Source organism: Pongo abelii, chromosome 3 (genome assembly GCF_028885655.2).
Source record: "Pongo abelii isolate AG06213 chromosome 3, NHGRI_mPonAbe1-v2.0_pri, whole genome shotgun sequence".
Taxonomy (NCBI): Eukaryota; Metazoa; Chordata; class Mammalia; order Primates; family Hominidae; genus Pongo; species Pongo abelii.
In genome coordinates, this window is record NC_071988.2 from 34,483,810 (window position 1) to 34,627,988 (window position 144,179).

General features: G+C 35.3%; 1 long non-coding RNA gene across 4 annotated transcripts; it reads left to right on the forward strand.

The window, feature by feature from the left end:
* The first annotated feature begins 9,810 nt into the window (after positions 1 to 9,810).
* Positions 9,811 to 120,435, forward strand: LOC129058943 (uncharacterized). Of its 4 annotated transcripts, XR_008524426.2 has the most exons (8): positions 9,811 to 9,908; positions 49,308 to 49,365; positions 110,499 to 110,602; positions 111,820 to 111,890; positions 112,453 to 112,511; positions 114,124 to 114,195; positions 114,795 to 114,828; positions 119,213 to 120,435. It is a non-coding gene; the product is annotated as an uncharacterized LOC129058943 (long non-coding RNA). The 4 variants fall into 4 exon arrangements; XR_008524429.2 differs by lacking the exon at positions 111,820 to 111,890 and having other exon boundaries at positions 118,971 to 119,786; XR_008524427.2 differs by lacking the exon at positions 111,820 to 111,890 and having other exon boundaries at positions 119,213 to 119,786.
* Positions 120,436 to 144,179: the final 23,744 nt, after the last annotated feature.

Here is a 144,179-nt window from a genome sequence, read left to right on the forward strand (position 1 = left end):
GAATTATCTCAAAAGTTTAAGTCAAAGTCTCATCTAATATCATTTAAAGCATTTAAATCATATATGGATGAGACTCAAGGTACAATTCATTCTGAGGCAAAATTCCCTTTATCTGTGAAACTATGAAATCAACCATGTTATGTGCTTCCAAAATACAATACAGAGACAAGCATAGGATAGACATTCCCATCCCAAAAGCAGGAAGTAGGATAGAAAAGAAGGATTAGAGATTCTGGGCGGGTCCAAAACATTAAGGCTTGACTTGATACTTTGATATTTTGCCTTCCGGATATCCTGGGGCAGCTGTTGGCACCCCAAGACCCTGGAAAACCTTACACCCATAGCTTCACTGGGCACAGCTCACACCCAAGCTTTCACAGGCTGTAATCAGGTGCCTGTGGCTCCCCCAGGCTAGAATTGCACGTTTGTGTCTCCACCAGTCTGGGGTTTCTGGAGTGGCCCTGCCTCCTTGGCTCCGCTAGACATTTCCCTATTGCAGACCTATTATCTTTCTTTTTTTTTTTTTTGGGGTGTGTGTGTGTGTGTGTGTGTGTGTTTGTAGGTTTTTTGTAGACATGTTTTTTTTTATTATTAAAGTTCTAGGGTACATGTGCACAACATGCAGGTTTGTTACATATGTATACATGTGCCATGTTGGTGTGTTGCACTGTTAACTCGTCATTTCCATTAGGTATATCTCCTGATGCTATCTCCCTGCTCCTCCCATCACACAACATTCCCCGGTGTGTGATGTTCCCCTTCCTGTGTCCAAGTGTTCTCATTGTTCAATTCCCACCTATGAGTGAGAACATGTGGTGTTTGGTTTTTTGTCCTTGCGATAGTTTGCTGAGAATAATGGTTTCCAGCTTCATCCATGTCCCTACAAAGGACATGAACTCATCCTTTTTTATGGCTGCAAAGTATTCCATAGTGTATATGTGCCACATTTTCTTAATCCAGTCTATCACTGATGGACATTTGGGTTGGTTCCAAGTCTTTGCTATTGTGAATAGTGCTGCAATAAACATAGGTGTGCATGTGTCTTTATAGCAGCATGATTTATAATCCTTTGGATGTATACCCAGTAATGGGATGGCTGGGTCAAGTGGTATTTCTAGTTCTAGATCCTTGAGACCTATTATCTCCCTAATTGGAGATCCTCTACAGCAGCACCACCCTACTGCAATCCTCTGCCAGGGTCTTCTGCCTGTGTCCCTTCATGGTTTCATACTTCAAAATGCAGGTGGAGGTAGCAGAACCACCATGAGTCTCAATGCTTTGTGAGCCAACAGAGATGGTATTGTTTAAACACTGCCAAGGTTTACCACTTGCACCCTTCACAAGGGTGGCCACTATGCCCCTATGTCACATCTAGGTCTGTTGGAACTGAACCTGAGAGAGCTGGAGAGTGCTGCTCTGTAAGGCTTGGAGCAGAGCCATGAGGTGATACCAGGTAGTGAATGCCAAGGTCTTGTGGGTGTCCTGTCTGGCCGCTCCTTTGAAATTGTTCAGCCCCCAATGCCCTTGCTTTCTGGTTGTGATGCTTAATACTGTGTGTCAACTTGATTCTATTGAAAAATACAAAGTATTGATCCAGGGTGTATCTGTGAGTGTGTTGCCAAAGGATATTAACATTTGAGTCCGTGGGCTGGGGAAGGCAGACCCACCGTTAAGCTGGGTGAAAACAATCTAATCAGCTGCCAGTGAGACTACAATATAAGCAGGCAGAAAAATGTGAAAAGAGAAGCTGGCCTAGCCTCTTAGTGTACATCTTTCTCTTGTGCTGGATGCTCCTTGCCCTCGAACATTGGACTCCAAGTTCTTCAGTTTTGGAACTCGGATTGGTTCTCCTTGTTCCTCAGCCTGCAGACAGTCTATTGGGGGACCTTGTGATAATGTAAATTAATACTTAATAAACTCCCCTTTATATATATATATATATATATATATATATAGACACACATGTATATGTACATATATGTGTAAAGGGGAGTTTAAGTATTAACTCATATATATATAGTACACAAACCATTAGTTCTGTCCCTCTCGAGAACCCTGAGTAATACAGATTTTGAACAAAGGAGTGGTTCTAGAGGAACAAAATGTTAAAGATGGAGTTCTTTTGCTGGTATTGGGGTTTCTGGAGTTGGCTGCTTAATATAATTAGACACCAAAATGTTAAGGACTCTACTTCTAATAGTATGGAGAACACTGGTAGTCCTTGGCATAAACTATTTAGAGAGTTATGCAAAATAAATGCATTTGACATTCCTGATTCATCACTTGTGAGAGGCAAGGAGTTTAGTGACTCTATACATAATACCTTTCACCATATGTGGAGAACCAAGTAACATAATAAATCTGGTTGGTTGCTCCTAAGTTCAGTTGACAAAGTGATGAAAGAAAATGATGAACTCAGGGATTCTATCTCCCAGTTTCAAAAGCAGATACTGAGCCTCATATTTGCTAAGATTGCCCTGAATGAGAGTCTTATCTCCTGTAGGGAAAGAACAGAAATTGTGGAAAAACAGGCACAAGCTGTTATCATGGGAGTGGCAGATCTGCAATGAAAGATGCATGCAGTGCCTTGCCAGGTGTCTACTGTTAAAGCGAGGGCATTGATTGGAAAAGAATGGGACCTTGCAACTTGGAATGAGGATGTGTAGGAGGACCCTAATGAAGGTGGGGACACTGAGTTTGTAAACTCTGGTAAACTTTTTTGCCAGAAGAAACAGCTTCCCTATCCCCAGTAGTGGCAACATCCACTCCCCAACGCATGCTGCCATCAGCCTTTCCACATTTGTCTGAGGAGATAAACGCTGCACTGCCTGAGGCAACAGTGATGGCCTCTCCTAAGGCAGTTGCCAGGCAAGATAATGTTGATTCTCCTCAGGAGCCATTCCCAACACCCCTGTTTGCTTCCAGACCTATAATTAAAATCCTGGCGGGTCCCTAGAGGTAAGGTTGAGAGTGTGACCCAAGAGAAGGTGTGCTACACTTGGAAAGAGCTGCTTAAGTTTTCCAATTTATATAAACAGAAATTTGGAGAACAGGGATAGGAATAGATATAAAGGGTGTGGGATAATGGTGGAAGGAACATAGAGTTGGATCATGCTGAATTTGTTGATTTGAGCCCACTAAGTAGGGACTCTGCATTTAATGTTGCAGCTCAGGGAATTAAAAGAGGTTCTAATAGTTTATTTGCTTGGTTTGCTGAAATGTGGATTAAAAGATAGCCCACTGTGAGTGAGCTGGAAATGCCTGACCTTCCTTGGTTTAATGTAGAGGAAGGGACCCAAAGTCTTAGGGAGATTTGGATGGTGGAGTGGATTAGTGACTTTAGACCTACTCATCCCAGCTGGGAGGGTTCAGAAGATAACCCCTTGACCAATGTTTTGAGAAATAGGTTTGTTAGGGCAGCACCTGCATCTTTGAAGAGGCCTATAATTGCTCTTCTCTGTATGTCAGATCTAACGGTGGGAACTGCAGTCACTCAACTATGAAATTTAAATACAATGGGAATAATTGGATCCCGAGGTGGCAGGGGCCAACTGGTGGCACAACTATCAAAGGCAAGGTGGGAGTAGCTACTGTAATGGACAGTAATGGAAAGTGGGAGTCAGAATAGTTTCACTCATATACAGCTCTGGCATTGGCTAATTAATCACAGTTTCCTAGAAGTGAAATTGATAGGAAGCCTACTGCATTTCTACTTAATTTATATAAGCAGAAGACTTCTAGGTTGAATGGACAAAAGGCTAATTGTAAAAACTGAGTATTATAAACTAATTATATATTATATTTATAAACTAATTATATATAACTAATTATAAAAACTGAATTTTTCTAATTATAAAAATGGAGAATCATGGCCCCTCAATCAATTTCCAGACTTGATCCAGTTTACGGACCCAGAACCCCTTTTGTGACTCCATTACATTACTGACAATTTATGCAATGAGACTGTCTCCCATCCTTCCCCATGTAGACCTCTGGCCTTTTACCAGGGTAACTGTGCATTGGGGAAAGGGAAATGATCAGACATTTCAAGGACTACTGGACACTGGCTCTGAGCTGACTTTGATTCCAGGGAGCCCAAAACATCATTCCAGTTGACTTTTCTGGAAGACGTGGTCTTCCAGTTGAAGTAGGGGCTTATGGAGGTCAGGTAATTAATGGAGTTTTAGCTCAGGTTTGATTTAGAGTGGGTCCAGTGGGTACCTGGACTCATCCTGTGGTTATTTCCCCAGTGCTAGAATGCATTATTGGCATAGACATACTTAGTAGCTGGCAGAACCCCCAGATTGGCTCCTGACTAGTAAGATGAGGGTCTTTATGGTGGGAAAGGCCAAATGGAAGCCATTAGAGCTGCCTCTACCTAAAAAACTAGTAAATCAAAAACAATATTACATCCCTGGAGAGACTGCAGAGATTAGTGCAACCATCAAGGACTTGAAAGATGCAGAGGTGGTGATTCCTATCACATCCCTGTTTAACTCTCCCATTTGGCCTGTACAGAAGAAAGAGGGATTTTGGAGAATGACAGTGGACTATTGTAAGCTTAACCAAGTGATGACTCCAATTGCAACTGCTATACCAGATGTAGTTTCATTGCTTGAGCAAATTAACACATTTCCTGGTACCTGGTATGCAGCCATTGACTTGGGAAATGCCTTTTTCTCCATTCCTGTCCATAAGACCCACCAGAAGCAATATGCCTTCTGCTGGCAAAGTCAATAATATACCTTTACTGTTCTATCTCAGGGGTATATCAACTCTCCAGCTTTGTGTCATAATCTTATTCAGAGAGATCTTGATCGCTTTTCGTTTCTGCAAGAATATCACACTGGTTTATTACATTGATGACATTATGCTGATTGGATCCAGTGAGCAAGAAGTTGCACACTAGGCTTATGGATGAGACATTTGTGTGCCAGAGGATGGAAAATAAATCCGACTAAAATTCAGGGAACTTCAACTTCAGTAAAATTTCTAAGGGTTTGTTGGTATGGGTCCTGTCAAGATATTCCTTCTAAAATGCAGGATAAGTTGCTGCATTTGGCCCATCCTACAACCAAGAAAGAGGCACAACACTAAGGGAGCCTATTTGGATTTTGGAGGCAACACATTTCTCATTTGGGTGTGTTACTCCAGCCCATTTATCCAGTCACCTGAAAGGCTGCCAGTTTTGAGTGGGGTCCAGAACAGGAGAAGGCTCTGCAACAGGCCCAGGTAGCTGTGCAAGGTGCTCTGCCACTTGGGCCATATAACCCAGAAGATCCAATGGTGCTTGAGATGTCAGTCACAGATAGGGATACTGTTTAGAGCCTTTGTCAGGCCCCCATAGGTGAATCACAGTGGAAGCCTCTAAAATTTTGGAGCAAGGCCCTGCCAACTTCTGCAGATAACTACTCTCCTTTGAGAGACAGCTCTTGGGCTTTGGTAGAAACTGAAGGTTTGACTATGGGTCATTAAGTCACCATGCAACCTGAACTGCCTATCACAAACAGGTTGCTTCCTGACACATCAAGCCATAAAGTGCGTAGTGCAAAGCAGCATTCTATTATCAAATGGAAGTGATATATAAGTGAGCGGGCCCAAGCAGGTCCAGAAGGCACAAGTGAGTTACATGAGAAAATGGCCCAAATGCCCATGGTCTCCACTCTTATTACCCTGCCTTCTCTCCCCCAGCCTGCATGGATGGTATCATGGGGAGTTCCATCAGTTGACAGAGGAAGAGAAGGCTAGGGCCTTGTTCGCAGAAGCTTCTGCAGGATATACAGGAATCACCTGAAAATGAACAGCTGCAACACTACAGCCCTTTTCTAGGATATCCCTGAAGTACAGCCATGAAAAGAAATCTTCCCAGTGGGCAGAACTTCGAAGAGTGCACCTGGTGTGCACTTTGGATGGAGGGAGAAATGGCCAGATGTACAATTATATACTTATTCATGGGCTGCGGCCAATGGTTTGACTGGATGGTCAGGGACTTGAAAGAAGCATGATTGGAAAATTGGTGACAATGACATTTAGGGAAGAAGTATGTGGATGGACCTTTCTAAGTGGTAAAAAATTGTGAAGATATTTGTATCCCATGTGAGTGCTCACCAGTGGGTAATCCCAGCAGAGGAGGATTTTAACAATCAAGTGGATAGGATGTCCCATCTATAGACACCACTCAGCAACTTTCCGCAGCCACGCCAAGGGACCCATAAACAAAGTGGCCATGGTGGCATGGATGGAGGTTACACATGGGCTCAGCAACATGGACTTCCACTCACCAAGGCTGACCTGCCTATATCCACTGCTGAGTGCCCAATTTGCCAGCAGCAGAGACCAACACTGAGCCTTCAATATGGCACCATTCCTAAGGGTGATCAACCAGGTTCCTGGTGGCAAGTTAATTATATTGGACCTCTTCCATAATGGAAAGGGCAGAAGTTTATCCTCACCGTAGCAGACACTTACTCCTGATATGATTTTGCCTATCCTGCTTACAATGCTTCTGCCAAGACTACCATCCATGGACTCATGGAATGCCTTACCCACCGTCATGGTATTCCACACAGCATTGCATCTGATCAAGGCACTCACTCACTTTACTGCTAAAGAAGAGTGGCAGTAGGTTCATTGCTCATGAAATTCACTGGTCTTACCATGTTCCCTATTATACTGAAGCAACTGGATTGACAGAATGGTGGAATGGCCTTTTGAAGTCACAATTACAACGCCAACTAGGTGACAATTCTTTTCAGGGCTGGGGCAAATTTCTCCAGAAAGCTGTGTATGCTATGAATCAACATCCAACATATGGTACTGTTTCTCCCATAGCCAGGATTCACAGGTCCAGGAATCAAAGGGTGGAAGTGGAAGTGGAAGTGGCACCACTCGCTGCACTTCTAGTGATTCAAAATTTTTGCTTCCTATTCCTGCAACATTAAGTTCTGCTGTCATAGAGGTCTTCATTCCAGAGGGAAGAACACTGCCACCAGGAGACACAACAATGATTCCATTAAACTGGAAGTTAAGATTGCCACCTGGACACTTTGGGTTCTCCTACCTTTAAGTCAACAGGCTAAGAAGGGATTTACAGTGTAGGCTGGGGTAATTGACCTGAATTATCAAGATGAAATCAGTCTACTACTCCACATTGGAGGTAAGGAAGAGTATGAATGGAATACAGGAGATCCATTAGGGGTTCTCTTAGTATTGCCGTGCCCAGTGATTAAAGTCAATGGGAAACAACAACAGCCCAATCCAGGCAGGGCTACAAATGACCCAGACCCTTCAGGAATGAAGGTTTGGGTCACTCCACAAGGAAAACAAAACAAAACAAAACAAAACAAAAAACATGACCTTCTGAGGTGCTTGCTGAAGCCAAATGGAATACAGTAGAAGGTATGTATGCAAGTAGAAGGTATGGGTAGTAGAAGGTAGTCACCAATACCAGCTACGACCACATGACCAGCTGCAGAAACCAGGAATGTAATTGTCATGAGTATTTTCTCCTTCTTTTATTAAAAACATGTTTGTGCATGTATACACTTGCACTAGAAAGAAACTTCATTTTCTTTTCTTTTTCTTTTATCTTGTGACATAAGATTTATTGACTTCATATCAACATTTAAGTATCGTTAACATTATGTAGTAGTATTTGGGTTGAGGATTGGTTCTTTTCCAGCTGTATGAAGGATAGTTGTGTTATGTTAGGTGTAATTATTGTTATTGTCTTTATTCAATGATTATATATGATCTCAGGAGATGTGTATGGATTCAAGTTGACAAGGGGTGGACTTCTGTTGGTTAATACTGAGTGTTAACTTAGTTTCATTGAAGGATACAAAGTATTGATGCTGGGTGTGTCTGTGAGGGTTTTGCCAAAGGAGATTAACATTTGAGTTAGTGGGCTAGGAAAGGAAACCCACCCTTAAGTTAGGTGGGCACAATCTAATCAGCTGCCAGTGAGGCTATAATATAAGAAGGCAGAAAACTGCGAAAAGAGAGACTGGCCTAGCCTCCCAGCTTATATCTTTCTCCCATGCTGGATGCTTTCTTCCCTCACATATCAGACTCCAAGTCCTTCAGTTTTGGAATTTGGACTGGCTCTCCTTTCTTCTCAGCCCACAGACAACCTACTGTGGGACCTTGTGATTGTGTGAGTTTATACTTAATAAACTCTCATATATAATATATATTATATATTACATATAATTTATAGTATATATAATACTCTATAGTATATATAATATACATAAAGTATACTATAAGTAGCAAACACACTGGGCTTATTGGTGAGACATTTGTGTGCCAGAGGATGGGAAATAAATCGGACTAAAATTCAAGGAACTTCATCCTCAGTAAAATTGTCCAAATATAGTCCATTACTTCTGTCCCTCTACAGAGTCCTGGCTAATACAATGGGACTCTAATGGAAGAGGAAGCAAAGAAGGTCTCTGAAATGCCTTTGTGGTCATTTTTTCATCATCTTGATAAATAGCAACTCGCAGATCTGTACTTAAATGGTTGCAATGCCATACTCTTGGTGTTCATTATAAAGCACTCTTTCTCATTTTTTACAATATGAACAGGCAGAATACTTTTTAAATTTTTAAGTTCTGTTTCCAATTTCTTTCTTTCTCTCTTTTTGAGAAAGAATCTCACTCTGTCACCCAGGCTGGAGAGCACTGGTGCAATCTTGGCTCACTGCAAACTTTACCTCCCAGGTTTAAGTGATTCTTGTGTTTCAGCCTCCCAAGTAGCTGGGATTACAGGCAAGCCCCACCACATCTGGCTAATTTTTGTATTTTAATAAGAGACAGGGTTTCACCATGTTGCCCAGGCTAATCTCAAACTCCTGGCCTCAAGTCACCCACCTGCCTTGGCCTCCCAAAGTGCTGGAATTACAGGCATGAGCCATCATGCCCGTCCCTGTTTCCCTTTTGATTAAAAATTTCAACTTTAAATTAATTCTCTCTTCTGTCTCTCACTTTTCTGTAAACATTTAAAAGAAGCCAAATCACCCCTTTAACACTTTGAGTAGAAATTTCTTCTGCCAAATATCCTATTTCATTGCTCACATATTCTACCTTTCACAAAACATAAAGGACACCAAGTCAATTTATTTGTAACTTTATAAGAAAGATCACCCTTCCTCCATTTTTTAATAACATGTTCTCCATTTCCATCTAAGACCTCATTAGAATATTCTTTATTTTCCGTATTTCTATCAACACTCTGTTCATGGCCCCTTGGATATTCTTTAAAAGCATTGCAGCTTTCTCTACAACTCTCCTCTTTCTGATCCCTCACCAGAATAGCCCTTAACAGTCTGTTCAAAGCAACATAAGACTTTCTAGCACTCATTTCAAAATTCATTTTGGATTTCTCAACCTCCAGAACCATGAAACTGACATTGATTTGCTCCTAATTTCAAGAATGTTAAGAGCACAACATAACATCCAGTATAACAAGAGGAAGTAGCCAAGACATTGTGAAATAAATTTCTCCTGTTATAAGCCACACAGGTTATGTCATTTGTCATGGTCATTTGTCCATTTCCCAGTTTCAAAGTTGTTTCCACATTTTTAGGTGTTTGTTACACCAGCACTCCCTCTTCTTTGTACCAATTTTGTCTTAGTTCATTCAAGTTACTATGTCCAAAAGATAGATCTGGTGTCTGGTGATGCTAGTTTCCGGGTATACAGAAGGATCTCTCTATGTCTTCAATTGGTAAAAGTGGAAAGGCAGATATTTGGGGCCTCTTTTATGAGGTCACTATTCCTATTCATGAAGGCTCCAGACTCATGATTTAGTCACCTCACAAAGGTTCTACATAATACATCACATTGGTGACTAGGTTTCCAACAGATGAATTTGGAGGGAAGAAAAACATTCAGATCTGGCATCAGGTAAGTAACAACTTCTCTGTGACTCAATTGTCTTATTGGTCAAATGGGCATTAAAATACTATGCTTCCCAGAATTGTGAAAATTAAGTGAGATAATCTGTGAAATATTCTATGAATAGTGTCTAGCATATAGTAAACATTCAATAAATATTGCAGTATGATAATAATTTAATTTGATAAGGTATATTTCACTAGAAATTTCTTGATGTAAATATTTCCTTAAGATAAAATTGATAATTATAAATGTACTTTTATTTTAACGTTTTCACAGTGAACAACATTATTTGCCCTGAATAAACTGACAAATGTATTCCAAATAAAGTTCTTAATTACAATTGACGCTTTGCAGCTCACAGTGAGAGCAACAGCCATCTGCTTTAAAATGACACTAGCCATATAAGAGCTCAGTGAAAGAAACTATAAGTTGGTTGCCAATCTGCTTTAATTCCATTTTAGGTTTAAGAAAATGAGAACTTAAGGCTATACCAGGCCATCTTTCAGTGGAAATGCTATAGTACTGATGTATGTCTTTTAATATGTCATAATGCCTTAATTGTTAAAAAAATTATATGTGGATATCATCTACTATATAAAAATAAAATATTATTCCTTCTTTCAAAAAACTTTCTACTGCTTTTAATATTTGGAATATTGAAATTTGGAAAGTAAATGAAATTTGAGTATGCTATCTGGGACTTTCAAGTTTAACAAAAAGAAGTGTTTAAATTATGACAATTCTGCTTGGAGGCTTCTATTGTTATCTTTATCTGGCTTGATAATCAGGGTACAGAACTCATTATCTTTAGCGGATTTGTTTGAGAGAAATACTATATAATATTTTGAAGCTAATCTATAGATCCTGAGGGTTTTCTTTAAATAACATGATAGCAAAATCCAAATACTACTATAGTTACACTATGTATAACAACCCAGGCTTATCACAATGGTACTCCGGAGAGCATTAGCTTGGGACTGGGTACAGAAATCAATTTTACCACTTGACAATGAGTAAAATAGCTGTGGCTATTAGGCAGGTGTGGAAGACTTTATTACTTGTTCACTCAAGTATGTTGTTAAGAGCTTCTAAAGCATAAGAACGCAATTAGTTATAAACAAAATATAATGACTATGTTGTAGAGTAAGTTGGATGACTATAACATGAGAGGTTTTTGTTTGTGTTAGGAGATTGTTTTCAATTTGGAAAACAACCTTGTTGTTGGATAAAACAAACAAAAATAAATAAGAATAAATAGAGGTTCGTAGATCAGAAGGCATATTTATTCATTTTCCTCCAAACATGCAAATATCCATTATTCTAGCTCATATAAGAGGTGGCTTTTTTAATATCTTGGATCTCAAATATTCTTAAACATTGAAAAAACTTTTGGAATTTTTTATAGATACAGATTTCAGAACCCCACTGTCAGAGATTCCTATTCAGTAGGTCTTAACTAGAGTACTCTGACTCCTGTAAGAGCAGCATAGGAATTTGATAGTTAACCTGCCAGAGATTTAAATGCAGGTTATTTCAAAAGTAAACAAAGGATACAGAAAACAAGTCTGATTAATTCCAAAAATATCTCAAGAAAAGAAGCTAATACAATCATTAGTAAATATTTCTTATTGAGAACATGTGTACTAGGGAATCTTGCTACTCAAAGTGGCATTGGGTCAGAAAACCAGTAACATCTGCTGACCAGAAAGAATGCTGGAAATGCAAAGGTTTAAGACCCACAGAATCAAACTCTGCATTTTAATCAGACCCCCAGGGTACGCATTACATTTTTTTAAGAAACACTGAAATAAAAGCAACAAAAGAGTTACATTTACTCTATTCATTTTGCTTTTGATCTGGAAAATATGTTGTCCTATAAGGTTATTGCTACAGAGAAATAATCTCTATCATTATATATGTGTCGGCTGGGTTTTTGTTTGCTCGTTCGTTTGACAGAAACATATTTGAGTCCTGAAACTTTATTTAGTGTGTGCTAATGTGAGGAGATCAGAAAATATTTAATTGTATCACATTTATCTTCAAGTAAAAAAATAAAATATGCCTTTCAATAATATAACAGTCTATCAAAATATATAAGACCTGGGGAAAAACAACTAAACTATGGCTCTCTTCATATTATCTTTTCATTTCACAACTCACTGAACTATAGGGTGAAAATCCATTGATTTTAAATTTATTAAATTTCAATTAGAACTCGTGTAGCATTTATGTTCAGATCAGAAAGGTGCTAGACTAACTCCTTTTAGGAAGCAAAGGCCTAGAAATAGTAATTGGTTACTCTTTTGGATTTTTTAGGCTATTAGCCATATATTCCACTCACAGAAAGATTAACTTCCTACAAAATTCTATCTATGACAAAATGCCATTAACTCCTGATCGTCACAAACACATTAAATAACAACTATTGATGCTGCTTTGACAGCTCTGAAGAATTTGTATGCAGTTTTAATGATGGAGAACCTCACTCATCATAATTTTTGAGTGTCGAATTGATTCTTGGAAGAGAAGCTGATAATTTGATTGTTCTGTAATGTGCTAGCACATAATTTCAGAAAGAGAAATCACTTTATGAAAAAACTAATTACATGCAAATGAGTCTCTTCACAAGATGTTAATAAAATTAGAAATACTTTTCAAAAATGAAGAAAAATTACTATAAAGTAAAATGCCTTGAAGAGGTAGATGATTAAAGAATACTATAGAGATATTGCCCTGGGAAAGCGCATGAAGGCATCCATGTCAATGAGAAGAAACATGTTGTTTCATTCTTCACCATATCCTCTTGTCCTTTATTTAAACTTGTAAAACCTAGATGATAATATGAATTATGAAATTCCCAATTATTATTGGAATTAAAGTATTATTTATGGGAAACACATCACATAAGTTTCTTCAAATAGATAAATACTTCATGTCTTACAAGAAATCAGTGATAGGTGCATATCCATTTTACAATTCATGCTTTTATCTTGTAAAAAAGAATAATTATAAAAATAACCCAATATATTCTAGTAACTCCTTTAGAGAAGTAAATAAGTTTTACCATGACATGATTTAACTCTAGTAAAACAAATAACTTAATTATCATTGCTCCTTTTTTTCTTTTTCACTGTCCAACTTACTATATACTTATTTTGACCAAAGGAATTGAACTGGACTGGATGTACCACAGCTTGTTTACCCATTCACCTACTGAATGGTTGCTCCCAAATTTTGGCAATTATGAGTAAAGCTATATACATCTGTATGCATGTTTTTATGTGGACATAATTTTCAACTTCCTTGGATAAACACCAAGGAGCATGATTGATGAATTATACAGTAAAGTTAGATTCTATGTCCTTCACAGAAACTAACTCAAAATATATCATGTATCTACATGTAAAATGCAAAACTATAAAACTGCTAGAAGCTGACATAAGAAAAATCCTAGATGACCTTGGGCATGGCTGTGACATTTTGGCTACAACACCACAGACACTGTTCATGAAGGAATTAATTGATAAGCTGGCCTTCACTAAAATTAAAATGTTTTTCTCTGAGAAAGACAAAGTTAAAAGAATGAGAAGACAAGGCACAGGTTGGGAGAAAATATTTGTAAAACACACATCTGATGGAAGACTGTTCTCCAAAATGTGCAAAGTCTCTTAAAATTCAGCAGTAAGAAAATGAACAACCTAATTAAAAAGTAGGCAAAGTTCTTAACAGACATTTCACCAAAGAAGATATGCATATATCAAGTAAGCATATGAAACGATGTTCAACATCACACGTCATTAGGGATTTGCAAATGAGAATAACCATGATATACCACTGCACACATATGAGAATGGCTAAAACCTGAAACGCTGATACCACCTAATGCTGGCAAGGATATGAGGAACAGAAACTTTTATCTAGTGCTGATAGGAATGCAAAACGGTAAAGCCACTTTGGAAGACACTTTGGCAGTCTCTACAAAATTAAATATGCTCTTTACATGTGTTTTACCAGGGGATAAACTAAAAACAACTTGCTCAGCCAACTTGAACCAGTGCAAATCCAGGTTATGAAGCTTAGATTATATCCAGTATGATAAATTTCACAATTACTAGATACGAATAGGAAAAAAATGGTATCTGACATGAAAAAGACACTGTTTCTAATGTAAAACATCCTACTAAAGAAATATCTCCAATAAAAATATTTAAAATTGAAGTATGTTCTACGCAAACCAATTGAGAATGCAGTGATTCAGTATGTCTGAGTTTAAACATAATTATTTTTTTTTTTTTTTTTTTTTTTTTTTTTTTTTGTTATGAATTTATTTTATTTTTTTTTTTCTTTTATTGTAATTATTATTATTATTATTATTATTATACTTTAGGTTTTATGGTACATGTGCCCAATGTGCAGTAAGTTACATATGTATACATGAGCCATGCTGGTGCACTGCACCCACCAACTCGTCATCTAGCATTAGGTATATCTCCCAATGTTATCCCTCCCCCCTCCCCCCAACCCACAACAGTCCCTGAAGTGTGATGTTCCCCTTCCTGTGTCCATGTGTTCTCATTGTTCAATTCCCACCTATGAGTGAGAATATGCGGTGTTTGGTTTTTTGTTCTTGCGATAGTTTACTGAGAATGATGATTTCCAATTTCATCCATGTCCCTACAAAGGACATGAACTCATCATTTCTTATGGCTGCATAGTATTCCATGGTGTAGATGTGCCACATTTTCTTAATCCAGTCTATCATTGTTGGACATTTGGGTTGGTTCCAAGTCTTTGCTATTGTGAATAATGCCGCAATAAACATACGTGTGCATGTGTCTTTATAGCAGCATGATTTATAGTCCTTTGGGTATATACCCAGTAATGGGATGGCTGGGTCGAATGGAATTTCTAGTTCTAGATCCCTGAGGAATCGCCACACTGACTTCCACAAGGGTTGAACTAGTTTACAGTCCCACCAACAGTGTAAAAGTGTTCCTATTTCTCCACATCCTCTCCAGCACCTGTTGTTTCCTGACTTTTTAATGATCGCCATTCTAACTGGTGTGAGATGGTATCTCATTGTGGTTTTGATTTGCATTTCTCTGATGGCCAGTGATGGTGAGCATTTTTTCATGTGTCTTTTGGCTGCATAAATGTCTTCTTTTGAGAAGTGTCTGTTCATGTCCTTCGCCCACTTTTTGATGGGGTTGTTTGTTTTTTTCTTGTAAATTTGTTGGAGTTCATTGTAGATTCTGGATATTAGCCCTTTGTCAGATGAGTAGGTTGCGAAAATTTTCTCCCATTTTGTAGGTTGCCTGTTCACTCTGATGGTAGTTTCCTTTGCTGTGCAGAAGCTCTTTAGTTTAATTAGATCCCATTTGTCAATTTTGGCTTTTGTTGCCATTGCTTTTGGTGTTTTAGACATGAAGTCCTTGCCCATGCCTATGTCCTGAATGGTATTGCCTAGGTTTTCTTCTAGGGTTTTTATGGTTTTAGGTCTAACATTTAAGTCTTTAATCCATCTTGAATTGATTTTTGTATAAGGTGTAAGGAAGGGATCCAGTTTCAGCTTTCTACATATGGCTAGCCAGTTTTCCCAGCACCATTTATTAAATAGGGAATCCTTTCCCCATTTCTTGTTTTTCTCAGGTTTGTCAAAGATCAGATGGTTGTAGATATGTGGCATTATTTCTGACGGCTCTGTTCTGTTCCATTGATCTATATCTCTGTTTTGGTACCAGTACCATGCTGTTTTGGTTACTGTAGCCTTGTAGTATAGTTTGAAGTCAGGTAGCGTGATGCCTCCAGCTTTGTTCTTTTGGCTTAGGATTGACTTGGCGATGCGGGCTCTTTTTTGGTTCCATATGAACTTTAAAGTAGTTTTTTCCAATTCTGTGAAGAAAGTCATTGGTAGCTTGATGGGGATGGCATTGGATATTTTCATACTTTTTGTTTACTTTTGTTTTTGAGACAGTCTCGCTCTGTCACCCAGGCTGGAGCGCAGTGCAGGATCTCAGCTCACTGCAACCTCCTCCTTCCGGGTTCCAGCAATTCTCCTGCCTTGGCCTCCCGAGTAGCTGGGACTACAGGTGCCTGCTACCATGCCCAGCTAATTTTTTTTGTATTTTTAGTAAAGACAGGGTTTCACTCTGTTAGCCAGGATGGTCTGGATCTCCTGATCTCGTGATCTACCTGCCTCGGTCTCCCCAAGTGCTGGGATCACCGGCATGAGCCACTGCGCCCAGCCTGAAGTTTAGATTGTATCCAGTAATGATAAATTTCACAATTACTCGATATGAGTAGGAAATAAATGGTATCTGACATGAAAAAGACACTGTTTCTAATGTAAAATATCATATTAAGGAAATATCTCCAATAAAAAAATTAAAATTGAAGTATCTTCTAAGCAAACCAGTTGAGAGTGCAGTGATTCAGTATGTCTGAACTTAAATATAATTACTTTCATACTTTTTATTTGCTTTTTTTAAATCTAATGTCCTGGCTAAGCATCCTATTTAGATTTGCTTATACAGCTAACTACCACTGTGCATAACTTCCAGAATGGGAAATTAGCCTGGCTAATTTAACCACCAGGATTCTAGTCTAATCCTGTTGATGTATTCCTGGTAATTAACAATCTGTGAGCAGCTGCATTGTCCAATATCCAATATACAGCACAATGAAAATGATCATTTGTACATTGTGGGTTTAGTGGACTAAATGAAAGAGGGTTTTTTTATTAATAGCTGCACTTTTCATAAATTTTATGAGTTAATAGGGTTCAATTAATGTTGCCAAGTGGTGTGCTTCACACATATGTCTCTGGGGCTTTGCGAAGTTGAGAAGAATGTGTAATGAATGGTTGAGCAGTTATATTGGTACCCTAGTAATTAGGGAACGGGTAATTAATGTGCATCTGTGTTAGGCTCCTGGGTACTGTCAACGACCCTGTAGCATGCAAAAAATAGAAATTATGAGTTTGGCAAGGGAATACAGCTTTTCTCTTTTTCTCAAATTTTAGATCTACATCTGTGTTTAATTAGAAGAAGAAATGAATTCCCATTAACACCATTAGGAAACATGCTATGATTGGTTAAAGCCTACATGGACTGTGAAACTGATCAAGAAAGCCCAGGAGATCATAATGGTCTTTTTTCATCTTAGAAGGCCTTTTATTAAAAAATAAGATATATATCTTGAATAGTCCCTAACTGGTAGTCTGCAGAATAGTTTCTCTCTCTCTCTCGCTCTCCCTCTCTCTCTCTCTCTCTCCCTGTTCCTTTTTAAAATTTGGCCACATTCTAAAACTATGTGTGATTTAAACAAAAATCAACTGAACAAATGCGACTCACCACACCCACAACTGAATTCTCTCTTTCAATGAGTTGCAATAATATCACCTTTGTAATAGGCTTAATATACAAAAATGTCACATATATTAATGACAGTGTAAAATCATTTACTAAAAGATAATAGTCATGAATGTTATAGATAACTAGCTGTGCTGATGCTCTAGTTTCCAGAGAGAATCAAATTAAATTGTTTTTATCTCCTGAAGCAGAATAACATTTCATATTCCACATGACAATAAAATGTATCCTTAGGGCAAGTAGTATGTCTGTACTTTTAAAATGAAACAAGCATGATTTAATTAGTATGCAAGAACATAGGCCCCAATTTTGAAAGAAAGACGACTCTCCTGAGTGTTCTTGTTCACTGGCCCACTAAAATTCTGCTTTTGAAAGAGAGCTACTAAGTGATTGTATTTGTAATTAAACATTGTCTTTACTTAAAGTTTTGGTAATATTCTGCCAATTATTCCATTGAGATAGTAACTTGAAATGAAAATATTCACGTTTATATAAAATTACAGTAGTTTTCCCCTTAACCACAAGTTTGCTTTCCATGGTTTTATATATTCATGGTCAACTGTAGTCCAAGAATATTCAATGGAAGATTCTAGAACTAAATAGCTCATGAGTTTTAAATTGTGCACTGTTCTGAGTGGCATAGTAAAATCTCATGCTATCTGCTCTCTCCTACCTGGGACATGAATCATCCTTTGTCAATTGTGTCCCTGCTGAATATGCTATTCATCATTGGTCACTTAGTAGCTGTCTCAGATTTCTGATCAAAAAAACAGTATATATAAATTTTTATATATATATTATCTATATATGTATATATATGTGTGTGTGTGTGTATATATCACATATATATGTGATTCAGTACTATCCATATCCAATTTCAGATATCAACTGAGGTTTTGGAACATTTCCTCCTTGAATAAAGGGTAATGACTGTATACTACATACTTGCTATGCACTATTCACTATAAAGTTGAAAATTTGGGTAAAACATTTAGTATTGTTCACCTGTAAACAAATTATATAAGCAGATGAATGGCAATTTCATCCATAGGAAAGTTCAATACTTGGATTTAGATGTCAGTTTTTTTAAAAAGCACACACAAAAATTCATTTGTTATTTATTTGTGTGTACAATATAATCTCATTTTAATTAACATCTATTGCAAATTTGAACAATTTCTTCAAATGTTATAAAAGTAAAATAATATATAATCAATTTTATTACAAAGTATTAGTATAATTTAAAATTCAGTGGACCCTTGAACAACATGGGTATGAACTATACAGTTCCACTTAGATATGGATTTTCTTCTTCCTCTGCCACTCCTGAGAGAGCAAGATCAAGCCCTGTTCCTTCTCCTCAGCCTACTCAAAGTGAAGACAAGGATGAAGACATTTATAATGATCCACTTTCACTTAATAAACAATAAATATACTTTCTCTTCCTTAGATTTTTTAAATTAACATTTTCCTTTCTTAGCTTACATTATTTTAGGAATACACTAAATAATACATATAACAAACAAAGCATGTGTTAATTGGCAATGCATATTATTACTTAAGTTTCTGGTCAACAGTAGGCTATTAGCAGTTAAATTTTGGAGGTTAAATTTGAAATTTTTACTGCATGGGGGGTTGACACCCCAACCTCGGTGTTGTTCAATGGTCAACATTACATGATCTCTAAATTCTGGGGGAGTCAAAAGTGATACTCAAACTATTGACTGCATAGGGAGTTGGCATTGCTAACCCCTGAATTTTGCAAGAACCAACTATATGCGGTCTCCTCGATTTTCTTCTTCCTCTAAGATTAGATGATTCACTTAAGATTGGAAAGGGATTTCTTGAAAAATTGAAATATTGAAATGGCATTTGTATTTTATTTTTATTAATTCTCTAAGTATTGTATTTATGAAACTCTAAAGCCAATAGTTCCAAGATGAAACCTTACCTTCTCGGTTTACTAGCAAATTTATCAAGCCATTTAGCTTCCATTATTATTATTTTCCTTCCTTAAACATAAAAAGTGAAAATAATATTTATATTGCTAGCATTCTTAGAATATAAAATGAAAATAAATATGCATCATGATGATGATGATAATGATAAAAGTGAAAGTAACTAATGTTTGTATAGGTAATTACTTGGTAGGTTTATCACAAGTGAAATAGATCAAAAATGGCCTTAAATTCTTGGCTACTCTTTCTGCTGAGAGGAGAAGTCTAATTCACTTCTGTATGCGTGGGGACTAGACTTTGCAACCTGTCTGACCAATGAAATACAGCAAAACTGAGGCAACAGGTCTTTGGAAACTGGCTCATCAGAACACTCACAGCTTCCATCAGGCCTCTTGGAAGGACATTCACCCTCAAGATGCTCCCTCATGAAGTCCATCCTCCATGTCCACATTATGTAAAGAAATCATACAGTCACTTCATTCAAAAGCCCCAACAGAACTACAAACAATAGTAAGCATCAACTGTCAGACCTCTGTGTGGTCATTTTGGAAGACTAGCCCTAACAAGCCTTCAGATGGCTGCAGCCCTAGCTGACACAGGACTATATTTGCATGAGTGACCATCCAGTCATGCTTATTCAATATATAGGATAGCAAGATACAGTACTGACTTGTTGGTGTAAGATTTATACAGCAATGTCTGTTTGGAACAACAAAAATACCATTAGGTAAGCATTTTAGTATGCCATTTCATTTATTATGAAATAATGTAACCTTGACCCATGTTAAAAAGTAAAAAGAATATAACAATGAAAATATATTTTATGTATCAGGCACTGTCCCATGAACTATACATATCTTAATTACTTTAATCACTATATGGTTAGTTTCTTAATATCGTTGTTTACCTTATTTTCTAGCTAAGGAAATTAAGACTCAGAAAAGTTAGGTAAGTTGGTCAAGAACTGATAGAATTGGAATGGTGATGTGGGCAAATTGGTATAAGATGCTCCCTACACCACTGTATTACCTTCTAAATGGTTGCACTCGTATTTGAATCTATGTGTGCTTGATTTCAAAGCCCATTAAATGCTTGTCTATATGTTGGTTTTCTTATCCCTTATACACTTTCTAGGATTGTACTTCAAGTTAACTAACCTGGCTGAACCCTGTACAGGGATGACTTAATGGCACTGTATCCAGATCCCTATAACCAAAGCCCCATCTAGGTTACGTTTGTTTATTTCCATGTTTCCTGCATTCGGCTGTGAGATCCACAAGCAAAGGGATCATCTCTCATTTGTTCACCTTTGAGTTTCCAATGCCTAACAAACTGCCTGGTACAAACAAAGCAGTCAATAAATTTTTTTAAATGATGGACTACAGGGGGTTCTTGGATATCTTAAAATATGCTGAACATATTAATATTGAGCTACCCTTGAAAGGCCAATTCTGCGACTAGATCAGCTTTCTTGACACTGCCCCAGCTTCCTCATAAGCCTTAATATGTAATCTGTCTACCAGTCTTTAAGATCAAGGATCCATTGTACATGGAGCTAAATAATCAAATTTGGCTTCAGAAAGAAAGCCTCAAGAAAGCATAACTGTAATATTATCCTAATAAAGCAATCAATTTTCATAATAGTTATATATAAAGATTTTTTCCTTAAGATAATAATGTCTATGGGCATTAGGAGCAGTTTGAATTCCTTTCTGTCTTTGTACTGATAAAATAAATAACAAACCTCAATTGCCCCACAGATGATTTGATGAGAGATGGCTTCACCAATTTACTTACAAGCACTATTGGCACTATGTCTTTCTAAAAATAAATTTTGCTTATATGAATTTTGTATTAAAAACAGGAAAAGGGGTTGCTTTACCACTATACAGCAATTATCCTTTAACTTTACTCATTCCTTTCCATCTAAAATATCTAAAACTAAGTACATCGAAAGAGGTTAAATTATTAAACTACCCTCTCCAAACAAAACAGAGGTAAACATTCTAAGCAAAGGAGAAGTTGTAGTATGGGTTTGAATTATTGAAGTTAGATCCCCAGCAGGTACTGACTGCCAGTGCATTTTTATTCTCTCTTGTTCCCATGGAAATCAGAGTTTTCTTCTTGTCTCATTACACAAACCTAAAAAATGTCCAGGAAAATTGTAATCAAATAATTTGATGCTTTATATCATGGAATATATAAGATAATAATGAATTACTATTTCTACTTGGCACCAAAATAATCAACTCTAAACTTTGAGATAATGAGGGCCAGCACTATTATGAAATTTATATTTTTTCAGCTATACTTTTGGATGAGAAAAAACATTAAAGCCCTTAATCTGCTTTGTTATTGCTAGGGCTAAATAAGTGAATTCAAGGGAAGCAAATTCCTTTGTGCAATGAATCAAGAAAATAAAATAGAGTGAAAATTTCTAAAAAAACTTTTAATTTTTTATGAAGATCCTTATTAACTTTTATTTCTATGTGGTTTTAAATACCTTGCTCAGAATGAATAAGAGCAAAAGTAATTCATGAAATACATCTTTACAGAAAAGTATATAATAACTGGAAGTGTATATAATTTTGTTAATATACTTGCATTTTCATTTTAGAATAACTTAATTATATATCAAATGTTTGTCTGAAAATAGTTGCATGTATCAGTAATATGTTTTAATACATTTTTAGTCATAAGAGCTTTTGTTTTAAAAATTTATAATAATATTAAAGTACGTTATTAGATTTTATGCTCATTAAAGAGAGCACAGGTTTTAAACTACTGAGATAAACCAACATGAAAAAATTAATCACAACAGAAATCCTATGCTGGCTTTTGCATTTTCATTTAGTACTTGGATATTTGGCCAGATATAATACAGTCAAGAGGAAGTGACACAAATATATCTGATAAAACAGTAGGTCAAGTAAGACTATCTATTGCATTTTCCCAGATTTTTCAAGCAGATAAGTGTCTCTGAGGTACTTGAGACACTTACTTAGGAAAAAGAAATTCCAAATACACTAGGAGGCTCAAGACATTGATTTTCACATGTTGTATTAGTCAGTTCTCATGCTGCTAATAAAGACATACCTGAGACTGGGGAATTTATAAAGAAAAAGAGGTTTAATGAACTCACAGTTCCACATGGCTGGGGGGGCCTCACAATCATGGCAGAAGGCAAAAGCCATGTGTTAATATGGCGGCCGGCAAGAGAGAATGGGACCAAGCGGAAAGGGAAATGCTTATAAAACCATCAGATCTTGTGAGACTTATTCACTACCACGACAACAGTATGGGGGAATCCACCCCCATGATTCAATTATCTCCTACTGTGTCTCTCCCACAACACGAGGGAATTATGGGGGCTACAATTCAAGATGAGATTTGTGTGGGGGCACAGGAAAACCATACCATATGTCCTACTAAAATGCCATGGTATCTGAAATTCTTTGTTGTATATTCTGCTTCAGACAACTTTGGATATATTCCTTTTTTTAACCACATTCTACTCTATTCACCTTCAGCATAGAGATTACTTGTAACACTGTTATTCTCAAAATAAGAGAGGAATCTTTTATATTATTTTTGCACTATTTACATATCTTCATATTGCTCTGTTGAAGCTTTGAGCTATCTAGTCAGTGTCAGAGCATTATAAACCCAGTTTAAAGAAATATCCTGTTACTAGAGAAATTCTCAAAATAATGTAAGCTCATTTACTTGGTGAAAGCAAAATGTAGCCATACCAACCATGTTAAAAATCTAGTTCCTCTCCCATCTACTTCTGCTGACCCCACAGATGTTCCAATGCCCTTCCTCCCAACTTCTTAAAATCCTACACCATCTACATACATCCTTTTAAGTCTTTTCCTCTTTCATCTTCACTGCCTGGTTTTATATCCCTCTCCCCCACATCCAGGTTCATCAGGTAAAAAGAAGCAATCTGACAGGGTGAGAAGGAGATGAAGAAACTGAACAAACAAATTAAGAGTCCTAGTTACTGGAAAAGAGAAGGGGCAAGGCTGCATGCCTTCTCGAAAATCTTAGTGACCCATGTATTTATCTCTTAGAAGAGCAAGGAGTCTCCTTAAATTACTAGGGAGGTCTAATTAGGTAACGCATATCTATTTTGGTTTATTTAGTAACTTAGAATCTGAAAAACACCCTAAGACTCAGAGGACTTGAATTATTTTGAAGAACAAAGGCACTTCTAAGGCGTTGTGAAGTTACTGGTCTTCTTTTCCCCAAATAATCTTCTGCCTATTAAAAATGGAAAACAGGCCAGGTGTGGTGGCTCATGCCTATAATTCCAGATATGGGGAGCCTGACGTGTGAGGCTTGCTTGATCTCAGGAGTGTGAGTCAGCCTGGGCAACATAATGAGATCCTGTCACTACAAATAATAATAATAATAATAATAATAACAACAATAATAGTAATAATAAGCCAGGGGTAGTGGCCTGCCCTTGTGCCAACTATTGGGAGGCTGAGGTGGAAGATCACTTGAGCCCAAGGGGTCAAGGCTGCATCTGGACATAGTCAAGCTACTGCACTCCAGGCTGGGTGACAGAGTTAGACCCTGTCTCAAGGAAAAAACAACAACAACAACAAAAAAACAGTAATGAGTGTTTATAGACAAGTTTCTCTAATGTAACCTGATTAACTCCTGCCAGTTGATCTATTACACATATTTTTTAAATCATTAAAAAAATTCATCCAGGAATTTACCCAAATGTGAGATCTTTACAAATGTTGCACTAGCTTGTCAATCATTTAAATGTTTTCCCCCAAGGAAATGAGCATATTTTTCATTTTTGCACTTATCGGTAACTAAAGATAACAATCACTGAATCAGGATAACATGTTATTTTTGTTATGTAAATGGTAAAAACATAGCTAGGTACAGTTCTACTTGCTAACTATTAGAAACATACACACACACACACACACATACACAGTTAGAACTGAACATATCTCTTTTTCTCATCACTTCCCGAATGTTAGAGAGTAAAAATAAAATCTAACTTTTCAGTATGTTAAAATTCATAAATACATTAAGCTAAAACTATATTTGATGTTAAATAACGGTAAATGTTATTGGTGTAACACCTGCCTGTCTCAAACATTTTATTAGGAGTTGTATAGATATTCACACTTTGAGTTAGGAACATCATCTTTATCACAGAGAAAAAAATTAGTGAGAATCAGAAAGGTTAAATTTCTATGACTATACAACTCTTAAGAGTAGAATGAGATAAACATTTAAACCTCTACTTTTCTTTAAATCACACATTTTGCAAAATACATGAGCAAAAAATTAAAAGATTTGTTTGAAGATCTAAAGCTTTTATATAAATAACCGAATGCAGGCATAAAATATTAAAATTATTTGAGGCAATCTGTTGGTAGCGTCATTTACATGTCATCCATTCAGTTGAATCATTGATTCACTAACGCAGCAAGTGTTTACCTAAATCTCTTTAATTATTTTGTTTGTTTGTTTTTGAGATAGGGTCTGGCTCTGTTGTCCAGGCTAGAGCAGAGTGGTGAGACCTTGCCTCACTGCAACCTCTGCATCTGGGCCCAGGCAATCCTCCCACCTTCCAAGTAGCTGGGGTGGCAAATATCACCACATCTGGCTAAGTTTTTGTAGAGACAGGGTTTGACCATGTTTCTCAGGCTGATCTCAAACTCCTGAACTCAAGCTATCTGTCTCGGGCCTCTCACAGTGCTGGGATTACAGGCCTGAGCTATGGTGTGCCCAGCTCTTCTTTTCCATTATTTGAAGACAAACTAGTGACAAAAGAGACATAGTCTGTTATTTCATGGAACTCATTCTACTCAAGAGAATGAGATGATTAATCAAGTTATAGACAAATAGCTTTTTTAGGTATTCATGAGTGTTATGAGAGAAATAGCAGAGATACGACTGTTTAGGTTGAATTATTTAATTGTAGCTATTTGACAGTTGATGATCCTCAAAAATAGCACTTTCTTATGTTTAAAATTAATGTTTAAATTGAATATAAAGACAGTCTTTTCCAATGAGGTGACATTTGAGCAAGGGCCTATAAAAAGGAAAGTAATAAGCCAAGAAGATATCTACAAGAAGACTGGACCAGGCAGATGGAAAAACAAATGCCAAGACCCTGAGGGGAGAGCATGCCTTACTTTTTTGAGGTCATAAAGTATGCAATTTTGGTTTGAGATGAGTGATCAAGAGAACCACATAGCAGCTGAAGTTAGTGATAGCTTGGAGATAGCTGAGTAGGACCTTGTCAAATATGGAAAGAAATTTATATTTTATTCTAAGAGAAATGAGTTATTAGTGGAATTTAATCTAATATATAATATGTTCGAGAGCTACACTTTTATGGGATTCCTCAGGCTGCTCTGTTGAAAAAGAACTCAGATGTATAAGAAGGGAAACAGGTAGACCAGGCAGAAGGTAATACCACAATTCAGGTATAAAATCATTGTAGCAAAGACACTAGGATATTAGTATTATTGATGACAAAAACCTAGAATCTGAATTCGAAAAGTAGAGCTGGAAGGATTTATTGAGTCGTTAAACATGGAGTATGTGTGAAATAGAGAATTCAAAGACTGAGCAAATAAGAGAATGCAGGTGGCATTATTGAGATGGGGTACGATTATAAGAGGAAACTCAAGAATTTAGTTTAAAACATGTCAAATTTGAGGAGTTTAGTAGGTCTTCAAGTGGAAGTAGCAAATATTCTGCTTGACATGATTCTGCACATGTTGGAAGATGTTGGACTAGGAGCTGAACATGCTAGTCATCTTGATAGTACTATTTAAAACCATAGGGATAAGGGAAATCATCAAAGAACTGGATAAGAAAAGACATCCAAATCCTGATAACTGGGATCAGATAAAGGAGGAAAAGATGAGAAAATCACACAGACCAGAGTGAGAGTCAGATGCAGCAAGGGAAGTAAATAACTAAATTAAAGAGAAATTTGGAGGCTCTTCTTAAAGGAGAAGGAGGAGCAGGTGGGGGAGAAAGATGAAGCAAGAGAGTAAGAGAGTAACAAGAGGACAAAGAGGAAAGCATACCAAGAACACATCAAATGTTTCGAACAGGTTAAATCAGATAAAGGCTGATAAATGAATATTGAATTAGTAAAGTGCAAAGTGGAAGTTATCGGTAAGAAGTTTCTGTAAATGAGAAGGTATGAACACCTTTTAGGAGTGAGTTACTGTGAGAAAGGAAAAAAATTACTTATAAACAATTACTTAGAGAGTGATCTAAAATTGTCTAGGAAAATATTACTGAGAATGAACTAGTAAGGATCAATAGTTGATATCTATTAGAGAGGCATAACTGTAGAAGAATTTCTTGAATAAGAAAAAGGCAATGGAATTGAGAGTGCAACTGTGTGTGTGTGTGCAGGAGGGTAGAGGGTTAGCCTAAGTTAGAAACAGAGTAAAAGGTGAGCAAACAGTGTGAGTATGCATATGATGGTTGGAAGATTTGTTTGGTGATAAAAGTCTATGAATGTTTGCCTTTTTCTTTTTTTTTTTTTTTTTGACCAGTCTCTCAGCGTAAGGAGGAGTTAAACCCTGGGCTGAAAATGTAGAAAGAGAAAGTGGTGTTTACATTTTGAGGAAAGACAATAAAGAGTGAGATACTCCTTTAGTTATTAGGAGTGTGAACTGAGCAAGGCACAGTAGTAAAATTGAAGGACAGTCTTCCTCAGTGCTCTCTGTAAGGACAGAACACTTTCTTCTAAGGAACGTTCATTCTATCATGAACATACTTAGCACTTTTATAAAGGTTATTTACTACCCTGTCTCTTCTTCTCTACTATAAACTCTTCAAAAAGTCACTGTTTTATATATTCCTAATATGCACACTTTTTTCATAGAAACTACAGTAAAGAACATTAAACAAGTAAAAAAAGAGATCTGTAGTTAAGTGGCAGGAGCAGGGATAAGGAAAGACCAGGCCAGAACCATGAATTTTAGCATCGTGAATATCATAAATACACTGGGAGATAACATCAAATATTGGAGAACCCATGCATGGATATTAGGCAGCACAGAGCCAGAGATCCTAGTGCAATTACAATAACCAAAAAATGAAAAATCATAAGAATGTACATAGAGAACAGCAGGTTTAAAGGGTTCTAAATCTTGCTTAGGCTATAAGCAACATAAAAGAGACATTATATTGAGTTCATTGTCTTTTAAAGGATTTTCATCTCATTTTTATTTAATGTGAGAATTATTTCAGAAGTGTGAGTTGTCTTAAGGTGGAGGTAAATAAGGTCACCTGCACAAAGACAAGATTTTTTTTTGGTGTTGCCATATGAAATTGACCACTTGAATAATGTTTTCATTGTTATCTAAAGCAAAATGACAGAGCACCTCAAGAAATACTGAAACACTTGCATAATTAATACAAATATCTGAATATAAATGTGATCAGAATAAATAAACATACTGCAACCAGTGCAGGCTTAAGGATAGGAAATTAAAAGGATGACAGTGGGAATTTTTGTTGATGAGGATGTGCTGGATCCTGTTTAGGTGCCTCCTTGGATTCATTTGGCAAAGCTTTTCTGCTAGATGCTATTGATTATCATCTTGGCTACTGAAGAAACTCTTTATGTGCTATCTATGGAGCTGTATGAACTTCAACAGCAGTACATGGTAGTGGCCTTATAGTTATAGCACCTTCTGGTGGTCCCTTGAAGCACTTGACCCTTTTCCTTCGTATCACTGATGGATACAACTGGACATCCCTTGGAATGTTCATCCTACCCCTTTTGTCTCTGAAGCTGGAGGCCCTAACTTACCCATTCACTGTGTGTATGTTTAAGCAAACTTATTGTACACCTGCCCCGCAAGTGGGTGTACAAGACTGAAAGATGAAGAAAGTTGTGAATGTTGCTAACATAAGCCTCAGACACAGCCACTGCTATCTTGGATCTGGTTTCCCTGGCAACTGCACAAAATAAGTCAAATGCCTAGAAGTGCCTGGAATGAAACCCTGTGGAGTAAAATGACCAATAGGAGATGGAAGCAAACAGATAATTATTCTTTCTACTCTGAAAATGCTATTTCATGAAACAGTGTGATAAACTAGAAGACATCCTGGAAAACAGAATAATGAGCTACATATAAGATCTCAGATCAGCATGCATTCTGATCTTTGCTTCTCTCCTTTCTTTGTCTCACCAAGACTGCACCCCACAATAAAGTGTTACTCTATAAATTCTACTTAGACACCATTTTCTCTGGAACACAGTCTAAGAAAATGGGATTTCTTTGTACATGCATTTAAATAATTCTTAGGATAAGATATATTTGTTAAAGCCTACCCTGGCTGTCTAAGAAATAAAAGCGAATCTTGTTGAGGTTTTTTTTGTTAGACCAAAATAAATCTCTTTTAGTAGTGAGGACTGTTATTAAAGTGTAGAAAACACTTCATGGGATAAGTACATTGACCTAAAGAAGTGGTATTATTCTAATGAGATACATAATTCCTCAAGCAGTCAGAAAAAAAAAAAAAAAAGAACTTGGTCTCCTGATAATTTCTTGGCTATTTCCATGAAATCAGACTACCAGAGTAAATACCTCAATTTAATTCAGGCAGCATAATCTCATTGCTCCCAGATGATTCTCATGCTCATTCATTTATCTATTTACACATACAGCATATATTTTTGAATGACTGTTATGTGTAAGGGATTGAACAATTTGCTTGCAAAACACTGGTGACCAAAAGGGAATGGCACTCTTGGAGTCAACATTCTTCTGAGTAGTGTTATGCAATAAACACAATTAATAAGTAAATTATATAGTATTTCACAAGGTAACAAACTCTCTTGGGAGAAGAGTGGAGGAAAGGGGGTAGATCATGAGTACAAGCAATATTGGAAGCAGGTTGCACTGTTAAGTAGAGTGCTCAGGACAGACCTTGTAGAGAAATTATAATCTGGAGAAAGATTTGAAGAAGGTAAGAGAAATAAACATTGGAAGAAAAATTTCTTCAGCTCAAGAAACCAAATCCTGCCAACAACCATGTGAGTGTGGAAGTGAATCTCTACCTAGTAAAGCCTCAGATGACATGCAGGTGTCCTGGCTGACACTGTGATTGTAGCTCAGTGAAACACCAGAAAGCAGAGGACCCAGTGGAACCACATCAAGATATCTGACTCACAGAAATTGTGAGATAACATATGTTGATTGCTTTAAGGCACTACGTTTGTAGTAATTTGTTACATAACACTAGAAAACTAATACATGGTTTTATGAGACTCTCCTCTGCTTCCTTCAATTGTTTTAGTAAACATAGAGGAGGTCATTAGCTGGAAGTAAGTATAGGGAGGAAGTATTTGGTGTTTGATGAGAAGAGGAGCTACAAAATAATCATCTAGGTTGTTGGAGAGAGACTGGATTAAGAACATACACTATGGCTGGGTACAGTAACTGGCACTTGTAATCCCAGCTACTCAGGAGGCTGAGGCAGGAGGATCACTTTAGGCCAGGAGCTTGAGACCACCCTGGGCAACATAACAAGATCCCTGTCTCTAAATAAAATAAAATAAAATGAAAACAAAAACTGTACACTATGACTGCCTTGTAGCGTGAAGAGTCCACCGGAGGCTTTTGGCCACTGCATTTAATATGAGACCATTCACTTTGGAGACCTATTTCTCTCCAGCCACATTCTCCTGCCACATTCTGGTTTAAGTTTGGAGTAGTGCTCTACTAAAGATAGTACTCTGGAAAGATAGGAGGTGGTAGCAATGACAAGGTCTAGAATATGATCTTGAGTGTGAGTAGCTGATCTATATGCAAAGCAAAATGAATGGAAAAGAGTACTTCAAGAGACTGAAACTAGGGTTTTGAGGAAAATTGTCTGTGTGAATATTGAAGTAGCTCAAAATAAAGACAGAAACAGTATTGGAAATAGTGATGATGACTCAGAAAATAAAGAAGTGTATAATGTGAATGGATTTATGGATTTGATGTAGGGGTTGGCAGATGATGGTAATGATGAGATATGATGAATGGGATAATCATATGGTATGCGATTGAAAGCTAAAGGGGAGTAATGGAGGTGGGAGGAAGAATTATCTGAAAAAGACAATATGGAGCAAATGGGACATGTTTCAACTCTAGGCTCAATGATAGAAAAATTGGGGAAGAAAAGTCAGCCAGCATTTGAGGGTGTTGCAGAGGAAGCATTGCTCTTAAGGAAAACTAAAATGTTCAATTCAGCTGAAACACAATGGGATGATTCAGAGAAGGTATTGTGGATATAGTGGATGCTGCTTCCAATGGACATTGATGTTCAGATAGCTCTGTCAATACCCCTCAGCCAAAGATCACTAATACAATTATTTGATACAGTTTCTTAATAATTTCCAACTAGAATATCAGAATAGAGCAAGGTTAAATCTGATTGTTGAAATAATCGGTCACTCAGGTTAGTATAGAATAATATTTAGTCATTTTGATATCTCGAACAATTTTTTTTCTGTGTTCAAATATGACATAAAGTGATGTTTAGCCTTTGTCTTTATCCTTCTGGTGACAGAGTATCCTTGTTTGGTGGTGGTGTTCTGTGAAATTTTTATGTTCAACAAGAGAACGTAATGGCTTAATTGTGAGTTCTGTGCACTTTCTTGCTTATCAGGGCTGCATTTCTGTTTCCCAGCTAGGTAAATGATTTTAGAAGTTGGCAAGAAGTATGATAAGCGAGAGATTATGTTTGGTAAGAAGTGTGATAAGGGAGAGATCTATATATGTATCATTTTTACAGGAATTAGAGTGTAAGGTAAGAGGGCTAACACAAGAATCTAAGGCTTCTTGTGGCAACTAATGTGAATAGGAATGGTGAAGGGGCATGATTATGTGTGGTATGGTGCATTAATTTATTCAAAAGAATGTTATGGAATTGTTGATTATGACAATAATAAACATAATAATCATGATTTTAGAAGCTGTTATTTATTTAGTGCTTGTTGTCAGATAGTTTACCAACTATATTACGTATAATTTAATATTTACTTAATGATCACAAATGAGTATGAAGTAAATATTGTTATTTTTATTTTTTTAGGAGAAAGTTAAGACTTGAAAGTTATGAGACAAAGAGCAATATCCTTAATACGGAATTCAAAACTTATAGTCACTGTTATACTGCCAACTCTACTGATGATATGTTCAATAAAAAAGTAGAATAGAAAACTGCAGTTATGCTGCTGAGGTTGTGACAAAACAAAACTCTTACTTACATATGTAAATAAACTGAAAGAAAACAGACAAAAATAGCAAAATGTTTGATAGGGCAGAATAACAAAGGATGATTTCTTTTAATTTTGCTTCTAATGTTAATTTAATAATTGTACAATTAGTAATAACAGGTTTACCTGCTATTGTTTACCAGAATGAGGTTATTTTAAATAAAAATCTTCAACTGAATTTGCTAAGATTCTGATTGATCATAATATTTTGGGCTAATTATACTTTTCATAATTACATTCAAAGCTTCAAAGACCCTTCTGCAAATTCTCTTGGCTACTGTGAATCTTTTCAGGTTAAATGAGGGAAGTAATTTTTCAAATGATTTATTTAAATTCTAACTATTTATATTAAAAAATTAAATGATGTAATGTATTTCTTTGCTTATCAAAGAACTTAATTTGTAGATTAGTATATGCATAGTATGTATATTTTAAATTATTGCAATTTATTACTTATTAAAGATTTGAAAGCTAGTTGTGTTTTTAATCATCCTTTTTTTTCTCAAGTATATGTTTTTTTTTTGGTCTTAGATAACTGACAGTCACACATCTACACACCAAAATGCAAGTGCAAAGGTCAATTATTTTAATTGAGAATCATTATTGAACATTATATCACAATTAAAATATATTTTAAGAAAAATACACAAAAAATCTATGCTCATTCCTATGTCAAGGACGATATTGCCTAGGTTGTCTTCCAGGGTTTATATAGTGTTGAGTTTTACATTTAAGTTGTTAATCTATATTGATTTGATTTTTGTATATGGTGTGAGGAAGGGGTCCAGCTTCAGTCTCCTACATATGGCTAGCCAATTATCCCAGCACCATTTATTGAATAGGGGTTGTTTTCTCCATTGCTTGTTTTTGTCAGCTTTGTCAAAGATCAGCTAGTTGTAGGTGCATGCCCTTATTTATGGGCTATCTATTCTGTTCTGTTGGTGTATGTGCATATTTTTGTACCACTACCATGCTGTTTTGGTTACTGTATCCCCTGTAGTATAGTTGAAAGTTGGGTAATGTGATGTCTCCAGCTTTGTTATTTTCACTGAGGGTTGCCTTGTCTATTAAGGCACTTTTTGGGTTTCATATGAATTTTAAAATAGTTTTGCCTAGTTCTGTGAATAATGTCATTGCTAGCTTGATAGGAATAGCACTGAATCTGTAAATTGCTTTGGGTAGTATCACCATTTTAATGCTATTGATTCTTCCTATCCATGAGCATGGGATGTTTTCCCATTTGTTTGTGTCTTCTCTGATTTCTTTGAGCAGTGTTTCTTAACACGATCATAGAAATTATTCACCTTCCTGATTAGCTGTATTCCTAGGTATTTTATTCTTTTTGTGGCAATTGTGAATGGGTTTGCCTTCCTGATTTGTCTCTTAGCTTAGCTATTGGTTTGTAGGAAATGCTAGTGATTTTCATACTTTGATTTTGTATCCTGAAACTTTGCTATAGTTACCAGCTGAAGGAGCTTCTGGGCCTAGAGAATAGGATTTTCTAGATCTAGAATCATGTTGTTTGCTAACAGGGATAATTTGACTTCCTCTCTTCCTATTTGGATGCCTTTTATTTCTTTCTCTTGCCTGATTTCTCTGGCGAGAACTTCCAATACTATATTGAATAGGAATGGTGAGAGATGGCATCCTTGTCGTATACTAATTGTCAAAGTGAGTGCATCCAGTGATTGCCCATTCAGTATGATGTTGGCTGTGGATTTATCATAGATGGCTCTTATTATTTTCAAGCATGTTCCTTCAATACCTAGTTTATTTAGACTTTTCAACGTGAAGGGATGTTGAATTTTGTGGAAAGCCTGCATCTATCTATTGACATAAACATATGGTTTATGTCTTTAGGTCTGTTTTTTGTGATTTCATGACAAAGACACCAAAACCAATCACAACAAAATAAAAAATTGACTAATAGGATCTAATGAAAATTAAGAGCTTCTGCACAGAAAAAGAAACTATCAATAAACAGACAATTTACAAAATAGGAGAAAATCTTTGCACACTGTGCATCTGACAAAGGTGTAATATTTAGCATCTATAAGAAACTTAAACAAATTTACAGGAGAAAAACAACTCCATTGAAAACTGCATAAGGAAATGAACAGTTTCCAAAAGAATATGTATATGCAGCCAACAAACATATATACATATGTGTGTGTGTGTGTGTGTGTGTGTGTGTGTGTGTATCCATGATCATTAGAGAAATGCAAATCAAAATCCCAATTGAGATACTATCTCACACCGGTAAGAATGGCTATTGTTAAAAAGTCAATAACAGGTGCTGGCCAGGTTGCAGAAAAATGGAAACACACACTGTTGACAGTGTAAATTAGTTTAACCCCTGTGGAAAGCAATATGGCAATTCCTGAAACAGCTAAAAACAGAACTACCACTCAACCCAGCAATCTCATTACTGGGAATATCCTCAGAGGAACGTAAATAATTTTACCATAAAGACGCATGCACATGAATGTTCATTGTAGCACTATTCACAATAGTAAAAACAGAGATTCAACCTAAATGCCCATTGGTGACAGATTGAATAAAGAAAATATGGTACCTATACACCGTGGAATATTATGTAGCCATAAAGAATGAGATCATGTCTTTTGCAGGAGCATGAATGGAGCTGATGTCTATTATCCTTAGCAAGCTAACACAGGAACATAAAACCAAATACTACATGCTCTCAGTTGTAAGTGGGAGCTAAATGATGAGAATTCAGAAACACAAAGAAGGGAACAGCAGACATTGAGTTCTACTTGAGACTGGAGGTTAAGAGGATAGGAGCAGAAAGAAATAACTACTGGGTACTGAGCTTAATACCTGGGAGATGAAATAATCTGTACAACAAAAGCCTGTGGCACGAGTTTGTCTACATAACAAATCTTCCCACATCCCCTGAACCTAAAATAAAAGTTAAAAAAAGATAACACACATACCAAATAGGTATATTTATTTTTTTAATTTTTAACTACTATGGACACATAATAGTTGTGCATATTTATAGGTTGTGTGATATTTTGATACAAACAAGCAATGTTTAATGATTAAATCAGGATAATTGGGATACTCACCACTTCAAGCATTTTTCCTTATGGTTTGTGTTAGGAACATTCAATTTCACACTTTCAGTTTTTTGAAATATATAATAAATTCTTAATTATAATCACCCTATTGTTCTACTGAGAACTAGATCTAGACCTTATTTCTTTTATCTAACTATATTTTTGTACTCTTTGGCCATTATCTCCTTATCCCACCTTCCCCACATAGACATATTTATATACAATTTATTTATGGATACCATAATAATCTATCCTTTATAACAATATGCCTTAAAATATCAAAATCATATATTATATATTAATTACATTTTATTGGAAATGTAGAATATAGAGGAGCAAGATGTTGTGGTAATCCTATGTGGTATAAACTGGTTTTCTTTACCAAACAACTTACAAGAACAAAAGAAAAACATAAGGAATACAGGGGAAAACTGTACATTAAAAGAGCCTATGGAAACTTATCAACAAAGAGCAATGTATAAATATTATTTTAACCCTAATTAAAGTAAAATAAAATCATAAACACTGAAGCAAGATAATAGTTGACATTTAGAAGACAAATGCATACTTGAGCACAATAATTTTGTTTGTTTGTTTTAAGATGGAGTCTCTTTCTGTCAGCCAGGCTGGAGTACAGGGGCTCAATCTTGGTTAACTGCAACTTCTGCCTCCTGGGTTCAAGTGATTCTCCTGCCTCAGCCTTCCAAGTAGCTGGGACTACACGCGGGTGCCACCACGCCCGGCTAATTTTTATATTTTTGGTAGAGACGGGGTTTTACCATATTGGTCAGGTTGGTCTGGAACTCCAGACATTGTGATCTGCCCGCCTTGGCCTCCCAAAGTGCTGGGATTGCAGGTGTGAGCCACCAGGCCCGGCCAGTAAATTTTATAATGTTCAGTAATTATTTTTAATTGTGACAATGTTATTGTGTATTTTAAGTTCTTAACTTATGGAGATTCTTACTGAGATATTACAAATAAAATGAAATGATTAAAGGATGTAGTGGTTGTGGATATAAATGAAACTACATTGATTGTGACTTAATAATTACTATTCTATCTACTTTTATGTATGCTTGAAATTTACTATCCTCAAAAATAAGAAAAACACTAAACTAAGTAATTATATATGAACAACCAATAACAGAAACATGGGTGCCCATGAATCAGAGGAATCTTTTTCAAAACAATGTTTATAAGTATTTGATTTTTTAATCAACTATATAGATTATAATGGCTTGAGAAAATTTATTAATGTATTGTATTTGTTTACATTTCAGTATCCAGTCCAAAATTTCTTCATTTGTAATTAGTTCATAAATGCATACGAACCATAATCACATAATTACTCTGCAGAAGAAGATGACAAATATTTTAATATCAAAATATTCCAAAGAAAGAGAAATGGGATTAGAAATATCTTATTAAGCAGCTACTTTACTTTAAGAAAAGTTGTTGCAGATTATGTATCTTGTACCCCCATTAACTAGCATACTCAGTCACTTAACCTGGATATTTGTAGAAGCTCAGTCAGTGTGTGTAAACAGGTTGGTGCTTTGGATAACTACATAGTAGGATAGATGGGTAGATTATGTAATGGACAGAAAAATGGAATAATAAACCAAGTGAATGTAGGCAAAGGAATTCAAAGTTGATAGATATATAAAAATCACCTTATGTGAGTACTATATTTAATTGGCGTGTGTATTCTGGAAAACCAAAAACTAAAAAGATATATTTTAATTGTCTTTACATGTTTGAAGCTTTCTGTTTCAGATTTGTGAGCAGACACTTTTTTCTTCAGATAGCATTTGGAAGCTTCTTGTATGAGATTTATAGAAACACAGTTTATTTTAACATAAGGAGAAATTCATATTTAGAGATGTGCTAATGAATGTGCTGCTTCTGAACTAGTATGTTATGATACAGGTACACTCAATTATTAAAAATAAATTAATGCTGCTAAAAAGTGCTAGAGAGATAAGTTATGTAGTTCCATTATTAATGCTAATAATGATAGTCTAGATTGTGTTCAACTCTGTATCTTCTATTTCAAATTATTACACAGAAAATTTTGAAGAATAAGTATGTATTTCTTTATTCAACAAATGATTTAATGTTTCTTAATCTTGGATTTGAGTACTGCTAATTATAAAGCTTGTCCTGGAAAATCAATGACCAAAAAATATAGTAGGAACGGTAGGACATTTAAAAGTCAATTGCCTTTCAAATGTCAATAAGAAATAGAAATGTTTGGAACTTGAAACATAAGTTTCCATTGCATGAAGTCCAGGTTGCTAAATTCATACCAGACTTATCAGACTGAATAATTTGGATCACACATATATGCGCACACACACACACACACACACACGCTTGTGCTTTTTATTATTTGCTTTAATTGTATTTTTTATTTGAACAGATATTAGTATATAATTCTTGTATCATAAAATTTCCCCATTTAGAGTATAATTAAATGTTTTCAATCTATTTACAGAGTTATACTTTATCACTACTGTCAATTTTGGAAGAGTTTAATCACCTCAGAAAGAAACTCCACACCCAACAGCAGTCACTCCACCTAACTTCCAATGCCCCAAAGCCCTAGGCACCACTAATGTACTCCCTGTTGAGACAGCCAGGTGGGAAGGGGTCTCTATACATTTTCTTCACTTGAGCACTTTGTATAAGTGGAATTATACAATATTTGGTCTTTTGATAATGATTTATTTCACTTAGTATAAGGTTTTCAAGGTTCATCCATATTGCAGCATTTATTGAATAGAAGTGACATATTATATTTACTCATTTATCAACTGATGAAGATTTTGGCTGTTTTCATTTTTCTATGAATAATGATACTATGAACCTTAATATACTAGTAATAACATCGTCATCTTTAAAATCTGAATTTCAAACATTGAACTCTCTGGTCACTCTCTTCTAACTCACTTGATCTATTATCGTCTCCCATGTCAAAATTTGTCAACATATCAAGAAATCTAGTTCGTTTCCTCTTCACTTTTTCCCCATTGCTCCCCTGATAATTTATCTCCCATGGAGCTGAGATTACATTGTTCATCATTACAATAACACTCTCAAATACAATGCAACACATCAACCTCTGTCCCTGCTCTACCTCCACACTACTCACATAAACTCCCTGTGCATCTCTTCACGTGATTGGAGAAAAATATGCTACTAGTTTACCGGGCAGTAGCCATCGTGAAGAATCTCACTATTATTTCCCAGTTAAATTTGTTAAACCTCACTCTCTGAAGTGAGAATTTTACATCTCACCTAAAAAGTCTCCTTCTTCCTGTTAATCTTGCTTATTGTTTAATGCAGAAGTAAAGCATTTGAACAAGAACTACATAATCTTTCCATCACGTAACATATCATCTCTTCTTCTTCACAAGTACTCATATACTCTGGCATCTTTTTCTATGCTAAGAGTGAGCTATCCCTCTTGCTGAGACAATTTCCACACTTCTGTAATATTTCTGTAATATATCCTGTAAGTTTTCTATGATGCAAATAATGCAAATAATGCTGCTGCTGTTTATAAAGTAGCATGTTCACTGAAAAATAAACATGCTACAGTATCCTTAATGAAATAAACAAATGCATGCATACCTACATAAAATGTCACTGGAACAATCTTATTTTCCACCAGCTAACACACCAATTTTTTGTTCTTCACAGAAATGTCATAAAGTCAAATGAGTTTGTCATTATTAGCTTTCTCATCTTATTCCCCTAAATCATCTCTATAATCCATTGCAATTAGAGTAAGTCCCCTTCTTTCAAGTTAAAAAAAACACTTCTTTTGGGGTTACTGCATCCAATAATGGTAAAATGTTCATTTCACTCAATTTTTCAGAAGCATTATTGGAATTCTTTCTTCTCTTGGTTTCTGCGTTATCATATTTTCTTGGCTTTCCTTCCACTGCTGCTTTCTCTTTCAGATGCTATTCTTTATTGCTTTCTCTTTCCCCAAAGACCTATAATTATTTGTGTGCCCTAGGACATAAACCTCAGATTTTTTTTTATATCCTCTATCTAAGTCAGTAGTTTTCCAACCAGGGTTACATAATTGTACAATCCAAAGAGCTTTAAAAATAGAAATAACTGACCCGATCCCCATATATTCTAATTTAGTTGTTCTGGTAGAACTTGGATATAAATATCCTTTAAAATTATTCAAGTGAATCTAATGGACAGTCAGTGCCAAAAACAACTTAGTAACACCTAGTTCCTTTGTTTTAATTTAGTCTGATGACTCAAATTGATCTTTGATCCAGCCAAAATATGTATTTTGATCTCCAGATTCATATGCAAAATTACCTATGAGGCTTCTCTGAATGAATTCCAGATATGCAGATCAAAATTATGCCCATCTCTATTCTCCACTTACTCCATTCTAAATGTTTCCTGTCTGAGTTAAGACACCATTGTTCAGTTGCATCCTTGATACTTCTAGATCTTTCACCCATGCATGTTTAATTATCCAATAAGAACAGAGTACACTGCTTTTAAAACCTCCTCTGAATACCAGTCATTCTCATTTCTGACACTTTTATTGACCTGCCATTGTCATCTTTCACCTGCCTCATTACAGAAGCTTCTCAACTGGTGTCCTCATTGCCATTCTTGCTCTTTAGTCTATTTTAATTATTTTTCTTAAGATTTGTTAATTTTAATATCTTTAAGCATATATTTTGTATAACTTTTTAAATAAATTAATAAACATTTTCATGTAAAACAAATTTCACCCATTTTATTTTCAAAATTTCAAACCTACAAAAGGTTATAATTTAAGGCATTTCCTCTGACTATATTTTTGTCTTTCATGTGACTGACATTTTGAAGAGTTCCATACACTACTCATAGTGAACAAGGCACTCATTTAACATCTCAGAATTTACGTAAGTAAAAAAGGAAAAGAAAAACAGTAAATGCCATAAGCCCTTTAACTAGATAATCAATTTGCTCATTTCCATTATCTCCTCTTTCTGTATATGTGTATTCGTATATGTATGTGGGGTATTTTATTTTATTTTATTTTATTTTATTTTTTATTTTTTATTTTTTTTGGAGACAGAGTCTTGCTCTGTTGCCCAGGCTGGAGTGCAGTGGCGCGATCTCGGCTCACTGCAAGCTCCGCCTTCCGGGTTCACGCCATTCTCCTGCCTCAGCCTCCCGAGTAGCTGGGACTACAGGCGCCCGCCACCACGCCCGGCTAATTTTTTGTACTTTTTAGTAGAGACGGGGTTTCACCGTGTTAGCCAGGATGATCTCAATCTCCTGACCTTGTGATCCGCCTGCCTCAGCCTCCCAAAGTGTTGGGATTACAGGCGTGAGCCACCGCGCCCGGCTTATGTGGGGTATTTTAAAAAATTTATGTAAAAATATGGCAGACATCAATATATTTTACCCTTAAACATTTCAGTGAATGTGTGTTTCCTAAGAAGGATGTGTTCCTACTGCTCCACACCACCAATATTATATTTAAGAAGTTCAACATTGATAAAATATTAGGAAGCATGAGACCCACATTTGCCCAATCTCTCCATTAAATTCAACAATTTATCTATCTGACAATCCATAAATAGCTGAAACCGTGGACCTAAACAAGAAAAATGAATTGAGGTATATCTCTAGCCTCTTATATTTTAGGGCATTCCCTCTGACTGTTTGTCTTTCACGTCACTGACTTTGTGAAGGATTCCATATACTACTGATAGTGACCATAGCACTAACTTCACTTATCATAATTTACAGTTCTGGGCTCATAGATTACCATAGATAATATTATAGATATAATAGATTAGCATAGATACCATAGATTACCATAGCGGTTGATACAGCTTGACTGAGTAACCCCCCAAATCTCATCTTGAATCTTAACACCCATAATTCCCATGTGTTGTGGGACGAACCCAGTGGGAGTTAATTGAATCATAGGGGTAGTTTCCCCCATGCTGTTTTCATGGTAGTAAATAAGTATCACGAGATCTCATGGTTTTATAAGTTGTTTCCCCCTTCACTTGGCTTTCACTCTCTCTTGCCTGCTGCCATGTAAGATGTGCCTTTCACCTTCTGCTATGATTGTGAGGCCTCCCCAGTCATGTGGAACTGTAAGTCCATGAAATCTCTTTTTCTTTATAAATTACTCAGTCTCAGGTGTGTCTTTATCAGCAGCATGAAAATGTACTAATACAGTAAATTGGTACTGGTAGTGTGGGTGCTACTGTAAAGATACCTGAAAATGTGGAAGAGACTTTGGAACTGGGTAACAGGCAGAGATTGGAACAGTTTGGAGGGCTCAGAAGAAGACGGGAAGATGTGAGAAAGTTTGGAACTTGCTAGAGACTTGTTGAATGGCTTTGACCAAAATGTTGATAGTGTTATGGTCAATGAAGTCCAGATTGAGGTGGTCTCAGATGGAGATGAGGAACTTGTTCGGAACTGAAGCAAGGTGATTCTTGTTATGTTTTAGCAAAGAGACTGGCAGCATTTTGCCTTTGCCCTAGAGATTTGTGGAACTTTGAACTTGAGAGAGATTAATTAGGGCATCTGGCAGAAGAAACTTCTAAGCTCAGATCATTCAAGAATTGACTTGGGTGCTGTTAAAAGCATTCATTTTATTCCTTCACAAATATAAGGTTTGGAATTGGAAATTATGTTTAAAAGGGGAAGCAGAGCATAAAAGTTTGGAAATTTGCAGCCTGATGATGAAATAGAAAAGAAAAACCCATTTTCTGAGGAGAAATTCAAGTGGCTGCAGAAATTTGCATTAGTAATGAGGAGCAAAATATTAATCTCCAAAACAATGTGGAAAATATCTCCAGGGCATGTCAGAGAACTTTGAGGCTGCCCCTCTCATCACTGATGCACAGGTCTAGGAGAAAACAGTGGTTTCATGGGCATGACCTAGGGGATACCTGCTGTACGCAGCCTAGGAACTTGGTGCCCTGTGTCCTAACTGCTCCAGCTGTGACTAAAAGGGACCAAGATATAGCTCAGGCTGTTTCATGGGCATGGCCCAGGGCCTCCCTGCTGTATGCAGCCTAGGAACTTGGTGCCTTATGTCCTAGCCACTCCAGCTGTGACTAAAAGGGACCAAGATATAGCTCAGGCTGTGGCTTCAGTGGGTGCAAGCCCAAAGCCTTTGAGGCCTCCATGTGGTGTTGGGCCTGTGGGTGCACAGAAGTCAATAATTGAGGTTTGGGAACCTCTGCTTAGATTTCAGAGGATGTATGGAAATGCCTGGACGTCAAGGTGGAAGTCTGCTGCTGGGGCAGAGCCCTCATGGTGAGCCTGTACAAGGTATCTGCAGAAGGGAAATGTGGGATCACATCCCCCACATGGAGTCTCCACTGGAACAATCCTAATGGAGCTGTGAGAAGAGGGCCATTATCCTCCAGACCCCAGAATAGTAGATACACTGACAGCTTGCACCATGCACCTGGAAAAGCCACGGACACTCAATGCCAGCCCATGAAAGCAGCCAGGAGGGGGACTGTATGCTAAATAGCCACAGGGATGAAGCTACCCAAACCATGGGAACCCTCCTTTTGCATCAGCATGAGCTGGATGCGAGACATGCAGCCAAAGGAAATCATTTTAGAGCCTTAAGATTTGACTGCCCCTCTGGATTTCAGACTTGCATGGGGCCTTTAGCCCCTTATTTTGGTCAATTTCTCCCATTTGGAATGGGTGTATTTATCTAACGCCTGTACTCCCACTGTGTTTAGGAAGTAACAAACTTGCTTTTGATTTACAGACTCATGGGTGGGAGGGATTTGTCTTGTCTCAGATGAGAGTTTGGACCGTGGACTTTTCAGTTCAATGCTGAAATGAGTTAAGACTCTGGGAGACTGATGGGAAGGCGTGATTGGTTTTGAAATGTGAGGACACAAAATTTGGGAGAGCCAGGGCAGAATTATGTGGTTTGGTTATGTCCCCACCCAAATCTCATTTTGAATTGTAGCTCCCATAATTCCCATGTGTTGCGAGAGGGACCAAGTGAGGGATAACTGAATCATAGGGGTGGTTTCCTCCATACTGTTCTCACGGTAGTGAATAAATTTCATGAGATCTCAGGGCTTTATAAAGGGTTTCTCCTTTCTTGACTCTCTCTCTCTTGCCTGCCATCATGTAAGACATGAGTTTCACCTTTTGCCATGATTGTGAGGCCTCCCTTGCCATGTGGAACTGTGAGTCCATTAAACTATTTTTTTCAATATAAATTACCCAGTGTCAAGCATGTCTTTATTAGCAGTGTGAAAACAGACTAACACAATGGTATACTTAAACAAAAACATATTTAATTAAATGAAAATGGCACATTTCCATCATCAGACAAACACCAGGTTTCAGTTGTAACAGAGTCTAACTCTATTTTGTAATGTTTGACTGCTGATACCTTTTAAGCCTTACCCCCTCTTCTGCTGAACACAGGTGAGTTGAAAAGGAAGTCTGGGCTTTCTCTCCTTTGGTGTTGGTGGGAGATTCCAACTACACAAACAACTTCTCACATTCATGAACATTCATCCTAATTCCTCTCCCCCAGCTGAATTCAAAACTCCAAACTGGTTCCTTTACATGCTCACTTTCAAGCCATATTTGGACCAGGTTTCTCATCTTACCATGATATCACAGCAAGCCTCAAAACATGAGTGATAAACCTTTTTATATCCTCTAATATGTATGACATTGTAAGTCTTGACCCTCAGGCCTAATTTTGGGTAAGAGTCCATGCTGCTTCAGTGAGGTGGCTAAAACACCCTGAAGATGGAGTTCTGATTCTTCTGTCTTAGAAATGGTATTTATAAGCCAGCCAACCTCTGTGTACTCACACTATGTTGTAGGTCTCTTTAGGTAGCACAACTGAATCACTCTTTTTTATCTACTCTGTTAATCACTGACACTTACTGGAATGTTTAAAATATTAACATCAATGTAATTATGGATATGATTAGATTCAGGTCTACCATTTTATTACTATTTTTGGCCTCCTGTTTTTCTGTTTCTTGGTTTCTCATTTCTCTTTATTTATTATTTGAACATGTTGGTATTTTATCTATTAATTTTTGCTGTTATTTCTTTGTATTATTTTAGTGATTGCTTTAAGAATTACAAAATACATATCCAAATTTTCACAGTCCACTTAGAATTAGTTATTTTACCCCTTAAGGTAAGGTATAGAAATACTGTAACCAAATTGTCTCTTTCTTTTGCTTTCACTAAAGTTCTGTGAGTTTCTATATGAGTAATGTTTACATATATTGAAAACAGCAGATAATGTTAAACGTTTAACTTTAGTCATATACGTTTTAAATTACTTAAGAGAAGAAAAATTTTAGAATTCATTATTTACCATGTCCACCATTTATGTTGTTGTTCTTTCATTTTTAAAGATCCAAGTTTCCCTTTTTACCAATTGTTACTAAAGTATAATTTAAAAATTAAAAATGTATGTATTTCAGGTGTACAATGTGCTATTTTGATATATGTATTCATTGTGAAATAATTGTCATAATCAATTAGTTAATGTATCTGTCACCTCACATAGCTATCTTTTGTCTGGGCAGTGAGCCTATTTAAGATCAACTCTCTTAACAATTACTAAGTGTACAATACAGTATTAACTATATTCAACATGCTGTAGATCTCCAGAACTTATTAATACTGCTTAACTGAAACTTTCTACCTTTTGGCCAACATCTTCCCATTTCCCATTCTCTGCCTCTGGCAATCAACATTCACTCTGTCCTTCTATGAGTTTGATTCTTTTAGGTTCATATTACGATATCTGAACCAGAATGACATTGTTCTTTGCCTATGAATGTATTATACATTGAAGTATCACTTTCTGTTCTTTGTTTTTTGTTAACAGAATGTACTTGGGGGAGTATCGGGGGTGACTTTTAGGATCCTTCTTTCTGCTTTCTCTTAGTCTTCTCCCTCCTGAAAGCTTTTTTTTTTTTTTCCTTTTTGTTAGTGATGTAATACTAAGATGTTGAGGAGAGGAGAATGAAAGGGACTCTCTCAGATCTGCCAATCTGCCTTTCCTTGTGATTATTGACTTCATGTCTCAGTCATCATTTTGGGTCACTCAGATGTAATCTGTACTGTGGCTGTGGTAGCATTATTTTTTTCTGTCCTGAAGGGGCTAATGGGAAACAGCTTGCTTAGCAAATATGTCTGTCACTAAGATTTTTAAAAAGTTAAAAATGTCCACCTTTATTTTTTCCTCAGATCTGGAGACTAACCCTTCTCATCTCTGGATGTCATTTTCTTTCCTACTGGAGTCAAAATGTCTTCTCCTTTCTCTCGTGTTTCTCCGTGTTTTGTTTTTGTTTTTTTCTTCTTACTATAAGTCTTCTAGTCGTACATTTTCTTTTGACCTCTAGAGTATCTCCCATAATTGGATTAGGACCTGTGCTGGGTTTTCAACTTGTCAGTGATAAGCATCTGAAAGCTTACTTTTCTTTATGTAACAAAAACGTTGAATAAATTTGGTAAAGTTATAGCTGTAAATTAAAATTAGTCTGTTGGAAAAATATTCAGGTGATCATTATATTTTAGCTTTAATGAGGTACTTGTACTTTTTTTAAGGCTTCATTGTTTCTGCAGTTAGAAAATGCCACAGCACATTACTTTCTGTTAATTACAAAGAGTTTAATTTTAGAGATGAATATACAAAAGACACAGTTCATGATTATCATAATAAAATCTCCAGAGAATTTAAATGGAATATATTTTCTAGACAAACTATTTCTCTTTAAATTAAGGTTTAAAACTCAAACTTTAATTCTGAGAGAAATGTCTGACTAGACTTTTATATAAACACTTTAAACATGTTCTTGATAGAACAAAGATAACTATGGGCTGTTAGATCGCTATGCCATTAGTAACAGAATGGAGAGTTAAATTCTGGCAGCTCCTGAAATAACTAACCATAATTATAAAGGCTAAGAAAAAAAAGAAAAAGTGCAAAAGAGGCTGGGCGCAGTGACTCATGCCTGTATGCCAATACCTTAGGAGGCTGAGGCGGGTGGATCACTTGAGGTCAGGAGTTAGAAACCAGCCTGGCCAACATGGTAAAACCTCATTTCTACTAAAAATACAAAAATTAGCTGGGCATGGTGGCATACACCTGTAATCCCAGCTACTTTGGTGGCTAAGGCAGAAGAATCCCTTGAACCTGTTGGGGGGCGGAGGTTGCAGCGAGCCGAAATCATGCCACAGCACTCCAGCCTGGGTGACAGAGTGAGACTCTGTCTCAAAAAAAAGTAACAAAAAAAAAATAATATATTTATTTTATCGTATAACACATTTTGAGGTAAACACTGATAAGTATAATTATATAAAGAGAAGAAGTCTAATTGAAACTCTGTCTTGTGAAAAAACCTAATATCTTCAAAATCTTTATCAAAATTCACATTTTCCATTTTCATTCAAAGAACAATGGCATTTATTAAAATTCTATAAAATAAGATTATCTGAGAATCCATCAGAATAAAACTTTACAGCACATACATGTATATATGATCCCATGTGATTAGATCACATTCACTGTAGGAAATAACTAAATTGTTGAAGAATACTTTTCATCAATATTATATATAAATCAACTTTAAATCTTTAAAAACAGAATATTTCAAAAGGATATCTCACATTTACAACATCTTTTCTTAATAATCGAATTATTTTCTTGCTTTTTAAATGTATACATTTGACATTTTATTAAGCTATATACAAATGCAAAACTCCCATATATATGTATAGTGTGTATGTATGTCATATGCAAGTAAACCATAAAAAAACTTTTCTTAACTTCTCTTTAAGCTTCCCCAATATTCCTCTTTTTTTTCCCCATTTGTCTTCAGCTGTACAGCAGACTTCCAGAATGCCCAACTTGCTTACTGGATTATTTTCAATGCCTAAAAAACTTATTAACATAACAGGCATTTAAGCACATTCAGCACTTCCCAGGAAGCGTTGATTCAGAGCTTTTTTATTCAGCACTGTCTAAGCAAGCTCTCTGGACAGTTCAACCACAATAAATATGCTTGCACTAAAACATATTTAACTGCAAATGGAATGTGTAATTTATTTATCTCAACTCCATCACAGATATATACATTTTTATCTAGTAGAGTTGCAAAGAATTTCTCTCCTGTAAAAAAAGAAAGAAAGAAAATATCAAAGGATATAAAGGATGTAAATATTCTTGGTGCTATTATGCGGTTATTTTTTTGTTTTTGTTTAACTGCCCTATATAACTTCAACTATTACAAAGATTTGGATAATTGCAAGGGCTCTCAAGATGCTGCAGAACATATTCAGGAAAGGCTTTTAATAGAGGCAAGAAAATACAGGACAACAAAAGAAAGAGAGTTTAGGTAATTTTTGGAGCTCCAAGAGACATCCAGGTTTATGCTCTCCAAGGTCATTCTTATTTGCACAAAGATGTGAATCGTCATCTGATTAAAATTTTAAGGTTTGTGTAATGAATTTTGGCTTCAGGGAGCTCCTGACAGACATTCCTGGCAATGTATTTTATGCCTCTCTGGTTACTTAGCCAAGCCAGGATATCTAACCTGTTACACCAGGTGAAAGGCATCCATAAACAAACCCTGGGTGCTGCCAACAGAGCTTCAGACTTTAAATCGTGCATCACAAATCATTTGTTGGTTAAGTTAGGCTTTATTTTGGCCAAAAAGGAAGCTGGCATCCCAATATCCCCAGAGATAAGCATAGAGCTGTAAAATAATTCTTTCCTGAATAACAACAGTTTTATATCCACCCTAGCAACCTTATTTCGATATTATTTACTAATATGTCTATAAATACAGTACGTTCCTTGGAACAGCTTTTAAAAAATGTTATAGGTTCCTCATTAATATGTTGATAAGCATAGACATGCATTTATTTAATATTTGTATGAGTCATATATTTAAATTTTCAAATATTATAATTTACTTTATTCCAGATCCTTCTTTTTCCTTTGACTGTCATTTCTTTTCCTTCTATGACTGTTTAACGGTTTTTCCCTTCATTGCTGCTTTGTGCTCTTTGGTTAAGAGAATAATGTTCCCAGACGTCGTGAACTGATCTAGGTTTTCAGATTCTCTATGAATAGATTTCCTAATTATTTTTTTTTGCGTAATGTAATTGCAAAAGACAACTGTGGTTATTGTAGATATTTGCTGGTCCTTGTGCAATTATGTTTCCAAGATATTGAGAATGTTTTTCTCCATATTCTAGAAGCAAAATTTCACAGGAATTAAATAAAACAGTAAGAGTCTCTCTTCATATTTCTAATTATAGACTTTGCATTCATTTTGTCTCATCTGCTGAGTTAATCCATATGCTATTCCAAATGAACAACTTAAGAACTGAGGCAACCAGTACCCTTTCTTTCTACTTTAGTTCACTGGCAAACATTGAGATGCATGCAGGACCTCTTAAGAAACTTTTTTTTCAAACCAAATTCTCTCAGTGAAGCAGAAATATTTATTTACTGTTATTTTTCCATTATTAAGTAGACAGAATACCAAAGTTAGACTAAATACTTTAAAACGGTGTCAAATGTAATACTTATTTGTCACAACAGATGGATTTGATATGGATAAAATTACACATATAATCTAATTTTTATTCTGTCTGTTAAAATATACTGAAAAATATAAAGTACATAGACCATGACCTAAAGATCATATATTTTTAATTAAATGTTGTAAGTAGCTCCCTTAAAAAAAGTCCCCTTTTTGAAGGTTCAGGATGTAATATTAATCAAAACACATAAAGACTCTTATCTCAAAGAGCTTACTGTCACTTAAGTAAATAGAAAATAAATAGAGAAGTAAATATTTATTATGTGAAATGCAGATAAGAAGTATGGAAAAAAATATTCCAGAGTGAGAAGGATAGAATGTGTAAGTAGGAAGGGAAGGTGCTACTCTGTATAAGCTAATTAATGAAGATCTGTCTCAGTAATAAGACATTTGAGCAGAGACATGAAGGGATGGATGGAAGTAGCCTTGAAGTAACCTCAAAGAAGAGCATTTCAAGCTGAGGGAATTAATACACCCTGAATGCCAGAGCATGCTAGGCATAAGCAAAGAACAGTATGGTGTCAGGGATGGCTGAGATAGATTAAGCAAGCAAAAGACTTGGAGGGGATCAGATCAGAGAGGCAACAAGAAAACAAAACATGTAGTATCTCAAAGGCCACTTTGAAAGATGGAAAGACATTGAGGGTTTTGGAGCAGGTGTAACCTGATCTTCCTCTAATTTTAAAGTGATTACTTGGGCGAATATGGAGAATGAGAACAAAAAAATATAGTTTGCATGTTATTGAAATCAACTAGGTGAGTGATACCTGGAAAAAAAACAGTGTTGGTGTACTTGGTTGGAAGTGGTTGGAAGAGGAATAAATATTTTTACAATAAAGCCAGGAAGATGTACTGATAATTTAGGTACAGAATATGAGACGGGTGATCAGACTAGTAAGGTTATTTCAGAATTTTGGTTTTAAGTAATTCGAAGAATTAAGCTGCCATTTACTGAGATTGATGGGGAAAATTTGGAGTGTGGGGGAATCAAAAGTATGGTTTTGAATAAGTATGAATCCGATAATCCTCTCAATTGTATATATAGTAATTTTTAATTTTAATACTTTTTTCTTTCAGGGGCAGTGAAAGAAAAAGGAAAAAGAGAAGGAGGGACAGAAAGTGAAACAGTGAAGAGGTAAGAGAGACTGATAAAGTAAGAGAAAGCCATTGCTTAAAAGAAAAACAGGAATCTCACAATTAAAAATTAAAATTACAAATGAAAGCAGGAGATACATAATTACTGTCAGAAGGATGCTGATTCAGGTCAGCGTTGTTATTTGAAGTCAGTATTTTGACTTGAATTCTATATTCCTGGAAAATCACTTGATTTATTTTATTGATGTATTTTATTTATAGGTTTTTTTTTATACAACTGAATATATTTTGACAATCTCTGGAGAGCGGTTTAGTCAACTTGGGCTGCAATAAAAAAGTTCCGTAGACTCTGTGGTTTATACAACACTTATTTCTCAGTTATAGTTCTGGAGACTGGAAGTCTAGGATTACAGTACCAGCATTATCGGGTTTTTGGTGAAAGTTCTTCCTTGCAAATTGATGCCTTCTTGTATTCTCACATAGCAGAGAGAAACCTCTGGTGTCTCTTCCTCTTCTTATAGGGACACTAATCCCATTATGGGCCTCCTCCTTCATAACCTCATGTAAGCCTGATCATCCCCAAAGCCCCCACCTCCTAAGACCATCACATTGGGTGTTACGGCTTTGATATATGAATTTTGAAAGACACGAACATTCAGGTCTTAGCCAGGTAACAGCTCTAGGATCCTTTCTACTGCTCTAACTTACTAAAACATCACATGGATTAAAAACGTTGAAAAAGTCCATTTGGTATTCATAATGGTAATCTGGTTTAATCTCATTTTATTTTGTTAGCTCACCTTTGTGTTGAGTATAACTTATTTTCAGAAAGAAGTGGTGAGTGAGCAAAAATAATACATAAACACTTTCCATTCTTCAAATGTCTTCTTTGCTATTGATGAAAACAGAGCTTGGATATTTATGGTTGAGTTTTCTGAATTTATTCACCAAGAAACCAATCTTCAATAAATTACATTTTTACTAACATCTCTGAAAAATCACATGCATGCGCGCACACACACACACACACACACGTTCATATAAAAGATCCCAGCTGCTTTGCTGAAATTTCACACATCAGCTAAGTCAAGCACCCCACTGGTCACAGGTGACAAATAATGCCTGAACATCTGCTTGCTAACAGTATAGCCTGAACATCTGCTTGCTAACAGTATAATCTGGCTCATTTACTATCACCAGTTTCCTGGTATTGTGCCCACAGGAGATGTTCAATAAATACTGAGTGAAATTCTTCTACCTGTTGAGAAGACTAAGTAAACCTCTGGGGCGGGGGAGTACAGATATCACAGCAGCCCTTCTTTCTCTTTTTGAATAAACAGTTGTAGGGCATATGAAGCTTGTGAAATACACTGGACATCATTGCATTTTGATAGCAGGGTCTGAGTTTTTGATGAAGTCTAGTGTACTTTACCCAGGAAATCTAAAATAGGTTAATTCCCCCTGGGAATATTTCTTGGGTTTAGGAGAATGATAATTTCAATTTCTGCTCAGTTTGCTTTCAGAGCAAGCAGTGATCCAAATGATTAAACTTCTACCACTGGGGATAGTTAGAATTTGATGTTTCAGCTAGCCATGAATGAGTCGACAAATTGCAAGCTGTTTGGCATTTTGCCCATAAGAACGGTTACTTTTAAACGTTCTTAAATAAGGCACTGAAAATTCAATAAAAATTTTTTCAAAGATATAGCAAAATAAATTTCACATTAAAATATGTGACCTTATGTATACATGTGCCATGCTGGTGCACTGCACCCACTAACTCGTCATCTAGCATTAGGTATATCTCCCAATGCTATATATGTAACTTACCTGCACATTGCACACATGTACCATAAAACCTAAAGTACAATAATAATAATAAATAAATAAATAAATAAAAATATGTGACCGTAAAATGTTATCAGTTTATATTTAAAAGCCTTATTTTACATTATCTGTCTATTTTAAATCCACCAAGAAAAAATATTTTAATTATCTTTTACTGTAAAATTATAGATCTTTATGATGGCAACATACAATGCACTTTCTTTTCCAAATGTTTTTTAGTATGTACCCTGCATATATTAACCTCTCCTAGGTAGTTACTAAATAACTTTCCTTTCCCCAATATGCCACATACATACATTCTTTCTCTAACATAATTGTCTTCTTTCTTATATCACTGAAATTATAGAAGTGAATAGAAAAGAACTTTCATATTACTTCCATGGGACTATCTAGCAACCTACCCTCATATGGACCTACAAATCTTTGTGTTTCCTCATCTCAAATTCTTATTGCTCCTTAGTGCAATAGCTAACACCTGTCTTTACCTCATCATTGACTTTGGTTTAGCAATGATCCACTCACTTTCATGCATCATCTAGTGATCTCAGTAAGAGTAAAGGAAGGTTATTAATGCCTTCTGTTTTTAAGCAATCCTTCCTAGGTCCCTCCCACTACCTACTCTGACTGTGACCTCATTGTCTGTTCTTCTTTGGAGAAAAACTCCACTAAAGATCTGTCTATATGAGCTCCTCCATGAAGTTTTTGCTGTAATATTTTGCACTCACAATTATTTTGAAATTTGTCTTATCAGGATTACTAATTACCTACATTAGAACACCCAATTGCCAGTTTTTAGGCCCTTGTTTTATGCAGCTTCTCAACAGAATTTGATATATACTTTTCTTTCCATTTTTAAATATGTTACATACTTTGGTTTTGGAAAACAGAAATGTCTTAGTTTTCTTCTTCCTCATTTTTGTTTTGATCTTCATGTAGATATCAGAATATAATTTGAAGAAACCCCCATATAGAGGAAATCTTAAGCTTTAGAGAAGATGGGATTGTTAGTGATTCCGCACGCATTAAAAGAGGGCTCAGGAAATAAATTTGGTAATAAAATATAATTTACACAATGTAAGGTATGGACTGGAAACTTGCATTGTGTTTTAAATTAGAAGCTTAATTGAGAACTTGGAAAACCTTGGTAAAGAGAAGATTGGTGTTTATTGAATTTAGGTACTGAGGAAAAGAGTTCAGTCACTAGTCTGATTGGTACTTCCAAATTTTAATAAGCTTATGAATCACCACGGGATGTTGTTAAATATTTTGTCAAATATTTATTTATCAAAATAAATATTTTTGATTCTATGGGTCTGGGTGGAACTTAATAATGCACATTTCTAAGATGTTCCCAGTTGGGATAATAATATTGGGTCTATGGATCACACTACACACAGCAAGAATCCAGATTTGTTTTAAGAGGTTTTACCATTCAAACCAGAGTGGAAACTAGGAGATTCTTAGAGTTATGAAGTCATGTAAAATTATATTTAGAGAGACATAGGTGGCACATATTTAACAGGCAACTTAAGATGACTTTTATGAAAATAGGGGACGTAAATATACGGGACAGAAGAAGGGTGAGCATATTAATCAGATTACCACCAGAAAACCAGAAGGAAAATATATATACATATTTTATTTTATATATATATATACACACACACACACACACACACAGAGGTAGAGATGACATAGATATAGATATATATATATATAGATATACACACGTATAATTATAACAAAATAATAAATTATTACAACTATCACAGTCCTTATAGCTGGTATTTAAAATTGTTTTATTCTACTTCCTATTCCAGATTCTTTTTGCCTTCAGCAAGCATTTCAGCTATTCATGGTACTTTGCTTGTGGGAGTGACCCAAACTTTCATTTTTGAAGTGTCTGGACCATTAGTAATTCTACCTGTATTGGGTTGTTGTAGTTTTCCTTCAACTTCAGTCATAAGGTGTGATATTACTAAGAGACTCTTAAAGAGATCTCCTACATTCCAGACATACACTTCCTTACCTCCATTGTGGAATGGTAGTGGAAATTCTTCTTTGTAGTCAGGATTAGTCACCCTAGCCAGCACAACTCCCTTCTTTGTTCATTTATTCAGAGGCATGAGGATCCCAAAGTAGATGGGTGGCCGTCTTAATTTCCAGTGCAGTGGAATGATTGTTATATGTACTAGTGTTCCTTCCTTTGGAATAACACCTATTGACAAGCAGAGCATCCAGTCACAGAAACAGGAAACAAAATATTTGCTAATGGATCATTATGAGTAATAGAGTGTGGTGTTACTTCCATTTCCACCCTTGGATTTCTGAACCTGTGGATTGAGACCATGCTAATTTAAAGCATATACAGCCTCCAGGAGGACATTCCCTCAAACCTGCAATGCATTGCTACCTAGATGTTCCTGTAACTAAGTCTTCAAAAGGCCATTCCATCATTCTCTCAAGGCAACTGCTTCAGGATAGAGTAAAATTGATAAGATCAGTAAATTCCATGAGCATGGGCCATTGTGACATTTCACTTACTCTGAAATAAGTTTCTTCATCAAAGCAGTGCTGTGTTGAATACTATGATGTGGAAAAGGCAGACGGTAGTTTTACATGCAGGGAAAGTTAAGTTCATATCCGGAACAAGTGTCTATTCCAGTAAGAACAAAGTGCTGCCCCTTCAATGATAGAAGTGCTTCAGTGTAATCAACCTGACATCTTGTAGCTGACTGATCATCCTGGGGAATGGTGCCATATACGGAAATAAATCAGTGTGGGTGTCTGCTGCTGGCATATTGGGTCCTTAGCAGTTACTATAGCCAGGTTGCTTTTGGTGAGTAGAAATTCATGTTGTTGACTCATGTGTAATCCTCAACCCTGAGGGATGCATGCTTTACCAGGAGCCAACTGGGCAAAGAGGTTTACTGGTATCCACAGAATGGGGTTTTCATATGATTTTTAAAATCTTCCTCTAATGAAGTCATTCTTTGGTGAGCATTTTCATGGCACGCAAATATCTTCACGTATTTTTGTCCATGAATAGAGGTCTACACACACACCTTTTCCATAGACCTCCTTGTCATCAATTTTTTAACCAAATTCCTTCAAAGTTCCTTCACATCCAGTCACACCATTGGCCAGAGCTTTGAATTCAACGTACACTCATAACTCTGGTCATTTCTCAAATCCATGGCTATTGATTTCTGTGTTCCTTGTGACATAAATAAAGGTTATCTGGTGAGCATAAAGTAAGTGAAAATTAAGAAGGAACTGAAAGATAGTGATGGCATGCTTTACATGCAGAATCTAAATTTTAAAATGAAAATATCTAGGCCGGGCTGGTGGCTCACGCCTGTAATCCCAGCACTTTGGGAGGCCGAGGCGGGCGAATCATGAGGTCAGGAGATCGAGACCATCCTGGCTAACACGGTGAAACCCCTCTCTACCAAAAATACAAAAAGTTAGCCAGGCGTGGTGGTGGGTGCCTGTAGTCCCAGCTACTCGGGAGGCTGAGGCAGGAGAATGGCATGAACCCAGGAGGCGGAGCTTGTAGTGAGCCGAGATGGTGCCACTGCACTCCAGCCTGGGCAACAGAGCGAGAGTCTGTCTCAAGAAAAAAAAAAAAAAAAAAAAATCAAAATATCTAGCTGGTAAACTCTTCCACAAAGCAATAGAAGCACAGCATGCACTGATTAGAATGTTGCTGGCAGAATACTCTCCTCTTTTTAAATTTCCCAATCTTCCCTTTGTCACACTTTAAAAAAAGCACTTGGGGAATGGTATCAATATTTTGCTCGATATCCTGCAATGATGCTTTAATTGTTTTAACAGTTTTATCAAAATAAAATTTAGATATTTGGAAGAGACAGTTGAATATTACACATTTTTCTAGATCCTTTATTATTGTTTTACCTTTCAGAGATGCTCAGAAATATAGTAGTCTATAATGTCTCACTTAGAAGGCTATTACTATCCTAAAGGAACTATTTCTTTTCTGAGCTAAAATTTTTCAAATGTTTAAAGATTGATTTATATTTTCTGTATATAACAATATTTATAATTTATTTGAATGCATTTCTGATATGTCATAACCTGCAAAACAAAACATTTTCACTGGAAAAAATATTCAGCATGTATTTAAAATTCTTAGGCCAATTAGTCTAGCTAGAATTTACATCAATTTGTTGCTTGGCTTGCTAACTAGCATAGCAATTAAAGTATTTTCCTAGTATTTTCTACATATAAAATTGTTGCTTGATTATCCTAGTTTGAGAATCTTTAAATAATATGTCTTTTTCATAGTCAACAACAGATTATTAAAGAATGCACTGAAAAATATTGTGTCAATGTATATAAAGAATATAATTAAATATATTTTTTAAAGAATTGATCATATTACAGATTGTAAAATTATTTTTATTACATTATATAAGAGAAAGCTAAGTGTTACGATCTATCTAAAGGTATGTGTCTCCCTAAAACTCATGGGCTGAATCTTAACCCCCAGTATGATAGTATTCAGAGGTGTGGCCTTTAGGAAGTGATTAGGTTATGAGGGCTTTGTACTCCTGAATAGAATTAATGCCCCTATAAAAGAGGTCTAAGGCACCTTGTTAGCCTCTTGCCCCTTCTTCTAGGTAAGGACACATAGAGGATACCACATATAAAGCAGGGAGCCCCCAGGAGACCAGATTAGCTGGTACCTTGATCTTAGTCTTCCCAGCCTCCAGAACTTAAGCAATAAATTTCTATTCTTTTAAAATTATCCAATCTAAGTTATTTAGTGTAGCAGACTGAATGAACAAAGACATCAAGTATGAAGTGTATTTTCTCATATATTCTTGAAAAAAATATATATATATTTATATATAATGACTATGATCCTTTTATTTTTAAAATGTATTTATCTACTTTACATTTGTTTTTATATATTCCTTGGAGTACATGTGTAGGTTTGTGACACTCTCCCACTGGATTTCGGACTTGCATGGGCCCTGTAACCCCTTTGTTTTGGCCAATTTCTCCCATTTTGATCAGCAGTATTTACCCATTACCTGTACTCCCATAATATCTAGGAAGTAACTAGTTTGCTTTCGATTTTACAGGCTTATAAGTAGAAGGGACTTGTCTTGTCTCAGTTGAGACTTTGGACAGTGGACTTTTGAATTAAAGCTAAAATGAGTTAAGAATTTGGGGGACTGTTGGGAAGGCATGATTGGTTTGGAAATGTGAGGGCATGAGATTTAGAGGGGCCAGGGGCAGAATGACATGGTTTGGCTGTGCCCCAAACCAAATCTTAACTTGAATTGTATCTCCCAGAATTTCCACATGTTGTGGTGGGACCCAGGGGGAGGTACACGAATCATGGGGGCAGGTCTTTCCCGTGCTATTCTCACAACAGTGAATAAGTCTCACAAGATCTGATGGATTTATGAGGGGTTTCTGCTTTTGCTTCTTCCTTATTTTTCTCTTACTGCCACCATGTAAGAAGTGCCTTTAGCCTCCTGCCATGATTCTGAGGCCTCTCCAGCCATGTGGAACTGTAAGTCCAACTAAACCTTTTTTTCTTCCCAGTCTCAGTGGGGTATATCTTTATCAGCAGCGTGAAAACAGACTAATATACTGGATTAATTAAAAAAACCTGTCGTCTTCTTCCAGCTCTGAAATTCTTTCTTCTGCTTTGTCTATACTATTGTTAAAACTTTCAGTTGAATTTTGTAATTCCTTCCACATATATTTTTTATTATACATTATAATATAATATTATATATAGATTATGTTATATATATTATATATATTATATATATGTATTATTTTTCTGCCATGTTAGAATTTTCATTTTTATAGTAACCCATTGCATTAGAGCTGATGTAATCCTTTGGTGGGTCTCATAATGCCGTTTGTTACCACTTTCAGAAATTTTATACTGTTTTTTTCTCATCTGGAGAACTTTTCACTTCTTATTTTTGAATTTACTTTTGCTTGGACAGAACATTTTACCCTCCCTTGAGGGTGTTACCGAAATGTATGTTCTGTATGGTTGGTTGGCTTCAGCTGTAGGTACTTTCAAGGGGCCAAGGCTCTGTATAAATTCTTTGATTATAGATAGCCTTTGTTTGGTGGCTTTCTAAAATGCTGAATATAGTAGCAATGTACTGAGCACATGAGCAGGCTCACATCCTTCTGTGGGACTGGGATTGTGGAGGTCTTAGGAAGTGTATATTTTTCCCCAACATTGTGCACTTCTCTTAGGAGCTTTGTATTGGGTTGTGCAGTTCAAACTCCAGGCCACTAAGTTGTACTTTGGGTAAGAACTGGCTGCAGTAGAAGCAGTTGGAAGTGTTCTTGATCTTTGTATACTGGGAGGTGCTGTCTATTGTTTCAGTGATGGGCTGATCTGTGGAATGCTTGGTGCACTGAGTCCCTGGTTCAGCCCAAAAGTTGGAGGGAAAGATGCAGAGCAGAGCTGGACTGCGAAGTATACCCTTGAATATTCCAATGATGAGTGTCTTCATGGAGGTTGTGGAAAGAGCTCCTCATTAATTGTGCTGAGGTGTTCTAACGGGGGGAGGGAGCTGCACCAGCTTGACATCCTAGGAAGTCAGGAATACCATTCATTTCCTTATCATATCCCTGTCTTGGGGCTCGTGACTCCCAATTCATTAAGACGCTGTTGTCTATTTGCAGGCCACAATGTAACTGAGAGCCATAGATAACACTTGTCCCTTGGTTCTTTGTGGAAATGGTTATGGCAAAGAGCCTCTTACTTCAGTTTAAAACAGGCAGGTTTATGGCTTGCCTGTTCTCTGGTGCAGGAATGCTGCTGCTTCGCATAGAGAGTTGTGGAGCTCTGTCTTTCAGTGAGTGTGGGTGAGTGCCATCTGTGGCGGTTTTGGTCGGCTGGATCAACCTGACCTTAGATTCTTGGAGGAGTGATCAGGTTCCAGTAGTGGTGGCCAAGGCTTGGCAATTCCCTTTTCCCCATCTAGGGCCTCGAAGACCACCTGGTTGGCATGTAGTATCCCTGGAGGGACTGGACTGGGACCAGACCAGAAGACTTGTCATCAGTACCTCAGGGTTGAGGTGCTGGCTATGATAGGGAGGAGCAGGCTGGTTCCCAGGCCACCAGCGGAATGCTCAGTTGGGGGCAGAACAACTGAACTGTGGGCCTGCAATGAGGGAGTGTGGGTAATTCTCAGCAGGAGCAAAAGAGACAGGCACCTGAGTGGTTCATGGTCTTCTTGTGCCTCCATCCCACAGCAGCAGCAGCTTGGCATGAAAAGGTGCCTGGTCTCTCTCCCTGTCTCTCTCTGTCCCAGTGATGGCAGTCGCAGTGGCAGCATCTGCAGCTCCAGGACAGAAAGCAGGCCTCCAGGAACTGGACTTTTAGAATAATGCCAGGCTGCAACTGAAATGCTCAGGTTGTGGCAGAACAGTTGTACTGTGGCCCTGACAATGGGGATGGTGGGACCCCTCAGCAGGAGCAGTGGAGGCAAGCAATCATGGGGCCATGGGGCATTTTACCTATTCTTAATAAAACCATATTTAAAAAAAAAGAATTTCCCATAGTACAAAAATAATTTCAACAAAAAGCTAAAGCTAGATTTTTCTGAACTTTTATTCATAAAAATTTAGGGGTTCAATAAAAGTAAGGTAATAATACAGATAAAATATATGAATGATATTAACATTTGTATAGAAAGGTCATAATCAAATTTTGATGTAATTACCTTCCAAAATGTATTTCTAACTTCAAATTCCATTGTATCTTTTGGTCAAATTTCACTTCACCCTTAGACTGAATTATGTTTTCCCGCCTCCTTTCTTATATCTATGTCTTTGTGCCTTCCCCTTCCAATCAACTCCCCCATTACAGTATATCTTAGCTATAAACAGTCAGTAACAGTATCTGAAGAAAATAGTTTAATCAGCAGGGTCAAGAACAAATAGCAAAATATTAAGTATAAAACATTTAGTAAAGCTACAAAATCATTTTAGGTTTATTTATTAATCACTGTATAAAACATGAAATTATAACCCTACTTTTATTTTAAGGGAGAATTAAAGTCACATAGAGAATCAGTATAACAAATACAACCAAAAATAATAATTGTAATTTATGCTTAATGCTTATGACAGTCTAGAATAATTTCAGGTTTTTAAAAATATATTAACTCATATCATCTTTGCAATAACTAATTCAGTAAGCAGTAGGTCCATCCCAAGTATATGGATGAGAACACAGAGACACAACAGGTTAAAAAAAAATAACTAAATTTCATCCAAGTGTATGTGGTCCCTGCAGTTTGGCTGTAGAGTCCTCTTCTGTTGGAATACTAGTAAGTATATTAGTTAATAAAGCCATTATATTTTATTGCTACTGCTAAGATAAATTAGCAGTATTAACCATGCTGAAGTTTCAGTCATGAGACAGAAAATAAAGACAACATATATGCAGTGAAATTGTTGAAAACAATGTAAGTTATAACACAAAATGAAAAAAGCTGAACACAAAATGGTGCTTTTAGAAGCTCATATTATGATGAATTGAAAAGGAAAAATATGAAAGAAAGTAATTATTGGGCATTATTCTAAAAGCCCAGTTCCTGGAGGCCTGCTTTCTGCCCCGGAGCTGCAGATGCTGCCACTGCGACTGCCATCACTGGGCCAGAGCGAGACAGGGAGAGAGACCAGGCACCTTTTCATGCCAAGCTGCTGCTGCTGTGGTCAAAATTACAGAGCTTGCTGTCTTAAGGGAATTCAATGCTACTGTATTTGGTCAGAATTATCTGTAGGGATAAGTTATAATTAGATATGTTGGTAGAATGATTAAAGCAGCATGCATTCTTTTCCAAATCTATATGGCATATGAAAAAAGTGAAGCAATATTTGTTGAGCAACTATAATCTGTCAAAACAATGAAATTTGCTAAGATAGCAATTCAAATAAGAGAAAGAGAGAGAATATGTGTGGATACCCATGCACATGTATATGACTGTCTATAAAGAGATAAAATATTAAGGGTGAAATCTTTCTTTTCCTGTCCTGATCATTTATTACCCTACCTTATACTTTACTATACCCTATCTTAAGTATAAGATATTACCCTATCTTATACTTTCCTCATTTTTAGTCAAAAAATAATTTTCAAATACATTATTATAACTCTAGTAATAATTTTAATTAATATCTTCAAATAAATTCAGATTTTACTTGAATGTATATTGACATCTCACAATTATTACATTTATTAATAATTTCTATGAATTCAACAGCACTTCAAAGAATAATGAGCAATAAATGGGTACATTTTAGATATTTTCTAACAGATCTTAAAGAATTTCCATACCTTTCTGTGGTAAAAGAGTAAGTAGTAGGGGATTAAAATGTAGAACTGTTCAATGAATTACATTTTGGGTATGCTTACCTCCTGAAAACAATTTATAAAATGGCTTTGGAATTTTAACCAAAATGAACCTCCATACCTCTCCTTTCATCCCACCCTTATTCCTGCTGCCCATATACTATATCTACTGACGCATAACAAATTACCCCAAATTTATGAGTCTGAAAAAAGTGCCTATTATCTCATGATTTCTGTAGGTCAGAGGTCCAAGCCACACTGAAATGGGTTCTTTACATGTAGAGTTATTTTGAAATTCTGAATCAGGATTTTAAATCCTGAAATCAAAGTGTCATTGGGCCTACCTTTCTTTCTGGAGCTAAGAGCATATCTTCCAGTGTATGTGGCTGGACGTAGAATTCAGCTTTTTGCTGCTGCAGAACTGAGGCCCTGTTCTCTAGTTGGCTGTCATACAGGGGCTGCTCTCAGCCCTTATGGGCTCACCACACACAACCCTTTCTCACGTCACTCCTTCCACAGTCCCTTTCACACTACTAAAGTCTGACTTCTTTTACAAACTTTCCTTACAAAGGCATATCTGACTAGGTCAGATCTGCTAAAACCATCTTCCTTTTGATTAATTCAAATTTGGCTGAAGTGCAATCCAATCAAATAAATGATAGTCTATCACATCCACTACACCAGGAGGTGGAAACCTTGGGAGCAACTTTAGACTTTTGCCTAATAAACAGTTCAAGCATCTTTGCTACTTTTTGTTTTGACCTTCATGACTTACCTATTTGTACCATTATATCCTATAGATTTTAGGTAATGTTAACTTTAGCAAGAATTAGAGATGGTAAAAAGAATGAAATAATAATATCTTTAATATCATATGCTTTACCAGCAAATAAATTGATCATATTAAAGCATTAATTTATTTTGAAGTGTTTTTTTTCTATAAATTCTCTTTAAAAGCATCATAGGATAGATGTCTTTAGAGCAGAGACCAAACATCTTTTTCTTTATGATTATAGTAAGAATCAAGTCAATAACAAAATGTTTTTAAATTTTACAACAATGTTTATATTTTTAGTTTATATTATTTCTTTCTTAAAGGGATATTAAAATCTTAAATTAAGCTGGATACAATTCATTTGTAAGTCCATAAATAGTAAAAAACAATCATTCTCTTTTTAAGGATCTTCATTTTTCTTATAAAGCCAGATGAACAAAATATCTTAAAAGGTTATGACAAAAAAGAGGTTGAATTTCCTAATTAAATGCTGCTCTGTGTTCCTAGAGTTTTATACGTCAAAGCAGATGGCATTTGGCATGCAATTGCGTGAAACTTACATGTGTTCACCAGAGGTTCTACTAGAAATATTTCTGTGAGTGCAGAGGGAGAGTCACTTGTTCACGACAGCTATTCCACTATAAGATCATGTTAGTCAGCAAATCGTACATGAAAGGGTACTAATGAGGTTAATAAGCAGAATGTCTGTGAGCTCCCCCGAGGAATATATCTATAAGAATATGAATAAGAATAAGAAAGTCACAGTGTACCTAGACTTTCAAAAGACTGCCAAAGGAGAGTTAGTTACTATATCCTGAATTATACACAATTATTTTAACACATTTCTACTTTTATTTTTTTTCCTCTGAAACCATATGCCTTTTGCTTGTACTTTCTAGAATTGTCATTTACCTTCTAGCATTTTATAAAATCTGTGTAGATATTTTATAAAAATGCTCATACCTTTTTCTTTTTGCGTATGTCTAGGTCAGTCAATAAATTTCTATTCTTAAAATACAAAATATGCTTATGAGATAAACAGTTCCAAATGCCATCCTCTTTGGAGATTATGTTGATTCTAACTGTTGGTACTAGCACAAAAATGTTATAACACAAACTAGAGAGCAATAATAATTGTAATATGTTTACAATGCTTAATCTACATAGAATACATTGAAGTATCATTGAAATAATCTCGTGCAATCCTCTAGGTCTCCTTCAAATACAGAGGTTCAAACAATATAAATTATAATACAAGTCATAATTTAAATTATTCATGATACTTAGACACATTTTTCATCTCCAAATATGTACCTGTATTACAAAAAATATTCATCAGACCAAATGAATACTACCAGTGATGTTGAAAATATAAGTGAAATTGAAAAAAATAATTAATCTTAATACTTGAATTTTAATAAATTAAAAAATTAATCTTAACAATGCTTGTTTAGCCATAAGGGTATATTTTTCATGTCCTTAAGAGAGATTCTAAAAGTACATAAAATAAAAGGCTTATGTTCCGAGAATAGCAACATATTATCTATATTTATATCTTTGCTTATCCCTGTTTATAAATAATCCCTATTAATTATATGTCAATTATTTCTATATAAAATACTTTTATACTTAGATGGTAATTCAAAGGAAAAAATGTAAGGATCGTATCACTCTTTTACAAAAATTATCTATAATGTCATATGACATAAATACATACTTTGCAAAATTTTAGCAGCGGAGACCAGCTGTTAGTCAAGCTCATATAATTTACTGTTATTTTCTGACAGGATGTTTTTGCTCCTCTTCTTAACACATAATATCTATTTGATATTATGAGGTTTCTACATAGCAGGCCAAAAGAGATTGTTAAACAAGCACCGGCTTTATCATGCTCTGAACACACAGCGTCTGACTTAGACTTCTATGGATTGAATATATATGTTGAATGTAAATTCCTTCAAAATATAGAAAAGTTCTATTTTTTTTTCCCTAGATGAACAACTTTCCCTTTGCTACTTTGCACTAACTAGGATTCTGTTATCACATACTTTTGCAGATGCAGTATAAAATCACAACTTAAATTCCTTAACAAAACCCTGGAGACTGGACATTCTAAAGTTAAAGACATAATTATTGATTTATACAAAGTCCATTTTATTGGAAATATGAGTAAATATTAGAAAAATAAATTTATTGTAAGTAGGAATACTTTGAAAATGCCCCGTCATTAACAGCAGGTACCATTTATCTAGTGTTTTATCTACTCTGCCAGTCTCCAATCCGAGTAACCACTGCTCATATATTCTTCACAAGTCTACCAAATAAGTACTATGATAAGCTTATTTTACAGGTCGGGGCATTGAAACACAGAGATGAAGTAATTCAGATAGTTAATAGCATTGCTAGGTTTTCACTGACATTGACTCCACAGGTCTCTTGCTGAGTTTGTCTAGCTAACTCTTAGATGGTATCATAAGAATCATCATCATCATTGTTATTATTTTGCCCTAAGATAGCCAAAGAAAAAGACCTAAATTTTCTAAGAGGAGTACAAGTTGATTCCAGGCAAACAGATTGAAGGTCAAAGGAAGGTTTGTAGATCCTTGGCTTTATCTGTAGTTATAAACCAGAGCAGAATCCAGTTTCAGCAATATTATATATGGAGCTACATATTTTAAAAGTCCAGCAGTGAAATTCCTTTTGGGAATTGTATAGCTGTTTGCATAGCAGTTTCTTGAGGAACACGCAGGCCTTTAAACTTCTGAGAATGGTTACCAGACACTTCATAAATTTGCTCTAGCTGTATCTCATAGCGTTCCTCATGAACTGATCTTTAAGCCTGCTAACTACTCGATAATTTTCAAATGTGGAAACATACTCTTTTTCTCCTTCTTACTATTATCTAAGACAGTGACTGTACTTGGGAAGGCTCTTCCACCATTTCCATATTGGAAAACTCTTCTATGACTTTATAAGATCATAGAGGTGTCCTGTCTCTAACTTCGTGGTGGCATTTATCTTATTGTATTATGATTAACTTAACTGATATCCAATGTGCCATTTCTCTAGTCTGAATGCTGGAGGTAAAGACGAAAAGAAGTAGCTCCTTTTTCTTAAAGGAGCTTAAAACTCATAGGGTGAATAGGGAAGTAAGTAGAGCATTGCAGGTTAAACAAGTTCTCCAGTTAACTTGATATTTATATGATTCATGTGGAAATTGATCCATTAAGCTGTCAAAGATTGATTAGTAATGCAGTGAGATCATCCAACCAACTCCTTTTACTCTACTATTTCGATGTTCTAATTTGAATTTTTTTCTGATACACATCAATCAATTTTCTAATTAAAACTGGCTGTTTATTTAGTGTTTACTATAGGAATCAAATGCACTGACTTAATAACTACAATTAGGCTAACTTACCCAGCAGGCATGGGTTAAGTACAGAGGTAAAATCAAGTCCTTTAACTTGGTTATTGTCAAAAATAATATTTGTTCCTGAGATGCCATTTTTTTGTGCTATTCCTCAATTTGTTAAGAACCTGGATATAGAAGAAAATTAATATTTATTGGGACATCTCAAAGACCTCAATACTTAAATAAGAGAGATAAAAATGAGGTGATTGAAGTGATTGTATTTGTTGGTGTTCATGAAAATAAATTTGTGGAAGAAAAAAATTACAAGTGATAGTGTTTTGGTGAGGTTGAGTATGTGACCCCAAAACTCTTAATTTTTGTGGGTAAGTGGGACACTTTCACCTTGGCACAATGAAGCAACCAGGTTATTTGGATTTGGAGGCCTAGGAAATGGGACTTTAAATCCCAGGGCACCTAGTATTATTTTGGCCTTGGCTTTATCCACAGTCGAGTGGCTGTTTCTACAGAGTAGAGGTTCTTTAGACAAGTGACATCAGCATCACCTGGAAATTCTCAATTTTAGCTGTGCATTAGGGTTACCTGAAGGTATCCCAGACTGTCCACATAAGAACTTTTCAGGGTAGGGAAAAAGCATCAGAAAGTTTCTAAAATTTACCAGGTGATTCCAATGTGCAGACAAGGTTTCCAGCCAATGCTGTAGAGGAATAGGTTGGGCTTCAAGCAAAGATGAAGACCTCAGGCAACTTACAGGTGTTGCCAGGCTTAGAAAAGGTAAAGATGCTTCTTTTTTGTGGATATCAAAAGCAAGAAGCAAAAATGAAGGCCAAAAGAGTGTGTCAGTTACAGGTTGCAGAGTCCTTAGTAATCAGGGACTGCTGGGCATATATTTAATACAGAGAGCATGGCTGGAAGCACTTCAGCTATCTCAGCCTTCACAGTGTAGGGTACTGTAGTTCAATATACAACCACAGTGTTTCTTTCTTCCTTTTTTTTGAGACAGAGTCACCCAGGCTGGAATGCAGTGGTGCGATCTTGGCTCACTGCAACCTCTGCCCCCCGAGTTCAAGCAATTCTCCTGCCTCAGCGTCCCAAGTAGCTGGGACTACAGGTGCACACTACCATGCCCGGTTAATTTTTGTATTTTTAGTAGAGACGAGGTTTCACTATGTTGGCCAGGCTGGTCTTGAACTCCCGACCTAGTGATCCACCCGCCTCAGCATCCCAAAGTGCTGGAAGTACAGGCGTGAGCCACCTTGCCTGGCCAGTGTTTCTTAAATAATAGATGAGCTTAGGCAATAATTCAGTTATAAATTAAAGAGGTCTTCTCTCTCTAGACTTTTAACTGCTCAATTTTGAACGGCAAGGCAGCTTAATTCAGCAAGTATTTCTATCTATGTAGCGTTGCCAGATTTAGCAAATAAGAATAGAATATGTCATTTAAATTAAAATTTTAGGTAAAATTAAATATTATTTTAGTAAAAGTACGTCCCAAATATTACATGGGACACACTCATACTAAAACAAGTGTTCAGTATTTATTGGAATTTCAAATTTAATTGGGCCTCCTGTATTTTATCTAGCAACCTTATATTAGTGTGATTCAAGCCTTAGATTTTTAGGCCTATGTTGGCAGAATTAGATCAGCTGTTCTGAACTCTCTTCTGCATTAAGAGCCAAGTAAAAAATTAAAGGACATTTTTGAGTATCTATAGGTTCAAAAATCTGGAGTTGAAAATAAACAATTACTGAGTAAACTCAAGGCAGGCAGGTATGTAGATGCTGCTTGTTCCCTAAGTAAATATATCTAAGAAGTTTGCAAATTCAAAAACAGAAAAGAAAGGTATTTTGCCTAGCACATGGCTTAAGTATAATTCCTCACTAGACCTTTAGCTGCAGATGCATCATCAGAGATTTTAAATCAGTAAACTACTTAAAGAGATTTTCCAGCTGATGTTTACATGGGATGGATAAACTATGTTTTTAAAAATAATAACACTCATAAAAGTATAACGTAAATAAACGTCAAGGATTTAAGTTAACTCAATGAGGGAACAAGTAAGATACTAAAACTGATTCAACGGGGTTGCAAAGAACACACTTATACATATGTAAGGAGAATGAGATGAATTTGCTAATAGATGCAAAACCAGTTAATAACAAATGGGCATTTAAATGTAATATTTAAATGCATATTTTCTAAAGGGCAAAATTCAGTTTTATTTCCTTCAATAAGATTTAATTGCATTTGTATTTATATGACTATATGTTTTCCACAACTTCTATACCTAAAGGTTGTAAATAATCAGTAGACAATCATAAGTACACAAACCTGTAAAACGATATAATCCTCAGAGTGTGCACCTCAGAGGGTGTCACTGAAAAGACATCCAGTAATATCTTTAGTCAAGTTTTAAGTCTTTGAAATTTTTTTCCTAATGATGAAATAATAAGGCAAAAATATTCCTGAGGCCAGGACTTTTTATAGAAGGAATGAAGGGAAAGGGCCCTGGGACTTTGAAAACACCTTCTCATACAGGTGAGGATGTTTCGTTACTAGATAGAGTCCATAGTCAATCCACATTTCTCTAATTTTGTGCTGAAATGATTGAACCTCCTAGTGTTATTGTAATTGTTGCTAATTTTTCTGTGCTTCCAGTTTCTCTGCTTTCTTCTTGCACTATGGATATTTGCTTTTATTTGTTTTATTTATTTTTATCTAAATGAGTTATAATATTTTCAAGCTACTTTCTGAAGTTTACAATAGATGTAGGTGCCTTTATTTTTTCAACCAGATATCAACCTCACCCCTATCTTGATCTGTCATGTTGTAGGATAGTGGAAATGATCTAGAAGATATTAGGAAATGATAGCCAGTTCTGAGATTTTAAGTCACATTTATACTCTATTTTTTTCATCACTTATTACTTCATCTGTCCACTTTCCAGCTCCTACATCTAAATTCTATTTAAGGGCTGGAAACTGTATGTGTTAGTATGGCTTTGTGGAAAGACATTTGAGCTTGATCAGTATCTCCATGGAGATGTACTTTATTTTCCCATTGGACATAGTCATACCTTCACACTGGCATTTATGAGGCCTCTATTTTTCCCAGCTGGTTCCCAACCAAACGATCTATGCCCTATTTATTGATAGTATCACTTTGCCAATGCTTCAAGCCCTCTCTGTGTTATCCTGGTTTTAGTGTCATATTCATGTCAGATTTAGCCACATAAGTTAATTTCAGTGTCTCCATTACCCTTTTTGGAGTGCTAAGTATAGAACAGTTTTCTGGGTAGCTTTGAACTGACTCAGTTCTTTTCCCTTTTTTTTTTATTTGCAGTTCTCAAAAACAATTATAGAATGTGCTGAGAATGCAACATCTTGAGATAATAAAGAAACTGACCTGAACAGCCCAGGATCTGTTCCTGTACCTCTTAGAACAGGATGCTCTAAAATGTTTTATTGTAGTGATTAATGTATCCCTCATAGCTGCAGTGCAAGTGGGGCAGGCACAGATGAGATTCCATCTTTACTGAGCCTTGGGGAAATGTTGCCTAATTTTTTAGGAGGAGTTTGATTAATATAATAAAGAAATGTGAAGAAACTGAGAGAATATTGAAAGTCACATTATCAAGACACTCATATCTTACCACAGTCTTTCTGGCTTCCATATTTAAACTCTGTGCTAGACAGGCACCATTGTTTGCTCTTTGTCTTCATTTTCTGTTGTGATGACAGACTACCACAGAATGGGTAATTTATAAAGAATACATGTTTATTTGTTTTATGGTTCTGGAGACTGGGAACTCCAAGAGCATGGCTCTGCATCTGCTGAAGTTCATGCCATGGCAGAAGACATCACATGGTGAAGGAGCATGTGAAACAGAGAGTACAAAGGGGTCAAAGGTATCCTTTTATCAGGAGCCAACTGGAGAACTAATCAATTTCTAGGATAACAACATTAATCATAACAACACTAACCACCTCTTAATGGTTCTACTTCTTAGTACACTGTTAAAATGGCAATTAAATTTCTAACACATGAACTTTTGGAGGAACACATTTAAACCATAGCACTACTTAGCAGTCCTACTCAAAGTCTTTCTTGCCAACAAAAATCCAGTTTATTTCCTACCATATAGGTGAAATTATCCTTCAGGAGAGGTTGAACTACCTGGTCCCAGGGAGTGAATTTTGATGGGTATGAACTGAACCTGGTAATCTCATTCTCATTGTCGGTAATTGATTTAGACACAGCCATGTGATAAAATGCTGACCAAATAAAAGTGATAAATTGTTCTGAATGGATTATGAACTATTTTTCCTCAAATTAAAAAACACGCATGTACACAGAAGCTTAGAAATACACAAGCCTGGAGTCCACCCTCTGGACTTGTTGGAGGAAGACAAGATTCTTGGAACTACCATGTCAGTTTTGCAACCATGAGGGTAAAAGCCAATGAAATTTTACATAAGCTGAGGGGGTCTCTTATAGCAATGAGCCACTAAAACCACAACACTGGAAATACTATACCCTGGGAAATGTTTAGAAATAAACATGGTTTTCATTATTTAAGCCCACCTTAGTTTGTTATTCTGTAACTACAATCAAGAACATCCTAACTGATATACCATAAAAACATTAATGGCAATTTGAATCTCTTCTTTCTAAGACCCCTGGTTCTCTCCTATAATCTGAAACACATCTGAATATATCCAGGAAATTAATTTACTTCTGTGACATTATTATTATTATTCTATGTTTAGCAACATTTATTGAACACATATTAAATACATGTTACACTATTCAATACTGTGGCAAATACAATTGTAAGGTTCTGAAGCATTCCAAAAAAGGAGGTATATTAGTTGTCTAGGGCTGCTGTAACATATTTCTACAAACTGGCTGGCTTACAATAACATACATTTGTTTCTTACAGTTCTGGAGGCTAGATATCTGCAGTTAAGGTGTTGGCAGAGCTATATACCTATAAATCCTCAGAAGACTCTAGGAAAGGATACTTTAGTTTCCTTCTTTCCTTCCTTCCTTCCTTTTCTCCCTTTCTTTCTTTCTCTTTCTTTCTTTCTCTTTTTCTTTCTCTCTCCTTCCTTCCTTCCTTTCTCTTGCTTTCTTTTCTTTTCTTTCTTTCTTTCTTTCTTTCTTTCTTTCTTTCTTTCTTTCTTTCTTCTTTCTTTCTTTCTTTTTTTCTTTCTTTCTTCCCCTTCCTTCCCCTCCCTCCCCTCCCTCCCTCTTTCTTTCTTTCTTTCTTTCTTCCTTTCTCTTTCTTTCTTTCTTTCTCTTTCTTTCTTTCTTTCTTTCTTTCTTTCTTTCTTTCTTTCTTTCTCTTTCTTTGTTTCTTTCTTTCTTTCTTTCTTTCTTTCCTTCCTTCTTTCCTCCCCTTCCTTCCCCTCCCTTCCTCCCTCCCTCCCTTCCTTCCTTGCTTCCTTCCTTCCTTCTTTCCTTCCTCTCTCTCTCTCTTTCTCTCTCTCTCTCAGACAAGGTCTCACTCTATTGCCTAGGCTGTAGTGTAGTGATGCAATCATGGCAAACTGCAACCTTGAATTCCTGGGATCCAGCCATCCTCCTGCCTCAGCCTCCTAAGTAGCTAGGACTACAGGTACATGCTACCAAATTTGGCCTTTTTTTTTTTTTTTTTTAATTTTCTGTAGAAAGAAGTTTGGCTTTGTTGCACAGGCTACTGTCAAACTCCTGGCCTCAAGTGATCCTCCCACCTAAGTCTCCCAAAATGTTGGAATTACAGGCATGAGCCACTATGCTCAGCCATTTTTTGCATCCTCCTAGCTTCTGGTGATAGCTTGCAATCCTTGTTCTTCGTTGGCTTATAGCTGTACCACTCCAGTTTCTGCCTCTGTATTCATTTGGCCCTCTTCTCTCTGTGTATGTTCATGTCTCTAAATTTTCCTCTCCTTGTAACAATACCAGTGATTGAATTTGTAATACACCCTAATCCAACTTGCCCTCATGTTAACTTGATTACATCCGCAAATGTTTTATTTCCAAATAAAGTTACATTCACAGGTCGAGGAAAGCAAAAAGTTTCTGGGGACCCTATACAACACAGTATAAGGAGTAATGTAATTTGATAATATTTGAATCTTAAAATGATTGCTCTGGCTGCAAAGGGTAACTAACACCTTTCTGTTTCTCTAATATTCCGCTTTTCTAATTTGATATAGGTCTGGGAATCAGATTGCCAAATAAATTATATTAACATGTAATGAATAGTAAATTAATTTTATGAGAAATGAAGAGATCCATTCCAATATTCCTGTAGCATTTACGCTATTGAACACATCTTTGCCTTTTCTATTTTAGGCTGCTTTGTGACTATTGCATCCTTACTTTTATATTTTACCTACTTTCTGGTTAGGTGAAGTTGTTCATGTGTTCTATAGATGAACTGTTACTGATTATATGCAATTCACACATTAAGTATACTAGCTTTCATTCATTATTTCAAAAGTTACTTATTTTCCAAGTACTATTGTAGGTTCTGGATATACACAAGTGAATGACAATAACAACAAAAATAAGAAAAAGTTTTTGGCCGGGCATGGTGGCTCACGCCTGTAATCCTGGCACTTTGGGAGGCTGAGGCGGATGGATCACCTGAGGTCAGGAGTTCAAGATCAGTTTGGCCAACATGGTGAAACCCTGTATCTACAAAGAGTACGAAAATCAGCCGGGTGTGGTGGCGGACACCTGTAATCCCAGCTACTAGGAGGCTGAAGCAAGAGAATCGCTTGAGCCTGGGAGGCGGAGGTTGCAGTGAAAAGAGCAGAGATCGGGCCACTGCACTCCAGCCTGGATGACAGAAAGAGACTCTGTCTCCAAAAAAAAAAGTTTGTGTTGCTCATATTTTAATTAAAATTGGAAAATGTAGACATTAAGTGAATACAGAAAAATATAGATAAATAAAACAACAGTAGGTAATACCAGTGTTGATAAGAAAAATACAGACAAAATGATACAGAATCATAAGGTCTTTCATTTTAAATCAGGTGGTCAGGGAAGGCCTTTGTGAGGAAGTAAAATGTGACAGAGACATGAATAACGTGAGAGTTAAAAGCCATTAATGACCCCATATTTCCCGCAGGATAAAATCAAAATTTGTATAATTGGAAAGGCCCTTTAAGGTCTGTTCATAGATTAATTCCCATCTTCATGTCTTCCACTGGTTAACATAGTTAAGGGAAATATAAAAAGCATTTTTTACAGGATGAATATGTTTTCTATTTGCAATCCCAGAAACGACTTATGTTTACAGAGTTAAAGCATTTTAAAACATAGACATGCACACATGATTTTGTTTGTTTGGTTTTGCTTTTATGTTTTCCTATGGTCACAACTGCTCAAAAATTTCAAAGAGTCTATTCAGGAGCAACTTCTAAGCCTTATATTTAAAACCTATCTATCTTTTATGCAAATATATAATCCTATTTGGTCCATTTATATATAATTAATAAATGTATGTGCTTAATTATTATCAGTAATCAAATTCATGTCAACTATTAAATTAGAATTAATATTTTAAAATTCAATGCCTTTTAATTTCTTTCTCACATCTTATAACACAATTATAAACCATGGTTAGTATTTTAACTTTTACCAATTCCAGAACAGAGTTCTAGTCGTTTATCTTTCAATAATAAACAATGATGTAGATAACAATTATTAAAAAAAACCTTCATATAGAGGAGCTATGAAAAACCTGTCAAAAGGAAACTGAATCTCTATAACAGCAATTAGATAAAATAATTTAATGTTCCCTCCTAGACAAGGGTCTTCAAAACCAATTAAACTAAACAAAACGATTCTGGATAATAAAGTTAACTCGCGTCACCTCTTAAACACACGTGTTCTCAATTATTTGGGATTTAACAAGGACAAAATTATGGCACTTAGGTCAAATGTGTACTCTGCTGACAAAGCAAGTGCCAGGCAGGGAATACCAAACATCTTCAATAGCAACATTTTAAATTATAAAAGCGTATAACAATAATGGAGCAAATAAGGGGGATAACTTTTAACTCCAAGGTAGTATTCATCTAAGATGGAAACAAAAATAAGGATCCCCAAATGCAGGACAAAGAGAATGTAGTTAATATGAGGCCTACATGATACTTAACAGTCACAGGTACAAGTGAGTATTAAAAGACTGAACTATAGTACTTGCATAATGATTGATAAATAGTATAATAGTAATAAAGTAAATGGTAAAAATTATTTAATAAAATGCTTTCTAACAAATGTGATTTATCTAGAAACCAGAACAGGCTCTGCAATTATAATTTGGAAATTATTGCACAGATTTTGAAGTGTACGTGTGTTGGGGGTGGGGAGTTACGGCTGCAGATATTTCAATTGATTCTGATGTGAAGAGTTGCCTCTAGGAGTAAAAATTCTTGGATGGGAGAGGAAGGCTGACTCTGGAAGCTGAGAAAGACTTGCTGCATATCCCAGTCTCCCCCTCCCCTCACACATACACACACAAACACATATGCAAAGAAATGCCTAGCCTTGTATGGATTCAGCCCTCACTAGGAGGTTAGTGGAAGCCCAGGACATCAGAAAGTAGTGTGGAGTGTGTATCTATTCAGTCTTCAGATGAGTCTGTGGAATATTTACTTATTTGAAAATTATCCCTTCGTAGTATTTGCCATGGGCAACCAGGATGATGGAGGGAAATGACCAATTTGGCTCCTTGTGATAAGGTTGGAGAAGAAAAAGACCACCCATTTAATCCCAGTTATCAGAACTACACCTCAACATGTCTTGATGGTGTGACACTGTGACATCCCCTTTCCCAACTCTCTGCAAGGGCAACAAGTCTTTCCTTTGGCTCACTCCCTCGTGTGCCCTGTAACAATTAATTTCAATAGGATCCCTGGTTCATGGCTGTTACTACATTGGTTTCTTACTTGCATTTATCTATCTTTTCATTTGTGTCCTATCCTCAAAGTTTCATCCCAGAGTAAGCTCAAGGAAGAGGTCAAGTCTTGATTGAATACCTTTCTGAAATGGGTTGTTCTAGGGTCATCCATTGTTCAAGGACTCCCAGATAATTTATTTTTGTCTGATATAAAGTCTTGCCCTATTTTTTATAACCATAGTAATCACCATTTAAACTTTCTTTGGTATCAACCTCTTCTTTTCCCCCTTTATTTTACTCCTAATTGTTAAGTAAGCCTCGGTCTGTAGCAGCCTCCCTGTGTGTAGCCTCCTATTTACGCATTGGTGTGTACAAGGCGTTGCTGCCATATCACAGTCTCTTGATGGAGTGAGGCTGTAAAGAGAGTCAAGTTCCTGGGTCAGGCAACTAGCTCCATATATCCCCACACACCTCACTCCAGTTCTCCTTTCTGATTTCGTCCGTTTGGTCTCAGTGCACTTCACCCTCAATTCAGGCATGTGACTTATGTTCAGATTATAAAATGCTGACTGACAGTGAAGGAAAAACCAGTGGTGAGAGAGGAGAGAAAACCTGGAAAGGCTATGATGAGAAGCAGTGAAGTCTATGCCCTGAGGCATCGGTCAAATACAATGTCACTAATTATTGTCAATTCATGAGGAAGTCTTTGAAGGGTTTAATATGGATTCTTATTATATGAAGGTTTGGTATCATACCATGGCATAAGGATAGCTGAGTCACACCAAGGGTTAACATCAGCAACTTCTATAAATCAATAGAATATTGGAAATATTAGAATAAGTAAATAATTAATTGGCTATAACTTGTCACTTTTTAAGCATGTTTTAAAAATAAATATATACAGTGTTTCAGTAACAAGAGGAGATATATTGTTATTTTATTTATATGTTGGTTTATTTATATTAAAATACTGACTGAATTATTTTTATTTTATAATTTACAATATAGTATTGTAGACTATAGTCACCCTGTTGTACTGCCAAATACTAGGTCTTATTCATACTATCCAGCTATATTTTTGTAAATATTTAAACATTTTTGTAAATATTTTGAATATTTGTGAGTTTAAAAATTGAGTTTATAACTTGACCCTATGTCTGCTAACAATTTATAAAGTCATGGAGAAAAATGAAATCTTGGAAATATATTGCAACTCCTGTGTGTAAATTTGACAATTCTTCCAACAATCTTGAAATAACTAGGTTATGAGTGAATTGTTTTTTATACAATTTTAGCATACATTGTGTATTTATATAACTAGCTTCTAATTATCTTCTTAATATAATCATGAAATTAATATCTTTATGAAGTCATAAGTATAAACATTGATGTATTTACTAATATCAACAGAACTCAAAAAATACTTTTCTCAGGACAGATCACAAATCAACAAATCTTAATTTCTTTGGATGATGAGAAAGATATACAAATATAAAAAATGAAAACTATTTGTCCTCACTTTAGCTTTGCTTACTCATTTTGCTTTTATATTATGTCTTTTTGTTCTTTCTTATTTTTGGTTTCAAAACTATTGAAAATCCATTACATAAACCAAAAATAAGAGACAACAAAAAGACACAATATAAAAGCAAAGAGACAGGAAAATAAATTGATATAACTGTATCTAGAGAGTTTCAGAATAGTTTGTTACTTGCATTTATCTATCTTTTCATTTTGGTCTTAACCTCAAAGTTTCATCCTTGTGTAGGCTCAAGGAAGAGGTCAAGTCTTGATTGAATACCTTTCTGAAATGGGTTGGTCTAGGGTCATCCATTGTTCAAGGATTCCGAGAGAATTTATTCTTGTCTGATATAAAGTCTTGTTCTATTTTTTACGGTCATAGTCAAACTATCACGTTTTGTCCCACAGCAGGTATAAGTTGGCATTCCTGGACTAATTTCTTACCTACTGGAGGTCATTCCCTACCACCCTTATTCTAAGACTAGAATAGGTTATTTGATCAATGTGTGCATAAGACTACTTTGATCCTTTTTTTTTCTAGAGCACTTAAATTGTTTAACATGATTAGTTTTTAGTATTGGACCCTGACACCAAGGTGGAGTCAGTTTTTACTATATAAAATTCTCTGTACTAAGGATTTTTAACTCACATAATGCCATTGTATTAGTCTGTTCTAACACTGCTGTGAAGAAATATCCAAAACTGAGTAATTTATAAAGGAAATAGTTTTAATTGACTCATAGTCTACAGGACTGGAGAGGCCTCAAGAAATCTACAGTTATGGCAGAAGGTGAGGCAAACATGTCCTTCTTCACATGGTGGCAGCAAGGAGAAGTGCTGAGCAAAAGGGGGGAAAGCCCCTTATAAAACCATCAGATCTTGTGAGAAGTCACTATCACGTAAATGGCATGGGGGTAACCACCCCCATGATTAAATTACCTCTCACCAGGTCTCTCCTATGACACCTGGAGATTATGGGAACTGCAATTCAAGATGAGATTTGGGTGAGGACACAGGCAAACCACATCACTCATCAAGTGGTAATTTTAACAGATGAGAAAACTGAGGAAGGAAAAAGTTAAGTTACTAGCCCAACGTCTTGGAACTAAATGGTGGACTTGGCTGGCTTTCTCTGAGCCAACAATGTTGATCTTTATCCTACAATGGCTCTGATCCCGAGCACTCAATTTCAATGGGCAGTATTCTTGTATTTTTGTTTGCATTATATCCCAGTGTATATCATGATGTGTACATTTAACAAGCAGTAAATAAACATTTTTGTTGGATGAACTAATGAATGGTATTGTCACAATTTTCTACGGTAAATACAAATATCATTACTTACTATACATTTTGAGTTCCTAGGAAAAACCACGAGGGACAGCCTAGAAAAGCAGTTAACCTGAACGTTGTGCACATGTACCCTAGAACTTAAAGTATATAAAATATATATATATATATAAGAATAAAAGATTCAGAGATAGACTACCAATGATTGTAGGTGTCTTCTACCATGTGCTAGTCATGTGATCTTATGCACTTTGCCTATCTTATGTCTGTCTAATGTCTCATATGTAACTTGGATATGAGGACATAAATATAACTTACTTTATAGCATTGTAGAGGAAATAAATGTTCACAGTGTCTGACATAGAGTTTGTTCTCAATTGATGTGGAATACTATTTTTGTTATTAATGACAAAATTGTTTATTTTAAGACCTCCAGAGGATGCCTAAAACCATGGAGACTACCAAAACCTATACGTGCCCTGTTTTTTCCTATATATACAGACCTATGATAAAGTTTAATTAATTAATCAGGCATGGTAAGAGATTAACAGCAACTAATAATGAATACAATAATTGTAACAATTTACTTTAATAAAAGTTATGTGAATGTTCTCTCTCTCTCAAAATATTTTACTGTACCATATTCAAATATTTTCAGGTAACTAATCCTCGAGAAAGCAAAACCACATGTAAAGGGGGATGACTGTATTTAGACTGTCCTTTTGTACAAAATTCAAGCGAAGTTGAATTCTCTACCAAATAATTTATTTTTATATATTTAATGTAATCCTTTATTCATTTAATCTACAAATATTTATTAATTACTAATCATATTTATAGGCATTTTGTTTGTTAGTGAGATATCAAAGCATGAAAAATAGCCATTCTGGGCCATAGAGTCTAGTGGAATAGCAATGTGAATATTCATCACAAAATCAATGAGACATAGGACAGCAATTGTGGGGACAGGTACATTATTCATATTGCTGAAATATATTAAAAGTTATAGGAATAATAGAATACCTGTATTTGTTTCCAGAAAACAATATAAGGAAAGGAGGAATATCAATTTAAAATAAAACTCTATAAGAAGACAGGGCCAGATCACTAGGGTCTTGTGATTTATGTAAGCATTCTTGACATTTATTTCAAATGCTCTGAGACATTACTAAAGTCAAGGAGGAAACTGAGACCTTGACAACTTCAAGTTTGCCGTGGCTCTCGTGTTAATCTTAGATTATTCTCATTAACAGAGCCAGAAACAAGCCCTTTTAATAAATTAAAAATGAAACATATCTATATTCTCTGACTTGTGATTTTCTTTTCTTGAAAAGTATAATTTGAATAAAACTATATGAAAATTGTTTGTATACCTGATGTTCCCTTTTCTTTACATTCTACATCTATTATGGTATCATCAATAAATGGACCTCAACCTCTTCACATTTTGAAGTGCTCAGCCTTTCAATCCCCACTTTGCCAGGCAACATTGCTGACACACATTTTCTTGACTACATTGCAGATTTAGGTTTCCTCTGTTTTCTGATCTCTCCTCAATTCGGTGTCCAGTGTTTCATTAACTATATTTCTTCTCTTAGATTCTCCCACTGTAAACTCAGTTGTTTCCAGAACTAATCATACAGAGCAATTCTACTCTGCTCCAAAATCTCCTTAAAGACGTGCATATTCATAATTATCACTGCATGTAGCAAAAAGCCCCCTAGTTCCCCATAATAATCTCTTAGAAACTAGTGAAAATTATAAATCACAATTTATTATTATACCCATAGAGACATACACATAGACACACACAATGCAGATTTGATTCTATTGATCAGACAAAATGGTTGTGTTGTATGAAGTATAAAATACAAGATTATCTATTTTCTTGTTATTAGAATGGCCGCTGTTTTTTCATAGTAATTATTTAGGATATTACATTAATATTTGCTTTGCATTTTAGCTAGAAAATAGTCAAAGGATATTAATATTTTAAACTCTCATACCACCTTAATGTTCATAAATATTTGTGAAAAAGGGTTTGTTTAAGCTACTATATCAGAAGTGCTAAAAAGTAGCTGCAGGCATTGAACATTGATAGCTAGACAGATGATTGCTCTGAGATAGCCCTTGGTTACAATTGATGAATTAGCCTGTGACTGATTACACTCCTCTAAATAGTTTATTTAGACCTATCTTATGGATTAGATTCTGTTAAAACATTTCAAATAAAACTTGTTTTCCCTAAGTTTCAGTAAGTTTTTTTTATTAATAACAACCTTAGAGTAAAAAAAAAGGGCAGACTTTATCTAAGGAGTAATGAAGGGAATACATAGAATTAACTATAAAGCTGATGCCCCATTAATCCAAACAACTATCATTCCAGATACCCAGAGACACAAAGACAATTATTTTAGGAGCATCAAATTTTAATATTTCCTCAATCTACAGTAGTGGTACAAATGAGATAGCAATGTCCCAGAAGAAACCTAAAGGGCAGGTAGAGTGTGATCATGAACGTTTTTATGCTTATCATTAACTGTAACAGAGAGAGCATCTAAAACGTAGTAAATGATTCTGAAAGATCTTTCCCTTTGGAAAGTAAACATGCTCATATTTCACCAATCATTGAACAAGCAAACAGAAACAAACCTTTATTAAGCCCTTTGACCTTAACTAACATCACATCTTTCATTTCCTTGACCTTTAAGCTTTGTGCTAGTGTTCCACATTAAAATTCTGTTTTATTTCTCTTTTATTTCTCTATCTTCCCATTCACCTCTCAGTTCATCACTACTGAAATCTTCCTTCTAAGAAATTCAAGGATGAACATATTACCAAATTCATTAGATAATTTTGGGTTTTTATCCCTTTGATTTTTCTGTCAATTTTAGTAATAATTCAAACCATCCTCCTTGAAACTCTCTTTTCCCTTACACGACCACTTTCTTCTGTTCTTCTGATTGTCTTCTATCTCTAGCTTCTCTTTTCTTATAGTATTTTTACTTCTTTTTCTTTTTTTTGCATATTGTTTAAATGATTTTCTAAAAACTGTTTAATAGTCCTTGGCAAACAGCTCTTGTTTTTTACACTTTCTCAAATTAAACACCTCTACTACTTCTCATTTTATCCCCAGATCCACTTTAGATGCTGAGATGTAGGACTTTATTCTCAGTGCAACAACATCCATATTCCTTAGAGACCCTCAGCCATTTCACAAAGTTAATTACCACTATTGTATTCACTCCAATCTACCTTCCATCAAGCTGTAAAAGTGAAATAATTATTTTGTAATGTGAAAATCACCTAGTCAAAATTCAAGAGTTTCACATTTTTCAGGAGAGATTTCAAACTCCATACCTTTGTACATATGAAATCCAGCCCCCTTCCACCAGTTCTACATATTTTTTTCTATCCATAAAAAGCTCTTTAATAAAATCACATGATTTTTCTTGTTTGTATAACATTATTATATTCAGTCTTAAATTGAGTACCACATGTTTGTCAAGCACCTTTTTCAAGCTCTGGGCCTACAAAGAAGAATACAACCTTAAATTTTTTTTTATTTTATTAATTATTTTTTACAACAGAGCTCTCAATCTACTAGAGTGAAGATGCCAAATAAAAAGATAATAGCAATACAGAGTATCAAGCATTATAATGATAGAGAGAGGTGCATGTAATATATAGAAGAGGATAGCTTAATTTAAACTGGCTTGGGCCATGGAAAACTCCTAAGAGAAGAGAATGTATGTATTAAATCTTAAAGAATTCAAAACTTTAGGTGAAAAACAAGGTAAAAAATGAGGTATTGAATGTCAAGAACCATTTTAAAACATACTTTCCAACTATCTAGTATTATATGTTGCTAAATGCTATCTCCAGCCTTAAACTTTCCCTGATCTATGATTTTTGTTTTTAACAGCTTTCTCAGTGTCTACACTTGACTGTCTAATACTCATCTAATTGTTTACTGTACATCTTCTCCCACTAAAATGTGCTTAGGAAGTGACACATATTAGTTACTCAATAAATATTTGGTAGTCAGCATCGTAAATATAGGATTTCATTTTCAAACCATGTAAGTCTTTTGTAAATGCCAGTACTATTGAGAATTTGAAAAGTCAGATGCGCTATAAAAGAAGTAAAAAATGCACTGTGAATTTTTTTCCACTATTCTAAAATAAATAGATGCTAATACAGTTCTCCTATTGATAGGAGACTTTTTGGATCATGCACTATTTTTTTATTGGAATAAAAAATAAATACTCTTTATCTTCATATATTGGCTTTCTTCAAAAACTTTTAACCCGGCACTATGTTAAAATGTTTACATATCATTACATGTAATGCTTGCAACTAACATCTAAGATAAGTTCAATCATTTGACTCAAGGTTAAGCGAGATTAAAAAGCACGGCTAAATTGGAAGACAGCGTGAAGATTTGACTCTGAGAAGCCTAACCCCACATCATATGTTTTAAGCTATTCTCCTCTCCATAGTTTGATGGATGTAAAATAATATTTGCAATAAAGAGATCTTTATTCTTTCTTCTAAAATTAAACTAATTTGGATTCTTTCAAAACCTCAATTATATGAAAGATATCTAAATAGCAGACTTCTTTTTTTAACATAAGTATATTTGATGTGGTATCAGAGAAAATGCAGACCAGTTCTATGTAACAAAATTTCATATATGTGTGTATGTGTTATAAATATATACCCACACACATACATATAAACATTATATCTATAAATGTATGTATTTGTAAGCTTTTGATGATAAATATTTATTTATAAAGTCACAGTTATTCCTTTTGCTCTCTTTGATAATGTGCAAGTATTTGTTAACTTTTAAAAGACACACAATATATATTTCAGTGCAGGTAGACTAGCCTCCTTCTTTTAGTTTTCCTCAGTAATTTATACCAGCTCTTTGCTACCATACTTGTTATTAATTAAAAATGCCCCTAGTCATGTTTGACCTCTAGTTTTAAGTTAAATAAAGACATTTTAATGGATTGGACTTAAAATTTACTCTGTAAAAATATTCAACCTCTCTTTTTTCCTTTGTCTTTGTAATTCATCTTCTAAAACCCCTTTCATAATCTCCGATGGTAGAGTGCTATGTAGGTTTATTATTTCTAAATTTGTTTCAAAGACCTGAACTCGTCACCTCTGGCCCAGATTTAATTAAATGCAGGTATAATTTCTAATTTCCCATTAAACTTGTTTAGCAATTTTATATTCCTCAGGAGTAGTTTGGTTCCTTTCCTTTTTTTTGGACAGCTTGTGTCAAAAATTAATTCTGATTTCAAACAGATGAAATTTCCTCGTATCCAGTGTGCTGAACTATCCCAAGACCTGCAATAGGCAAGATTCAGCTAACTCTTCCTTCTGATGATTCTTGTCTTAAACATTTCAAACAACAAAGTTCCCTCCTGAGAAAATTATGTTCAGTCACTATAACCTTTAAGTGAAAAGATTTGGCTTCAAATGTTCTGGGATTTTTTTTCTTCTTTGTGAACAGTAGATTATTATTCTTTGTACTAAATTAATGTCTGAGCAAAGTGAATGTCAGAAATTTGGCCCATACAATATTCCATTTTCCTGTCAGTATATACCAGGTCTTTTTGACAGAAACAGAAAGGAATAGCAAGCCACTTTGAATAAAATGTGCTGTAATAATCAAAGGGAAACAACAACACATTAATTTTGCTGCTAAATTGTTAAGTTATAGCCATAGCAAAATATGGACTTAAAACCCTGCTTTATAACAATGTCTTAATGGAACCAGTGCTTTACCAAAATGTTACACCTCTCATGTTTGTAATTAAGCAGCATACTTGCATTGAGTTACTCTAAATTATTTTTCAATTTTAAGCAATGAATACTTTTAAGTACTTCTATTGAGTTTCCCCATAGAAAATAACTAAAACATGTACAGGCAGATGGTAAAGCATATTTTGAAGCCAGAATGAGACAGTATTGAATCTCCCACATTTTCTGATAATTTCAACATTGTACATGTGTATACAATACATACTAGGGCGCACTGACTTATCATCGCACTGCGGGCTAGCTCCATTTTTCCCACCTACAGAAAAGTGTTAGGAGTTTATTTGTTAGGTTAATTTTGTATCTTGGCTATTTTGAATAGTGCTGCAACAAACATTTCTTTTCACTTCAATTTATCTCATGGTTAGTTCAGTTTACATAATCTTTTGAGAGTTCTAACACATTGAAAAAAGTTATCTGTTTACAGTAGTTCAGATGAATTGAGCAAACCTTGAGGCAACCAGAGTAGGTAGTAATCAACGAAAGGCCCTCAATTCATGGATTTACCATAAACCCCAAACATAAGTAATGAGTGATTGCTCACCTGCTTGGAGATGAACACACTGCCTAACTTGATTTGTTTTCTATTAAGTCTTTATTGGTTAGCTTTTGAAACACACACACACACACACACACACACACTCCAAAATTTAGTAGCTTGAAATACGACCCATTTGTTTGTTTTATTTTTTAGTAATACATGATAATTATACATATGTAGGGGGTAAACTTTGATATTTCAGAACATGTATAGAATGTTTAATGATCAAATCAGGACAACTAACTTACACATTACCCCATTTATTATTTATTTGTGTTGGAAACATTCATAATCCTCTCTTTCAGCAATTAAAAAATATACAATGAATTATTGTTAACTATAGTCGCCCTACAATCCTATAGAAAACCAGGAGTTAATGTTTCTATCTAGTTGTAGTTTTTTATCTGTTGACTAACTGCTCCCTATCACCCTCTCCCTCCTACCATTTCCATCATCTAATAACCACAATTCTACTCTCTTATTCTATAGCTCAACTTTTTCAATTCCACATTGATACGGTTTATCTCTGTGTCTCTACCCAAATCTCATGTTGAATTGTAATCCCCAGTGTTGTAAGTGAGGCCTGATGGAAGGGGATGGGATCATGGGGGTGGTTTCTAAGGGTTTATCACCATCCTCCTAGTGCTATTTCATGACAGAGTTCTCACAAGACCCAGTTATTTAAAACTATGTGGCACCATCCTCTTTGCTCTCTCTCTCCTGTTCTGCCATTTGTAGATGTCCCTGCTTCCCCTACACCTTCTGCCATGATTGTAAGTTTTCTGGGGCCTCCCAAGCCATGCTTTCTGTACCGCCTGTGGAATTGTGAACCAATTAAACCTCTTTTCTTCATAAATTACCCAGTCTCAGGTAATTCTTTATAGCAAGTGAGAACAGACTAATACACACGTATGGGTGAGAATACGCGATATGCTTTTTTGTAACTGGCTTATTTCACTTAAGAAAATGAGCTCCAGTTTCATCCATGTTTTCATAAATAAAAGGATTTTATTCTGTTTTATGGCTGAATAATATTACATTGTGAATATACACTATGTTTTATTTACTTATTTATCTGTTTATGGACACTTACGTTAATTTCATATCTTGGCTATTGTAAATAGTCTGCAATAAACATGGAAATGCATACATCTCTTCAGTATACTGATTTTTTTTCTGTGGTAAAGAATTCAGTAGTGGATTGTTGGATAATATGGTATTTTTATTTTTATTTTTTGAGGAACCTGCATACTGTTTTCCATAATGTGTATACTACTTTACATTCCCAACAACAGTATATAAGAATTCCCTTTATCTTTTTATCCTCACTAGCATCTGTTACTTTTGTCCTTTTGATAATAGTTATCTAACTGGTTGAGATGATACCTCATTGTGGTTTCGAGTTGTATTTCCATGATTAGTGATGTTGAACATTTTTCATATATTTCTTGGCCAATTATATGTCTTCTATGGAGAAATGTCCATTCATGTATTTTGCCCATTTTTTTTCAATGTGCTTATTTGGGAGTTTTTGGTATTTAATTGATTTCTTTTTTCATTCTGGATATTAATCCCTTATCAGATGGATAGTTTGCAAACATTTTCTCCCATTCAACAGTTGTCTCTTCACTTGGTTGATTGCTTTCTTTTCTGTGCAGAAGCTTTTATGTTTGAGGTAACACCATTTGTCTATTTTTCCTTTCGCTGCCTGTGCTTTTGAGGTTTCATCAGTAGAATCTTTGGCCAGACCAATGTCCTGAAGTACTTACTCTGTGTTTCCTTCTAGTAGTTTTATAGTTTCAGGTCTTATCTGTAAGTCTTTAATCTATTTTGTTTGATTTTATAAATGGTAAGAAATACGGGTCTAGTTTCATTCTTCTGCATAGGGTTATTCGGTTTTCCCAGCACCATTTATTGAAGTGGTTGTCATTTCCCCAATGTATATTCTTTACACCTTCGTCAAAAATAAGTTGACTTTAAGTGCATGGATTTATTTTTGAATTTTCCATTCTGTTCTGTTGGTCTGTGTGTCTATTTTACGCCAATATCAAGCTGTTTTGGTTAATATATCTTTCTACACAATTTGGAATCAGGTAGCATGATGCTTTCAGCTTTGTTCATTTTGTGTAGCATTGCCTTAGCTATTTGGAAATTTTTTTTTGGTTTCATAAGAATTTAAGTTTTCTTTGCTATTTCTGTGAAAAATGCCATTGGTATTTTGATAGGGATTACACTTAATCTGAGATTGCTTTAAGTAATATAGATATTTAAACAATATTATTTTTTCTAATTCATGAGCTTGGGATAACTTTTAATTTTTTGTGTCTCCAATGTTTTTATCAGTGTTTTATAGTTTTTTTTTGTAGAGGTCTGTCACTTCTTTGGTTAAATTTATTTCTAAGTATTTCATTACTTTTACATAACTATGGTAAATGGGATCGATTTCTTGATTTCTTTTACAGCTATTTTGTTGGTGGTGTGTAGAAACACTAACATTTTTTTTCCTGTTGATTTTGTGTCCTGAGAAATATCCCGAATTTCTTTGTCATTTCCAAGAGGTTGTTTAGGGAAACTTCAGGTTTTATAAAACATGAGATCATGTACTTTGCAAATAGAAGTAATTTAACTTCAAGGTGCATATCACCCATTTGATTCTTATCCTATGATACTTTGCATAGTTTTAGGTGTGTTTCTCCTAAAACACTATCTTTTCTTGAGAAAGGGTTCATGCTTTACAGCACTTGTTTAACCAATGTCGGCCACAAGGCCCTAAACCTGCAGATACTCAACATGTTTGATGACTATTGATGATTATAATAGCCCATAATCTCAATATTATAGCAGGTAGAAAGGTATTTACAGTACAGTGTAAGTGAGGAAACAGTGATGAAGGGTAGGAAGATAAAGTTGGTAATTTTAATACTTGTTTTAGTGTTAGCATCTTCTGATTTTTTTTTATTTTTTCTAGAGGAAGGCAAATAGGCAAATGTTATATTATAGTTTATTCCTTCCATTCCTCCATCTCCCCCTAAATAACTGAGCTATTTGTGGACCAGCGATATAACACCCCATCAAAGATCTTACAGGAGAAAAATCAAAGGCGTAAAGAAGGAAAGAATACATAATTTGCAAAAGCACTCATTTTTCTTCAGTTTCCCAATTACTTCTAAGAAGCCAAGGATTGCTTACTCTTCCTAACAATTGTTTTGAGCTCTATTTTGTTTTAATAGTCAAAACTCATATGAGTTGGATAGAAATCGTACTCTTCAATAGAATAATCAAGTTATGGCAGAAAATTAATCGAGTCATGTTCTAAATTAAAGATTTTGGTGCCCTTGATTCTATCCTCCTTAAGACCTTGTGAAGGTTCAGCTGACAGTCTGGTTTCTATTTCAAAGCATTAAAAATGAAATCCTAGGGGAGAAATTCTGTGACTTGATTTGTTCTTGAAATTAAAATAAGCATGAAAGGAAACAGATCAGCATATGCAAAGAAGAGTTTAAATTAATAAATAATTTCAATAATGATAATACAGTATAAAATAAACACAAAAGTATTACCTGATAATTGTTCCTGATGAAAAATACAGGTTTCACATCATCAAAACACTTTATATTCTGATGCTGTTTGGAATTAATTGTATATCCTAATCAGAAAAGAATTGCAAAGTAAATACATATTAATTTAATCTGTTAAATGTTAAAAATATATGTTTTAATAAGTACTAACGTTATGGGTGCATTAAAAAAATCCAGCTTATTCAGCACAAAGTGTGAATCTATGCATAAATGCCAGAATAGCTAGTGGGTAAATCTGACCTGTTACTAGAAATAGCTGGTTTGAAAGCTAATACTAGGGATTGGTAATGCTCTTTCTTCAAACACAATGCAGATTTATCATGCTTTTCCTTTGGGGTAGATGAAGTGCTGACATAACAATTCATTGCAGAAACCAGGCTGTTCAAATCCAAAAGGACAAACTACTTCAGAAACACTTTGCCTGTCTAAAGGCAATTTTTAGAGCTGTTGAACTCTGGAACTTTGTTTGAAGTATTTCCTCGTTTAAGAAACCACCTTAAATAAATCTATCTTGTGACCTTCAATTCTCATCCCCTCTAGCATGTATAGCATGTTATTTAAAGAGAAAAAATGTCTCCTCTTTTACTTAAATTTGCATGTATGTATACTTATATCTACTTTATTATAATTTCTAATTAACTATTTAAATGTGTTTTGCATATGACCTCTTTTGGGAAAACAGAAAAAACAGAAAACTAAAAAACACCAGACTTATCTCTATATATCTTGGAGAAAATATTGTTTCAAAAGCGTACACCCACGTACCCACGCACACACGGGCGCAAACACACACACACACACACACACACACACACAACTTTAAAGTCATTCTCTTAGATATCCTTCCAGGCTATGACAGCATTCTATTTTCTTAGACTAAAGCAATTGACTTATACTGCTCCTTCTGTCTTCAGCAGTTTAAATACTATTTTGAATTCTCTAAACCCACTGTTATATATTTTCATCAAAATCTTGCACGAAAGTGTTATTTTTCCCAAATATATAATGAAGTGATATTTCTGTTTAGAAATGTTTACTCACGTTGTTACAGTTTCTTACTGTTTAACGTAGAATTCAAAAGCCTCCAGTTTTCCTGCATGCATCTTCTGAAAGGCAGTATAACTTCGTTTTTGGAGAGCTCAGGATCTGGAGCCTCACTGGCTGGAACCAAGGCACAACTCTGATGCTTACTTATGAAAAGTTAGTCAAATCATTGTATAGTGCTGGGCCTCATTTTCCTTATCTCTAAAACAGAGGTAATAATTACGTTTTCCCTGTATACTTGTTTTAAGAATTAAATGTGTTAATACAGGTAAAACACCTAAATGGTACCTGGAATATAGGCAATGCTATTTATTATTTGCTATAATTAAACACTATAGAAATTCAAATAACACTGGTTTGTTTGCTCTAATTTTATTATACTCCAATTTCTCCAAAATTTGAAATTTTTATAAACCCCGCATTGCAACCTCCCACACATTTGTTTGACGTCTATAAAATGTTGTGCATGTTTCTAAGTATGTTCTGTACCACATACAGCTGTAAGTGCTCCAACTAACAAAGCATGCAGGTGTGCAGGAAATGTTGTGAAAAACAACCTATTGATGACAATGGTGACAATGAGAGTTGACAAGAAGAGAGCAATTATTATTATTATTATTATTATTATTTATTATTATGCTTTAAGTTTTAGGGTACATGTGCACAAAGTGCAGGTTTGTTACATATGTATACATGTGCCATGTTGGTGTGCTGCACCCATCAACTCGTCATTTAGCATTAGGTATATCTCCTAATGCTATCCCTCCTCGCTCCCCCCACCTCACAACAGTCACCGGTGTGTGATGTTCCCCTTCCTGTGTCCATGTGTTCTCATTGTTCAATTCCCACCTATGAGTGAGAACATGCGGTGTTTGGTTTTTTGTCCTTGTGATAGTTTGCTGAGAATGATGGTTTCCAGCTTCATCCATGTCCCTACAAAGGACATGAACTCATTCTTTTTTATGGCTGCATAGTATTCCATGGTGCATATGTGCTACATTTTCTTAATCCTGTGCATCATGGTAGAGAGCGATTATTTTTAATGATGCATCTGGAGCTTCTTTGAAAATTCTAAATGTTAATGAAAATGACATGTTAAAAATTTTGGAAAATGTGTAAATTCCTAACATTTATAAAACAACAATAATTTAAAAAACAACAAAACCCTTGAGAAACTGTAGAAGAGATATCAAGGAAGAAAGATCAAATCAAAGAATAAAACTCTAAAAGCCAAATCTATTAAAACATTAAAACATGACAAAGGACCAGGGTGCAGTGGGTCACGCCTATAATTCCAGCACTTTGGGAGGCTGAGGCAGGCAGATCACTTGAGGTCAGGAGTTCGAGATTAGCCTGGCCAACGTGGTGAAACCCCATCTCTACTAAAAATGCAAAAATTAGCTGGGCATGGTGGTGGTCATCTGTAATCCCAGGTACTTGGGAGGCTGAGGTAGGAGAATTGCTTGAACCCTGGAGATGGAGGTTGCAGTGAGCCGAGATCACGCCACTACACTCCAGCCTGGGCAACAGAGTGAGGCTCCATCTCAAAAAAAAAAAAAAAATGACAAAGAACAAAAAGGGAATATACAGCAAGTGGGAAGGGAGCCATTCATAGTCATGTAAAATGTACATTATTAGCAAGATGTAATCAACTTGGAAAAGCACAACTTCAGAAATAGGTATTACACTTTTGGCTATTGTAAAGCTATATATTGTCAGTAAGAGTAAAAAGATAGGGGTAAGTTCTATTGTACCTCATTGATAAATATTGGTATTCACTAGAATAATGTGTATATCTAGGAATTTATAATTGTTGCTTATAGATTTTTATAGAATGCTTTGTAAATATGTAATAATTGAAAATATATTTTTCCACTCTCATTATGCTGTAAGTTTTTAAATGTTTGCGTTAGCAATTGTTCATGACATGAGGGAGTTAAAGATTCGTCGAATTGAACTGAATTCTAGCCTTTTAGTTACAATTTATAAATTACCACTAAAAGGAGCTGGTAGCACAATCTTCAAAGAGATTTCTGCTCATGAAAATACCTCTGATTAACTGATACACCCTGATACTCTGATAACTCGTATACTCTTGACAGCAAAATGGTGGGACAAAATCTGGAAGGGCATAAAGGAGTGATGAGTGAAACTGCCCTTTACTAATGATATTACATATTTTCTAATACCATAATTTAAAGAGGGAGTCAATTATTTTTAAGATTTCTATTAATTTTAATTAATTTGGGATGTCCTAGGAGGAATTTTCTGGTTCTTGAATTGTTATAGTGAGTTTTTCATTCATTTCTTTTTTTTTTTTTTTTTTTTTTTTTTTTTTTTTTATTATTATTATTATTATTATACTTTAGGTTTTATGGTACATGTGCCCAATGTGCAGTAAGTTACATATGTATACATGTGCCATGCTGGTGCACTGCACCCACCAACTCGTCATCTAGCATTAGGTATATCTCCCAATGTTATCCCTCCCCCCTCCCCCCAAACCACAACAGTCCCTGAAGTGTGATGTTCCCCTTCCTGTGTCCATGTGTTCTCATTGTTCAATTCCCACCTATGAGTGAGAATATGCGGTGTTTGGTTTTTTGTTCTTGCGATAGTTTACTGAGAATGATGATTTCCAGTTTCATCCATGTCCCTACAAAGGACATGAACTCATCATTTCTTATGGCTGCATAGTATTCCATGGTGTAGATGTGCCACATTTTCTTAATCCAGTCTATCATTGTTGGACATTTGGGTTGGTTCCAAGTCTTTGCTATTGTGAATAATGCGGCAATAAACATACGTGTGCATGTGTCTTTATAGCAGCATGATTTATAGTCCTTTGGGTATATACCCAGTAATGGGATGGCTGGGTCGAATGGAATTTCTAGTTCTAGATCCCTGAGGAATCGCCACACTGACTTCCACAAGGGTTGAACTAGTTTACAGTCCCACCAACAGTGTAAAAGTGTTCCTATTTCTCCACATCCTCTCCAGCACCTGTTGTTTCCTGACTTTTTAATGATCGCCATTCTAACTGGTGTGAGATGGTATCTCATTGTGGTTTTGATTTGCATTTCTCTGATGGCCAGTGATGGTGAGCATTTTTTCATGTGTCTTTTGGCTGCATAAATGTCTTCTTTTGAGAAGTGTCTGTTCATGTCCTTCGCCCACTTTTTGATGGGGTTGTTTGTTTTTTTCTTGTAAATTTGTTGGAGTTCATTGTAGATTCTGGATATTAGCCCTTTGTCAGATGAGTAGGTTGCGAAAATTTTCTCCCATTTTGTAGGTTGCCTGTTCACTCTGATGGTAGTTTCCTTTGCTGTGCAGAAGCTCTTTAGTTTAATTAGATCCCATTTGTCAATTTTGGCTTTTGTTGCCATTGCTTTTGGTGTTTTAGACATGAAGTCCTTGCCCATGCCTATGTCCTGAATGGTATTGCCTAGGTTTTCTTCTAGGGTTTTTATGGTTTTAGGTCTAACATTTAAGTCTTTAATCCATCTTGAATTGATTTTTGTATAAGGTGTAAGGAAGGGATCCAGTTTCAGCTTTCTACATATGGCTAGCCAGTTTTCCCAGCACCATTTATTAAATAGGGAATCCTTTCCCCATTTCTTGTTTTTCTCAGGTTTGTCAAAGATCAGATGGTTGTAGATATGTGGCATTATTTCTGACGGCTCTGTTCTGTTCCATTGATCTATATCTCTGTTTTGGTACCAGTACCATGCTGTTTTGGTTACTGTAGCCTTGTAGTATAGTTTGAAGTCAGGTAGCGTGATGCCTCCAGCTTTGTTCTTTTGGCTTAGGATTGACTTGGCGATGCGGGCTCTTTTTTGGTTCCATATGAACTTTAAAGTAGTTTGTTCCAATTCTGTGAAGAAAGTCATTGGTAGCTTGATGGGGATGGCATTGAATCTGTAAATTACCTTGGGAAGGATGGCCATTTTCATGATATTGATTCTTCCTACCCATGAGCATGGAATGTTCTTCCATTTGTTTGTATCCTCTTTTATTTCCTTGAGCAGTGGTTTGTAGTTCTCCTTGAAGAGGTCTTTCACATCCCTTGTAAGTTGGATTCCTAGGTATTTTATTCTCTTTGAAGCAATTGTGAATGGGAGTTCACTCATGATTTGGCTCTCTGTTTGTCTGTTATTGATGTATAAGAATGCTTGTGATTTTTGCACATTGATTTTGTATCCTGAGACTTTGCTGAAGTTGCTTATCAGCTTAAGGAGATTTTGGGCTGAGACAATGGGGTTTTCTAGATATACTATCATGTCATCTGCAAACAGGGACAATTTGACTTCCTCTTTTCCTAATTGAATACCCTTGATTTCCTTCTCCTGCCTAATTGCCCTGGCCAGAACTTCCAACACTATGTTGAATAGAAGTGGCGAGAGAGGGCATCCCTGTCTTGTGCCAGTTTTCAAAGGGAATGCTTTCAGTTTTTGCCCATTCAGTATGATATTGGCTGTGGGTTTGTCATAAATAGCTCTTATTATTTTGAGATACGTCCCATCAATTCCTAATTTATTGAGAGTTTTTAGCATGAAGGGTTGTTGAATTTTGTCAAAGGCCTTTTCTGCATCTATTGAGATAATCATGTGGTTTTTGTCTTTGGTTCTGTTTATATGCTGGATTACATTTATTGATTTGCGTATATTGAACCAGCCTTGCATCCCAGGGATGAAGCCCACTTGATCATGGTGGATAAGCTTTTTGATGTGCTGCTGGATTCTGTTTGCCAGTATTTTATTGAGGATTTTTGCATCAATGTTCATCAAGGATATTGGTCTAAAATTCTCTTTTTTTGTTGTGTCTCTGCCAGGCTTTGGTATCAGGATGATGCTGGCCTCATAAAATGAGTTAGGGAGGATTCCCTCTTTTTCTATTGATTGGAATAGTTTCAGAAGGAATGGTACCAGCTCCTCCTTGTACCTCTGGTAGAATTCGGCTGTGAACCCATCTGGTCCTGGACTTTTTTTGGTTGGTAAGCTATTGATTATTGCCATAATTTCAGCTCCTGTTATTGTTCTATTCAGAGATTGAACTTCTTCTTGGTTTAGTCTTGGGAGGGTGTATGTGTTGAGGAATTTATCCATTTCTTCTAGATTTTCTAGTTTATTTGCATAGAGGTGTTTGTAATATTCTCTGATGGTAGTTTGTATTTCTGTGGGATCAGTGGTGATATCCCCTTTATCATTTTTTATTGCATCTATTTGATTCTTCTCTCTTTTTTTCTTTATTAATCTTGCTAGCGGTCTATCAATTTTGTTGATCCTTTCAAAAAACCAGCTCCTGGATTCATTTATTTTTTGAAGGGTTTTTTGTGTCTCTATTTCCTTCAGTTCTGCTCTGATTTTAGTTATTTCTTGCCTTCTGCTAGCTTTTGAATGTGTTTGCTCTTGCTTTTCTAGTTCTTTTAATTGTGATGTTAGGGTGTCAATTTTGGATCTTTCCTGCTTTCTCTTGTGGGCATTTAGTGCTATAAATTTCCCTCTACACACTGCTTTGAATGCATCCCAGAGATTCTGGTATGTTGTGTCTTGGTTCTCGTTGGTTTCAAAGAACATCTTTATTTCTGCCTTCATTTCGTTATGTACCCAGTAGTCATTCAGGAGCAGGTTGTTCAGTTTCCACGTAGTTGAGCGGTTTTGAGTGAGATTCTTAATCCTGAGTTCTAGCTTGATTGCACTGTGATCTGAGAGATAGTTTGTTACAATTTCTGTTCTTTTACATTTATTGAGGAGAGCTTTACTTCCAAGGATATGGTCGATTTTGGAATAGGTGTGGTGTGGTGCTGAAAAAAATGTATATTCTGTTGATTTGGGGTGGAGAGTTCTGTAGATGTCTATTAGGTCTGCTTGGTGCAGAGCTGAGTTCAATTCCTGGGTATCCTTGTTGACTTTCTGTCTCGTTGATCTGTCTAATGTTGACAGTGGGGTGTTAAAATCTCCCATTATTAATGTGTGGGAGTCTAAGTCTCTTTGTAGGTCAGTCAGGACTTGCTTTATGAATCTGGGTGCTCCTGTATTGGGTGCATATATATTTAGGATAGTTAGCTCTTCTTGTTGAATTAATCCCTTTACCATTATGTAATGGCCTTCTTTGTCTCTTTTGATCTTTGTTGGTTTAAAGTCTGTTTTATCAGAGACTAGGATTGCAACCCCTGCCTTTTTTTGTTTTCCATTTGCTTGGTAGATCTTCCTCCATCCTTTTATTTTGAGCCTATGTGTGTCTCTGCACGTGAGATGGGTTTCCTGAATACAGCACACTGATGGGTCTTGAGTCTTTATCCAATTTGCCAGTCTGTGTCTTTTAATTGGACCATTTAGTCCATTTACATTTAAAGTTAATATTGTTATGTGTGAATTTGATCCTGTCATTATGATGTTAGCTCGATGTTTTGCTCATTAGTTGATGCAGTCTCTTCCTAGTCTCAATGGTCTTTACATTTCGGTATGATTTTGCAGTGGCTGGTACCGGTTGTGCCTTTCCATGTTTAGCGCTTCCTTCAAGAGCTCTTTTAGGGCAGGCCTGGTGGTGACAAAATCTCTCAGCATTTGCTTGTCTGTAAAGTATTTTATTTCTCCTTCACTTATGAAGCTTAGTTTGGCAGGATATGAAATTCTGGGTTGAAAATTCTTTTCTTTAAGAATGTTGAATACTGGCCCCCACTCTCTTCTGGCTTGTAGGGTTTCTGCCGAGAGATCCGCTGTTAGTCTGATGGGCTTCCCTTTGATGGTAACCCGTCCTTTCTCTCTGGCTGCCCTTAACATTTTTTCCTTCATTTCAACTTTGGTGAATCTGACAATTATGTGTCTTGGAGTTGCTCTTCTCGAAGAGTATCTTTGTGGCGTTCTCTGTATTTCCTGAATTTGAATGTTGGCCTGCCTTGCTAGATTGGGGAAGTTCTCCTGGATAATATCCTGCAGAGTGTTTTCCAACTTGTTTCCATTCTCCCCATCACTTTCAGGTACACCAATCAGACGTAGATTTGGTCTTTTCACATAGTCCCACATTTCTTGGAGGCTTTGCTCGTTTCTTTTTATTCTTTTTTCTCTAAACTTCCCTTCTCGCTTCATTTCATTCATTTCATCTTCCAGGGCTGATACCCTTTCTTCCATTTGATCGCATCGGCTCCTGAGGCTTCTGCATTCTTCACGTAGTTCTCGAGCCTTGGTTTTCAGCTCCATCAGCTCCTTTAAGCACTTCTCTGTATTGGTTATTCTTGTTATACATTCTTCTAAATTTTTTTCAAAGTTTTCAACTTCTTTGCCTTTGGATTGAATATCCTCCCGTAGCTCGGAGTAATTTGATCGTCTGAAGCCTTCTTCTCTCAGCTCGTCAAAGTCATTCTCCGTCCAGCTTTGTTCCGTTGCTGGTGAGGAACTGCGTTCCTTTGGAGGAGGAGAGGTACTCTGGTTTTTAGAGTTTCCAGTTTTTCTGCTCTGTTTTTTCCCCATCTTTGTGGTTTTATCTACTTTTGGTCTTTGATGATGGTGATGTACAGATGGGTTTTTGGTGTGGATGTCCTTTCTGTTAGTTTTCCTTCTAACAGACAGAACCCTCAGCTGCAGGTCTGTTGGAGTACCTGGCGGGCCGTGTGAGGTGTCAGTCTGCCCCTGCTGGGGGGTGCCTCCCAGTTAGGCTGCTCGGGGGTCAGGGGTCAGGGACCCACTTGAGGAGGCAGTCAGCCCGTTCTCAGATCTCCAGCTGTGTGCTGGGAGAACCACTGCTCTCCTCACAGCTGTCAGACAGGGACATTTAAGTCTGCAGAGGTTACTGCTGTCTTTTTGTTTGTCTGTGCCCTGCCCCCAGAGGTGGAGCCTACAGAGGCAGGCAGGCCTCCTTGAGCTGTGGTGGGCTCCACCCAGTTCAAGCTTCCAGGCTGCTTTGTTTACCTAAGCGAGCCTGGGCAATGGCAGGCGCCCCTCCCCCAGCCTCGCTGCCGACTTGCTGCTTGATCTCAGACTGCTGTGCTAGCAATCAGCGAGACTCCGTGGGCGTAGGACCCTCTGAGCCAGGTGCGGGCTATACTCTCCTGGGGCACCGTTTCCTAAGCCCGTCGGAAAAGCACAGTATTCGGGTGGGAGTGGCCCGATTTTCCAGGTGCCGTCTGTCACCTCTGGAAGGGGAACTCCCTGACCCCTTGCGCTTCCCGAGTGAGGCAATGCCTCACCCCTGCTTCGGCTGGTGCACGGTGCGCTCACCCACTGACCTGCGCCCACTGTCTGGCACTCCCTAGTGAGATGAACACGGTACCTCAGATGGAAATGCAGAAATCACCCGTCTTCTGCGTCGCTCGCGCTGGGAGCTGTAGACCGGAGCTGTTCCTATTCGGCCATCTTGGCTCCTCCCCCATTTCTTTAATTTAGAGCTAGAACATTAAAAAAATAAATATTTGAAAGAAAAGCAAATCTCTTTCAACAGGAGAAATCTTTGTATTCAAAACAAAAAAATTTCTAAATTATTTAGAAATTTGAGAGTCTCTGATATTTCATTGCTTAAAGGACATTTTATATATTAAAATATCTGAGTACTTCGGATCCTTGGTATTAATGTAAATCTGAATAGACAAGTTATTTTTGAAACTAGATTAAATTTTCCCAGCAATGAGACAAAATTCACTTTTCTTAAAACTTTTCAAGATGGCATGAATATTAACAAACTTAATAGAACTTGATTGTAATAGGACAACCCTTTTAATCTTGTTTGAAGCTGCAAAAGAATCAAATCTCCCTGGATTAAGATGGTATCATTTCATGTGTTGGAGAAAAATACACTTTTTAATGAAATGTTTGACTAGACAATTTTCATTCCTCTTTGAAAGTAATTTTTGAACATGAACTCAAATTCTTGTTCTATGCCCACAGTACTTCACATTTTGTAATTATTAGATCAAATTCTCTTTTGTAATTTCTACCTTGATGAACGGCTTTCCTTTTATCCAAATGGAATGTTTTGAAGCCTGAGGAATGTTACATTGTTACATTAACTTATAGATATTGCTATATAATATATAATATCATATTATATCCTATAATAATACAATATTTATATTATTATATATTATTTTAATATCATTATATATTATAATATTACATATTATATAATATTATATTTATATATTATATAATATGTTACATAACCTTGTAACCTACATGTACTTGTATATATATAAATTTAGAATTCTGACCATCATACATTTGGAAGCAAAATTTCATATGCATGATACGTGTCATTTGCAGTTATCCAGGCTCTTTTTAATTGTGTTTAAATAAAATGCATAAACATTATATAACATTAATTTCTTCAGATTATTAGTAAAAATATTTGTGACATTACTTCTTTGAGCCACAATTTTGTTGTCTTATTTCCAGAGTTCATAGAAGCTAAATTCTCCTAGGAATTGAATCTTTTTTTCACCTTGTCTGCTTTTCCCTTTTTTAAAAGACAGTACTCCACAGTCAAACCCCAATGGATGTATTATGAAACTGTAATTTTTGATGGATGTTCCAATGTGGGAGCAAAACTTGTCATTGTGTTATATAATGTATGCACATTTTCTTTTCCATCATTTCTTCTTTGAAATTCAAAAAGTACTTCAGAAATTATGATGTTTCCAAACTGTCCTCAGGGATCGCCATGCTTATTGTCAATTGTTTCTGAAAAGGGAAAAGGAAATTCAAAGTGGAAAAGCTTTGCCAGCTTAGTGCTTTTATATTGTCTTCTGTGTAGCAGAACATTAAATCTATCATTTCTAAGACTGTTCTAAGAATCTCATAATTGCAACACTTAGATTTAAGAAACATAATTTATCATCATTCTGTTTGCAATTGCTGTAGTGTTTCAGTAAAATTCAAAAGTACTTTTCTAATTTTGTTTCTGAAGGTTATATTGACCTTTCCTTCATGTTACATAAATAACCTAAGTCTGTCTTTCATTAGTAAAACTAGTCTGTGTTGCAAAGTTAAGTGTTAGCACTTTTTGCATTTCTATATACTAGTATATTTACATGCTTTTGTTGTTGATAAAATATGTTCTATTTATTACTCCTTCCAGCATAAATCACAACTACGGAAAGACCAACTTCTTCTGGCCTTTATTTCAAAGTATATCATGATAAACATTCTCTTAAAATGTTTTCAAGTATAATCAACCTAGATTTTTATAAAACTTGTGTTAGTTATACCTAAGTAGATGTTTAGTTACATGTGTGGAATCGGCCTCATATGGCTTTACACAAGCTAACTTGTAATGCACAGGTTGACAAAAATATTTATGTTTTCACATATAGTTAACATTGTATTTTCATTGCTGTATTTCCTTATAAACTCAGATTTCCTTGTAACTGTTGATGGATTAGTTCCCTTTCAAGCAGAAAAACTAAATTGTGTAACATCTATTATGCATTATTTTTGTTTATATATATATATTTGTGTGTTATAGCTGTTTTTGATAACAACATGCTTTATTAGCACATTTGAATAAAATTTACCCCAATGAATAAATTAAAATAGCATCAATGTCAATTAATTTCTTCAAACACTTGATTATCTACTTGTATTGTTTATCAAATCTGTCCTTTCATTTTCACTCCAACTTTCATCGTCCTTTCTTTCCCACCTACCTTTCTTGTAATTTCCAGCAGGTATTTTCCATCTCTGCCATTCCTCCTATAACATTTGCTATATATGAGCCATTCAAAATCACTTGAATTATATGGTTATACTGTTTATAGCAATGTGAATAGCATTTATTAAGGCCTTTCTAACTTTTGAGCTAGTCATTTAAACCCAGGGTATCATTTAACGTTACAAATTTATAATTCACTGTTTTCTATATTTTCTCTACACCAGTTCTAGTTAAGTGTTGATATCAAAGTGTTATCTGTGATTGGTGAGACGAAGAGCTTGAATCAAAATGTAAATCAAACACTTTATAATGCACTGTCTTTAGTTAAGCTTCCATTGTATTTTCAAAGCAAGGCTTTCTTGATAAATGAAGCAGTGCATTAACTTAATTCAAGGAATTTTTTTTTAATTTTTATTTTTTTATTTATTATTATTATTATTATTATTATTATACTTTAGGCTCTATGGTACATGTGCGCAACGTGCAGGTAAGTTACATATGTATACATGTGCCATGCTGGTGCGCTGCACCCACCAACTCGTCATCTAGCATTAGGTATATCTCCCAATGCTATCCCTCCCCCCTCCCCCCACCCCACAACAGTCCCCGAAGCGTGATGTTCCCCTTCCTGTGTCCATGTGTTCTCATTGTTCAATTCCCACCTATGAGAGAGAATATGCGGTGTTTGGTTTTTTGTTCTTGCGATAGTTTACTGAGAATGATGATTTCCAATTTCATCCATGTCCCTACAAAGGACATGAACTCATCATTTTTTATGGCTGCATAGTATTCCATGGTGTATATGTGCCACATTTTCTTAATCCAGTCTATCATTGTTGGACATTTGGGTTGGTTCCAAGTCTTTGCTATTGTGAATAATGCCGCAATAAACATACGTGTGCATGTGTCTTTATAGCAGCATGATTTATAGTCCTTTGGGTATATACCCAGTAATGGGATGGCTGGGTCAAATGGAATTTCTAGTTCTAGATCCATTTTTTTTTTTTTTTTTTTGAGACGGAGTCTCGCTCTGTTGCCAGGCTGGAATGCAGTGGTGCGATCTCAGCTCACTGCAACCTCTGCCTCCCACGTTCTAGTGATTCTCCTGCCTCAGCCTCCCGAGTAGCTGGGAGTACAGGTGTGCACCATCACGCCCAGCTAATTTTTTTGTATTTTAAGTAGAGACGGATTTTCACCATGTTGGCCAGGATAGTCTCCATCTCTTGACCTCGTGATCCACCCACCTTGGCTGCCCAAAGTGCTGGGATTACAGGCGTGAGCCACAGTGCACGGCCAGAAGAAACTTTTTATCTCTTCATAACATTCAAACAATTCTTGGATCTGTATTACTCTATGGATGACACTTTTTGTTGCTCTGCTGGTACCCTAGCATCATATGTGGATACTTGTAGCTTTTCTAATCTCCCTGGAAAACTCTACCTATGTAATTTAGCTTACGCTACTTCCTTGCATAATAAGGACCTACATTTTTGGTCAAATTTTATGGCTGATCTAAAATGCCATTAAGAATTATCTCATCATCTCATTGAGTAGTTTATTCATTCCATGATTCCATGTTCTTACTAATGTTTTCCAGGAAGCCAGCTGAAATCAGGTGATATAGAAATAATTACTACGTTTCTCTGCTTAAAAATTAATTTGTTTATATCTCTGTGAATGAAATGAGTCTTAAGTTGATGGAAACTTAAAATTACTATTAGCAAACAGAGGAATGGTTTTCATTACCTGGGTGTGCAAAATATGTAATTGTTTTTCTTGGGAGAATTGCTGGACAATTACAATATTTTAACAAAATTAATGTTCGACATAAGGATCACTTGAGGAATGAATATGAGTCTTTATTTCCTTAAAAACCTTATCTTGACAATTTATGATAATATCAACAAGTGCCAGAATGAATGTGGGAGAGCTGGAGAAAATCCCAGGACAAGAGTGAAACACTGCTTTAAGAAATATAGTAAGAACCACAATCTTCATTTCCAGAGGATGAATATTTGTGGTAGAACATGGGTATAACTGATGTTGATTTAAAAAAACTTTAAGAGTAGACCTTTGAATGTATACATATTTTAGGAAATCCACAACAATTTATTTTATGTGCACTTTTCTATTAGGTTGGTGCCAAAGTAATGGCAGTTTTTGCCATTGAATGTAATGGCACCTAACTTAATAGGTATTGTAACTTAACCATAACTCCAAAAGTTTTACAAATATAAATGATGTGAAAAATGCGTGGGTTAATAAATATGAGGTGCCTAAAACAACGCCTGGCCCATATTAAGTATAAGATTCTATTATTGAATTATTTTAAATTTAGAGATGAGGAATCTGAAACAATGAGGTACATAAGTAACTCCTTAAACTACAGCTAGCACATAGAAAAGCTATAATTAGAGACCAAGAATTTTACCTCAAGGTCCTGTATTATTAAAGACTACCCTTCACTGCCTTTACAACTAAGTCTTCTCTTAAAACACCTCCAATTTATTTCTAAATGGCTTCAATAGATGCATTTCTAATCTAAAGATGGACTACATCACTTCCATAATTAAAATCCTTTATTCGAGTAACTAAATCACAAATAATATATGGAAGTTGGTCTTTCCATAGTTGTGATTTATGCTGGAAAGAGTAATAATTATAAAATATTTTATCAACAACAAAAACATATAAATATACTAGTATACAGAAGTGGAAAAATGCTAACACTTAACTTTGCAACACAGACTAGATTTACTAATGAAAGACAGATTTAGGTTATTTATGTAACATAAAGGAAAGGTCAATATAACCTTCGGAAACAAAATTAGAGAAGCACTTTTGAATTTGACTAAAATACTGCAGCAATTGCAAACAGATTCACATAAATAGTCAATGTTTCCTGTGTAGAGGATGGATAACTCAACAAACATGTAAAATGAAACATGTAAAGTACAGTGTGCTTTAAGTGTTGTGATATAGAATCTACTGTTACAATGCCAAGAAATATCACCTGTACCAAACTTTAGTAAATAGCCAGTAAGTCTTCCAATTGGAAGAATTGCCTAAGGTAAATTTTAAAACAGAAATAAAGGTTAGATAATGTCTTGGTTGTGGCAGTATTGGAAGAGGTTTCCCAGCACAGTCATCTCTTATCATTCTCCATCACACTTGATGTTCTCTCTGCCTAGAAGACTCTTCCTCAAGAGAATTATAAAAATTAATGCCTGACCTCCTTCATATTTTTATTTAAATTGTTCATCTGTGAGGTCTTCTCTGGCCAATGTATAAAAAATTACAACCCACAACAATACTTTTTATCTTGTCCCTATTTATTTTTCTCCTTTTTATATAATATGATATAGTTTGGGTATTTGTCCCCACACAAAGCTCCTGCTTTTTCCACGTGATAGGCCTCCCCCTCTTCACTTTCTGCCATGATTGTAAGCTTCCTGAGGCCTCCCTAGAAGCCAAGCAGATGTTAGTACCATGCTTCCTGTAAAGCCTGCAGAACTGTGAGCCAATTAAACCTCTTTTCTTTGTAAATTACCCAGTTCCAGGTATTTCTTTATAATAATGCAAGTATGGCCTAACATCTATTATACCATATACCATATACCTTATAAATATTATACAATATATTTTACTTACTCATCTTGATTTTTGTTATCCTCCTCCACTAAAATGTAAAAGAGTAAGCACAGAAATTTTTGTCCTTTTCGCTACAGTATTCCCAGTGCAGGATGGGACTCACATGGTTCCATATTGTTTCATAATACAATGCTTATTGGGGACTGACTGTAAGTGTGTGTGTGTGTGTGTGTGTGTGTCTGTTGGGGGTGGGTGGGGATTATTTTAGGCAGATAAGTACAGGATGTGGTATGGTATGTTGTACCAAAGTGTTTGTATATTAACATTCGGGTGATGAGAAAAAAATAAAGGATTTTAATTATTTAAGTGACGTAGTCCATCTTTAGATTAGAAATGTATCTATTGAAGCCATTTAGAAATAAATTGGAGGTGTTTTAAGAGAAGGATTAGACACCAGTTGTTGCTGTTATCAGGGTTATTAAGATATAAAAGTTAATGAGAACTATTGAATTGAGTGCTCATTAAATACTCTTTACCATACCAGTTAAAGCTGGCTTCTGATGCTGCCCAAGAAAGAGCTACATTAGAGGAGAAGACATAAACCTATACCTTTTTACCTAATATCTCACTATGCCCAGATTACCCCTCTTATGTTTAAGTGACTTGGTTGAAGAATTCTGAGTAACTAAATCATGAATAATAATTTCAAAATTATATAATATGTACCATAATATTCAACCTTTGACTATTAAGAATATAGTTAAAATTTTTACCTACATGGTGGTCACATGCTTAATTTTCCATCAATCTCTCTCACTCAAGCATTTCCTCACATTGTAGATTTCTTTTACTAAGTTTTAGCCATTTCTAGAAACACAAGTTTTATCAAATAGAATAAAGTGGCTTTTTCCTAAAAATTAAATATTTCCTGTTTTAGCCTCTTTGTAGCTCTGAACTTTCCATTTTTTTTTTTTTTGCTTAGTGTAATTCACATATAAATGCATTTTCCCCAAAGCATCTTTTGATACTTTCTTAACACAGAACATTAATGACTCAAGAGATTATTGTAGGCAATAAATTACAACCTAAAATGTAGTTGGGGAAAGAAAAGACACTATTTTTTTAGAAAATAGTGTATGATATATTTGAGATCAAATATTAATGCTTTGTATTGTTTGCTATTGTCATCATGTTTTCCTTAGTAAATTTGAATTTTTGTCATAATGTTTTGCTATTGTCCTGCATGTATGCATAATTCAAATCATTTTAAAAGCTTTTGAAGAACATTATTGTTTAATTTTGTCCATGTAATGGGAGTAATTAAATGATCTACAACGATGGCTTGTGGCATTGACACAGGATTAGGCAAATGGATCAATGGAAGAAGATACACACCTTTACATATGCATGGAAACTTGGTATTTGACAGAAAAAGATATTGTAAAACAAATAGATTATTTTTATGAATAGACTATTTGACAAGTGGTTACAGGAGGATTGCCAATTGAGATAAAATAAATTTACTCCATATATGCAACATATATCGTATGTGGTATTTTATAATTTACAAATGTGGCATCTTACTGTATAGTAGGAAAATATTTCTTCAAGACCAAACCGTTGCTAATTGGGCTCCCAGGAATGAAATTGGTCTCTTGCATAAGTGCATGAAAACAAGCTTTAGTACAGCACTGGGCATTGATCCCTGTTTTACTACAAAGTTTGGATCACGCCCTTCCCTAGCCCTGTCTCCATCATGAGGAAAAGGGTAAGGGACAGAACTTTTCCCAACCACAAGCAGAGATGTGACAAATAATGCCATACCATTCAGCTGCAAACAAAATGCTTAGAACCCAGCCCCTGGATTATGCCACTGAAAGGACTGATGCTGGTCTGGCAGAATAAGGCTAGAGCCGAAGTTCTTCATGTTGTGTTATCATATGTGCACTGGCTCCTGATGACATGAGGCAGGGTTGGTTCATCCGTGATTATGCAGTTTCAAAGCTCCACAGCCAAAAGTTGGGGTTTCTTTTAAAATTCCCCAAGTGTCTTGTCTGGTCCTGTTAATAGCTGTGCACTGTCTCAGAGGATGATGAGCAATAGGTGACCTGTCCACGTGCTGCTGATACAGACTCTGAGATTTCCAAATTCCATCTACTCCAGGCCTAGCACCAGCATTGCTTAGCCATTTACCCTTGCCAGAATGATATACACCACACATAGGTAATTAAAAGATTCATCATTTATCTTTTAGACATCACATTGGAAAGATAGTTACAAGGATATTTTTGGAAAAGTCACAATATAGAAGAATATGTGGTGATATCCAAGGAGTTGTGGGCAGATAGAGTTTAATACAATGGAGAGTTAAGCGTCTAGCCTTTTCTAAGTAAAAATAAATGATCAGGTAATAATTCTTCAGCCATAGTAGAAATATATCTTAATATAACATGATGTAAGTAAAATTATACACATAATTGATTGAACTGTTAAAAGAGAAAGCATAAATTTTGGGAAACTGATTTAGCCTTGTATTCATGATACTGAACATTAATCAGGAATCCTGATGTTTAACCTCCAAAAAATACAAGGAAAAATAGATGAGTGAAATAAGAGTGATGGCATCACACAGATGAATCAACCAAGTTTTCCTTATGCTAGTATACAATAAATAGCAAGCTGGAAAAACACCATTTTGAACCTATAAATTTAGCTTAGCACTGGAGTCTATTACTTGGGGAATTTCACAAGTGTTCATATATTTATTTAGTATGACAACTATTTGGAAATAGAATGCAATTTAAAAATATATTTCTCTCCAATCCCATCATATCTGTTATTTTCCACCCAAAACCCATCATATCTGTTTGCCAGGCAGATGCTTTCAAAGCCCAATTGTGCACCTGCAGTCATTAGCATTTGGCAAATGGTACAAAGCTAGCGTGAAACAGAAAACGTCACCTTTATAAATTTATTCTCACTTGAGATTTTTTTTTTTTTGAGACGGAGTCTCGCTCTGTTGTCCAGGCTGCAGTTCAGTGGCATGATCTCAGCTCACTGCAGTCTCCGCCTTCCGAGTTCAAGCAATTATCCTGCCTCAGCCTCCTGAGTAGCGGGGATTAGTGGCATGTGCCACCAACCCTGGCTAATTTTTGTATTTTTAGTAGAGACAGGGTTTCACTATATTGGTCAGGCTGGTCTCGAAATTCTGACCTCATGATCCACCCACCGGTGGCTTCCCAAAGTGCTGGGATTACAGTCGTGAGCCACCATGCCCGGCCCTCACTTGGAAAATTTATGCACTTTTTTGTCCTATCCCAACAGTGCTCATATTAATCCTATAATGCAAAATGTCTAATTAGAACCAATTTGATAAGCAGCCAGTTATCTGCATTAAACATATGTGTTACTATTCATTGTACAAGTAAACCTATTATTTCCAAGAAAAATCAGAGTCATTAGATCAGAAAGGCTTACTGAAATAGAACTCTGCTAAGCGAAACTAAGAGTTTCTATTTTAGAAGAAAACATACATATTATTTCAAAGTAAATGATACATTAATAGACATAATTAACACTATAACATGTTCAAGAGTCTTGAGAAAATTAATATGAGTATTGAGTTTGAATGTGGTAGATTGCTTCGGAGACCATCTACATATTCTATTATGAACAGGTTTTAAGCATATTAATGCTTTAAACAGGCTTATGAGGAAATAGATATTCTTTGAAGCAAGAAACTGGAAAATGAATATAAAGTGATAATTGAACTCCTCAAATTAACAGAGTTTTTTTTACTAAATAAGCTTCCTCCTTTTGGATCTTTGTGACAAATTAGTGACTTACATTAAGAAAAAATCCTCATCCAAATTTGAGTTCTATAGTAATACCTGGCTGCTTCTCAATTTCCTTTGTGCTCTCTGCTTTTAGTATTGTACAGGAATTTACAGACCTGATTAATAAGATTTCAATAGAATGGTAAAGTTACAAAAGTAACCAGAATTCTTGTAAGATTATTCATAATTCTATTGATAGATAATGCATACTGTTTTAGCATCTGCACTGCTTGATGACATAATTACTTAAAATACATAGCTGTTTATCATTCTCATCAATCAGATAATAATATTCCATTTTGAAACAATGCAATTGCTGTCCATAGGATGTTCAGGATAATGTTCAAACTCATTAGATAAGTTAGCACTTAAGATATTCTACCGTCTGTCTTCACTTCCTTTTCTATCTTCTGTTGTAGTTTATTCTATTTCTCAAGCATTCAAGCCCCACTCAATTAAATTTTCCTGAAATGTTTGTAGAACAAATCATAGGGTTTCTATCTGTCTTGTCCTTTCATCTTTACTTACTTCCTCTCAATCATCCTAAATGATTCAACTCCGCCATATTTCCCAGTATTTTTCATCAAAATCCCCTGATGCTCATTAGATACTCTTCTTGTTCCCATTTTACTCTCTGCTTGCTGTGTTGTGACACCAATCATACCATTGTTAATTTTTGATTTACACATTTCTCTCCACCTGTAGATTTGAAAATATTCAAAGACCAAATCAGAGTTTATTTAACTTTTCACTCCCAATATGTAACATTGTTTTTGGTTTGATGTGTGAATGCTGAATAGTTTTTGATTAAAATGACTCAGTATTATTAAATCAATTATACAAAAATGCAAATGATATCAGCAAAGAAGATCAAGCCAATAGAATACTCATTTTAATTCTCTTCTTTAATTTAAAGTAACAAAGTAGTCCAGTTTATACCAATGCTAAGCTTATTGATTGATTTATTTGTTATTCATTTGTTCAATAAATACTTACTGATGGCCAGTATACCAATGGTATATTAGTAGTATAAGATTCCTTAGGGGAGAGTGATGGGACTGGTCTCACTTTCTCTACCAGAAGTTCCGATTGAATCAGTTACACTGTGTATTATTTTACCGTTTTCCTTTAAGCCTCACTTTCCTCTGTTGGAGAGTTGGCCTTTCTCAAAACCGGACCATTCTTATTAGCAAAGTATCTCTGGACTTCGAACCAAATAGTTTGGTTAATTTCTTTTATTCTTTCTCAAGACCCAATTTCTGATCCAGCCAGGAAGCAATTCTATATATTTTTCTTAAATAATCTGATACATCCCCATAAGCGCTCAGATAAATGCTTTCAATTATGAGTGCTAAAAAATCAGCAGCTGACTAAAATGGAGTAAACACTTGTAGGTGATGGTGAATGGAGACGTAATATTGTGTAATATTGGGCAAGTCAATTAACGTTTCCAAGCCTGAGTTCATTCATCTGTAAAACAGAGAGAAATACTTCCTAGGATATTGATAGAATTAAATATGTTAATACATATGAAGCTCTTACAATCATTCTGGGCACATAGAAAATGTTTCATAAAGAGTAACTAATATCACACACACATATTTATATATAAGCATGGGTAAAGAACAAAGGAAAGAAATAGAGAAAGCAAACCTAAGAATGTGTCTATTTTTTAGTATTTTGGTAAAATATTTTGGGCTTAGCTATATGTTGACTCTTCTGGTCACTTCAAAATTATCATGATACAAAGTTAGAATCTTTAATAAACGATCTTCTAAATTTAGTGCTAATTGTACTTGCTTGCGTATTCAAGTTTTCAGCAACTAGAGAAGTGAATGAATGATTGCTGAAATTTCAAATAAGATTTCCAACAAGTGTACTGAAATCTTATACTGATAAAAATAAGAAAATTAGGATTGTTTTCAATAAGCAACATTCATATAGAAATTAATTTCCCAAAGCTTTAATCAACTGTTTAAAATTTTACTGAGATCAATGTATTTGGAGAAGAGGTGACAATGACCAGTGCAAAACATAAGTGTTGGAATGCAAGCAACGATTTAGAAAAGTTTTCACATGTGCACAGAATAGTATATAGGACATGTTTTCAGTTAATTTCTGAAGTGGTTTCCTTAAAAGAAATAAGAAAAACATATTTTAGTAAATGCTTGTAATTTTATGTTGCCTTGGCATCATTTTTTAAAAATAACTTTGACTTTTATTTTAGATTCTAGGGGTACACATGCAGGTTTGTTACTGGGTATATCATGTAATGCTGAGCTTTGGGGTAGGGCTGATCCTCTTACCCAGGTAGTGAGCATAGCACCCAACAGTTCGTTTTTCAATCCTTGCCCCCTCCCTACTTCTCCTGTCTAGCGGTCCTCAGTGTCTATTGTTGCCAGCTTCACGTCCATGAGTACCCAATGTTTAGCTTCCAGTTTCCATGAGTACCCAATGTTTAGCTTCCAGTTATAAGTGAGAATATCCACATTCATTTTGAATGGAAGCTTTGCTTTCTTGTGCTAGAGTCAGGGCTCAGTCACCTTTGATGCACTTTCCAGTTCCACACCACCCTACCTGGCTCAAGCTGGTGGCAAGACATAAGAACTTAGAGACATCTCTCCCACCCAGCATGCCAAGCTCCCAGCTTTTCTGCTGCTTCCTTTAGAAGGACCATTCAGCATTTGGTTCCTTTAGAGGGACCATTCAGGCATGTTGACTCTTCTGATCACTTCAAAATTATCATGATACAGAGGCACAGTCTTTAATAAACAATCTTCTAAATTTAGTGCTAATTGTACTTCTCTTAGGGATTCTGGGAACTTAAAGTGACCCAAGCTCTAGTCCCTCATCTATACCGCTAGTTGCTGCGCTCTCTTCTCTCTCCATCAGCACTCTCTGACCTCTGTGTGTAGCATGCTGTGTACCCCCCAGGGTCTGGAAGAACTAGCAACTCTTCAACTTTCACACTGTGGTGTGTCATTGAAGCTGTGCCCGAAATCTGACCCCTGACAGCAGGCCCCTGAAGGGACCCACAATGTGGATCCCCTGCTGCTGCTCTTTTGTCTGGCCCTCTGTCAGCAGCAGGGGGATAGTAGCTACCAGCTAGCTGATAGAAAAACTCAAAGAGTTTCATTCAAAACACATATATACAGCTCATATACTAAAAACTTGCACCATTTTAGTCCTGTTTTATTTTCTAGAGAGTCTGGCTATTACATTATCAAAACCTTTAAAGAAAAATAAAAGGGAATATTCCTATTTAAAAAAGTCAAAATTCTTGACTTATTTGGTGAAAAAGGGATGAAACTATTTTTATCAGGGTGGTTAATAAATTCAGATTCTTAACATGGTATTATTAATCATTCCCTGCTTACATTCTTCCTAGGCTTGGTAAACTTATTTAGTTTGTTTAAATATGCTACTAAATTGTGTGCTTAGTTGGCCCTTATGTGCCTTCAAAGGCTGCTAGAACTCATTTATGTACCTGCTACATGTCACAAATTAACAGTAGGACTAGTGAACCACATTTTCAGTGTGAAATATGCCATTCCAAAAATCAGTTATAACAGCCAATAATTGGAATTTTTTTTGTCATTTTAGATTTATTACAATGCCCAAATATCAGTAAACATTTTATCTATCAAAGTTTAATTTTTTAAAAAAGAAACAAATTGCACATTTCTTAGATTACTAAAACAAATTAATTTCTGTTTTGGGACATGCAATGTTATGTCCTTCAATAAAATTGACTCTTATTTTCTATTATTTGGAAAATCTGTTATTTCCTCATTCATCTCTAAAAAACCTTCCCGGCCGGGGCAGTGGCTCACACCTGTAATCCCAGCACTTTGGGAGGCCGAGGCGGGCAGATCACGAGGTCAGGAGATTGAGACCATCCTGGTTAACACGGTGAAACCCCGTCTCTAGTTAAAATACAAAAAATTAGCCGGGTGTGGTGGCGGGCGCGTGTAGTCCCAGCTAGTCGAGAGGCTGAGGCAGGAGAATGGCGTGAACCTGGGAGGCAGAGCTTGCACTCCAGCCTGGGCAACAGAGCGAGACTCCATCGAAAGAAATAAAGAGAGAGAGAGAGAGAGAGACGACATATTTTGCATATATGGTCCATTTTAAAAGCAACCATTTTTTCCAGTTGGATATTAAGAAAAAGAGGTATAAGCTTTTGTTGCCTCTAGTGCCCAGGAGAAGTACCAAATGACAGTCAAAATTTGTAAGTTATTCATCAATATTTAACAATTTAATATAGGGCATGAAATCCAAGGAACTTTTTTATTATTATTAAAATGCTTATGTGGGTATCAGGAAAATCTTTTAGCAAATGCCACTATCTATTTCAAGTGACATTTACAATCAAAATTACCTGACTTTTTTCTACCTACAATATTTATTTAAAATATTGGAAATTATAACCTTGCTGTTCAGTCCTTATCTTTCTGTTTCATAAGCTTAGTAATTTCTCACACTTTAGAAAATTGGAATTTTACTTGTGACATATGAAGATTGATTTCTGAAGAGCAGTCATTAAAATATTTTCCAAAGACATCTTATATATAATCATTAGATTTGCTGGACTTATTTTGTAGTAGCAAAGATATCATCTCTATTAAAAGGAGTGAAACAATGCCATATGTATTCTGCAAAAACATTTTCTTTAATAACACCTACAAGGTAATGCTTATCCAAGAAATTGATAGGATTTCTAGTATGGGCAAGTTAGCTTTTATGATAGTTGCTGCTTCATGAGATTGTAAAAGGAAAAATATATATGAGGAAGTAGCAGCATTACATTATAAGCATCAGGAAATATTTTTGGAAGAAGTAGAATTAAAAATAAATAGTATTCTCACAATTTAAATTAGAGAGACCTTATAAAACAGGACAATATGCAACAACACATTTATGTAAATGTAGAATTGTGAGAATATTTAAGAAACAAAAATATCTTACTGGCTGAAATATGGTTAATCATTTACATTTGTTTTTCTCTGTTCTATCTGTTCTATTTTTCCCAGAGCAACCAATGTAAACACTCTGTTGTATCAATATTATTGCCTGTTTTTGACTCAATTTTCCCCAATTTTGGGAAAGGAGGGCTGAAAAATGAGAGGCTGGGGAGGTAAGTATGTTTATTTTTTGCTGATGGGCAATAGCTGATGAAATAATTCCTCAAATTGGCGGGAAATTCAGAAGTGATAATTCTCAGGCCCTAGTCACCCGCCTTGTGATGATTCCTTTGTTGCATTGATAAGGGAAATAAATGGCAAACAAGACTTAAACTTCGTGACTTGCAATTTTGAAGAATGACGTATGAGTTGAGTCACATTATTGTATCAGCATTTATTAACTTCCAAGGTCCAAATAGTGACCAATGGCAATGATAGCTGGAGATGGCTGAGGTCTCTGAGGAAATCCACCAAATAGCAACCCTCTTTCCCACCTGGGTTCTATACAAAGTAAGAAATAAGGGCCGGGCATGGTGGCTCAGGCCTGTAATCCCAGCACTTTGGGAGGCCGAAGCGGGCGGATCACCTGAGGTCAGGAGTTCGAGACCAGCCTGACCAACTGGGAGAAATCCCATCTCAACTAAAAATACAAAATTAGCTGGGCGTGGTGATACATGCCTGTAATCCCAGCTACTCAGGAGGCTGAGGCAGGAGACTTGCTTGCACCTGGGAGGCAGAGGTTGTGGTGAGCTGAGATTTCACCATTGCACTCCAGCCTGGGCAACAAGAGTGAAACTTCGTCTAAAAAAATAAAAATAAAAATAAAATAAATAAGGAAAAGTATTAAAGTAAATAGAAAATAAAATACATGTATATTTTTATTGTGGAAAAGGCTAGGTTAGAGGAGATGGAGTTTATGTAGGTAGTAGGTTTTCTAATACTGAATCCCAGACTTATACAGAAGGGCACATACAAAGTCATGCTGGCCTGGGACAACCTCTCCACCTGGAAGGGCTGCAGCAGAGGGACAAAGTAAATCTCAACTTGCCTTTAGGTAAATTATTCCAGACAGAGAGGAGGAGCTGGACAGAGCATGCTCTATCCTTTCTTCTCAAATGTACCAATGACTTAAGGAATACCAAGTCCTCTGGGCAGAAAGGCCAAGAGAGTTAAACAAATAGAACTCTCTTCACATGAAATAAAATGCAAATGGGGAAAACACATTCCATCCCACAGATGCATTAAATATTTAAGCACAATTAGTGGAGGAGGAAATTAGAGAACTTACTGATCATCTTATTTCCCAGGCTCTGTAGTGACTGTATTAAGTATAATTATTTAATTCCATTAAAACATACAGGGTAATTAAAAAATTATTGTCTAATTATAGAAGAAGAAGCTGAGAATAAGTGAAACTAAATGAATCCTCCAAAATCACATAGTGAATAAATTACTCTCCAGGTAAGATGGACAAGTTTTGTATAGCACGATTCCACCAAATGAATTCACATTTTAGCCTTTATTAAACAAATTCAAAATCTAGAATAGGAGTTCACTCTTATCTTAGGCTTTATTAGTGAAATCATTTTAATTTTCAGTGATAATCTATCAGTTTTAAAGCAAATTTGAACATTCAGTAATCAACATGGACAAATTCAATAAATAAGAGATACCTTTTCACATTTTCTTGAGAAATATATACTTGGCCATTAAACAAAAGGATGATTAATGCCCAAAGTCATGTTCTAGAAAAATCTTGGTGATTTTTCATCAGAAATCAAGAAGCTATAGAGAAATTAAGGACAAAGCATATTTCATGCTAGCAATAATTGTCAAAGTTAGTGATATGACCTTCTTTTTAATGCCAAGTTTTAAGTATACACTTTGATAAAGTCTATAATTGTCTTATTCTGGTACTGATGCAGTTCAGGGACTTATTAGCAAAATTTCAAATCTGTGGTTGTATTAGCACCTTATTTGAAAGTTTTTTTCATCTACTCACATTCTGCTACTCTAATTACAGCTTCTATGCAGAGTATTATGCTTTCTGCCATCGTCACTTGCATTTGCGTCTAATTGCAAGTATACATTTTAAAACATATTTATATTTCTTAAAAGTAGATAGTAATTATCAAATAAGTGTTCTCCCTAGAGTTATTTTATAAACAATGTCTGACTTGGTATCAATGCAGTAAAATTAATATAAAATATTTTCTTAAATTTTATTTAACTAAATTTAATAAATAATGGTGTTAACTGGAGTAATCATCAAATAAAAAATATATGATATATTTACTTTTATGGTAAATGCATTTTGAAAACAGATAAATTTGAGGAAGGTTGGTAAAGTTGGATGTGTGAAATGTGATTGAAAATGTTTTTTACTAGATTATAGTATGTAAAATATGTGCTTCTGAGAAGTTGGGCTTAATCTAACTTCAACATAGTATACAAACACATCAGTAAAATTTGATAAGGAAAGTTTATTTTTGATCAATTTATTTTTATAATATAATTTAAAAGATAAAATGGAGAAGACTTCCATTTCATCAAATTGAATTGAATTCTCAGTTTTAATTTTACTGGATGTTTGAAGGTTGGACGTAGCTGATCATTTTAAAAATTATCTGGGTGTTGTGGTATACTCCAGTAGTCCCAGCTATTTGCAAGGCTGAAGCAAGTGGATCGCTTGAGTCCAAGAGTTCAAGGCTGGAGTGAGCTGTGATTGTGCCACTGAACTCCAGCTTGAGTGACAGAGCCAGACCCATCTCTAAAAAATAAAAATAAATAGTAAAATTAAATTAAAATAGTTCTACTTTTAGCATTGTATTTGTTTTGGTGATTTTTTGTTTTGTTTATTCACTCCTGTGTTTATTCTACATAAGACCATATTTATAAAATTAGGTTTTCTTAATTTTAATTTTTTTCTGATTTTTGTAACTTCACTTGTTATTTTTTATCCAATTCAGATTTATCAGTGTTATAGACTAGATGTTGTTGGCCCTTCCAAATACATAGGCTTAAGCCCTAATTCCCAATGTGATGGAATTCAGAGGTGCAGCTTTGGGGGGCTAGTTAGGTTTAGATGAGATCATGAAGGTGGGGGCTCCATAGTGGGATTAGTTTTTCTATAAGATGGAAAGAGACTAGATCGATCGCTCTCTCTCTCTGTCTCTCCCTCTCTCTCTCTGCCATGTGAGGACACAGTGAGAAGACAGACATCTACAAGCTGGGAAATGGGACTTTACCAGAGCCTGACTATACTGGCACCCTGTTCTCAGACATCCAGCTTCCAACCTGTTAAAAAAAAAAAAATTCTCCATCATTTTGGGAGGCTGATGCGGGTGGATTGCCTGAGCTCAGGAGTTCGCGACCAACCTGGGCAACATGGTGAAACCCCGTCTCTACTAAAACACACACAAAATATTTGGCCGGGCGTGGTGGTGGGCGTCTGTAGTCCCAGCTACTCAGGAGGCTGTGGCAGGAGAATCGCTTGAACCCGGGAGGCGGAGTTGCAGTGAGCCGAGATCGCTCCACTGCACTCCAGCCTGGGCGACAGAGTGAATCTCCGTCTCAAAAAAAAAAAAAAAAAATTCTGTTGTTTAATCTACCCAGTCTATGATATTTTGTTATGGCAGCCCACGCTAATATGATGTTATTTTATGTTCTTTGTTATATTTTCAATGTCTTTCAGCTTACTTGAATTAGTACATTACAGTTATAACCTGAATAATGGGAATGTCTTTCTCATATTCTTTCACCTTTGGTAAGAATATTATTATGATTCTTAAGATTGAATCTTAATACTTTTATGTTGCTTTTTTATGAGAGTAGTCCAAAAATCTTTAAAAGGTTTGGTTTAGATGGCTTTTCTAGCTTCACAAATGTCCTCTTCTGTTGTTTTCATTTGACTTCCATGGTGCTTTGTTTTCTGAGATTTTCATACCTTATTCTCCTCCCCATTTTCATTTAGACCCTCTCTTTCCTTTACCTCTACTGTAACTATCTTACTTTACTGTGATTACTCCACAGGAAGTCTCTCCCCAATGTGAAAAACTGTCTTGGAAGATATATCTAGAAACTAAGTTTATAGGCACTTCCGTAATGCTCAGGAATTTACTGCAATAATAAGAATAATAATGATAATAATAATAGTAACTTGTACTTACCCACTAATGCAGTCTACAGAATTCCTGCCAATTTCACTCATTGCTCTTGAATTTGCTTGCCATGATTACTAGTGCTGCTTACTTGGCTATTTTGAGGTTCTCTCTCTCTCTCTTTTATCTTAGAGTTAGACTTTATTTTGTAGATCTGGTTTCAATTTGCTTTCTTTTTATTTTTTTCTCTTGACTTTCATTTTAGGTTCAGAGGGCATATTTTCAGGTTTCTTGCATGGGTAAGTTGCGTGTCACTGAGGGTTAGTGTATGAATGACCACATCACCCAGGTAGTAAGCATAGTACCCACAGCATATGTAATGTAATGATACATATATTCATGCATACATATGTAAGTATATATTACATATAATATATACTTCATTTTTATATGTAATTTTGATAGAAACCATATACATTTGGGGAATTGACTCATCGTAACATCTAGTTTTGTGAATTTGCTTTGTTTAGAAAATACCCTAGAACTTAAAGTATAATAATACAAAAAAAAAAAATCTTGTCTTCTATTAGTACAGATACCAAAATGCAGTATACATTCCTCTATAGGTTATCACAATGTCAGATAATTGGAGATAAAAAAATAACTCTGTCTATAATATTAACGTTTTTGAATCCTAAAAGTGTTTAATCTTAATAAAATAGGTAGATCAAAGTGAAGGAAGAATTCAAAGACATCATACTTATCATGTTTAAAAATCATTTATATGTAACAAATGAAATTTTGATGGCTGAAAGCTACCTCCTTGTAAAACCTGCCTCTCGAAACTATTTTTTTTAAGTAAACAGCCATCAATATTAAAAAAAAAAAGATATTCCTGTATTTGTGGCTTTGATATGATGAGACATTAACTTCATTCAGAAGTAGATTAACTCATCCAAAGAGAATTAGTCATTTCCATGAATAATTTGCTCAGGCTGCTTTTAAAGCCATTCAAGACATAAGTTTGCCTCTCTTATAATCTACCAAAATGTATATGTCTTAGGATTTAAAGCAAATATATCTTACTTTTATTAGTCAGAGATGACACAAAGACATGCCATCTACTTACTTCTGTGTAGACTAATGAGTTTTATTTATTAAATAAGTAATCAATACTGCATATTAAATTCTGTTCAGTCTTTCTGGTGAAAATCAAGTAGCGCTGTTCAAATTATTTGGTCCTCTTTCTCTCAAAAAGTCATTTTCTGTAATAGAGAAGACTTGTATGAACACATATTTCTAGTGCTGATTATGAGATTATCATCATGAATGATATGGTATATGATTTAGATACAGCCATAACTCAGAGATAATGTTTTTCTTCTATTTTGCAATTGATGAATTGTAGCCTGATTTTTTTAGGTTAATGGCCAATACATTAGTACCGTAAACATTTCAATGTTATTCCCTTCATATTTTTAATCTACAAAATTGCCTATTAATAATCATTTATATCTTTCAGCAAAGTAATCAATGCTGGTTAATGTAATGTTAAAGTTGACATTAATCACTTTTTCGGAGACAGCATCTTTCTATCCCAGCTTAGAATTATAATTGTAATGTAATACTTATTTAGTCAGCATACTAATATCAGCTTCTGTATCTATGGCATATTTAATTTTACTTTTCTTCCAAATAAGCTCAGAAAGCAATGTCTATAAATCCAATGCCTAAAGGCCACATCTGTTGAAATTACAAGTTGTTAAAGAAAAGCTTGACTGGTCATGCAGATTAATCATGTATAGAGAAAGTAAAGCACACTGCATATGCACCTGCCAATAATTGCATAGCACTTGCTCATGGTCCACTTGTTATTTATGCACGTTTTCCTGTGCAATTTCAAATAACTTTCCAGCTCACACTACCTTTGTACATGAAAATTTATTGTAGGTGCAGCATTGTAGCCCATTGCAAAAGTTAGAAATAGAGAAAAAAAGAAATAGTTAGAATGCTGGAGACAGATTTTCTTTTCCTGACACTGTCAGAATAGCCTATTTTGTGCTTTTCATTAACTTCCAAGAGAGATTTTTCTCATGAAGTATAGAACTAATGATGGAGAGAAGCTTAAGTCTTTATTTAAAGGCCCATAGATGCAATGAATCAAGATCATTTAAATGACTGGTCTGATTTGTATAATAGAAAGTAGTACATATTCCTGACATTCAACAGAATCATTGTCTCAGAAGAAAACACTGAAAATATTTGTTAAATGTAATTCAGTTAAAAAATAGCCAACACATAAGAGAAAGCTAATATACATATTTTCATAAAATTTTTTGATTTTAGGAGGACAAGTTTTCAAATGTTTAAAGAATTGATAGAATCGAAGTTAGAGTATAATTTTATAGACATGGAAGGCCTAATAGGGATTAATAAAAGAACGCTGCAGAGAGACAGATTTAGCCCAGTGTGAACAAGAACTCTTTACTTCTGTTGTTGTAAGCCAGATTAGCTGCTGTCTTCCTTCATAAAAACAGGCCGGGCGCGGGAGCTCACGCCTGTAATCCCAGAACTTTGGGAGGCCGAGGTGGGCTGATCACGAGGTCAGGAGATCCAGACTATCCTGGCTGACACGGTGAAACCCCGTCTCTACTGAAAAATATAAAAAAATTAGCTGGGCATGGTGGCGGGCACCTGTAGTCGCAGCTACGTGGGAGGCTGAGGCAGGAGAATGGTGTGAACCCGGGAGGCAGAGCTTGCAATGAGCCAAGATTGCGCCACTGCACTCCAGCCTGGGCGACAGAGCAAGACTCTGTCTCAAAAAAAAAGAAATGTTAAAACATAAGCGGCAAGGTAGCCATCAATTATAAATAATAGGTACATGATTCCTGAGTTGGTGGAGGTAGATGGGATTATTGATCAGATTCAATTTGCTTTCCAGACTCTATGAGTTTTACATTATCCATATGGCAGGAACATTATATTCTCATCTCTAAAGTAAGATGCCATCAAAACATTTACTATAGTGTGAGGCATAGTGATGTGAAAGAGAAGAACTCAACTTCTGGGGCATCACTCTTTGATTCCGATGTGAGCTCTACAACTTACTAACTCTGACATTGAACAGATAATTTAATATTTCTAAGTCTCTTAATTTCCCCAACAACAAACTGGATAGGATAGGATCTACTCATTAAATTTGTGAAAACCAGTGAAGTGTTATATGTGAAATATTTAGCACATACTAAATAGAAAACTAATGTTCATAATCATTAACATTCAATTTTGAAAAACATTAATTTGGCTCACTGCATCCGCCAAAAAAATCAGTTGTGAAGTCACAATTTTCAATTGAGTCCTGTCTTAAATATTCCACTAAATTTATAATCTCTGTCTTTATTTTTTATTTTTATTTTTATTTATTTTTGAGACAAACTCTCACTCTATTGCCAGGGCTGGAGTGCAGTGGTGCAATCTTGGCTTAACGCAGCCTCTGCCTTCCAGGTTCAAGTGATTTGCCTGCCTCAGCCTCTCAAGTAGCTGGGATCACAGGCATGCACTATCACACCCGGCTAATTTTGTATTTTTTTTTTTTTTTAAGTAGATACTGGGTTTCACCATGTTGACCAGGCTGGTCTCAAACTCCTGACCTCAGGTGATCCACCCGCCTCAACCTCCCAAAGTGCTGGGATTAACGGCGTGAGACACTGTGCCTGGGACTCTCTGTTTCTTTAATTGAAAAACATTTTCAAAGACTTATCTGTAGTCTCTCTTTCCATTTCCTATGTTTTTTTGCTTCTATTCCCACCACACTACTAAGGCTGCTTTTGTGAAAGTAAGAAATCGCCTCACACATTGATGAATCCAATGGCCATGTCTTCATCCTTTTCCCACTTGATTTCACAGAAGCACTTCCCAAACTTCAATACTCAATCTTTCATGACATATTATTTTTGGGGGGTTTCTATTACATCGTACTCTTCTGAGTTGCTTATGGTTCTCACTTGTAAGTCTTTACTGGCTCATTCTAATCCACCCTAAATTTTGAAGGGTCTTGGGGCAGGTTCACCCTTGGACTCTAACTGCGTTCTATAAGATGTCTTGTGACATGGGCTTTACTATTTACATAATGCCTAGGTCTACATCCTTATTTTTGATTTCTCTCTGAGTTTAAAATTAGTATGTGGTTTTGTCATTACCGTTTGGCTACCTATAAAGGCATCCTAGTCTAATGCAAACAATGAATTCTTGATTTTCACCATCAAGTCAGATTCCCTACCATTCCCTATCATAAATATTCAATATCTACTCATTTTCTCACCCAAAATTATTAGTCCTATAATTTCTTCTCTTTTACCAGTATCTTGTATCTAAAGCACTGTAAAGAATTGTTGGTCTTACTATGAAATTTTAATAATGCATTCACTTTCTTATTTTTTAGATATCTACATGAATATAGAAAACATTTTCTGAAGATAGCCACAACAATATCTGTCATCTTACATGTTCTGCTTAAAATATGACTCTGACACCTCTTCCATTGAGCAGTAGTGCCTACTTTTTGTATTGAAATTTTATATAATGTAGTGGCTGTCTCTACCGATAGAGTGTGGCACATGTAACCTAAGTAACATTCAAAATTGGTTCATAAAAATGCCATGCATTATGTTTTGTTCTTTTAAGATACTTGCTCTTGGAATCCAGTCGCCATGCTCTGAGGAAGTCCAAGCATCCACACAGACAGCCAGTGTTGTTGCTTTCCAACCAAAAGTCCCAGCTAAAGTCCTGGTCAGCTGCAATCCACACGCATGCAGGAGCCTTTAGATGATTCCATTTCTCAGCCATTGAGTCATCTCGAGCCTTGAAATCATGCTTAACTGAAGTCTCACTGTGTGACAGAGAAAAGCGAAGACCACTATATGTTTTGAGAATTCTTGACCCACAGAGTAAGTGAGCATATTTATAATCATTTTTGTTTTGAGCCACTGAGCTGATGGTGGATTATTACATATTAATGGAAAATGAAACACTTAAAGTGAACTCATTTCTCACTTAAAATACTGTAATTTCTTTTCATCGTGTCACCCTTCCTTTATTTGACTACATACGGTCTGTTCTGGATGAAACAAAGGCAGTAACTTCTTAAGACCTCAGCATTATAACATGTCAACTATATGAAAATATGCAGAATTATAAAGTGAATAACCCTATGCACATCACCTGGAGTCTATAATTTATTTATACTTGCTTTATCACTTATCTGCCCATAGATCCATCCATCAATTCATCTTTTTGTAAAAAAAAGTATTTCAAAGGACATTGCATGTATCAGTATTTTATTTTCTAAATACTTCAGCAAATCTATAATTATAGTTATATGTACACACACACATATATATAGTAAGATGTACTTATAATGAAGTTCAAGAATCTAATATATACTATGCAGTGAGATTGTATACATACATCTATGTTGCTCAAAATCCTAATAAAGTACATAATTTTGCTATCAACTCTGTCTCCCCTTCACAGTACAGATGCTCCTCAACTTAAAATAAGATTACATCCTAATAAACCCATCATACGTTGAAAATATTGTCAAGTCAAAATTGTACTAAATACATTTGATACATTTAACCTACCAAACATTACAGCTTAGTCTAGTCTACTTTAAATGTGCTCAGAACACTTACGTTAGCCTGCAGTTAGGTAAAATCCTCCAACAAAAAGCCCATTTTATACTAAAGTGTTGATTTTCTCATGTAATTTATTGAATACTGCACTGAATGTGTATCACTTTTGTACCACTGTAAAGTTAAAAAAAATAATAAATTCAACCGTCCTAAGTAGGAGACTATCTATATATGAACACATTCACTACATTCACTATCTCAGAGGCATCAATGTTCTAGTTCATCCCACCACAAAATCCTTTTGTCTATTTTTGAATATAATTTAAATAAAAGTCTGTAGTGTGTACACTGGAAAGTAGACATCTCTCTGAATGTATTATTGCTATCAATTCCCCATGTTCTTTACTTACAGATGTTTATTTTTTGTTGTTGAGAACATTATATTATATAAATATAGCACAGTTTGTTATTTCCCAATTGATGGACATCCAGCATTTCACCATCAAATATATTAGCGCTGATTTTTTATACATGTCCTTTGTTAGATTAAGAAGTGTTCTTCTACTCACTAAGCACTTTTATGCTAAGTGACTAAAATTTTGTCAAATGTATTTTCTGTATTTGTTGAAATGACTCTTTGTCCTATAAAATAACAACTTGTTTTAAGAATGTGAAATCCACCTTTTTCTACCTGGGATAAACCCTACTTGATCATGATAAATTATCTTATAATATTTGGGTGGGTTTGATTTGATGATTTTTTTAATGGTCATAACTTTCTGTGATAAAAATTGGCCTATAATTTTCTTTGAGTGTGTGTGATGTTTCTCTCTCTCTTTTTTTTTTTTTTTTTTTTTTTTTTTGAGATGGAGTCTGGCTCTGTCGCCCAGGCTGGAGTGCAGTGGCGCGATCTGGGCTCACTGCAAGCTCCGCCTCCCGGGTTCACGCCATTCTCCTGCCTCAGCCTCCCGAGTAGCTGGGACTACAGGCGCCCGCCACCACGTCCGGCTGATTTTTTGTATTTTTAGTAGAGATGGGGTTTCACCATGTTAGCCAGGATGGTCTCCATCTCCTGACCTCGTGATCCACCCGCCTCGACCTCCTAAAAGTGCTGGGATTACAGGCGTGAGCCACCGCGCCCGGCCCGATGTTTCTCTTTTTTGTAATATGTTGGCATTGAAACAGGATGGATGTATTTTCTCTTCTATTATTTTTAAGACTTTAATTCTTCCCAAAAATCTAGTAGCAAAAGCAACTGGGAATATAATTTTTTAAATAAAAGGAATATATTTTATTTCTTGAATAGATAGAGTACTATAAACACGTTCGTTCTTATGTCATGTTATATAAACAACATCATTCAAGAAATTTCTCCATTTCATTTATAAATACAAAGTTGCTTATTTCAACATTAATATAATTTAATGTCAACATTTACAGAATCCATAGCTATAATAATCTCAACATTTATAGACTCTGAAATAATATAGTTACCATTCTTCTTTTATTCCCAATATTGGTCATTTATATCTTCTTTTCCAATCAGATAGTTAGCTTAATATTTTTTAATCTTTTCAAAGTGTAGCCAAAAATATCATTTTTATGTTCTCTAAATTGTATTTATTTTTTAGTATAACTTTTTCAGCCTTGTCCTTATTATTTATTTATGCCTTATTTGAATTAATTTCTATTTTCTAGACTATAAAGTAGGAGTTCTTTTTTAAATTTATTTTTCCCAATATTAGAATTTAAAGCTTTAATTTTTATTTAAACACAATTTTATCCCTAATTTTTGACATATTGAATTTTTATTACAATTCATTTGAATTTTTATACAATTCAATTCAAATTATTACAATTTATTTCATCTATTTTCTAATTTTGTTAGTGATTTAGCCTTTGACCTAATAACTATTTAGAAGCATGTAGTTTAGTTCCCAAACATTTGGGTGGTTTCTGCACTTCCTCATTTTATTGTGTTCCACATTCATTGCATTGTGGTAAAAAAATTCACTCTGTAACATTTTGTATTGTATTAATTTATCAAAATTTGTTGACCAAGCATATGATTTAAATCAGTAAAATTATCACATATTCTTAAAAAAATGTGTATCTTATAGTCAATAATAATGCTCTGTAAACCATTAATACGATTTATTCAGGGCAGTTGATAGTAGGTTCATATCTCTTAGGACCTATTAATTTTTGAATCTACTTTTCTAATCACTTGCTCTTAATAATTTACCGTATTTTCTAATTATAAATTGTAGTTATTCCATGAATATTAAGCATTATACATTTGTGTATGGTATTTGTTCCTGATTATCAATTTATTATCAAAAGTTGGGTGTCCACAGCAGCACTTCATTGTGAAAGGGAAGTGGTATATATGAGGTGGGCAAAAGTAGACCCCGAAGGCACAAATAAGTCATATGAAGAAGTGGTTCAAATGCCCATGGTCTCTACTTTTGCCACACTGCCTTTTCTCTCCGAGCCTGAAACTATGGTTTCTTGGGGAGCTCTTCTATGATCAATACTTGATGGAGCAAAGAACACTTGGACCTGGTTTACAAATGGTTCTACATCAAATCCTGGCACCACCCAGAAATGGACAATTGTGGCAATACACCCCTTTCTGGGAGGTGAAGGAAAATTCCCTTAGTGGGCAGAATTTTGAACAGTGCACCTGGTTGTTCATTTTGTTTCCAAAGAGAAATGTCCAAACTTGCAATTATGTACTGATTCGTGGGATTAAAACAATTGTTGGATGGATAACAGGACTTGGAAGGAACACAGTTGAAAAAAAAAATGGTGATGAGAAAATCTGGGAAGAGATATGTGGATAGACTTCTTTAAATGGAAAAAAAAAAAAAGAAGATATCTGTGTCTCATATAAATGCTCAAAAAAGATGACCTCAGCAGAGTGGGTTTCTAATAAAGTGGATAGACTGACTTGTTCTATGGATATCAGTCAACCTCTTTCCCAGCCACCCTTGTCACCATCCAATGGGCTCATGAACAAAGTGGCCATAGTGGCAGGGGTAGAAGTTATGTATGGGATCAGTACCGTGGAATTCTGCTCAACAAGACCAACCTGGCTATGATCACTGCTCAGTGGCCAATCTGCCAGCAGCAGAGAACAATGTTGAGTCCCTAATATTGCACCATTCCCTGAGGTAATCTGCCAGCTACATGGTTGCAGGTTGATTATATTGAACTCCTTTCACATTGAAAGAGATGGTGTCTGGTACTTACCATAATAGATACTCTGGATAGGAATTTACCTCTTCTGCACACAATGCTTCTGCCAAAACTATAATTCATACGTGCATTTATGATATGCCTATGAACTGTCATGGTATTCCACACAGCATTGCTTCTGATTAAGGAAATCAGTTTACAGCAAAAAGGGTAGCAATGGGCCAAGGCTCATGAAATTCATGGTCTTACCAAGTTTCCTACCATCATGCAGCAGATGGAATCGCATTTTGAAGACACTGTTATAGTTCCAGCTATGTATACCTTGTAGAGCTACAGCGAGGTTCTCTAGGGTGCTGTATCTGCTGTCAATCAGTGCTCAGTATTTGGTGCTATTTCTCCCATAGCCAAGATTCACAGGGCCAGGAATCAAAGCATTCAAATGGGAGCAGCACCACTCACCATTACCCCTAGTGATCCATTAGCAAAATTGTTGTTTCTGTTCCTATGATCTTATACTCTGCTGGATTACAGATTTTAGTTCCAAAGGAAGGAATGCTTTCATCAGGAGAAACAGCAATGATTTTTACTAAGTGGAAAATTATAACTGCCATTAGGCCACTTTGGTCTCCTTCACCTCTGAATCAACAGGTAAAGAAGGGAGTTAATAGCTGGTTGGGGTGACTGATGCTGACTACCAATGGGAAATTTGGACTGCTACCCCATAGTGAAGGTGAAAAAGGCTATGTCTGGAATACAACACATTCTCTCTGTTGTCTCTTAAGATTACTGGGACCTGTGCTTAAACTAAAAGAAAAAAAAAAAAACCTACAACCATCCAATTCAGGCAGAACGGCTAATGGCCAAATCCTTCAGGAATGAAAGCTTGAGTCACCCCACCAGATAAAAAATCGTGAGCAGCTGAGATGCTTCCTGAAGGTGAAGGGAATGCTGAAATGGCTACTGGAAGAAAGTAGTTATGAGTACCAGCTATGACCATGTGACCAGTTACAGAAGAAAGGACTGTAATTACCATGAGCATTTCTTCCTTATTTTGTTATGTGTGCTTGTGTTTAACATCTATTTGTTTTCTTCTCTCTCTTATCCTTTTATTATATAGCATAAGAGGTACTGACTTGTATCATAGTATTAACTATTGTTAATTTTCCTAGTATTGAAGTTATAGTATGACTATGGATATATATATATATATATATATATATTCATATATATATATTCATATATATATTCATATATATATTCACATATATTCATATATATATTCACATATATTCATATATATATTCATATATATATTCACATATATTCATATATATATTCACATATATTCATATATATATTCACATATATTCATATATATATTCATATATATATTCATATATATTCACATATATTCATATATATATTCACATATATTCATATATATTCATATATATTCATATATATTCATATATATATTCATATATATATTCATATATATATTCATATATATATTCATATATATTCATATATATATTCATATATATATTCATATATATATTCATATATATTCATATATATATTCATATATATTCATATATATTCATATATATATTCATATATATTCATATATATATTCATATATATTCATATATATTCATATATATATTCATATATATTCATATATATTCATATATATTCATATATATATTCATATATATATTCATATATATATTCATATATATATTCATATATATATTCATATATATTCATATATATATTCATATATATATTCATATATATTCATATATATATTCATATATATATTCATATATATTCATATATATTCATATATATATTCATATATATATTCATATATATTCATATATATATTCATATATATATTCATATATATATATTCATATATATATTCATATATATATATTCATATATATATTCATATATATATATTCATATATATATTCATATATATATATTCATAGTATTTAAGTTTTGGAATATCAAGGAGAAAAGTAAACAGCATCCAAGAACTTCACATTTTCTTCTGGGGATGGTTTAGTGCATTTTAAGTTGTACACAGGAGAGTTTTATCAGATTAGGGAGAAGTGTGACCTTTTTATTGTCTTTATTTGGAAATGATGTATGATTTAAGATGTGTACTGTCTTTATTTGGAGATAATGTATGATTTAAGATGTGTATGGGTGCAAATTTAAGAAGAAGTAGATTCGCAATGGTCTATTTTATGCATAACTTCCTGGACCATGGAATAACCAGACATTTGGCCAAATATTCTGGGTGTTTCTGTGAGAGATTAACATTTAAATTATTGAAATTTGAGTAAAATAGATTGTTCTCTGTTAATGTGTGTGGGCCTCATCTGGTCAGTTGAAGGCCTGAGTAGACAAAAAACACTGGCCTCTTCTGAGCAAAAGAGAATTATCCAACAGATCACCTGTGGTTCTTCCTGGTTGTATAGCCAACTGCCTTTCGATTCAAAACGGAAGACTGGCGCTCCTCATTCCCCTGCTGCTGGCCTTCAGACTATGCAGCAGTATTGGCTTTCCTGGGCTGCTGCCTGCTTGGCCGTTGGTTGGAAGGGCAGCATTGGCTCCCTTGAGGCTGCCGGCCCAAAATGTAGATTTGAGGCTTGCCATAACTTGAACAAATTCCCTAAATAAATGTTACACACACACACACACACACACACACACACACACACACACACAAACCCTATTAGTTTTGTTTCTCTGGAAAATCCTGGCCAATACACACTTATTTTCCATTGCTAGTAGAAGCATATTATATTTTCCAATTATGCATGTGAAGTTGTAATTGATCAATGTATATTCATGTTTGCTACATATTTTTGATGAATTTATTATTAATGTCCCATTTATTATTAATGTCCCTTATTATATCTTGTAATATTCTTTATCTGCCTTATCTAACACTGATACAGCCACTGTAGTCATATTATTTCTATTGATTATGCTTCACAACTTTTTCAACCACTATTTACTTTCAGCCTATCTGAGACTTCTTGAGCAAATAAGACTCTGTAATAGCATGTAATTGTATTTTTAATCCATTCAGACCTTCACAACCCTCAAATTAGAATATTTAGTCTAAGAACATTTTGTATCATTATCAATATAATTATCAATATTGTATCATTATCAATATCAATATTTGGTCTCTGTTTTATTCCTGTTGCAACATTCCTGCCTTCTTTAATAACAAAACAATTTTTGAATATAATTTAAATTCATCCACTGGCTTTTAAGATATTCCTGCTTGCATCATTTACCTTTTCCTAAATTTTTACATAATTGATATAGGGATCACAATACACATTTTCAACTCCATACAATTTATCAAAAGTTAATAATTTAACACTTGCATAAAATATAGAACTGTTGGAATAAAACAACTTTTTATTTACATATTATACATTTTATATTTTATTTATATATCATATATTTTATATTTTATTTATATATTATATATTTTATATATTATAATAACTTCCAACTTTTATGCTTGAGTTGTCATATGTATCATGCATATCTACATTATACACCAGTTAAATAGTCAATTATATTCAAATAAAGAGAAAAACAGTTTTTTAATATTAACCCACATATTTATTATTATTGATGCTCTTCTTTTCTTCCTATCACAGTATCTATCTGGTATCATTTCCCCTTAACCTGAAAAGATTTCTTTTTTATGTGGTACAGTTCTAGAATGTTCTGAAAGTATATTAATTTACCCTTATTTTTGATAGCTTTTCATAGATTAATGTGTACATATATATTTATAATCTATTACTTTTGTTGGTTATTGTTTCTATGTCAAATTATTGACCCCTCAATGTAAAGTGTCATTTTTTTAATGTCTGTTTCAATACTTTTTTTTTTTTTACTTCTTCTCTTATCTTTGAATAACTGTGATGTGTTTAGATGTGATTTTCTTTCTATTTTTCATACACGGTATTCACTGAGATTTTTAAGTTTCTAAATCTATATCTTTCAACAAATTTGGAAAATGTTCGACCATTATTTCTTAAAATATTTTCTGTTCTAACATTTCTTAATTCCAATTAGCTACATACTGGAATATGCACACTTTATGTGTTTGTGTGTATGTGTATAAATATACATGTGTGTATATGTGTCACAAGTCATGCTGTAGTACTTATTTTCCAACCTTTTTGTTCTTTATATTGTACTGATTAATTTCTAATGATTTATCTTCAAGTCCACTGATTATTCTTTTATCTCCTTTCTGTTGTTAATTCTATCCAGCTGAATTTTTCATTTACCATTATATTTTTAGTTCTAGAATTTCCCTTTTTTGGTTTCTGTGTCTCTGCTGATATTTTCAATCTTTTCATTCCTTCATAGTATGTTTTTCTTTACATTCTTGAGCACAGTTATAACAGCTGCTTTAAAAAACTTGTCAGATAATTCTGTCATTTGGGGTTTCCTGGGAGTATGTCTCTGTTAATTTCCTCTTCATTATAAAAATGGGTGATATTTTCTCATTTCATTATATTTTAAAAAATTATATTGTATTCTTCATCTTGTAAATTACATAGATATTCTGGATTCTGTTATACAGTAATGAAGGATATTGATTTTGTTTTTTGTAGGCACTAAAGTTAGCTAAACACAAACTGCAAACTTTGACTACTGCCTGGTCTTTAATATCTGAAACTTCAGTTCGTATTATTAGCTTTAGCTGGACTCCTTGGAATACTCTTCATAGGCAAGCACGTTTCAGATGTCAGCTATCAGCCAAAGATTTGGTCAGAGTTTTCACATTGAATATCAAGTTCCTAATTCTTAATTCATCTTTTCCAATATACCTCCTTTTATTTTCCAGTGGCTTGAGTTACATGAGCTCTGTCCTGTAGTTCAAGTCTGTACTATTGTGAGTTCTGCACTGGTTTCTATATGACAGTGACCAATAAATGTTATATTACCAGTATCAATTATTTCTGACTGAATTAATATATTTGCTTTAAACATCTTATCTTAGACGAAGATTGTTTTCTTCCTTCAGTGGGTTGTATTTCATACTCAGGAAGCAAATGTAAATAACCTTTGTCAACTGATTATTTACTAAGAAAATTTGCAACCCATTCTCAATAAGAAAAATAAAGGCGAAGTTAATTCTTTTGACAAATAAAACATAATCTTTTGAAATTTTTACAGCTAATCAGTTACATGCTAATAGTATAAATGATAATAAAAGCTTACATTAATCTCTTCATGCAGCAAAATATATGGTTGGAAATCAAGGCTATTTTTGGGTGGATTAGTTCCTTAGATAGGCCAGCTGATATGTATTAACCTGTGAAACAGCATGGTAAGCTCTGGAATCAAATGTTCAAGTGAATTTTAAATTAATGAAAATGAACGCCAAGGAAAATGTATGTAGAATATCGACATAAATTAAACTAAAGGGAATACATATTTCATGAGAATATACAATTATGAAACATAGAATTTTGCATTACGTGGTAGGCAACAATGACTTTGCAATTTTTTTCAAGTGTTCAATTTCTTTCAACACTAGTGAGGAAGATACAGAAAAACAAAAATGTTGTGCAAGCACTACCCCACAAGTTGTGCAGTCTTGACAAAACCACCTAAAATATTTGAAACTCAGTTCCTTTAGATGTAATAGGAAAATAAATATGCCTACCCTGCAGATTGCTGTAAGGATTAGTGTTAATTTATATGCATATCTGTACCACGTCTGTGAACTTGGTCTATATTTGGCATGCATTTTCATACCATGGAGTGTACTTTACAAAGTATCATGCCCTCACCATGTACCATGTCCTTGCTAAGTCTAAAAAGAAACACCCAAATAAATTATATTCCTCCCATATACATCTGACCACTTTGCTTAATTAATGAGTAAAGGAATGATGGAAAAATGACCAGTTCAAATTTATTTATATTTGAGTGCCTCAGCTATTAAAGGAGTCATAAGTTGTAATTTTTCGTAAGTAGCATTTCTGCATGTTGGAATAGTAAGATTTAAAAGAAAGTTGCCATAAGTCACCAATTTCTTTTTGGACAGATTTAGGTGGCCAAACTTCATTAAGAAAGAATAAGGCCCACAAGCAAAGGGAAAACAAAAAAAAAGAGAGATACAGAATTCCAGTAACATCTGACAGGTTGGTTCTAGTTCTCCCTGTGTCTCAAGCGCATCATTGGAATGTATTTAGTTATTTATTTTACCCTTTTTTGCACCCCATGTGTAATAAAGAATTTTTCTCCAAACTGTGAATGTTAATAATCAGCAAAAGTAGGATACAAAAAGAGGATGTATGCTCAAACATAATTACTCTCCTGAATGAATCAGGAACACATGCGCATACACACACACACACACACACACACACACACACACACATGTTTATTTTCCCCCAGTGTAGGCATTCTGAAACATCATATGAATTCCTCATATGAGGCTATGCATAAGCAAAATCGATGTTAGAGTCTTTCCTGCTAAGTTCAAAACATGTAAATCCCAAAGCACTAGTTATTTCTGTAGGGTTTTGTTTTGGTTTTGGCTTTGCTTCCGAATTATTTGACATATTATACTAGTTTATTTTTTAATATTTCACATATCCTGATAACGAAACCACTCAAGGTTAGGAATAATTTGTCTTCTCCATTATATCTCTAGCCCATAGAACAATGCCTGAGGAAGGTGATATTTCAACACGTTACTACACACATAGTTAAATGTATCAATATATGAATAGACAGTGTTGGAGAAGTTGTAGGAGCATCTAGAACTAGATTATATGGTCTTTGGTTGTCTTTCCTATTCCCAGAGTGTTTGAACAAATGTTTCAGAATTGTCTTCATAGAATAACCTCAAAGCTAGCAAGTTTATGGTTGTCTCAGATTCTTCCAGTAAGTGGTTCTTTAGGTGTTAGCAGTTATTCATTATCCTAAGACAAGCAATCCTTAAAAGGTAAAGCATGCTGGTAATCTCTCTTCCTTTATGGCCATGGAACCTGGTATATAACATGAAACCTTGATGATGACATTTAGAAACTCTTCCAGGAAAGCATTATTTTCCAGCTAAAAGAATTACAGGCAGGTTAGTAAGCTGCAGCTCATCAATGATTGATTTTCAGTAACTGATGTTTTATAAATATTCCTTGAACTACATGTCGTGGGTTACCTATGCATGCTAACTTTATTTTCTTCTCATCTTGAGTTTTAAAACTGCACCTATATTGTGTAATTTTTATTATGCAAACACCGCATACATGTAACAAAACATGCAAGATTCCCCAGCTTACCAACATAGTTCACTAATTTGGTAAAACAGGCTACATAAGTAAAAATTACATATGGATTTTACGTGCATGTAATTATCTCATGCCTAATACCCCCATTAAGTAGAGAATATGCACGATTTCCATTATATAACCCCAACTTCCATGTATTAGTATGTCATTCACTTGAGGTATTCTTCAATTCTGGACTAATTTTGAAATATCAATCAAGTTAGTGACCTCTCCCCTGGTCACGAGGTTAAACCTGACCCACTTCTTATTGTCAGGCCCATATCTTTATTTTTTTCTTCTTCTTAGTTCCCAAATTTAAAAAATATACCTGCCTGTATTCCATACACCTATTAATCTAATGAGGTATGTTATCATTTCTTTTATTACATACTATCAGAAATAAATAAACTAAGACAGTCTGCCTCTGAAATAAATATCTCAGGACTTAGACTTGTTCTGGAATATTGTGAAATATACTAAATTTAGAAATTCTAATTAAATGACTTTATTATATATTTTAAAATCATCTATCCTAAGGTAATGTGCAAGATTTTTTGCCTTCTTTCCTCCAAGGCCTCATGTCAAATATATTTTAGTAGAGGGAGGCATGTTAATCACAAATAATTGTTCGGGGGCTTCCCAATGCATATAGAAATTTTTTCCTGTAAAATGTTATTCAGCCTCCAAAAATTTACACATAATAAGCCTTAACATTTATATTTATCCTGCCTGAATACATGAGAATTCTTTGGATGGCCGATCTCATTATGATAGTTTTTAGAAATTTCTCTTTTATGCACCCATTGGTCAGCATCAAAATTTCATGAACTCTGAATGTCCGAGTTGGCTGTAGATTTCTTTGGAGTAAGAATAAAGCAAAAGTAATGTAGAGCTGAAGTATATGAGTATGTGCTGTGTCTCAAGGAAAAGTTACAAATTAAAACAAATTCACCTGGCCAGATATATCTCTGAGCTCAGTTTATACTTATTAAAAGGCAGTATTCCAATGTTCTGGATATTTTGTTTTACATTGTAGTGTTCACTGCACTAAGATAGAGGTAGTATCCTTATTCTGTTATTTAAGGTACTTATTCTGTCCGACACTTCATTTTCTGCCAGAATATCTGAATATTCTATAGCGAAGCATCAGCACTAAGTAGACCTTCTTCTAGTAACAACAATTACTGGTATTATTTTTTACTCTCTTTTTACATTCAACTCCAAGCTGATCAGTGAATTTAGGCCTCCTGTCTAGAAAAATAAATTTTGAATGAAGAGTAGCAATGGACTGGGCAATTTTTCCTAATGAATAAATGGATTATAATAGTTACATTAAAAGCCCAGTGACATACTTCCTGAAATAAGCACCACGTTCTTTGTGGATTATATGCTATCCTCACCACTCTCTATTATTAACCCTCTCTAAGAAACCCACCAAATATTGTTGGAATATGGCTGACAGGAAAATTTGCTTATGTAAAAAGGGAAGAAATGTTTAAAGATGCTAAGTCAAGGAAGTCTCTGAGCTTCACTTGTGTTTGTAAAATAAATTTTGTTTGGAACTAAATTAATTAAATAAATAAAGGATTTGTTTTCAAAGTCCCAGGCATGTTGCCTGCAATTAAATATAAATCTCAAAAACATTTACATAAACTTAGTTATTTGCATACTATTATTAATAATTTTATTGATATCTGAGTATCATTTATATTATTACAATCTTTATATTTTAAATCAACTTACTTTTTTCTCATGTAAACTATTTTCAGAAGGAAATTTCTATCATTATTGTAAAGTCAATTGCAAAGCCACTCCCCCTTAATGGAAGACATGTGTTTAGGCCAAGGTTTTTATAACAAGACAATGCCCTTAAAACTTAGTAGATTGGTATATGAGTCAGCCACTCAGTTCAACGAGCCTGTAATTACACCTAAAGTGGACTTTTACACACATCAGTACTTTCTTTTTGAGACACAACTCTTGTTTTGACATGAGGAGGTGACAGAAACTAAATCACTACCCGTGGAAGTCATGAGACTTGAAATGAGTACTATCTATTTCATAAAACAAAATTAGAGGTGCTAAGTAATTCTCCATTGTTAAGGGGAAGTGGTATATATGACGTCAGGCTTGCTCAGACTGGGGAAACACAAGTATTTTCATGAGAAGTTGGCTTTCATTCAAGTCATACTGTTTTTATATTATTGCTTCTCTTTTAGTTCATGACTCCACAAATAATCTTTTCTCTAGCTACAGTGCGACAAAACGTACTGCTTTGCAGATGTTCTCCGTGATATGCTGCTGCAGGCTAGAAGTGTGTTCCTTCTGCATCATTGCCCCTAACAAAGCTTGCTTAGAAAGACAGGGAATTCTCCCTGCGTGTAAAATTTTGTAGAGCACACCTCAGGCTTCACTTTGAAAGGATGGAGGAGTGAATCGAGGTAAAGATCGAAGTATCTAATGTCTAATGGTTTATCTAATGATTTATCACAATCACCAGTAACTTTGACAAAACCTAAGATTGGAAGAATGCAAAGTATAGACTCTCAGGTACCTCCTCCAGCAGCTGGATTCCCACAGCAGATAATTTTTCCAGGTCAGGGCACACTGGCAGCTGAGTAATGTTTCTGGGTCTCCAGTTTAATTGTTGTATTATTTCTTTGGCTTAACCGACTTAGTTTTCTGTGTTTCTGGATAAATTGTGACTGACGTATGTACAAAACTAAGAAATGCCCATCAACAGAATTTTATTACTAGCTCACTTCACAGTTCTTGAAGATGAGGAATCCTCCCTTAAACAGATTCTCAGAATTGGTGGTGCTTACTGCTTGGCTGTCCTGGTTCTGCTATCCCATGACTTCATCCAACCTGGGAGCACGAAGAAAGCTCACCAGATGTTTGCTCTATTAAGCCCAGATGCAGCAGTATCTTCACATTCTAATATACTTGACATGGGGAGTACAGAGCTGCGCATAGGTATATAATTTATTTTCAAACTTTGTTATCATAAGTATGCAAAGCTCAAGTGGTACACAATCCGTAGTCTATCTGTTTATACATAATAAACACAGAAAAAACCGTCTGTACCTCATGGTCTTGAAATATACCATGGATTATAATATTAAAATAATCAATGTAGTGAAAAATCAAAAATTCGTACAAACTTAATTTTCTTTAAAGCCTCAGAAAGCAGAATTCTTATTTAAAGAAGGGAAAATGACAGAGTCATTATCATTCATTAATCCTATCCTCAGAAACAACCAGGAAAAATCACTGGTAAGAAAGTAGGGGCCAGGAGCATTGACTCACACCTGTAATTCCAGCACTTTGGGGGGCCGAGGTGGGCAGATCACTTGAGGTCAAGAGTTCTAGACCAGCCTGGCCAACATGGTGAAACCATGTATCTACTGAAAATACAAAAATTAGCCAGGTGTGGTGGTGCACACCTGTAATAGCAGCTACTTGGGAGGCTAAGGCAGGAGAATCACTAGAACCTGAGAGACAGAGGGTGTAGTGAGCCAAGATCATGTCACCGCACTCCAGCCTGGGTGAGAGAATGAGACTCCATCTCAAAAATAAATAAATAAATAAAATAAAGTAGAGCTCCCTTTAATGGACTTTTAGCTGAGACATTGAAACTATATGTGCCATAGATTGTATATGGTCTATCTATCCAATAAGATTCCTATAACAATAATATAAAATAATGTGTTTCAAAAGGATTGTGTATTTTACTTTAAGAATATTAATTAAAAATATCAATTAATATTTCTGGATCTGACATAGAGTCCAGAACCATAATACCTTTAAAATACTAAGATTAATATTGGATTCTGTGTACACTGCCCCCCACTATCTCTCCCTTGTGTCCCACCTCTCCTCCCTGCCCTCCACCCCTAAGCACATACTGACTTCCCTGCCTTAGGATCTCTTAGGTGAACCTTATGGTTTAGGCTCTGATACTAATGTTTTGTTTATTTATTTAGGAATTTTACAAGAATACTTGATACCAAAGTCTCTGAGTTGATAAAGAAGTGTGCATTTTATAGACCATGCTTAAGACATACATGCTTGGCCTTTTTGGATATTAGGGTCCCCCATACCACTCCCACACTCCACTGCGAACCCATTCCCAGTCTCCCGTCCTCATCACCTACGTGACTTCAAGGATGAATTTAAAAGAAAAGTGCCATCTATGTTCGATTCCACTGTTGATCAAGAATAACTATTACTCACAGTTATTGGATAAAATGGAGGTAAACCCGTGTAACAGCTTTGTATTATGACTGGGTCAGTTGTAAAGCTCCCTTTGTAAGCTGAAAAGTGGTCGTGTTTTGAGACAAATGCAAAATATTGTTTTTACATTATTTTAACCAGGGAAGAAAAGTAATTTATTTCACAAGATAACTAATTGTCTTTACACTCACACTGCTACCTCCAAAGACAGCAGAGAGTTCAAATTCATTGTTCATAGATGAAAGAAAAATCTGATGACTTCAGAAAAATAAGGCAAAATTGAAAGGCTATTCAACTAGTGAATTCAAGCAGCTAAAATTGGTAATGATAATTATTGACAAAACCTCATTTTCATAAACATCAAAGTCTTGGCTACTTCCTTTTGTTTTACTGGATGTTATGCTGTGTATTTAACATTCTTGAAATTAGGAGTACATCAGCTTCAGTTTGCAAATTATTTTGTTGTATAGCAAATTGGATGGTAATAGAATGAAATTATGGCCTATACTATAGAATGAACTAAGTCCTTGTCCATAAATTCAGTGTAATTTAGAATTCCATTACATCTACGTATTTCTGTGTGCCAAATCAGACTGTAAATTGGAAGATAATTATTTTAAAAACAGTTCATTAAATAATATTCTAAAATTTTTTGAATTCTGTTAAGATGATTATTGTGTAATTAGGTTAAATTTTGGACTTATTTTGAAAATGTATTTCAGTAATTCTGAATAATTTAACCTCTAAGAGTCTAACAGAGGCCAATGACGCTTTGAAGAAAAAATAATAATGCCAGTTAGCAGAGGCCAGCTTTTCAGTATAAGCAAGCCATTCATCAGCAAACAGAAAGGGCAGTGGTTAATTAAACCTTTTGCTTAGAAGATAGAAAATAAAAATTATTAACAATATTAATTTAGTCACCCAGGTAATCTCTTCAGGGTTGGTAGTAAATCCTCAGTCAGTTACTCAAACAATGGGCACACTATTTATTCAATGGTTAAAATATAGATTAAATAAAATAACTTCCCTGCTATAGGATTCTAATTGGTAGCTTAGAATAAAAAAATTTTATGAAGAATAAAATGACTTGTCTGTATTCAACTCTTTTATATTGGAAAGGCAAAAGGTGATGATGAAGGAAAAATAGAATAAGAAACTGCTGACTGCTGTCCACTTTTACTCAAATGTAAGAAAGTGAGAGCTAGAAAGGCAGGTATACTCTCAAAAAATAAATTGAGGTTAATTATGTTTCTTTATAGGTTGAAATGAGTAGATTGGAGCAGAACCCATAAATTAATTAAAAGCTCCGATTTTAGGCTCTTCCTCATTGTTATATGAAAGCCATTGAGAAATCATGGGATTATAGAATTAGGATGATGTAATCTAGTGACCAGCCTTGTCAAGCTTGTGGTACTTTGAGGTTTCCCAAGTCCCTTACGATAGCATCCATCACTGTTCTTTTGTTGGATTCAATATCTACATTGAAGAACACAGTATATCTAAGAACACATTGGATTCAATATCTACATTGAAGAACACAGTATATCTATAGTACTTATGTTTAGCAATTTCTACCTACAGGTGGTTTTAAAAAATTATTTGTCTAGTTATACTTACCAGTTTTTAGTTATTGTTCTTCCATTGAAAAAAAATAGACCATTTTATAACTTGACAACAATGATAAGTTATAACATGAAATGGAAATCCACAATGAAGTGATGACATTTACAAGCACAGGGACGCGATGGGTATTTCAAAAGAAAATGATTTGAATATAAACAATGAATGAAGCCACTGAAAAAATGAGTAAAGATTTTTAAAATTTGGCAAAAATAAAAAGATATAATTATGCTGCAAAATTCTAACATATTAGAGGATTTTATACTATTATAAAATTTGGTAGAATAAGTTGTTTAAATATTCAACATGATTTAAATCTGTATTCAACATGATTTATTCTACTTTATAGAGAGCGGTGGCTCATGCCTGTAATATCAGTACTTTGGGAGGCAGCGGTGGGCGGATCATGAGGTCAGGAGTTCGAGACCAGCCTGACCAACATGGTGAAACCCTGTCTCTACTGAAAATATAAAAATTGGCTGGGTGTGGTGGCAGGCACCTGTAATCCCAGCTACTCAGGAAGCTGAGGCAGGAGAATCATTTGAACCCAGGAGGCAGAGGTTGCAGTGAGCCGAGATCGCACCACTGCACTCCTGCCTGGGCAACAGAAAGAGACTCCATCTCCCAAAAAAAAAAGACAAAAAAAAGATTCTGCTTCATAATTCAAAGTATAGTTAGTGTTTTGCTAATTTTTTAAGTTTCAGTTTGTTTCTAGATAAATTCTGAACTACTTTATAAATCAAGCATTTTAAGATCACTCAGAAATAGTGATTTTTTGTACAGACAGTATGTACATTTGTTAAATTAATTTTATACATATATGTACGCATAAAAAATGTTTTAATTTTTTGTAGCTGAATCTCATTTTTCAGATTGTATTAGTGCTGCTATAAAGAACTTCCTGAGACTGGGTAATTTATAAAGAAAAGAGATTTAAATAGACTCACATTTCTCATGGCTGGGGGAGCCTCAGAAAACTTACAATTATGCAGAAGGGAAAGCAAATGCGTCCTTCATCACAGGGCAAGAGGAAAGAGAAGTGCTAAGCAAAGTGTGAAAAGCCCCTTATAAAACCATTAGATCTCATGAGACCTCACTTACTATCATGAGAACAGCATGGGGGGAGCCACCTCCATGAGCTAATCACCTCCCACAAGGTTTCTCCCCCAACACATGGCAATTACAGTTTGGATTATAATTCGGGATGAGATTTGGGTGAGGACACAGAGCCAGACCATATCACAGATAAATTTTATATTAAGTACTAACATAACATTTAAAAGAAACTCTTGCTTCAAACCATGTAAAGCAATCTAAGTCCCATGATCTTAAGCACTGAGAGTTCATGAAATAGAGTTTGAAAATGAATTAACAATATTTAATAATATATATCTAGCATAGTGTATTTAACACAACTTTCAGAGTCGTATATTTTTAAAGTATTTGTACCACTTACAAGGATGCAATACACACTTTTACTCATGCAATAATTACACATTTTTCTCATTAGTCTATATATAAATTCTGAAAACAGAAAACAATGATTCTGATACTATGATTTTTTAGGACATTTGATATATATTACCATATTACTTTCTAGTATAATTGCAAATAAATACCCAACAAATTGTGTTTTGTTGAGGTGTTGTACTGTCTATATTGTATAAGGATGTCCATTATTTTCATTCTTACATAAATTCTTTTAATTGCAAAATTTCTTTTTGGTGTGGAGGAGTAGGAAGATATTATCCTTTTTAAAACTTGTTTAGCTTTTATTTTTATTAAACTTATTTTCTTACACTATTTATGGAAAGTATATATTTATAAAGATATCATATATATTTATATTCATGTATACATATACAGATATATGCATGTCCATATATCATATGCAATATATATAAGATGGGTGTGTGTGTGCGTGTGTGTGTGTGTATGTAAAGCTATAATACTGCACCTACATTAGAATGTAAGCTTCATCACAACAGGGAATTACTCACTTCCTCATTGCTAAAATATAACTTCTTACACATAGTTGGTGATTAAGAAAGGTTTGTTTAAATAATAAGGAAAGAAAAAGTAAGTTTGAGTAAGTCAGGAAGATATTTTCTGAAAAAATTAATAAATAAAAGTCAACATGCTTATTAAGGAATCACACTAATAATACTAAAATAAACTTGGTGTGATTAGCAATATCCCTGTGATTAGCAATGTTCCTTAATCAAATGAGCTGATTGTCTATGTATGTGATTTGTTAAATCACTGCCATCAAAAAAAAAACTTAAAAACTCTGTGTACGCCAAAGGCAGAAATCACAGTACAAACATTGCTACTTCAAATAGCATTTGAAGTTAGCACCACAGAAAAACACAGAGGCAGGATTGCCACTATTATACACTCTTATACAAGACACTCACAAAAGTCTCCTGTATGCATAACAAGGGGGGTTAACTTAATAATAAGTGCTATTGAATAATATAATTCTATTGCCTCCTGAATAAAAATTATTTGGTGAAAAATATAAAATGCATATTCCAGACCACAAAACATATCTGCAAGATAATATTCTGGATTATGGTGCCCAGGACAATGCCCCCATCTATGTGACTTATTTACCCTAAATATAGTTTTATAACCACTAATAAAACTCTATCATTTTTCATGGAAAATATGCATGAAAATTTAATTGATCAATAACCAAAATGAAGTGTTTTAGGTACAATGCAATGTTGCATGTATTACTCTATTTGTGTGTCTTTTAAAACAAGCCAATTGATTTTTGATATTATTGAAACTCCCTACATTAATTTATTCTATTATTATTATCTAGGTTTTTGAACACAGCTAATTTTTAGATATAAATATACAGGAATAGTTCTTGAACTATTTTTTTCTACTCTAAGCTGCAAGCCCTGTGCTATGCTACTAAGTACCAAGTAACAGTATCACTAAAGATGTATGTGTTAGTCCACTCTCACACTGCTATAAAGAACTTCCCTGAGACTGGGTAATGTATAAAGGAATTAAGTTTAATTGACTCACAAGTCTCCATGGCTGGGGTGGCTTCAGGAAACTTATAATCATGGTGGAAGGGAAAGCAGGCATCTTCTTCATAAGGCAGCAGGAGCGAAAGAAGTGCAAGCAGGGAAAATGCCAGATGCTTATAAAACCATCAGATCTTGTGGGAACTCACTTACTACAATGAGAATAGCGTGGGGAAACCGCATGATTCAATCATCTCCCAGCAGGTCCTTCCCTTGACACATGGAGATTATGAGGATTACATTTTGAGATGAGATTTTGGTGGGGAAACAAAGCCAAACCATATCATTCCCCCTTGAACCATCTCAAATCTCATGTCTTTTCACCTTTCAGAACCAATCATGCCTGCCTAACAGTCCTCCAAGATTTTAACTCATTTTCCCATTAACTCAAAAGTCCTCAGTCCAAAGTATTATCTGAAGCAAGGCAAATTGCTTCTGCCTAGGAGCCTGTAAAATCAAAAGCAAGTTAGTTCCTTCCAAGATACAATGTGGGTGTAGACAGTAAATAAATGTTCCCATTTCAAATAGGAGAAATTGGCCCAAACCAAGGGCCTACAAGCCCCATGCAAATCTGAAATCCAGTGGGGCAGTCATTAAATCTTAAAGCTCTAAAATGATCTCCTTTGACTCCATGTCTCACATCCAGGGCACACTGATGCAAGAGGCTGGTACCCACAGGCTTGGGCAGCTCATTCCCAGGCTGGTGATGAGTGTCTGTGGCTTTTCCAGGCATGTGGTGCAAGCTGTCAATGGACCTACCATTCTGTGATATGGATGACAGTGGTCCTCTTCTGACAGGTCCATTAGGAAATACCCCAGGTGGGGACTCTGTGGGGGCTCCAGCCCCACATTTCCCTTTGGCACTGTCCTAGCAGAGGTTCTCCATGAGGGTTCTGCCCATGCAGCTGACTTCTGCCTTCCTTGTGTCCCTACATCGTCTGAAATCTAGGTGGAGGTTCCTGAACCTCAATTCTTGACTTCTGTGCATCCACAGACCCAACACCATGTGGAAGATGCCAAGGCTTGGGGCTTGCACCCTCTGAATTCATAGTCTGAGCTGTACCTTGATCCCTTTTTGCCATGAATGGAGCTGAAGCAGCTGGGACAGAAGCCCCCATGTCCTGAGGCTCCACAGAGCATCAGGGCTCTAGGCCCAGACCACAAAACTATTTATCCTACTAGGCTTCCAGGCCTGATGAGAGAGGGTGCTACCAAGAGCTGTGAAATTCCCTGGAGACATTTTCCTCATTGTCTTGGTAATAAACATGCAGCTCCTTGTTACTTATGCAAATTTCTGCAACTGATTTGAATATCTCACCAGAAAATGAGATTTTCTTTTCTACCACATGGTAGAGCTGCAAATTTTCCGAACTTTTATGCTCTGCTTCCCTTTTAAACGTAAGTTCCCATTTCAAACCATCTCTTTTTGAATGCATAAAACTGAATGCTTTCAGAATAATTGAGGTCACATCTTGAATGTTTTGCTGCTTAGAAATTTTGTCTTCCACCAAATACCGTAAATCATCTCTCTCCAACTTAAAGGTCCACAGAGCTCTAGAGGAGGGGAAAAAATGCCACCAGGTTCTTTGCTAAAGCATGGTATGAATGACCTTTACTCCGGTTCCCAATAAATTCCTCATCTCCACTTGAGACCACCTCAGTCTGAACATCATTGTTCAAATCACTATCAGCATTTTGGTCAAGACCATTCAATAAGTCTCTAGAAAGTTCCAAACTTTTCCACATTTTTCTGTCTTCTTCTGAACCCTCCAAACTGTTCCCACCTTTGCCTGTTACCAGTTTCAAAGCTGTTTCCACATTTTCGGGTATCTTTACAGCAGTACCCCAATCTCTGCAGTACCAATTTACTGTATTAGTCTGTTCTCACCCTGCTGTAAAGAACTTTACTGAGACTTGGTAATTCATAAAGGAAAGAGGTGGTTTTTTGTTTGTTTGTTTGTTTGTTTTTTGACAGAGTCTCACTCTGTCGCCCAGGCTAGAGTGCAGTGGCGAGATCTTGGGTCACTGCAAGCTCCACCTCCCAGGCTCACGCCATTCTCCTGCCTCAGCCTCCAAAGTAACTGGGACTACAGGTGCCCACCACCCCACCACCATGCCTGGCTAATTTTTTGCATTTTTAGTAGGGACGGGTTTTCACAGTGTTAGCCAGGAAGGTCTCGATTTCCTGACCTTGTGATCCACCTGCCGCGGCCTCCCAAAGAGCTGGGATTACAGGCGTGAGCCACTGCCCCCGGCCAGGAAAGAGGTTTAATGGACTCACACTTCTACATGGTTTGGAAGGCCTCAGGAAATTTACAATCATGGCGGAAGAGGAAACAGGCACCTTATTCACAAGGAGGCAGGAGAGAAAGAACTGCAAGCAGGGGAAATGCCAGACACTAATAAAACCGTTAGATCCCGTGAGAACTTACTCACTATCACGAGAACCGCATGAGGGATCACCCCCATGATCCAATCACCTCTCACAAGATCCCTTCCTTGACATGTGGGGATTGTGGGGATTACAATTCAAGATGAGATTTGGGTGGGGACACAGAGCCAAACCATATCAATATAATTACACTGTTGTAATTATTGTACTTAACAAAACTTTGGAAGATAAAAGTTTGTAAGAAGTTTCTATAACTTTGCGAAAATCTGTTATAATACTTCAAATCCATGGTTCAAAGTTTCTCTGAGGAATTGTTCTAAAATAGATATCAGTTTTAAATATTTTATACATTGTTAACCATAGACATATCTTATTATATTTTCATATTTATATTAAAGAATCAAGTATTTATGTAATTATTTCCTGTGATTTAATATAATTTCTCAAATAATCTAGGTTTGAGCTATAAAAACAAAATAATAAAAAATTCAGAAGGAAATGATAAAGAGTTTTTTTTATGTAGTAAGGACATTGACTTAGGAGTCTTGGTGTTTCTGTACTATTTCCAGCTCTGGCACTAGATAGCATCATCTGTTAGCTCATTTTACTTATTTCACTTACACTTCCTGAACCTAAGTATCCTCTCTTCTCTCTTAATCTGTGTAAGATGTATTGAATCAGAATTGATGGTGCCTTCTTCTGTAACACTCCCCAAAAGTTTATATGCCTTTTCTTGTACTTATCACATTGCCATAATGTATTTGCTTGTGTGTGTTTCCTGTATTAGATTTCTACTTCAAGTTTCATTTATTATAGCTTTCACAGTATGTAGCACATTATCTAGCTCACAATAGGTCTGCTATTAATACTTATTTGAATTGAATTTTATTGATAAAATGAATACTTAAGGTTTTTATGTATACTCATAAGATTTCTATAACTGTATAATTAAATCAAAATATCAAAAACATTGTGAAACGTGATAGTCACCAATATACCTGTCCATCTTTCACTTTTAAAAATTCTGTCCATAACAATGAAAATTTTCAGAATATTAGCAACTTTACATGAGATTTTGGGCATTGTTTTAGATAGTTACTCTATCTCATCAAGCTCAAATTAAATATCCCTGTTTAACAACACTGGTATCAAATATTGATCTCAAAGTATTTAGAAATATCATATACTTCAATTCCTTATGTGATATGAAGACAGGTCCAGTATATCAAGAAAAATGTCTGGTTTCACATGGCATCTGATAGCCATACCTATTAATTAGTCTTTGCCAACTGTTCATTAAAATTTCCATGAGGTCAAAAAGAAAACTGAACGTTCAAACCATTAAAGCCAAACTATATATATAATTATTGAAAAATCTCATTAAGATGATGAACAAAGCTAATCTGAAAAAAAAAAGTGTACCACCTATAATTTGCCTCTTGGAGGAAAGAGTACAGTTTACCTATAGGTAGGTAGGTAAAAAGATATTTAGTCCCACCAGTAGGCACTATACAATTTTCTTTTATAGAGTCCAGAGATAACAGTAGTCCAGAGAGTCCAATTAATAGCAGAACATGAAAGATGGTGATGTTTCTTTGTTGATGGATGCCCTGTTATTAGTAGACTGAGATAAGTGATCTAAGAAAAGGGAGACGCAGGAATAACCCTATTATCTTAGAATGCTGTTTCAGGAGAAAGCACCATAGTTCAAATGCCAGAAAACAAGCATGACCTTATGAGTAGATTTTATCCGGGTTCAAAAGAAGTGCACTATTGAAAATCTACCAGTCTGATGGGGGAAAGAATATAGAATATACAAAGTCACCAACGTAGCTTTTCAAAATGCACGTACTTGAGCTCCACCCATTTATCTCATTTTAAGATACAAAAATTTCCAAGTTTTATTGTGCATAAGAATCAATGAGGAGAACTTATGTAAAATGCAGATTTCCCTAATCCATATCCAGAATTTTATTTTCAGTCTGTAGTAGATTTCAGAATTATATTTATTTTAATTAAAAATATTTATTGAGTACATACTTAGTCACAGAAACAAATCTGACCATTTCCTACCCTCATGGAGGCTACATTCTAGTGGAAGGTAAGGCAGAAACTATAAGAAACAAAGGAAACAAATTATAAATTTATAAAAGTTAATAACGGTTATGAAATAAAAACAAA